General features: G+C 48.1%; 4 protein-coding genes and 1 pseudogene across 6 annotated transcripts; 3 read left to right on the top strand and 2 right to left on the bottom strand.

Annotated features, from left to right (window-relative positions):
* Positions 1-9766: 9766 nt before the first annotated feature.
* On the top strand, positions 9767-11086 carry HCAR1 (hydroxycarboxylic acid receptor 1). The gene is given in 2 exon segments (XM_056131416.1): positions 9767-10813; positions 10815-11086. Coding segments are annotated over 2 exon segments (1020 nt in total). The 5' UTR covers positions 9767-9851; the 3' UTR covers positions 10873-11086.
* Positions 11087-20836: 9750 nt separating this feature from the next.
* On the top strand, positions 20837-21928 carry LOC130039549 (hydroxycarboxylic acid receptor 2-like). The gene has a single exon (XM_056131424.1). The coding sequence runs from the start codon at positions 20837-20839 to the stop codon at positions 21926-21928; it is 1092 nt and encodes a 363-aa protein (XP_055987399.1).
* Positions 21929-48321: 26393 nt separating this feature from the next.
* LOC130039541 (zinc finger CCHC-type and RNA-binding motif-containing protein 1-like) lies at positions 48322-49111 on the bottom strand (annotated as a pseudogene).
* A 1788-nt stretch (positions 49112-50899) lies between these two features.
* On the bottom strand, positions 50900-115842 carry KNTC1 (kinetochore associated 1). The gene is made up of 63 exons (XM_056131410.1): positions 115712-115842; positions 114126-114246; positions 112231-112346; positions 111201-111279; positions 108095-108172; positions 107694-107728; positions 107131-107241; positions 104969-105062; positions 104292-104344; positions 103955-104070; positions 103560-103614; positions 102710-102808; positions 101000-101043; positions 100860-100925; positions 100504-100579; positions 99796-99921; positions 99624-99713; positions 99062-99115; positions 97907-97968; positions 96819-96930; positions 95161-95304; positions 94791-94847; positions 94587-94688; positions 93391-93510; positions 93173-93316; positions 92433-92531; positions 90840-90943; positions 90407-90506; positions 89642-89776; positions 88873-88992; positions 88097-88169; positions 86409-86476; positions 82436-82680; positions 79662-79834; positions 78679-78776; positions 76857-76995; positions 76559-76615; positions 75254-75417; positions 73936-74040; positions 72208-72336; positions 70785-70901; positions 69907-70016; positions 69375-69582; positions 66515-66604; positions 64401-64572; positions 64116-64174; positions 63769-63985; positions 62522-62595; positions 62085-62295; positions 61862-61971; positions 61358-61404; positions 59893-59971; positions 58934-59052; positions 57943-58078; positions 57289-57384; positions 56897-56953; positions 56306-56360; positions 56164-56227; positions 55400-55529; positions 54187-54276; positions 53703-53848; positions 53094-53184; positions 50900-51119 (listed from the first exon to the last, which is right to left on the bottom strand). Exons 1-63 carry the CDS (start codon positions 115838-115840, stop codon positions 51099-51101), a joined length of 6591 nt encoding a protein of 2196 aa, XP_055987385.1. The 5' UTR covers positions 115841-115842; the 3' UTR covers positions 50900-51098.
* Positions 115843-117367: 1525 nt separating this feature from the next.
* Positions 117368-136131, top strand: RSRC2 (arginine and serine rich coiled-coil 2). Of its 3 annotated transcripts, none has more exons than XM_056131414.1 (10): positions 117368-117508; positions 121926-122082; positions 123289-123332; positions 125594-125784; positions 127443-127646; positions 128913-129035; positions 131197-131276; positions 132407-132636; positions 133713-133802; positions 135046-136131. In XM_056131414.1, the coding sequence occupies exons 1-10, from the start codon at positions 117503-117505 to the stop codon at positions 135223-135225; spliced, it is 1305 nt and encodes a 434-aa protein (XP_055987389.1). In that variant the 5' UTR covers positions 117368-117502; the 3' UTR covers positions 135226-136131. The 3 variants fall into 3 exon arrangements, with proteins under 3 accessions (XP_055987389.1, XP_055987388.1, XP_055987390.1); XM_056131413.1 differs by having other exon boundaries at positions 117370-117508; positions 132404-132636; positions 135046-136104; XM_056131415.1 differs by lacking the exon at positions 117368-117508 and adding an exon at positions 124142-124219 and having other exon boundaries at positions 121986-122082; positions 125572-125784; positions 132404-132636; positions 135046-136128.
* Positions 136132-136431: the final 300 nt, after the last annotated feature.

The following is a 136431-nucleotide window of genomic DNA, read 5'->3' as shown; positions in this document are numbered from 1 at the left end:
TATTACTCTGGCCCCAAGTATTCTTGTCTCTAATTTCCAAATGGCAAACTTGGAGGTCAAAGTGTAAATGAATTAAACTCACACTGCTTAAGATCACACAGCTAGAGGACTGGAGAGATAGTCCAGCAGGTAGGGCACTTGTCTTGCACCAGACCAACCCAGGTTCAATCCCCAGTATCCCCATTGTTCGCCATTCATCCCCAGGTGTGGCCCCCAAACAAGCAGAAATATCACACAGCTAACAGCACATTTTATTACTCTTAAGGCACACTACTTTTTACATTTCAGCATTCGCATCAAGGTGCACTGCAGTGGATGAAGACAGTATTGTGTGATTATTTGTTGCAAGCTTCACACACACAAAGCACATGCTCTACAGCTGAGCCATATCCCTGGCTCCTGGGTCATAGTTTATTCGCAGCATTTTTCTTTTTCTAGTTGAATGCTGTTACTGTTTTTGGCATATCGGGTACGCCATGGGTAGCTTGCCAGGCTCTGCCATGTGGGCAGGATACTCTCGGTAGTTTGCCGGGCTCTCCAAGAGGGACGGAGGCTTTTGGGGCCGCCTCGAATCACCTTTACAGGTGTTCCCAGTCAGGCATGCATGCAGGCAGGATACGCTCGGTAGCCTGCCGGGTTTTCTAGGAGTGATAACTAGACAATAAGAGGTCCTTTATTGAATTAATAAGTTAATAAGAGGGAAACGCAACCCGCCCCCTCCAAGGGGCCCTGGTGAGGAGAGCCAGGCGCAAGGGAAGGAGAGTCTTTGTTGTTCTCTTCTGGAAGCTTGGTTTTATAGTCTCTGAATTTTTGCCGTTGATGGGGTTACACGGCAGTTGGTGGGTGTAACTGTCTACTACTGGAAGATGGGGGATCTGGGTGGTGGAGGCCCAGTCCCGAACTGAGCAGGCTTGTAGATCAAACTGGGTTCCTCTGCCAGTTCCTTCAATAACAATAAAACAGTAACAATGATGGTCCTCATTCCCCTTATCCTAAAAGAGCCCCCAATATGCCATTGGGCTACACTAGCACATGACAGGGATGAATGGAGACATTACTGGTGCCCGCTCGAGCAACTCGATGAACAATGGGGTGATAGTGATAGTGATAGTTGGATGCTAAATAATGGGACATCTGACCGAAGGCATCTGAGATGATGAAATACGGATAGTGGTCAAACCTGTGTGCGGGATTCCTCAGTCGTTTCCTGTTCTTCTTTGTAGAAAGCAGCCAGCAGGCCCCCTACTTGTACCTAAGCTTCTGGCTAGGTTCAGCCGATGGGAAGCAGGAATGGGAACAGAGTCACTGCAGCCTCCTCTGTGGCTGTAGCTGCCCCGGGGTTTTCCTAAAGAAAGCCAGTCTCCCCCATGTGTTTAAACCAGTGTAACTGGAGCTCCTGGAGTACCCCAGGGGTTAGCTTCAGTGATACAGTATCAGAAGTCCAAGTATTTCCTTTCTTTTAGGAGGCAATGCTGCAGTAAGGGAAGGTTTACCTGAGGGACAGGGTCCCAGGGGTCACAGGAGGGAGATGAGGAAGTAGCATTGCAACATTCAGAGGAATCACAGAGGAAGGAACAACTGACTTTCTGAGAAACCGTCTACTAAGGAGAATGAGTTTGCTTTTCACTTCCAAAATTAGAAGCCGCTTCTCACTACGTGAGACACCTAATCATAACATCTGGATTCTCAAGAAACCTAGGTTTCCACAGGGTTTCTTTTTCCACTCTTGGAGCTGGGTTGGTCCTTAACTAGACATTTTTTTCTCTGCTGGTTCTTAGTGTTTCCAGGTGGTTCCCTGGCATAGAATGAGCATTTGTTGACGAGAGATACACAAAGGGCTGAGAGACTACTTTGCACGGAGGAGCTCCGAATTTGACCTCCAACACCACATGGGCCCCAGAGATGAACCTCCCTCCAAACAAATCTTAGTATTCAGGTTTGCATTCCAGTTTTAAACATAGTTAGATCAACATGAAAACAACATCTCTCTCCTTCCCTCTTCTCTCTCTCTCTCTCTCTCTCTCTCTCTCTCTCTCTCTCTCACACACACACACACACACATTATAAAGCAAGTTCGAAAGTGCTTTGCTTGGCAGCTCTGGGTAAATACATGGAAGTTACTTCATGCCTTTTGTGAAGCTTTTCCCTAAATTTGAAATCATTTTATGTTGTAATGTTCTGTTTGTTTCTGGGCCAATCCGGTGCTGTTCAGGGGCTACTTCCAGCTCTGTGCTCTGGTGGCTCCTAGCAAAACTCTGGAGACCTTTGTAGTGCCAGGAACCTGGGTTTGTATGCATGAAACTCTTATTGTTAACACTATTGTAAACTACAGTATCGCAATACAAATATGGAAAAAACACTGTCCTCCCGTTGTTCATCGATTTGCTCGAGCGGGCCCAGTAACGTCTCCATTTTGAGTCTTGTTACTGTGTTTGGCATATGGAATACGTCACGGGGAGCTTGCCAGGCTTTGCTGTGCGGGCAAGAAACTCTCGATAGCTTGCCGGTCTCTCCGAGAGGGGCAGAGGAATCGAACCTGGCTTGGCCAGGCTGGCTGCGTGCAAGGCAAACACCTTACTACTGTGCTATCGCTCCAGCCTAATAATAATATAAAAAAATGAAATAAAAAACATAGACTAAAAAGGAAAACTTTTCATTTTCAGCTCCTTCCATAGGCTTTCTTTTTGTGATTTTTGTTTTGGGGCCACAATCAATGGCTTCCTCCTGGCAGGGCTCAGGTATGGGGTGCTGGAGACTGAACCCAGGCTGGCCTTGCTGAAGGCAAGCACACTCCCCGCTATCTCTACAGCCCCCAAGTGCTTTCTTTCTTTTTTGCGGGGGGGTCACACCTGGCGATGCACAGGGGTCACTCCTGGCAGTGCTCAGGGGACCATATGGGATGCTGGGAATCGAACCCGGGTAGGCTGCGTGCAAGGCAAACACCCTACCCGCTGTGCTATCTCTCCAGCCCAAGTGATTTCTTTATGCTCCTTAAATATTTCAATTTTTTCCTGCAATTTCACAATTTCCTAAGAGAGATGACCTTGTCCCATAGATACTTCTAGCACCCCCCCTCAGATTCATATATTGAAATCCTAATCCCTAAGATATTTCAGGAGGTGGGGTGCTGGGGAAGTGATCGGGTGATGAGGTGGAGCCTCTTGAGGGGGCTGTATTTGGAAGAATGAGACACCCACCCCTCCCGCTCAGCTTTTCCCATCTCAGGACGTGGGGAGCAGACAGGAGTCAGGTTCTTATTTTTTGCCCTTGGGCCCATTCCCCAGCCTGAGCCCGGAAGCCTGCCCTCCCTTACAGTGCAAGTACCGGATAACCCAACTTCTCTGAGGACAAACCTGTGGGACCGAGATTCCCAGTCTAGGGTCTTTTGCTCTAGCACCTCCAATGAATGGCACAGCAGCTAAACCATGTGCCCGCCCTGAGCCAATCACAGGGGCCAGAGAGAGGGCGGGCTCTGATTGGTCGAGCCCATGCCCACTGCAGAGTCCTTGCAGCCAGGGATGGAGCCAGACCTGAGAGATGGCTGAAGTTCAGGGAGGAGTGACTGGACAGAAATCACCGCGCCATGCCAAAATGAGGGCGCGCGGTCACTGGGAAGGCGGAAAGCCCTGTCGCCATGCCATCACCGCGGGGCTGTGAGAGGAGCGCGCGCACACACTGCCAGGAGGGAGGTGAATGAAGCCAGCCTGCTCTAGGTCTTTTTCTCTTCCTGCAAAGCAGGACTGACAGGGACACAGCCAGTTCTGCCACTGCATATATGCATGGGAGGCCCATGCATATTCCAGGAGAGACTGGAAAGGTGATACAACCTGATTCGGTTGGGAGGGGCACTTTGCTAACTTAGGTGGTGAAACCAAAGGCCCAACCCCTCTCCACTGAGGGTCTGATTACGATAGGCTTAAATGTGTCCTTCTTTCATCAGAAAAAAAGTTGCATGCTTCAGGGCCAGGTAGTACAGTGGGTAAGACTCTGGTCCTGCAAAGCAACTGGCCCAGGTTTGATCTCCGGCACCAACCACATAGCATCCTCTGTCAGGAGTGATCCCTGGGTGCAGATCCAGGAGTAAATCCTGAGCATCATCGGGTGTGACCACCAACAACAATCAATCAAGAAATAAATGCATTGCATCCATGCAAAACACTCCTGCAATACAGGAGTATGTATAATGGAAAGTGTCCCCTCTCCAGAGCACTATTGTAATAGTAACAATAGGAGTATTCACTAAAACTCAGCATCTACACAACGTTGTACGCTTTTCTAAGCACTTTATATAGACCAACATTTTGACCTTTGTTAAAAATTATGTGATCCCGGGGCTGGAGCGATAGCACAGCGGGTAGGGCGTTCGCCTTGCATGCAGCCAACATGGCCGACCCAGGTTCGATTCCCAGCATCCCACATGGTCCCCCGAGCACCGCCAGGAGTAATTCCTGAGTGCATGAGCCAGGAGTAACCCCTGAGCATCGCCGGGTGTGACCCAAAAAGCAAAAAAAAAAAAAAAAAATTATGTGATCCCATTATCCCATTTTACACTAGCAAACTAATATTCAAGTATCTTTAAAGAACCTGATGTCTCACAGACTAATTTAAGATGAGAGAATTAACCTCAAATCCCGTAAATTCGGTATAGATTCTTTACATGTGGGGGGAGGGGCTTGTGTTTGGGCCACACCTGTTGGTACTTGGGAGCTACTCTTGGCTCTATGCTCTGGAGAGACTCCTGGCAGTGCTCCAAGGGCCACATGTGGTGCTGGGGATTTGTTTTTTAAGGCCACACCTAGCAGTGATCAGGACTTACTCCTGGTTCTGCACTTAGGGATCACTCCTGGCAGGCTCAGCCGGACCATATGGGGTGCCAGGGATCGAACTAAGGCCAGCTGCTTCCTACCTGCTGAAATATATCTCTCTAGCCCCCGCACATGTGGCTTTATTTATTTTTGCTTTTTTTGGGTCACACCCAGCGATGCACAGGGGTTACTCCTGGCACAGCTCAGGGGACCATATGGGATGCTGGAAATTGAACCCAGGTCAACCGCATGCAAGGCAAACACCCTACCTGCTGTGCTATCTCTCCAGCCCCACATGTGGCTTTTAAATGGTGGTTATTGAAAATGAGGCTGTACTGAAAAAGCTCCTGTCTGTCCCATTCCAAGTGCTCAATGACAAGTAAATGACAGAACATTTCCATATTGGGGGCCAGAGTGATAGTACAGTGGGGAAGGAGCTTGCATTGCACATGGCTGACCCGGGTTCGATCCCCAGCATCCCAATGGTCCCTCAAGCAGATCTAGGATCCCTGAGTTCAGAGCCAGGCAGAACCCCCTAAGCACTGTTGGTTATGGTCCCAAAACCAGGAAAAAAAAAGGGAACATTTCCATGTTGTAAGAAAATCACTTTGGAAGGTGCTGCGCCACACTGACATTGATCAAAGAGGTATTTCCAGGATGTGACAGAAGGGAAAGCCCAGTGGCCCCGAAAAGACAGCCTTTGGTTTGGGTTGTTTTTTGGGGGAGGCAAACCCATTGGTGTTGGGGTGACTTCCTCTGGTACTTTTCATCATTGTTTTTTGTTTGGTTTTGAGGCCACACCCGGAAGTGCTCAGGGATCACTCCTGGCAGGACGCAGAGGACAGTACGTGGGACCGGGGACTGAACCCAGGCTGTGTCCAGCTGCCACCGCACAAGATCTCTGCTTCCCCCATCCAGTGAGGGTTATGAGGGGTTGGAGACTGAGCCTTGGGTTCCCACATGCGAACCACGCGCTTCCGTCCTTTAGGCCCTAAAAGGCAGTTTCTGGATACCAGACCTAGTTTCGGCTCTTGTGGGAGGGGATGTGTGGGAGGCCATTCTCTCCTTGTCATTCATCTGGAATCCCCGGACAGCCACAAGAGGAACCCACGGGAGCCTTCAACTGGCCACAGCACCCCAGGGGCACCTTGGAGAATGGACCCCAAGAGGAGCAAGATGGGAGCCAAGAGGACCCGGCCATGGGGCCCTACTTCCTCAGAACCTTGGACACAGTTGCAGCCATGAGGGCAGAGAAACCACGCAACTGCCTGAGAAACGGGATGCTGGAGCCCGCGGGTAAAGAGGGAACTGTGCTGACAGATGGAGCCAGCTGGGTGGTGCTGATGGGTCTTTGAGGGGGTCAGGGAGAACCCCAAAGGGCTAAAGCCCTGCTGGGGTCTGGGCCAGTAAACACGGTCAAGGCAGAGGCCCCCAAGAGGATGATGAAAATGAAACAGAATCAGAAAAAAGCCAGTTCCTGCAAATCAACTTTATTTTTTTTTTCTTTTTGGGTTACTCCTGGCTCTGTGCTCTGGAATTATTCCTGCTGGTGCTTGGGGGACCATATGGATGCCGGGGATTGAACCTGGGTAGGCTGCGTGCAAGGCAAACGCCCTACCCTCTGTACTATTGCTCGGACTCTGCTAATTAACTGTTAAAAAGAAAAAGGCATTGCTGAGGGGGAGGAATGTGGTTCAGAGGAAGAGCATTTGTTTTGCTTATTTGCCCTATTTTTTAGAGCAGGAGCTCTCCAATGGAGCTTTGGGGCCACCAGGGCTACACCTGGCAGGGTTTGGGGTCACCATGGTGCCATGGACCCAAGACCCCGAAAAAGTGGGACACATGACCAAATCCTTCCGGTCATTTTCCCAGTGCCTACTTTTTTTTTTCTGCTTTTCAGGTCACACCTGGGGTCACTCCTGGCTCTGCACTCAGGAATTACCCATGGCAATGCAGTTCAGGGGTTACTCCTAGCTCTGCACTCAAGAATTACTCATGGCAATGCTTGGGGGACCATATGGGGTGCTGGGAATCGAACCCAGGTCGGCCACGTGCAAGGCAAATGCCCTACCCGCTGTGCTATTCCTCTAGCCCTCCCCCCTCCCCATTAGCACGGTTTAGCACGGTCCTCCTGTTGCTCATTGATTTGCTCGAGCGGGCCCAGTAACGTCTCCATCATGAGACTTGTTACTGTGTTTGGCATATCGAATACGTCACGGGTAGCTTGCCAGGCAGGCCAACTTTAAAACAATAAAACTTCCATGTTGCTTCAGGAAATATAACTAGTAGCAAGGAATAAAAATAAGATCGGCAATAAAATTTTATTTAATTTTTTTTATTTTCTGGGCTTTTGGTTCACATCCAATAGTGTCAGGGGCTATACCTGACTCTGTGCTGGCGGACATTTCCAGGCGAGCTTGGGGGACCAGGCAGTGGGCAGTGATAAAACCTGGGCTTCTTGCTGGCAAAGCATCCACTCCAGCCCACTGAGCCATCCCCCAGCATTGTTTAAAACATTTCAGACAGGCTGGAGTGATAATACAGTGGGTAGGGTGTTTGCCTTGCATACCGCCGACCCAGGTTCGATTCCCAGCATCCCTTATGGTCCCCTGAGAACTACCGGGGGGTAATTCCTGAGTGCAAAGCCCGGACCCTCACCTCCTGTCAAGGGCATGGATTTAATCTCCCAGGACCTCTTGGATTAGTAGGCGAGCTCAATGCAGACACTTGACAAACACACCTAATAGTGGAAGTTACAAGAATAACAGGCAGCATGTTTGAAAGAAAGTGGCAGGAGAATGAGGTTGCCCAGGCAGCCTGGAAACCCCTGGACAAGGGGTTTATATGCCAATCCAAGGAAGGTGACCTTTAATCTAGAGCAGAGATGACCAACTCAAAATTCTACTGGTCCCAGGCGGCAAATGCACAAAGCTGACTAGGCAATAGGGACGGGTAGGGATTGCAGTTAAACGGAGAGTCCTTGACCCCATCTCCAGGACCAGAGACTATCCCTGTGTGGACTGCAGGCCCAGCACAGCCAGATGGCTCAGTCTGTTTTATGAAACTAATAATCCAGGTTTGGCTTTAAAAAAAAAGAACAGACAGTCCCAGGGTTGGAGCAATGGGCAGAGGTAAGACACCTGTCCTGCACGTGGCCAACCTGGGTTTGATCCCTGAGCCCAAGCAGGAGTGATTCCTTGAGCACAGAGCCAAGAGTATGCCTGAGCAGAGTGGGTGTGGCCAATAATAAAGAAATAGGACAGTCTCAAGTTGGTTTTTTTTTCTTTTTCTTTTGCTGGGTCACACCTGAGGGACTCAGGGGACCACATGTGGAGCTGGGGATTGAATCCAGGTAGCATACATGCAAGGCAAGCGCCTAACCCGCTACACTATCTCGTCAGCCCCATCCCGTATTTTTAAAACACGTGAGCCGAGTCCAATTGGTTCTCAGAGCCTGGCCACAAACAGCGGCTGTCATGCTGGGGAGCAGGGAGTCACGGGGCTCAGGGGGGGAATGTGTCTCTGTGCTCTAGGAGCATGACACACAAGTGTTCGAGAGGAATCATCTGTAGAAGACCAGGGGAAGGGAAACCAGTTGGGAAACTCTTCTGGGACCAGAGCGATAGTCCAGTGGGAAGGGCATTTGCCTTATACGCAGCTTACCCCGGTTCAATTCCCAGCATCCCATATGGTCCCTTGAGACTGCCAGGAGTGATTCCTTTTTTTTTTTTTTTTTTTTTTTTTGCTTTTTGGGTCACACCCGGCGATGCTCAGGGGTTACTCCTGGCTCTGCACTCAGGAGTTACTCCTGGCGGTATGGAATGGTGGGAATCAAACCCGGGTCGGCCACGTGCAAGGCAAATGCCCTACCCGCTGTGCTATCTCTCCAGCCCCAGAAGTGATTCCTGAGCATCACCAGGTGTGACCCAAAAAGCAAAAAAAAAAAAAAAAAAGCAAACTCTCCCAAAGGCTGCAATGGCTGCAATGGGATGGCAGGGTCAGTGTGGCATCTGGCAGGTGTGAGGGAGGGGGGGCACGTGGGGGTGCTAATGGAACCCGGGATTCTGGGGGAGAAGCTCCCTCTCATCAGCAGCTGGAAGAGTGCACAGGCTCGCCAGCAGAGCCCCTGGTCAGCCTAACCTCCCCAGGATGTTTTTCCCCAGAGACAGACACACCCCCTTGACCAACTGCCCCAACCCCCCTTCACCCCAACCATGGGCTCAGCGCGTGATTCAAGTTCAAAACATACAAATCCTGGAGTTTGGCTCTTTTGATCAGATAGGGGGAAGTCGGAGCCCAGCCCCGTCTGCACACACCCGGGCTCCACGTCGCGGACAGAGACATGGGAAGCAGCTTCCCATCCATTTCATGGTCTCGCTGGTTGTGCAACTGGCCACTTGGGGCCAAGGAGAGGCAAAGATTGGAGGGGAGGCAAGAGGCTCATGACAAAGAATTTTGCTAATACACAACATATGTTATTCTTAGAACGTTTTCCTCTGTGGACCCTTCCCATTTCTGAGCTCTGCATTGGAGTGAGGGGGGGGTACCGGAAATGGCTCTGAGAAGCTGTGAGCACAGCCTCCCCCCTCGGCAGTGCCTGGGAGCGCCCCATGGGATGAGAGGGAGGGAGGGAGGGGACAGGGCAGTCAGGCAAAGGTTAGGGGAGGAAAGCGAAGGCAGAGGCCCTGATCGGCTCCAGGAAATGTTTGTATTTCTCCACCGGGAGGGAGGACAAACACGCGTCCCCTCTGCTCTGGGCAGCGCGGCGATTGCGCACAGCGAGGCTGAAAGCAAAACCCAGTTGGGGCGGCCCCCAACACTGCCTCTGCAGCATAAAGCTCATGGACCCATCGGCCTCCTGCCCTGAGTGACTGCAGCCGGGGGCACACGCTCTCCCTCGGCGTGACCCTGCCCCGGAGAAGGGGCCACCCGGGGCCTCTCACGTGTGTCTGCCAGTACCTGTGCCCTATGAGGGCATCCAAGAAGCAGCAGCTGCCTGTGTGGTAGGGGACCCCCGTCTCTCAGTACGCGTGTCCCCTGGCCAGCATGGACAACGGCTCCTGCTGCCTCATCGAGGGCGACCCCATTGCCCAGGTGATGCCCCCGCTGCTGATCCTGGCCTTTGTGCTTGGGGCCCTGGGCAACGGGCTGGCACTGTGTGGGTTCTGTTTCCACACGAAGACCTGGAAACCCAGCATCATTTACCTTTTCAACCTGGCCGTGGCTGACTTCCTCCTCATGGTCAGCCTGCCCTTCCGGACGGACTACTATCGCCGGCGCCGCCAGTGGGCCTTCGAGGACATCCCGTGCCGGCTGGTGCTCTTCCTGCTGGCCATGAGCCGGGCCGGGAGCATCGTGTTCCTCACAGTGGTGGCCGTGGACCGGTACTTCAGGGTGGTACACCCGCATCACGTGGTGAATGCCATGTCCAACCGCACGGCAGTCGCCGTGGTCTGTGCCCTGTGGGCACTGGTCGTCCTGGGGACGCTGTACCTGCTGATGGAGAATCACTTGTGTGTGCAGGACAAGACAGTTGCCTGTGAGAGCTTCATCATGGAGTCAGCCAATGGTTGGCACGACATCATGTTCCAGCTGGAGTTCTTCTTGCCCCTCGGCATCATCTTATTTTGCACCCTCAGGATAATCTGGAGCCTGAAGCAACGGCGGCAGCTGGCCCGGCAGGCCCGGATGAAGAGGGCCACCCGCTTCATCATCGTGGTGGCTGTGGTGTTCGTCACCTGCTATCTGCCCAGTGCGTCGGCTAGGCTGTACTTTCTGTGGACGGTGCCTTCCAGCGCCTGCGACCCCTCGGTGCACGTGGCCCTGCATGTGACGCTCAGCTTCACCTACATGAACAGCATGCTGGACCCCCTGGTGTATTACTTCTCAAGCCCCTCGTTCCCCAAGTTCTACACCAAGCTCAAAATCCGGCGTTTGATATCCCAGCGCTCCGCACGAGTCCCGACGCGACCGGAGGAAATGCCCATTTCCAACCTGTGTCGCGAGGGGCGTGGCAAATGCCTTCCAGAGAACAGCAGATGTGCGGTTGGGTCTGGAGATGTGCTGAATGGCACCGAGGTAAACAGACACGTGGACTCAAGGAGGCAGCTTAGAAATGAGTCGTTCTAGGGGGGGCTTGGGGGGAGGACAGAGTTTCACATGCCAGCCTGGCTTAGCGACAGCCTTCTCTCTCTTACTGGAAACTGGGAAACGAAAAGCAGGTCCCGGTGCTTTTTGGGAAGTTTCCGGTTCAGAAGCAAGTTGGATGCAGGTACATGGTGACTGGGAAGGTGGGGGCTGCACGCGCATTGGTGGGGTGGGGGTGGGGATGGGGGAGTGCTCAGCTCCCCTGGAACTTTAAACGGCTGAGTAAACAGTTCCTGTTCATGTTCTCTCCGGGGCTTTGGTGAACTTAATGACTTACCAGCATTTACCATCCTCAGCCTTTAAATTATTGCTTCTCTTGGAAAACTGAAACGCAACGAAGATACAGTTGCTCAGTACAGGGATCACTGTACTGAGGCTGAGGGAAGCTCTTTAGATTGGGGTATCTTGAGGACCAAGATCTGGCCCCTCTTGTGGGCAGTGCAAGGAGAACCACAGCAAAACAGTCTGCTTGGACTCTCTGAGGCTCCACACTCCCCCGACTCCTGACCCTCAACCCAGTTTTCACATTTCAAAAAGGTAATGAGGTGATGAGGGGTGTTTATCATCAAAAAACAAAAACAAAAAAACAACAACAAAAACCCCTCAGCACTGTTTTTCTTTTTCTCCCCTCTGTGGAAGCCAAGCACTTGAAACACTACCAGTCCCCCTAACCCCCGACCCACTGGCCAGTGTAATACTGGCTTTTGATTGCTGGGGATGTGACTGTGGGTTGGATTATTCATTCATTCATTCATTCATTTTTCACATAACTTACTGAATCCATCACTTGTGCCAAACCCATGTCCCTTTGCCTCCAGGGACTGTTAATCGGTACGACTATTTTTGGAGGGTGGAGCAAGAAGGGAGTGAGTGACCTTTACCCTTTCAGTGGTTCTTGGCAAACAAAACCCAACGCTGCCCTCTTACCACAGGATTCAGTGCCAGAATGTCCCCACGCGTGTCGGTCCTTTGACAAGTCCACAAGCCCGGCAATCAAGAAGAATTTATGCCATGATGGGCTGCCCCCCCCCCCCCCCCCCCGCCCCGCACTGTAGGGGGCAGGGGGACTGGTGATGTCCCAACCAACCTCAGCTCATCCCAGAGGTGAAAGGCACTCGCTCCTTTATTTGCATTTTCTCCCATTCCCAGGGTCATCTCCCTTGACGGTGCCACCAATTTGGGGCTCTTTGATCCCCATACCCCAGGGGCTGTCGTTCTGATTTCCTTTCTCAGAGGCGCTACACAGAAGAAAAGTCTGGACTGAAGAAAGACAGATGGATCTAAGTTAAAATCCCAGATTTCTTTAAACACGCTGGGGGTGGGTGGCGAAGTGGGGGGAACCAGGCCTGCACTACAGGGTGAGTCCTTGCCTGACAGGTGTGAGACCCTGGGTTCAATCCCCATACCTAAAAAAAAAGTAATAATAATTCCAGTTTCATCACTAGATGTGTGATCTGCAGACAGAAATATTTTTCTTTTTAATATTTTGCTATTATGGTGTAAATGGATACAGCAGCATTAACGTTTATACTTTTGGCCTGCCCCACTGTTCTGCCCCATTTTCCCTCATTCTGGGACAGATTTTCTGAAACCACTTTTAGCTTCTGTTTCTTGCTCCAACGGAGGTATATCTGTAATATCGGCTTCACAAGGTTCTGGGGCAGATTTAGCAAAGCCTGATACACAGGGATATCTGTGCGCTGTCCTGTGCTCCTAGCACAGAGGGTGTCTGAGAAATATTTGAAGGCATGAATAAGTGCATGTGAAGCATTAAAGGTGGCCTGGCAGAAAGTGCAAGATACTGTGATTTATTATGCTAACGCACTTGACACATAATGGAACTCTTGGGGTTCTGAGGCCCCTAGCAAGTCGCTGCATTGTCACCCCTGGTGTCCACTCCCAGGAAGAACGGCCGCAAGAATTCCCAGCAGCATCCAAGAACCATGAGTCCTCCCTCCAGTGACAAGCCCTGGACAACTCACACTTGTGCCTTAATGCTGGTCACAATTACAAGCCTTTACTGGGCTAATACCTTGTTTCTGCGGCTTAATAAAAATGGGTATTGAAAGGAAATCTGGGCTGTGTTATGGGCCTCTGTTGAAGAATCTGTAAGATTCTACCCTCCCAGGAAAGGTGTCTGAGAAATTGAGGGACTGGAGACACGGTACAATGGGGAAGGTGACTTCCGTGGCCAGCCCCAATGCCCCCTTGCACTCAGACCACACGTGGTCATCCCCTGAGCACCGCCGAAGGGTCCTCCTGAGCACAGAGCCAGGAACAGCCACTAGACATCCCTGGAAGTGGCCCAAAGCCTCTCCCGCCAGTCTGAGCAATCCAGGAGCTCAGGCCTGGCCCAGGGCCAGTTTCTCCCTGAAATGCAGCAAGGACAAACCGAAGTGAAAGTGAAGTCCCTCATGCCCAACGCTGTCTAGACTCTAATCTTGCTTCCCTTTTTAGACTCAGAGAGACAAGAAATCCACTTTATCAGGAGGACTTCTTCCGCAGTTCTAAGAAAAAGGAATATGGCCATTTGACAAACCTTAGTGGAAACTGCGAGAGAAGAACATAAGTGATCTGAAAGGCTGACAACTGCTCTTACTCGGCCCTGTAGGGAAAGGCAGAGAAAAGCCAGGGAGCACAGCAGACTGAGTCCACGGGAATGGCTGGGGAAACACACGGCCCCACTATCCCGCCAGGATGGAAACAGGTTCGGGGGACGGAGAAAGCACCAGGCCAAGGCCTTGACCTGTATGCAGGAGGCCCTGGGTGGGTGCCCGCACCAGCACTGCCGATAGCAACCTCCAGCCCAGAGGACTCCGAGCAAAGCAGGGCATAGCCACAGCCCCGCCCCCCAACTAAGTGGAGCCGGAAATAAAAGTCAAGCTGTTGGGCTGGGGTCTGGAGCCGCAGGGGGCACGATGACCCAGGGCGCCAGCCAGCTGTGAAGGCCTTTAGGGAGCCCCTTGGAGAGGTGGGGTCCCCCCAGGGCTGCTGGGGGAATGCAGCATGGCCTGAGCAGCGGCTGTGTGGAAAGGCAAGGTCCTTTCTGGAGCGGGATTCCCGGGGCGCAACTGCAGGGTTTTGACTTTGCTGTCTACAAACACACATCCATGGCCAGAGGGAGAGGACAGCAGGGAAGGCGTTTGCTTTGCATGTCGCCCACCTAGGTTCCCAGCAGTGCCAGGAGTGGTCCCCTAGTTAACCCTGAACACCGCTGGGTGTGACCGACCAACCAAAACACAGAACCACCACGAGGGCCAAGAGAATACAAGGGTAGGAGCATACGATGCCGACCCTGGCTCTATCCCAGGCACCAGTCTAGTCCTCCAAGCCCCCCCCAGGAGTGACCCCCGACCATAGAGTAATAGAGTACGCCCCGAGCACCAACGGCTGGGTTCCTGAAGAATAGAAACCCAAAACATAAACCACATGCGGGCGTGTGTCTCTGTGTGTAGATATAGGTGTATGTAACTAAGGCCTTTAGATCGCTGTACATCTCTGTGGATTCTCAGAGATCCAGAGGCAGACTCCGGGTAACAGCAGGTGGAGATAAAGGCAGAGACAGACCACAACAAACAGAAGGACTTGCCTACTTGGTCTCGATCCAGAAGCCTGTGGTGTGGGGGTTGGCTTAAGGGTTGTTCCTTCCTGCACCCCCTCTTTGAAAGACCCCAGCACGTACTGGGTGCCTCAAAGGAAGTGATTCAGGAACCCCAGCATCGGTGAGTCAGTGGGGAAGGTGAGAGGGAAGAAAGGGGAGCTGTCTGGGAGAACCAGGAAGATGGATGGGACAGGAAGGCAGAGGCCCACTGCATCCTGGTGACGAGCCTGTCTGCTGGCATCCTGCCCAGTGTTCAGGGACTTGAACCCCAGACCTCCACACACTAAGCACCGGCTCCATGCACTCTCTGGCCCCCAACTTCCCATTTTTTCTTTCATCTGTTGCTTGCACAGTTGGTGTTTGCCTGAGAAACCTAAGGCCGGGATCTCCTATGAAGACATATCATTTGGTCTAAGAACTATTTATGGCTGCCCATGAATTGGTTTTGGGGTACAATCAAGAAAATGCTGGGTTCAATTCCCAGCATCCCATATGGTCCCCTGAGCACCTTCAGGAGTAATTCCTGAGTTCATGAGCCAGGAGTAAGCCCTGTGCAAAGCTGGGTGTGACCCCCCACAAAAAAGCAAAAAAAAAAAAGTCCTTTATCTTTTGTCCATGGTTATTCAATTGTCCCAGCACTGTGCATTAAAAACACTATTCAGGGAGTAGAGATAGAACTGTCCTCAAGGGTTTAATTCCCTGTACAACGCCACACCAAAAATACCTCAAAACAAACACAAAACCTTGGGGTCTTGGGGTCGGAGCGATAGTACAATGGGGAGGGAAGTTGCCTTTCATGCAGCCAACCCAGGTTCAATCCCCTGAGCACCATCAGGAGTAATTCCTGAGCACAGAGCCAGGAGTAATCCGAGTAGCCAGTGTGACCCAAAAATCAAAAAGACAAAACAAAACCAAAAGCCACTAGTGGTATGGCTTTGCCCCACTGCCTGCTCTTAGCACCTTAGTTAAGTATCAGCTGGCATGGACGTGAGGGCGACTTCCAGACTCTCAGTTCGGTGTTGCTGGGCTCTCTTGAGGCCATGGCCACCCTACCTCAAGCTGGTACTAAGTTTTCAAAATGGGACTGGGAGAGTTTCAACTTTATTTTTCTTTTAGAGATTATTAGATGACCATTTTAGCCCTTAGGATTTGGCACCAAATGCTGTTTCCAAACCCAGCAAGACTCTTCCCCTTATCCCATACCACTGGTCAGCATTGGGCTTCCTGCTCTCCCACTTCCTCCCCGCAGTCCCAAGGTCTCTGCCTCCCCCCCACCGCGTGTTCTGCCACTGCTACTGATCATCCGCAGGGCAAGTCTCCCCAAGCCCCTTGGTGAATTATGCTTCCTGAAACTCACCCTCTGTGGCTCCTCCCAGAGGAATTTTGACAGGCTATGGCTCGATTTAACCTGCATAATGCATAGATGATTTGTTCTGGAATTTTTTTGGGGGGGTCACAGCTGGCCACGAACAGCTATGAACATACTTGTTCGGCCACACCCAGTGGTGCTCAGGGTTACTCCTGGCTCTGCACTCAGGAATTACTCCTGGTGGTGCTCAAGGGAACATAGGGAATGCTGGGAATCGAATCCGGGTCAGCCGCGAGCAATGCAAACACCCTACCCCTTATGCTATTGCTCCAGCCTCTATTTTGGAGTATTTGAGCTAATGCATTAGGAAGGCTTACTGGGGGGTCACAGAGACATGACAGACAGCGGGTGAGGCGCTTGCCTTGCCTTGCCTTAGATGCCTTCTAAGGTGTGAATAACTTAGGTTTAATCCCCAGTAACTCATATGGTCTCCTATACTGCCGGGAGTGATCCCTGAGCACAGATCCATAAGCAAGCCAGGTGTAGCCCAAAAACAAACACAGAGACTGAAGAAGAAAAGAAACACAGAGACGAAAAAATGGAAAGTTGGCTTAGGGCTGGTGATGGTGTTCAGAGGTAGAGCATTTGCCTTGCATGTGTGAGGCCTTGGGTTCAATCCCCAGTCTAGCAAAAGGTAAAAATGTTCTGCTTCTGGGCCAGAGCTATAGTACAGTGGGTAGGGTGCTTGCCTTGCACATTGGTAACCTGGGTTTAACCCCTGGTGTCCTCTCTGGTCCTCCGAGCCTTCCAGGAGTAATTCCTGAGTGCAGAATCAGGAGTAACCCTGAGCACCATTGGGTGTGGCCGAACAAGTATGATCTGCTTCTGAGCTTCTTTTTCTCAGGGCGGGGGGCGCATTCTGGCAGTGCTTGGGGGCCACTCTTGAGCTTATGGGGCTATGCAGTGTCCTGGATCTAACCCAGGGCCCCCAAATACAGAGCATATTTCCCACCCAGCCCTCTGACCCTCTCTCTGGCCCTGCTTAGGCTGGAAGCCCTGAGCAGTCCTGTAGGAAGTCCAGCTCCTCAGGGCTGGAGAGATTGGATGTGGGGAGGGCACTTGCCTTGCATGTGCCAGAGCCGGGTTCAATCCCCAACATCCCATATGGTCCCCCAAGCACCACCAGGAATAATTCCTGAGTGCAGAGTCAGGACCAGGAGTGATTCCCGAGCACTTCTGGGGTGTGACTCCCTAAAAAAATTTAAAACAAGAAGAAGAAAGAAGTCTAGCGACTAAATGCTCATGGTTGGGAGGACAAGATGCAAGAGACAAGAATGGATTTGAGGAAAACAGGCCGATTCAGGTGCTAGCTCCCCGAAAAGGTAAAGAACCTGTCCGCCAAACCCACTGAGCTCTCAGGCTGGGGTTGGTGGCTTGTGTAGGGCTTGTGTAGTTAGAACATCATGTGTCTGGGGCCGGAAAGACAGTATAGTGGGCGAAACACGGGAACGCGAAGACGGGGTCAGTCTCTAACGCTCCTGTGCTCCGGGGGCCATCTGCAGATGCTCCATGGACAGCTTCCCACCCGCTGCTTGAGCCAGCTGCCTTCTGAGACACCCCGAGGTGTCCCCAGATGACCCCTGGGAACCCATGGGCCAGGAGAGCCATGACAACACCAACACAGTTTTTTTATTTATCTATGGGAGGGGGATGCAGGGCACGTCGGGGGTGCTCAGGGCTTACTCCTGGCCCCAGGGATCACTTTTGGTGCTGGGGATCAAACCTGGAAAGCGCCGCAAGTCCTGGGTTACCTCTCCAATCCCTGGAATGATTTTAAATTGAAAAACAAAGTTCTGAGTTATGTTCGCATTTCAATTATCACAGGACAACATGGAGAGGCAAAGGAATCGTGAAGGAGTCTTTAAGTGAACCTCACACCAAACTCAGCACCCCTACTTACTGCTTTTGCTGCTGAAATGATTCAGTATAACAAGTTTCTGTACAGCTCATGCACTATAAAGAGAGAAAGGAATACGGAAGCAAGACAGGACCTGTTCCGGGAGCAGTGGGAAGACTGGAAATTCCATAGCAGGGCCCTGGGAGGGGAGGCAGAACTGACATTCTGCCCAGGAGCTGTGAGCTCTGCTTTTAAAGCCGAGACTGAGAGATGGGGAAGCCAAAGCACTCGAGGACAGATCCGGGGGTCTCTCACTGTCCTCTCTGCAAATTTGATTTTTCCATAGTTCATTTCTAATCCGATGATCATTGTTCAAAAGGGAGGGTTCCTGCAAATTCTAGGGTCCAAAAATAATGAGTGTTGATCTCAGATCATAAATGCTCTCTGGTTGCTCTGAGTAGCCCTGACAGACAAGTGCACTTCCCACGGGTGGAAGATGCTCTTCACAGCAGCAGGCCTGGGAGACAAACAGCAATTGTTCCACTGCAGCCTTCACACACCCACAGAGTGGGACCTGGGCAGGGACCTGGTGAGAGGTGGGAGGGTTCCGTGGTGGTTAAAGGCACAGGTATTGAAGCCCGTGCCACGTTCAAGTCCAAGCTCTGCTCCTAGCTGAGGGCAGTCTTGCTTGTCTCCCTGACCTGAACTTCACTTTCTTGACTCTGAAATCAGATTCAGTAAGAGGGAGGTGCTCAGAGACGAGAGCCCCAGTTATATCCCCTCCCCCATCTCCTCCATGACTTATTGGGCTACCAAACAGAAGCCCTTGGGAGTTCGGCACTTGCTGGCATCCAGGTGCCAACATCACCTTCCCTGTCATCTTTTTTTTTTTTTTTGCCTTTTGGGTCACACTCAGCGATACTCAGGGATTACTCCTGGCGGTGCCTGGGGAACCATATGGGATCGAACCTGGGTCAGCCGCATGCAAATCAAATGCATTCCCTGCTTTTGCCTTCGCTGTGGCCCCACCTTCCCTGCCATCTTCATCCTCAAGCACCTCAGACTCCCAAAAGAGTCTAATCATTGGGCTAAAGCATGTAGATATGTCTAAAATCCCACTTACTCAACTCAATGAAACAAGTTTCCTGTATCTTGCTCAAAACAGAACCCTCACAACCCTTGTGGCAGAGAGGAATTCCTAAGACCCAACACATTGGTAGAGCAAGCCTGGAAAGCAGAAGTGATGAGCACTGGCTGCGGCCCGCAGGGGAGCCAGTTTCAAAGGCCTTGTAGACCCAATTGCTCCGAGTTTCGTCATCCAAAACAGGAACTTTTCAAAAATATGGGGCCAGAGGGATAGTGAGTGGGTAAGGCGCTTGCACATGGCTGACCCAGGTTCAATCCTGGTACCCTATATGGTCTCTCTCCTGAAATACTATGAGTGATCCCTGAGCACAGAGCCAGGAGTAAGCCCTAAACACTACCAGGTGTGCTCCCCAAGTTAAATAAAGATTAAATAGCATACACCTAGTGGCATGGCCAAGAGTAAGCTTGCCAGGCTTTGCTGTGCAGGCAGGATACTCTCAGTAGCTTGCCGGGCTCTCTGAGAGGGACAGAGGAATCAAATCTGGGTCGGCTGCATGCAAGGCAAATGACCTAGCGCTGTACTATCGCTCCTTCATAAATCATTTGCATATTTATCTTTATATATTCTTCTTTTTCTTTTGGTTTTTGGGCCATACCTGGCAGTGCTCACGGGTCACTTCTTGCTCTGTGCTCAGAGACGATTCCTGACTCTGTGCTCAGAGATGACTCCTGACAGTGCTGTGGCCTATGTAGGGCTGGGGACTGAATCTACATGTCCCTTATGCAAAGCTGGGCTCAGTTCACTGGGCACTCTTTCTGGCCCCCTCATTTTGTTTTTTAAAAGTAATTTTGAGTTGGGGGCCATCCCTGGAAGGGCTCAGGACTTACTCCTGGCTCTGAACTCAGGTTACACCTGGAAGGCTCGGGGGACCATATAAGATGCCAGGATTGAACCTAAGTCTGCAGCATGCAAGGCAAACACCCTACTCTTATATTAACCACTCTTCATGGTCCTCCCATTATTCATCGATTTGCTCAAGCAGGCCCAGTAATGTCTCCATCGTGAGACTTGTTGTTACTGTGTTTGGCATATTGAGTATGTCACGGGTAGCTTGCCAGACTTTGCCGTGCGGGCAAGATACTCTCGGTAGCTTGCCAGGCTCTCCGAGAGAGGCGGAGGAATCGAACCCAGCTTGGCCAGGCTGGCTCCGTGCAAGGCAAACGCCCTACCGCTGTGCTATCGCTCCAGCCTCATTCTAATTCATTTTTTTTTTTTTAATTTTTAGTAGTGAGACACCATGAGGTACAGTTGTAGACTTACAAATTTTTGTGCTTGGGTTTCAATTATACAATGATCAAATACCCATTCCTCCACCAGTGCCCATTTCCCACCACCATGGATCCCAGTATCCCTCCCACCCCCCATCCCCCCCATCCCACCCTGCCTCTGTGGCAGGGCATTCCCTTTCTCATTCTAATTCTTAATGTTCCTGGAAAACCGTGTCATTTAGCATTGTGACTTATTATTGCTATTATCATTTTGTTCATTATGTAAGCTAATTAGGTGGTGATGAATTGGTTCTCTCTGTACTTTGCACCCAGGCACCAAAGCCCTCCTCTGTGGCACCCTAGATATTTCAATATCTCAGTAAATTCACCGATGACAGCTAGCTTACCAAAACAAATCCTTTCTAATTACAAACATTTCTGGTTCCTGTCTGGCCGGGGGATTTTTTTACATTACTTTATTTATGCAAACAGCAAGTTGCTTAATAGCTTTGCTGGCGGGCCCCCTTTCTCCCCCCCCCCCCCCCCCACACACTTTTTTCTAAAGTGATTTCGTAGTTTCCTGGTAACCATTCAGTCATCTATTTCAACACCCCTACATGACATAAAGGCGGGAGTGGAACCACACACCCGCCAGACAGATGCGCACCTCTTCCCCAGCCTTCACGCGGGGAGGCGCTGCCCAGGGCTGGCTCGATCCACTCATGAACCTGCCCCACACGCAGAACCACTCTCTGGAAATAAACAACAAGAACTGCTGTGTGTTCCGAGACGACTTCATCCGCAGTGTCCTGACACCCGTGCTGGGGCTGGAGTTTGTGTTCGGGGTTCTGGGGAATGGCATCGCCCTCTGGATCTTCTGCTTTCATCTCAAGTCCTGGAAATCCAGCCGGATCTTCCTGTTCAACTTGGCCGTGGCTGACTTTCTCCTGATCATCTGCCTGCCCTTCCTGATGGACAACTACATGAGGAAGTGGGACTGGAAGTTTGGGGACATCCCCTGCCGGCTGATGCTCTTCATGCTGGCCATGAACCGTCAGGGCAGCATCATCTTCCTCACAGTGGTGGCTGTGGACAGGTACTTCCGTGTGGTCCATCCCCATCACACACTGAACAAGATGTCCAACCGGACGGCAGCTATCATCTCTTGCCTCTTGTGGGGGGTGACCATTGGCCTGACGAGTCACCTCCTGTACACCCAGATGCTGATCAAGAACAACGATGCCAACCTATGCAGCAGCTTCAGCATCTGCCAGACGTTCCGGTGGCATGACGCCATGTTCCTCCTGGAATTCTTCCTGCCCCTGGGCATCATCGTGTTTTGCTCGGCCAGGATCATCTGGAGCCTGCGGCAGCGCCAAATGGACAGGCACTCCAAGATCAAGAGGGCCATCAACTTCCTCCTGGTGGTGGCCATCGTCTTCATCCTCTGCTTCCTGCCCAGCGTGGCTGTGCGCATTCGCATTTTCTGGCTGCTGCACACGAAGGGCACCCGGGACTGTAACATCTACCGCTCAGTGGACCTGGCGTTCTTCATCACGCTCAGCTTCACCTACATGAACAGCATGCTGGACCCGCTGGTCTACTACTTCTCCAGTCCCACTTTCCCTGGCTTCTTCTCCACCCTCATCACCCGCTGCTTCCGCAGGGGCACGCCCAACGAGCTGCACGTGAACCGGAGCACGAGCGTGGAGCTCACGGGCGACCTGGACGTCACCCGCAGCCTGCCAGGCACCCAGATTGCTGATGCTGGGGAGACCCGGGGCCCCTCTTGTCTCCCCCCAGCCTCTCGTTAGACAATGGAGCCAATATCTCAGAAGAAGCGATTTGTCACAATGTGGCATCGTGAGAAGTGGTCTGTGGTTTCCTGGAGCTTCCAGACTCAGGGTCTGGGAGTGAGGGGGGCCGGGAGGCAGAGTGGCACTCTCGGCTGCCGAGGGTCATCGCACAACCCTGGAGGTCCTGAAATGTGCACGTCTGACCTCTGACCAGCGCAGAGCTGAAGGCAGCCGAGCTGTGCATGTTTCTGCAGAATCCACAAGAGACTCCTGGCCCCGGGGACTCTCCTTCCAGCCCAAGGCCAGCCAGCTCTGGAACCTCTGGGGGTCACCTGAGTTGGCTCTCTGGTGATCTGTCGCCTCCTGGAAGGCTCAGTCGGGACAAGGAGAGCCAAGTGAGTGGAGGGAGGGTTGTGCTGCCCCCGGGGCAGCCCTGGCATCTTTCCACACACTAGTAGAAACTCAGTCACCTGGGTTTCGCAGGCCCTGTCCAACTCTCAGCCAAGCTGTTGGAGTAGATCAAGCAGAGGCTTGCCAGCTTTGTCTACTGTCTGGTGGGAAGAACAGGCACAGCCCAACAGCTCTGTGCTAATTGGAGGTTCAGAGAAAGACAGGAGCTTCTCTGGCTCTGTGGCTTGTGAAAGGCATCCTGCGGGCCAGCGGGGGGTCTCTCAGCTCTCCTGCTTGTGATTCAGTTCTTAGAAGTAACCTCCCCTTCCAATAAACTGCATCTGAGACAGTCTGGCATGGCATGTGTGTGGGCCAGGGCACAGAAACCCAGTTCCTACCTACGCTACCTTTATGGCCTGCCAACGGGGTCCTACAGGAAAGCGCAAAGGAACAAAAGGAGCTTTGGGGAGACACTTCAGGCTTGGCATGCAAGACCCTGACCATGTGCATGGTTTCTCTGCAAGAAGCAACCACCAATATTGAGCTAGAATTGGCCCCTGAGCACCACCAGGTGGCCCCTAAACAAACAAAAAAGGAATAAAAGAATACAAATGCTGAATTCTTTGCAAGAGATTTGGCGAAACTTTCTTCTGTTGAGACAGGGCTGGGAAATGGCTGGGAACAACGGCAAATGACCAGGCACGGGGCGGGGGGACCACTGGCCAGCCACTGTCCATTCTCCCAAGACTTCAGTAGTGCTCTTTGGTCTGAGTCCTGAGATAGCTGTGATGCCGGGGTTGGGCTCTGGTGGGGAGGAACGGGGAGCGTCCTCCAGGATGTTCTCAGTTCCCAGTTCCAGTCTGGGAAGGAGATGCAATGGTTTGAGTTCTGACAGGCCCAAGTTTCTGTTACGCTTTCGTTCCGAGCCGCCCTCACTCCTTTTCTTTGGCAAGATGAGGCTTGCCTGGCGCCTCGAGTGGGCTCCAGATAAGGAATGCAGAGCCAAACTCCCAGCCCCCGGGAGTGGCGGGGCGGGAAGAAAGACAGACGCTCTTGAGTTTCGAAAGCAGGTTCAGTGCATTTGGCTTGACTGGTTCTCTGGGTAAGTCCTCGAGGCTGCCAGTGCGAAGGGGAAGTCACCTTAGAGAAAGCATAGCGGGGGAAACTGGCCATCATGGGGATTCCCGACTGAAGGGGACTGCCCCGCTCCTCCTGTGCACACTCCCAACTCGTCACACTCTCTCTCTGCTTTTCATTTTCTTCTTTTGGTGGGGGAGGGGGAGGCAGGAACATCTCCTAAGCAGTGCTCTGATGGCTCAGGGGGCTCCTGCCTTGATTCTCAGCCAGTCTGGCCCATGATCCTGTCCAAGCGCCAGAGGATGTGTTGCTCCGTAGGCCCGCAGTGCCGGGGCTCCCCAGTGTTGCTCAGAGGCCTGCAAGAGCTGCACCCCAAAGCTTGGTGCTGGCTGCATATGTGTACCTTAACACTTATACCAGCTCTCCGGCCCCCACCCTTTATGGGGAGGTCCCAGCGGTGCTCAGGGGATGGGATGGTGTAGGGGTTGGAGCTAGGCTCCTGCATGCGCACAGCCATTGGGTTACCCCACAAGCCCTTCCATCCACCTTCACAAGTAAGCACAGAGTCTTGTGTGGAAGCTTCGGTGGGCAGAGAGAAAACAGGAGCCAGGCACTATTCTCCGATTCTCATTTAACGAGGGGAGGCAATGGGAAAAGCAGCTGCGCCATGACTGGAACAGGATCATGGGCCAGACTGGCTGAGAATCAAGGGGCCAACAGTGGATCTGCTCTGTGCCTCACTCCTGCTCAACCCTGGTGCCTTGTAAAAGCAACACCTATCACTGCCAAGTCTTCACTGGCCTTCTTCCGAGTCTTGAGTTTCTCCTTTTCTGCCCCTTGTAGAGATACTTACTACTACCCTGCATCCAGGACGAACTCATCTCAAGGTCTGCGTTAGTCACACCTCCCAAGACTCTTGTTCCTCGTGACTTATGTTCTGAGATGCTGGGAGGTCCCTCTTGATGGTGAATTATAGTTGGGGGGAGCAGCAGGGGCAGAGGGGGTCAACTCACTGTGATGACTGACTCACAGTGACACGAGGGGTGTCTTGGTCATCACCATGCTCTAAGTCGCTGGATCCATAAGACACTGTGCTGTTTCTATGCAGGATGTTGACTTTCAGTAACTTTAAGGGGAGGTTCTGGTTCTACCTCACAGAAAGGGCTGGAAGCCCAGAGAGTTTAAGAAATACGAGAGAGGTCACAGAACCTGTAAGTAATCAGCCCTGAGAACAAACATAGGCAACCTGACTACTGAACCTTGCTCCTAAAATGTCATAGAAGGACAAAGGACATCACTACAATATTGTCAAACCAGGACCTTCTCACACATCCTGCTACCATGGGCTGCACTGCACCACTCTTTCTTACATCATTTGAATGAAGAATCTGCCCACGGCTGGAGAGATAGGTCAGTGGGCTGGAGCACATGCTCCACATGTTTGAGATCTCAGAACGTCCTGGAGCACCACCAGTGATTCTCAGCCAACCGGCATGGAAATTCAATGCAGAGACCCAAGGATATGATGCTGGTGGTGCTTGGGTCCTGCAGTGTTCAGGGACCACATGGTACCAGTAGTCTAATCTGGGCAGGCACATACTGGGAACATGCCCTCACTGCTGTACAACCCCAGAGCCTCGGATGGATCTGAAAGACACTGTGCTGATCAGGGAGGACGATCTAAAAATGTGACTGACTTCACGGTGTAGTTACACAGCATTCTAGAAGCAGGAGATGGTGAAGAGCGCATGCGTGGTTGCTGGGGCTTGGGGAGGGCTAGAAAGCATGGGGCAACTGTGCCGTGTATGTCTGTGGGTGTTTCTGTGGGTGATTCTTCAAGGCAACAGAACCATCTGTGACTTGAATGTGGTGGCGGTGATACCAATCTACCCAGGGGACAGAACATCACAGATACTGAAATGGAGCGGGAGGAGAGTAGAGAGAGGGAAGGTGGGAGGGAAGGAGGAAGTGGAGGATTAAGAGAGAAAAAGAATGTACAGGAAAAAGGATGTAGATGGGAGCCCAGAGCTGTAGGATAAGGGATCTCCTTTTGGAATGAGGAAAACACATCCCCTCTGAAGAACTCAGAGCGTGTTTGTATAGCAGTGAGACTATATTAAATGCCTCTCACTGTTCCTGTAAAATGGCTTACTTGGGGGACTGAAGCCATAGTACAGCAGGTAGGGCGCTGGCCTCACACGCGACTCACCCAGGATCCAGCTCCAGCACCACAGATGGTCCCTCAAGTCCTGCAAGGAGTGATCTCTGATACAGAGCACCACAAGGTGTGGGCCTCAAATAAAAAAATAAATAAAAAATTAAATAAGTTGTTAGGATGACGTTGCTTTGTCCTTTTTCCCTGGACACAAGAAGCTTAGGTTTATTGGGTCACACCCATCCCAGTGCTCCAGAGTCACTCCAATTCTTTTGTTTATTTGTAACTACTTCTCTATGCTCTCTTCCCCAAACAGTTAATCAGCTTATTCCCCTAATCAGTTTCTGTTAATTTGTAAGGTCAGAACTTTCTAGGACACTGAACTTGTATTGTTAGTTAATATTGCCTTTCTCCTCTCCTTATATCTTTTGAATAGTTTACTTTAAAGCAATGTCCTTTTGTATGGACACAAGAAGATAATATTATGCTTTTGTAACTTGGGATTTAATTGGTTTTGAATATTATTCATTCCTGGGCATCAACTTAAGCCTCAATTGCCCTCATTTCCTAGTGCCCCCAAAAGCAGGGTCCCAGCGAGGGACTGGATAGACCCAGGGCAAGTGGTAAGCTATGTGCTAACCTGGCATCGAGATAGGCTTGGTCAAAGTGCCACAATTCTTAACTATAAGTTAAGAGTTTGATCATGGACAAATGCTGTCACGATCCAAAGGTAATGACGAGACTAGGGCCCTGCTAGGGATAGAAAAGACTACTCTGGCCTGAGCACTGTAGTCTGAGATTGGGATGACCTCAGGAGAGCAATTCTATAAGCTTAATGCATTTGTGTTCATACAAAATGATTAATATTATGAATGCTTATATGTTTATTGGATAAGGAGAGGAGAAACACGCCCATAGGATTCCGACCTTGGGTGAGTAGTCCAACTGAAAGAGAATCTGTCCTAGAAGCAGCATCCTCTGAGGGAAAGAACTTTACCCCTATTGATGGTGACCACACCTATGGGTAAGCCTTGCCCCTCATGGTATGGGGATTTAAGGAGACTGTAAGAGTGGTTGGGGGAATCGAGGTCAGATCCAGAGTCAGAGCCAGAAGGAGAAAGGGGTTCCAGATCGGGGGGGCTGGGAGAGAAGGAGAGACAGGAGTGAACGGGGATGAGAATGGAATAAACAGCATCTGATCAATCAACCGTCTTGGCCCTTGTCTCCTCCGCCATCTGCCCTTGGCCCAGTGGGCCGCCCTGACTGGGGGGCCGGTCCAGGCTCCCCAGAACCTGGGAGGCCAGGGGAAGAGCCGTCGGGGCCATCCCCTGGCTGCCCTCAGAGTTTTATACAACAAGTGGTTCATCTTAGGAGCCAGGGACGAGACTTGGCAACAAACACACACCTGTGCATGCACGTACAAAACCTGGGTTTCTTCTCCAGCATCACAAAAATAAAATAAGCAAGTCTAGAGACATTTGGAAAACTCCTAAGACCATAAATTTTCTTTAAAATGGTGATAAATTTAAAAAGTCACTGTCAGTGTCACTGTCCCTGTCCTCCTGCTGTTCATCGATTTGCTCGAGCGGGCCCAGTAATGTCTCCATTGTGACACTTGTTACTGTGTTTGGCATATCAAATACGTCATGGGTAGCTTGCCAGACTTTGCTGTGCGGGCGAGATACTCTCGGTAGCTTGCCAGGCTCTCCAAAATTTAAAAAGTAAATAAACAAAATGGTGATAAAATATACACAAAATGGTTAATTCCATGCTATGTGAATTTCATCATTCATGAAGTGTACAGGTAAAACCAGTAAAAAGAGTCCTGCTACAGTGATAGCACAGCGGGTGAGGTGTTTGCCTTAGACACAGCCAACCCGGCTTCGATCCCTGGCATCCCATACAGTCCCCCAAGCACCACCAGAAGTAATTCTTGAGTGCAGAGCCAGGAGTAACCCCTGAGCACTGGTTGGTGTGACTCAAAAATAAAAAAAAAATACAAAACCCAGTAAAGAAACCTTGACAAAGCTCCAGAAGTGACCCCTTCAGCCTCTGAGACTGTGCTGAGACTCAAGTGCTCAAGTGTGGGGGGTGGAAGGGAGGAACCAGCAGGTACCGTGCCTGCTCCCAGCCAGGCTGGGTTGGTCTCATAGAAACACATTTCTCCTGATAACCTTGTGGAGCAAGGCACAGGTGCCCGCGCAGGGCTGAGTGTGTGTCCCTGGACCCGAAGTCCCAGTCCCTGAGAATGTGACTGCGTAGAGATGGGGCTCTGAAAGTGGCCAGAACAAATAACGTGTGGAGACGGGACAGCACGTGGCAGGGAGACCTGCCTGGCAAGAGGACAACGACGGGTCCCATACATCACGGCTCTGCCCGTGGGATTCCCCGCCTCCAGTGCGAAGAATCGGGGCACCGTGACCAGTGTGTCCTCTGGCTGGAGGAAGGAGGGGGCTGAGTGGAAGAGTGAAGTAAGGTGAAATGAGCACCCGGGGGCTCATGTACTCTGGAGAAAAGAGATGGGTGCTAGAAAGGCCCAGGGAGTGGACCGCGACACCGTGACCCTGGGCGTTCAGTCCAAGGGAGGGATAGCGGTGCTGTGCCCTTAGCAAGTGCAGGGAACCCATGACTATCCAGACACCTCGTGAGCCCACTGTGCCAGCTTGGCCCGAACATCCTGGGTGTTGATCTAAAGCCGCCCAGGATACCGCCTGCCATGCTGCGCAGCCGAGAAATTCAGCTTCAGCAAAGCAGAACAGCAGAACGGGCTCTTTGGCTTCTCATAGGCAAACATTGCCAATTGCTTTGCTTGCCATCTCTCTTCTCTCTCTCTCTCTCTCTCTCTCTCTCTCTCCCCCTCCCCCTCCCTCCCTCTCTCTCTCTCCCTCCCTCCCTCCCTCCCTCTACCAATCGCAAGTGTCATAAAATGGCGTATGTTTTCCAAGTGATGAAAATGTAAGTTCAAATGCTGTGTGGATTTCCCCAGGAGACAGGACACTGATGTTTAATCATAACTTAGTAAAAACCATTGATTTGGAGCCATAAGCAGCCAAAAGCCACTGAATTCTCTTAGGGTTAGGAAAAGCTCAAGTGGCAGAGCATATACCTGCTGTGTTTAAGGCCCTGAGTTTGATCCCGGGTGCCCCACACCCTGCCCCCAGCACCAATGGGTGTGAAGCCTGGATATCGGCAGCAGAGAGTACCGCCAGTCTCCTGGACTTTGCCGGAGTGAGGGGCCACAGAGACACAGACTTGGGCTAGAGAGACAGAACAGGGAGACGGCATCTGCCTTGCTCACAGTCAGCCCAGGTTCGATCCCATCTGGTCCCCCAAGCTCTGCTAGGAGTGATCCCTGAGCCAGTGACAGGAATAAACCCTGGGCAAGGCAGGAGGGCGAGCAGGAAGGCTGACACTTTGGCAGTTCCCTCTAAACCTACTGGAGGATCTCGAACTCATTTCCAGACTGGAAAGCACGACGTGGCCAGGCTAACCGACTCACTCCAGGCATTCTGACCCCGAGAATTCCCAATGACCAAAAACAACTGACGTGGATGAACAGTGCTGGCGGGCACCCGGCTAGGTGGGCTTGGGGCACTGTTCCTAACGTGCTGGAAACCTCTGTGGTGCTGAGTATTTTACATGAGACAAACAAATGTGTCATGTAGCAAATCACCCAACAGGGGAGGGAGGAGCCCGGGAGCCCCCAGGTGAGAGCCAGTTACGACTCATGCCTGGCTTCTGCTGCGCATGCGTGGGGAGAGAGGAATGTAGTTCACCTGCCTGGCATGAGTGAGACCCTGAGTTCCATCCATGGCACCATAAAAAATAAAGAACCAGTCGAGAGCAGAATGAGAGAAAAAGGGAAATGTGTGAGGAAGCGAAGCACTCGAGGGTAACTGGAAAGACAAGACAAGGAGACCGTGAGTGAGAAGGTGCAGCAGTTGGATGGCGACAGGAAAGTTCCTGCGAGGCCATGGCAAAGGAGGTCACATTCACGGTGGGACACAGTTCCTGGTCCTACAAGAGGAAGGGAAGTGTTTCGCAAGTGGGGAAAGAGAAGACGCTCGCAGAGGAAAACACTTTCCCTCTCACAACAAAACAGGCTGGAAAAGGAAGGAAAGGAGAAATTTTCCAGTTGAGGAAAGACTAAGCTGTGGGTGAGCTGACAGGACAGCCCGATGAACTGGGAGAAGGGAGATGTGTATGGCAGAAGCTCAGAGCCAAAGCGAGAGGCAACACATCTGGAAGGGAACTGGTGACAAATGCCAGGGTAGCCCAGCAAAATAGGGGTGCAAAGTGGAAAGGGTTGTGCAGGGGTTTCTCCACAGGCCACATTTTACTGGAGCAAGGGAGGAGAGGGGGAGGAAGAGGAGCCGGAGAAAGTGCTTCGGGTACAGGATGCAGTTAGTTCGAGCTTCTGGTTATCAAAGAAAGGAAGTAGGAACCTCCCCATCCCAATCTGGGAACTCAAAAGCTCAGAAAGAAAAGGCGGATATATTTGACTATGTAAACATGAAAATGTTTTGTGCAACAAAAGATACCATAAATAAAGCCAGTTCCAGTGATGGAGCTGGAAAAATATTTGCAGTATAAACAATAGTCACCAACCTCTGTCGACCACTTGTGTGTGCCGGGTGCTGCGAACTCCAGGTCTGTGAGCTCATTTGCACCCAGATGATGATGGTGGTGGTATGGATGATAACTAAGACTGTCATAAAGATGAGTCAGCTGAGGCATGCCGAGGGCAAATGACTCGCTAAGGTCCCATGGTCAGCCAGGGGCTGAGCTCTGAGTGAGCCATTGGCTGTCTGACCCAGAGCCAATGGTCTTAATCATTTGTCAGTGATTGAGTCAAAGGTCAACTGGACACTAAATAAAGAAAATTTACAAACTGACTTAAACCAGACAACCAACCAATAGGGAAATGAATGTGGACTATAAAAAGACTGTTTAGGGAGGGGCAGAACCAAATGACCCCGATGGGTAGAAAGGAGGCAAGGATATGACAACAGCTTGGGTGCAGCTGGCACGAGCCACCAGCAGCAAGGACCACATGCACAGGAAGGATGGTCTCCCCCCGCCTTCCACCCCTAGCTAGGGAGGGCACACTGGCCTCGGCTGGGGACATGGAAACCAAACCAGCCCTTCCCCGCACCAATCCCACTCCTGGGAATCTCTTGAAGAAATACAGACAGCAACACCAAAGGCCAGGGAAGCTACGGCAGCATTCGTTTTGTGTTGGAGAACTGACCTCAGTATATGCCTGTGCAGAGGAAGGGCACGTGGACGCCATGGCCGCAGCCCTGGTGGCCAGCCCACAGATAAACACTGAGTTCCCTCTGACCCACCATTCCGCGTCTGTGAAGCCACCCGAAATAAACAGGTGGTCCAACAGAAACTGGACAGATATTCTAACAACACTTGCATTGCAAGAGCCAGAATAACTCAAATGTTCATCAACAGATGCCCAAAAAAGCAAATGGCTCTGTCCACAGAGGGAGCAGGATTCAGACACAGAGCCGGATGAAGTCCCTGAGCCAGGGATGGATGTAGGGCAAGCGGTCAGGCACGTGCTGAGCATGGTCAGAGCCCTGAGCTCGCTCGGCACCACACCAGCTCAGGATGGCCTGCGGTCACTGCGCAGCGCCAGCGAGGTCCCATGAATGAGAAGAGCACACACGAGTTGTGGAGGTGCAGGAACTTCGCGGACCTTCCTTCCCAGCCAGGCCAGGTCCAGAGCAGACAGCTGCAGCTCCACTGATGGTGAAGGAGAAGACAGGCCCGTGGTGCGGCCAGAGGGCAGGGCCACAGAGGTTGGGGCTGAGGGAGGTGCGGCCGGGAATTGGTGCCCACTTTGGGGACCTGGGCTTTCCTTCTGCGGTGAAAAGCTGTTTTGGAACGTGACAGTCTTACAACACTGTAAACTCAGTTCCCGTGGCTTTGAGGGGCCAGTGAGTACAGAGCTTCTACGGCACCTGCCTTGCCTGTGGCCAACTTGGGTTTGATCCCCGATGTGAGGCCAAGAAAGAAACTCACATGTGCATGATAGGCTGCTCTTGGCCTAAGTTTCTATTCCTCCTTGCCCTTCCCCAAAGACCTCCCTGAGACTGTCCTTGGCCGCAGCTAGAAATCCCCTAGACGCCTCCAGCAGTCCTATGATAAACAGGCTATCTCTGGACACAGCAAGGTGGGCATGGCCAATTAGCTCACAGACTCGCGTCTGCTTTGCGGAAATTCTTGGGAACACTGCCAGACATTGCTTATGTAAACATATGCCATATAATGTTCCCTGCAACTTGAGCCGGGGTCTTTGGTCAAGACTCCACTGTGTTGGGGGGGGGGGGGGTTGGAGCAATAGCGCAGTGGTGGGTAGGGCGTTTGCCTTGCATGCAACTGACCAGGGTTCGATTCCCAGCATCCCATAGGGTCTCCCGGGCACCGCCAGGAGTAACCCCTGAGCATCGCCAGGTGTGACCCAAAAAGCTAAATAAATAAATAAATAAAGACTCCACTGCGTTGGACCCTTTGCTAGAGCTAGCAATAAAGGGGCCTTGCACTTGGTTCCTCGCATCCGGCCTGGTCAATGGGCCAGCGAGACTCCCTTCCCGGGCACCCCATGAGGTTCCGAGTCCTGCTGGGAATCTGCCCTGGCGCCATGAGTGGACACCCCAACACCCCCACAGTCTGACCAGTCTCACCCCGTTCCACACGCAGCTCTGCGCCTCACCTCGAGGGGCCCGGCTGCTTCCCAAACCTGCAGTGCTCCCCTGCCGTGCTCGGCGTGCCTACCTGCGGCAGCCGAAGTCGCTTCTGCTCCGGCACCACCTACTGAGGCACGTTCCAGAATGTTCCTGCACGAGGGAAGAGGCCGCACCGGCGGGGTTCCGGCCCGCAGCCTGTCCCCCGCATGCGGAGAGCGAGGCCGCCTTAGAGGCAGCGTCACCCCTCTTCTCTGGGAAGCGATGCTCTGCTACCCACAGGCTCCATCTGCAGCCCATCTGCACTCGGCTGTGCCTCTGGAAACATCTGGAAGCTCTCTGAGGCGAGTCGCCGGGGCTGCGCGCCTTCCGGGGCGTGTGCGCATGCTCAGATGCGCGAGGGCTTCCGGGTCGCAGCCCTCCTCGCGGGGCTCCTCTGCCGCGACCCTGCGTGGGAAGGTGTGAGGGGTGGCCTAGGCACGCCTTTCAGAAAGGTTCCCAGAAATTCTGCTCCCACGTGCCCGACCCCCAAGAATCGAAAAGGGGTTGTTGGGATGAGGGTCTTGGGGCTCGAGCGAAGGGCCGAGCGCACACTCCCGTGTGGGAAGCCCGGGCTTGATCCCGGCACTGGGCGACTCCCATCCTAGCGCAGATTCTGCGCGCCGTTTGGCCCGAAGCCCACCAAACCGAAGATTAAATGAACAAATGTGCCTTAAAAGGAACTAATAGGGTGGCCAGAGTGATAGTAGACCGGGTAGAGCACTTGCCTGCATGCAGCCTACCCGGGTTCCGATCTTGGTACCACAAATGGTTCCCTGAGCCCTGCCAGGAGTGATTCCTGAATGTAGAACCAGGAGTGCCCCTGAGTGCAGCCACGCATGACACAAACAAACAAACAAACAAACAAACAAAAAAGAGCAAAGGAATCAACAGTCAACACTGCTCTGTGCCACGGTGTGCAGGAACCTTGAACACTACAGAGGAAGCCTTGCAGAAAATGACCCTGACCTGGGAGGAGTCTGGTGATCCTGAAACTCAAGCGGCAAATCCAAAGACAGGAAAATATTTGTGGGCGTCCAGGGAGCAAAGAGGGGAGCACCCTCAGGTGGGGTTCTCTTAAGGGTGTGATGCAAGCGTTTGGGGATCAGCGATGCAACTGTAACCAGGGGATTGGTTCCAGGGCAGCCGAGCCAATCGGAAGCAAGACAGGATGACCGGTAGAGAGAAAGAGCTTCCTGACCACATGCAGGCAGGTTGGAAGACGGGGACTCACGTCCTCAAAGCCACCACCTTGTCTGCATGGTCACAAGGAGGGATCTGTAGAGACAGAGAAAAGGTACTGCATTTTCAGGAAGAGCACACACTGGGCTGGTGGGTGCCCTGGAGATCAGTAAATTCACTCCCAGCTCACCCATGGCACAATCCACTGTGACTGCAAATAGAGTCCAGTGACAGTTCCATCCTCTTATCCTTTAGGAAAAGAGCTGGGGGTGGGACAGTCTCAACATTTGCAAGTTTTTGGTTTCTAATACTGAATCCAAACCCTGATTTCTTTGGGTGATTGTGGAACATTATAAATGGATTGAATACCACACTGGATTGTACTTTTTTGTTTTTGGCCACACCTGGCAATGCTCGGGGCTTACTCCTGGCTCTGTGCATGGGGATCTGTGCTTGGGGAGCCATTTGGGGTGCTGGGAATAGAACCCGGCTCAGCCGTGTTTCCAAGCAAGCACCCTATTTTTGAATAATGAAAATGACTCATTTTCATGGTTTATATTTCTCATAATGACAATGAGAAAATGTCATTTCATTATGTGAATTTTAGCTCAATTAAAAAAATATAAAGGTGTTTTGGAAATTCCACTGAGAATTCCTAAGGAGCTGTTTGCTTGGAGTGTGAGGGAAGAAGTGAAGAACAAACCAGAAGTACAAAGTTGGAGAGGAGAGAGAGAGAGAGAGAGAGACAGACAGAGACAGAGACAGAGACAGAGAGAGAGGTGGGGGGGGGATGGTGTTTCGGAAAAAGAATGGACAGACAGGATGGACGAGTTTTCGGTGTAATAGTCAAATGGCTGCAGCATCATCAGCTCTGACAGTCGTGTGGGCCCCAGACACTGGCGCCTGTGGGACTCTGAGCCTGGGGATGTGAACTTATGTCTAAGAGATACAGAACCAGCAATGAGGAAGTGCATGACACGCCGGCTGTATCTCACAGTCAGGGGGCTTAACTGGTCGTGGGCGGGGCACTCTGCTCTCCTGTGGTTCTGGAAAGTGGGACAGGGACCCCCTCAGGTGCCAGCTCTGCCCCACATGTGGGAAGGCAGGAAAAGGGGGTGGAGAGGGCTTTCCTTGGGGTGTTTCAGGGCTAATGCCAGGGATTAATGCTCAACTGGTGGGTTTGATCTTGATCTGCTGTATTTCTTGGCACTTGATCTTCAATCTTATGTAATTGTGTAATGTGCAAACCATGAAAACAAATGATTCCCATCGCCTGCAGTGAAAACACGTTTCTTGGCAGAGGATTGAAGGTGACAGGCTTTGCCTTTCTTGGTGGGGGTGGGGGGAAGGCACACTAGTGTCTGGGGGTGCGGGCAAGACCCCCGTTAACTCTGATCAGTTCCTCTGGATTGGCTCTGGGATCTGGGAGCAGAACATCTTCTGGGTGGGCTGAACCCTGAGTCGGTGGGTCTGAGCTGGAGGTGAGGTGTTGATTCAGGAAGACTCCAAGCTCCAATGTGAGATATTTCCAAAACAATGAGCAAGTGTTCAGAAATAAAAGGAAAGAAAACACGAACCCCAGCTGACATGGGGCTGCTGGTGAGGACACGGAGTTCAACCCAAAGGGCATCCTGGGGCCTGCAGGCTGCAGCGAGGAATGGAGGGAAAAGCTGGGAACACTCCCCCTCCCAACACACACACACACACATTCACACACACACGCACACACACACACACACACACACACACACACACACACGCTTACCCCCAGAATCCAGTTCCGTGGAGTAATTAAAGCACATGAGACAGAGTAACACTCCAAACAACAGGGTCCTGGAGAGAGACTAGATTCTGGGTGAAAACCTGAGTAATGGACTGAGGAGAGGTCAGAAGCACAGGCAAGGCCCCGACCTTGGTCCCTGCATCCCATACCTCTCACTGGTGCCGCCACCATATTCCTGCTGACCCCCAGCACCTCTAGGGACACCCCTGCCAGGCCCAAGCATAACCAGGTGTGGTCCCCTTAAAAATGAAAGTTAGTGCAGTGCTATAGTATAGCAGGTGGGGCATTTACCTTGCATGCGGTGAACCCGGGTTTGACCCCTGGCACCACATGGGATCCCCAAGGCCTGCCAGGAGTGATCCCTGAGCTCAGAGCCAGAAGTCAGTGCTGTATGATGTGGTCCAGAAAAATCAACACCCAGCAAACAAATAAACAACTCGGAAAATCTGACATCAAGCATCGGGACAAAAACATTCAAAGAGCACTGTAGCACTGTACTCCTGTTGTTCGTCGAATTGCTCGAGCGGGCCCAGTAACGTCTCCATTGTGAGACTTGTTGTTACTGTGTTTGGCATATCGAATACGTCACGGGTAGCTTGCCAGGCTTTGCCGTGCGGGCGAGATACTCTCAGTAGTTTGCCAGGCTCTCCAAGAGGGGTGGAGGAATTGATGGACCCTCTAATTTCTGATATTTTACTTATTAAGTCTGGAGGGATTTCTGTCAATAGCCAGATAATTACAAGATTGGTTTCTGTGGCTCTGGAGCCATGGCTGTGCCGGAGAGCCGCTCGTGGGGGGCAACTCGTGACCTCGGTAGGCCGTGAAGGATGAGCCAGGAACGCCCCCATTCCCATGAGGTTGCAGTTGCCCCGTCACTGCCGGCTCAGACCTGGCTTTCCAATAAGCTCTGAGGCGGCTGCCATCTGAGGCTGGCTCGGGCAGGCCGGCTGCGCACAAGGCAAATGCCCTACCGCTGTGCTATCGCTCCAGCCCAAAGAGCATGTTTGCTTATTAGATACAATCAGGGGGAAAAGAAGTAAAGATTTTCCCATCCAATTAAAAAAGGGTCATGATTACTTTTCAGAAGAACGAGGTTCCTGATTTGGCCAGAGACAGGAAAGGACCCAGAGGAAGAGTGAGGGGCGCAGAGCACTGGGCTCATGAGTGTGTGCTCATGGGTCAGCACCATCCCACCGATTCTCAACTCTGTTCTTGGCCCTGGCCACTTCGCTGTCTGCCATCCCACACTGCTGACCCTAACTGCAAGCACTACTAAACAGGAGTGTGGGGCTGGAGTGATAGCATAGCGGGGAGGGTGTTTGCCTTGCACACGGCTGACCCAGGTTCAATCCCCAGCATCCCATATAGTTCTCCGAGCACCACCAGGAGTAATCCCTGAGTGCAGAGCCAGTAGTCACCCTTGAGCATTGGGGAGCATGACCTCTAGTGAGAACTGCAATTAAAAAAGGGTATGACAAGTGATACTACATGGAAAGTATCATGTTAAGCGAAATGAGCCAGAAAGAGAGGGATAGACATAGAAAGATTGCATTCATCTAGGGAACATAAAGTAATAAAATAGGAGACTAACACCCAAGAATGGCCGAGATTAGTACCAGGAATTCTGCTCCATGGCTTGGAGGCCAGCCACACATGCTAGGGGAAAAGGCAGCTCAGATAGAGAAGGGAGCACCAAATAAAGGGTGTTGGGAGGATCCTCCCAGGAGGGCAGAAGCATGCTGAAAGTAGACTATAGACCAAACATGACTGCCACTCAATGCCTCTTTTGCAAACTACAGCACCCAAAAGGAGAGAGAGAACAAAAGGGAATGCCCTGCCACAGAGGCAGGGTGGGATGGGGGAATGGGGGGTGGGAGGGATACTGGGATCCGTGGTGGTGGGAAATGGGCACTGGTGGAGGGATAGGTATTTGATCATTGTATAATTGAAACCCAAGCACAAAATATGTAAGTCTACAACTGTACCTCATGGTGTCTCACTAATAAAAATTGAAAAAAAAAAGGGGGGATATGAACGCCCGGGCCAGAAAGTGTGTATGAGAACACGGAGATGAAGTGGGTACCAACCCAGTGAGCACCACGGCTGAGCATACAGGAACTGCCACCTACTGCATGACCCCCAGCAAACACCACAGCTAGGTATGTGTGACTCCCACCTAGCACAGCATCACCTCCCACAACGCTGGAGGGGGGCCGAGGGAAAAAAGTAAATAAACAGGTGGGCATCCAGACACCCTCACTCCCAGCGCCCTGCCTGGGGGCGTCTAACCCCGAGACAGGAGGCCAGGGAACGGGGGACATGTGGAAATGGGGAGTCAGTGTTGAGAGGGGCGAGAGTCCTGAGTTTTGCACGATTAAAGCGAGTGGGGATGGAGCGGCGTTGGTGGTGCAATGTGGGTTACTTAAGGCCACTGAACAGCTCGAATATGGGTAAGATGGTATGTTTTGATGCCATTTTGCAACCATCCTTAAAAGGCTTAATGAAGAGAAGAGAGAGAATCTGGTTCTTAATCAATACTGGAATCTTGATCTGAGTGCCTGCGGAGCGGGTGTGCTCGCTCTGGAAGCTTCTGCTCACTGTCTGAATCTGCTCATCAGCACAACTGAGATGCTGATTGTGATCAGAGGCTAGGTAGGGAGAGTACTGTCACTCAGGGAGGAGAGTTCTGGGGGGCCGCGGTAGGTAGTACAGTAGGGAAGGTGCTTGCCTTGCATGTGGCCAACCTGGGCTCAACCCCTGGCAGCCCAATATGGTCTCCTGAACCCCGCCAGGAGTGACACCTGAGTGCAGGTGTGGACGCTCCAAAAAAAAAAAAAAAACAGAAAGGGAGGAGAGTGCCTCTGAGGCGGGAGCAGGACACAGGGAAAGGTGGCATTGTGGGAGCTGGAGAGATAGCACAGTGGGTAGGGCATTTGCCTTGCATGCAGCCGACCCAGGTTCGACTCTCAGCTTCCCATATGGTCCCCTGAGCACCGCCAGGAGTAACTCCTGAGTGCAGAGCCAGGAGTAACCCCTGTGTATCGCCGGGTGTGACCCAAAAAGAAAAAAAAAAGATGGCACTGTGGGGTGAGGAGGCGCCCCAACCACCCTCACTTCACGGCTGTCTGGAATCTCAGGGTGTGACCTCACAGGTGGAGGCCCCCCAATGAGACCAGGTGGGAGGGCTGGGCTCAGGCCCTGGCCCAGCTGCCTTGTACATGGCCTGAATGATCAGCACCCCAGATGGTGCCCTGAGCAACTGCCAAGAGGCGTCGAGTGCACAGGACTGAGCCCTGAGCAACACAGGTTGTGGCCCCCAAACCAAAACAACAACAAAACAACGGAATCATCCGAAGCGAGGCTGGGAGGCTTGTCCAAGAGATAGAAGAGCCCCCCAGAGCCACCGGAAAGGCAAATGGTGAGCTCAGGGCAGCGGCAGAGAAGGGATGGATTTCCCTGGAACCTAATTTTTTCTTTGTTGCTACTTTTGGTCCACAGCCGGAGGTGCCCAGGGCTGACTTCTGACTCTGCGCTCAGGAGTCACTCCTGGGGAACCATCTGGGATGCCGAGGATCGAACGCTTGGCCTCATGCAAGGCAGACGCCCTCCCCACTGCGCTGTCGCTCAGGCCCCAGCCCTGGCGCCTTCTGACACCTCGACCCAGAGAACGATTCCCTAATGTCTCAGAACTCAGTAGCACCTCATGTGGCAGCCCCGAGGAGAGGAAGTTTGGCTTCGCTGAGGCTCCTCACTTCCCTCTTCCCACTCCTCCTTCCTTCCTCCCACTCCCGCCTCCACTTTCTCTCCTCGAAGCCCTCACCTCTGCCATTCTTTTCTCTTCCCTTTGCTCCCTTTCAGCTTCTCTTTCTGCCTTATAAGCCCATAAATAAGAAGTTGAGGAGATAGAACCCCCACCCTGAAGTAATCTAGGCTGAAACAAAAGCCCATGACTTCCTGACCAAGACCCCCGGCAAGTGCTATCATGCAGAACCCTCACTCTTACGAGGCAAGCAGCCCCCTCCCCATGGAGCGCCCCCATCTTGCGGGGGTGATGTGCGGTCAGATCCCGCCATCACCCCACATGCCCGGCTAGATTTCTCAGGAATCTCACAGCCTGGACAGATGTGAGCGGGGCTTGGATTTTCAGCAATGTGACAAACGACCATCCATGACACACCCGTTCCCTGTGGAGACTGAATTCTTGTTGGCCTTCCACAAACTCGGTCCCAGGGCCAGGGATATGGCTCAGTGGCTGAGTACTTGCATGTGTGAGACCCTGGGTTTGACCCCCAACAATGATCCTCCCCTGGGCACTGCAAAACAATTGATTCCATTAAGTGTGCTCGTTGGGCTGGAGTGATAGCAGAGCGGGTAGGGCATTCGTCTTGCACGTGGCTGATCCAGACCGACCCGGGTTCGATTCCTCCATTCCTCTTGGAGATCCCAGCAAGCTACTGAGAGTATCACACACACGGCATAGCCTGGCAAGCTACCCGTGACTATTCGATATGCCAAAAACAGTAACAATAAGTCTCACAATTTGTTGTGAGATGTTACTGGTGCCCGCTCAAGCAAATCGATCAAGTGTGCTCGTTGCATAGCAAACAGGGGCTTCGTGTTCGAAGCTCCCCAGTGCTGATGGCTCTGGCTAACTGACCTCACCTGGGGACACGGGTCACTAGAGCAGTACTGGGGACGGCAGGGAGACATGTAGCTTCTGGACCCACCAGCCTTACCTGTAGGGGTTTTCAGTTTTATTACTGACCCAAGCTTGGAAAAGGGGTGACTCGCTTCTGTTAGGTTTAAAGGGGCCCGTAGAGCGTGGGGGGGCCTCTCCTCACACATGCGGGGTGCTCGTGTTTGATCCCCAGCACCAAAAGAAAATTAATAATAATAATAATAATAATAATAAAATTAAAGAGAGAAGAGCCTTTTTGGGTCACACCCGGCCATACACAGTGGTTACTCCTGGCTCATGCACTCAGGAATTACCCCTGGCGGTGCCCAGGGGACCATATGGGATGCTGGGAATCGAACCCAGGTTGGCCACGTGCAAGGCAAACACCCTACCTGCTGTGTTATCACTCCAGCCCCCACAGGGTGTTTTAAAGATAACTACATCTGTCTTCACACTGTGGGGAAAGGTTAATACAAATTCTAAAAATACCCGGTGAATTAAGAAGCTGCAGAGAGGCCCAGGGAAGAGACCCAGTGCTGGGTGTTCTGCAAGCAGGAGGACCAAGTTTGAGCCCTGGCACCACATTATCCCCTAGGAGTTGCCAGTTCTGAGCTGGGAGGAGCCCTCAGAATCACTGGGCATAAGGGGCTGGAGCGATAGTCCAGCAGGGAGGGCGTTTGCCTTGCACATGGCCAAACCAGATTAAATCTCCGGCATCCCATATGGTCCCCCAAGCACTGCCAGGAGTAATTCCTGAGTGTGGAGCCAGGAGTAACCCCTGAGCATCGCCAGGTGTGACCCAAAAAGAAGAATTAAAAAAGGACCACTCAGTATGGCCCCAAAACCAAAAAACAAGGTGCAGCCTATAGCAATATATTTCATGGTAACTGAAAGGTGGAAATGGGTCAAATCTGGCATAGAAGGCTGCTACTCCGCCAGGACTCCCATTGTCCATGCATGAGGCCTTAAGTTGGCACCTCAGCACCTGCCTCACCCAGGCACCGTCCTGGTGGCACAGCTAAGTGTACAGGCACCACCCAGAGAGCAAGCTACACCAGAAACAGAGGCAAGGTCATAAAGAAATCATATTTAAAAATCTACACGTCCATCAATGGACAGATGGAAGAACCAAATATGGTCTGTCCATCCTGAAAATAACTCCTCGAAAACAACAAATCCTCTGCAGTTCCAGGAAAAACGGCTGAGCAACCTCATCTGAGGCAAGAGGTGGTGTGAATGAGTCAGGAAAACCGGAAATAGCGCCTTTGCCCGTTGTTGCCAACATCCCCCTTTTGCTCTGCGGCCAAGGGGTCACGGGATCGTGAAAAAACCTCCAAGGAAGGGAATTTGCCCTGAAAATGTGCCTTCAACTGCGTATTGTACATTGATCTTTAGGAGTCCCACGGGGCGTGGCGCGGTTCTAGGGGCCTAAATGAGAACTGTGAGGCGAACGAGGAACGGGATGCTCTGCCCGGGGAGAGCGTGTTGACTCACACCAGGTGCGGGGCAGGAGCGGGCACACAGCGCCTTCTGTCATTGAGCCGTTGAAGATGAGCAGGAAGTGGAGGGCTTTATTTCTGGGGGTGGAGGGGGTCTCCCCAGCAGTGCTCAGGGGGGCTAATGCAAGTAAATCTCAGCCAAGTGAGGATGGCAGCTCTGTACAAGAACTGGTGACACAGTGGTCGCCAGGGTCTCAAGGCCTGCCCTGCCAGGGGCCAAGGGATCAAACTGGGACCCCCAGTCCTGCATTTTTATAAACCCAGTGCTTTAATTTTTTTCTTTTGCTTTCTTGAGTCACACCCGGCAATGCACAGGGGTACTCCTAGCTCACACTCAGGAATTACTCCTGCAGTGCCTGGGGGACCATATGGGATGCTGGGATCGAACCTGGGTTGGCCACGTGCAAGGCAAATACCCTCCCCACTGTGCTATTGCTCCAGCCCCGCAGTGCCTTAATTTTTTTTTTGTTTTTGCTTTTTGGGTCAACCCGGCAATACACAGGGGTTACTCCTGGCTCATGCACTCAGGAATTACTCCTGGCAGTGCCCGAGGGACCATATGCGATGCTGGGAATCAAACCCGGGTCAGCCGCATGCAAGGCAAACGCCCTCCCCGCTGTGCTATCGCTCCAGCCCTGCAGTGTCTTAATTTTTGAAGTGACCTTTCTCATAGCTCCATGGCAGAACCCTTGCAGTGCATGCGAAGATGGGGGTGGGGTGTCTGCTGTGGAGCTATCCAAAGGGAGCCTCTCTCTTCTCTGCCATGCTTGGCAGTGCTCAGGGGAACTCCTGGTGGTGCTTGGGGTGCTATGTGGTGCCAGGGATCAAAGCTGGGTTGGTAGCATGCAAAGCAGGCGTTCTCCTCCATGTGTTTCTGCCCACACCTTCTCCAGTTCCTCTTTCTAGGGACAACCCATTCCACAGGGGAACAAAGGTGAGACGAAGGTGCTGAGCGAAGAGAGTGCTTGGGAGGGCGGAAGGGCAGTGCCAGGGCGGGCCAGGAGCTGGGCACAATCCTGGCTAGGGCAAAGGTCACAGCCACAGGTAGGATCCCGGCCAGTGGCACCTCGAGGCCAGAACGGAAAGGGAAATCTTGCCTTTTGCTCCCCCAAGGACATGGAGCAGGGTGCCCTTAGCCATGGCGTTAGCACAGGGATCGGGCCAATGGACATCCAGAAGGTGGTCTCCAGCCAGAGCAGGGGTGGGGTGGATGAAATGGGGTGCAGTCAAAAGGAAACCCTAAATGCTAACTTTGGGGGGCCGGGGAGATGGTACAGCAGGTAGGACGCTAGCCTTGTATGTGGCCAAGCCGGGTTTGATCCCCAATACCCTATATTGTCCCCTGAGTCCTCCAGGAGTGATCCCTGAGCGCTGAGCCAGGAGTTACCTTGAGCACTGCCAGATGAGACCCCCAAACCCAAAAAAAAAAACCAACCGAACAATAACAACAACAAAAAGCCCCCCCCCAAAAAAAAAAAAAACAAAAAATCAAAGCTAACTTGGTGTGAGGGAGAGTCAAGCCTGCTCAGCACGGCCACCGGCTCAATGTATGAGCCAAAGATTATTCCTCTGCTCCCCGGAACCAAAACGCTACAAAAAAAGATTAAAAAGTCCCGAACTTCTCTTAAGCTCAAGCATATTGATGTTCCCCAAAAGGGCTTCTCTGGCACACCAAGGGCGAACCGTTTCCTGCGTCTGGCTGGAACAAGGCAGCCGGTGTGGCCGGGCAGGGAACTTCCTCAGACCCATTTGACTCTTGCCACTCCTGGACTTGCAGTCTCAGCCTTAAGATTAGTTTTCTTAAGGTTCAGTCACATGACTTTCAAGGAAATACAAATATCTAGAGCTGCCTTCGCATACCTCAGGCATTGCAAAAACAAAGGAAAAGAAGTTCCTGGGGGCCAGGGTGATAGTACAGTGGGTAGGCTGCTTGCCTTCACGTGGCCAGCCTGGGTTTGGTCCCGGCACTCAGTATAGTCCCCTGAGACCATCAGGAGTGAGCCCTGACTGAAAAATCAGAAGGAATAACTGAGCACCTCTGCGTGGGACCCTCCTCCCCCCAAAAAAATATGTCCTAAAGTTTATAAAAGCAGGAAAGTCAGGTTAGCTTCAAGACAGAATGTATGGTAGGACCGCGATGTTATGAAACCATGAAAAGTACAACGCATAGAAATAATCAAGGGCCTGAGATTCCTCAAGGGCTGGAGCACATGCTTTGCATGTAGAAGGAGTCCCAGGTTTGATTCCAGGTACTAAAAGGTACCCCAGCAATGTTGGGAGATACTTGAGAGCACTGAGCTGAGAGTAGCACAGTAGCACTGAGCAACCGAGCACCTTCTCGTCTCCCCACTCCCAAAAGAGAACTAATCAAAACTAATCAAAACGCTGGATGGAGGAAACTCAGCCTACGGACTATGTGCTTTCCATATAGGTGTTACATTTTCATTTTTATTAAGCTGTAATTGACATATAACCCTAAATACAACTCAGTATTTGAATATGCTGTGAAATAAGTCTATTTATTTATTTATTTATTTATTGCTTTTTGGGTCACACCTGGCGATGCACAAGGGTTACTCCTGGCGGTACTCAGGGGACCATATGGGATGCTGGGAATCAAACCTGGGCTGGCCGCGTGCAAGGCAAACGCGTTCCCCGCTGTGCTATCTCTCCAGCCCCCAAATAAGTCTATTTAATATCTATTAAATATTTAATAAAACAATAAGTCTATTTAATATCCAGCATCTCAACCATTCATTTTTTTCCTCTTGTGATGAGGATTTTTGTTTTCTTTTGGTCACACACAGCAGTGCTCAGGACTTACTCCTGGTTTTGCACCCAGGAATCACTCCTGGTGGTGCTCAAAGACCATATGAGATGCTGGGGATCAAACCAGGGTCAGCACATGCAATGCAAACACCTTACCTGCTGAACTATCACTCTGTCCCCGAGAAATTTTTTTCTATTTTTTTTTTTAATAGGAGCTATGTCTGGCTGTGCTCTGCCACTCGAGCCTTCCCTCCTTCGATTCTTTTTCAGTCCTTTAAAATGCAAACATTGGGGGTTGGAGCAATAGCACAGCGGGTAGGGCGTTTACCTTGCACGCGGCCCACCCGGGTTTGGTTCCCAGCTTCCCATATGGTCCCCTAAGCACCGCCAGGGGTAATTCCTGAGTGCAAAGCCAGGAGTAACTGTGCATCGCCAGGTGTGACCCAAAAAAGCAAAAAAAAAAAAAAAAAAAAAAGCAAACATTGGAGCTGGAGAGATACTCCAGGGGTCGGCGCTTACTTTTGCATGCAGCCAATCTGTGTTCAGTTCCCAGCACTGTATGGTCCTCCGAGAACTGCTGGGAATGACCCCTGAGCACAGAACTTGGAGTATCCCCAAGCATTGCCAGATGTGGCCCAAACCCAATAAAAAAAATTTTCTTAGAGGGTAAAGCTCAGGGTTGGGATACAGCTTGGCGGCAGGGCTCATGCCTGGAGCCCTGGGTTCAACCCCCAGCACTGCAAAATAAAACAGAAAAAACTGAAAATGTGAAACTCATTAAACTCACCAGGCACCATTGCTGGCTGACCTTAGTCTGAACTCCTGTTAATTTAAAACCGTGGTCAGCGAGCCAGTGGCCCTTGGCCTCAGCTGCAGCTTGTTAGAAACGCAGACTCTTCATCCTAGGCCCACATCTGTGAATCCAAACCCGAGAATTCCGGAGTGATTGGATAAACCGGGCTGTTCGCGGCGGAACCACGAGCTCAGCTTCAAGCCCAGGTGTCTGCGTGGCGGGAAAAACAACACTGTGGCCCACTCCCAGGGGTGATGCTGAGGCCAGTCTGCCAGATGCACCCGCATCTGTGTGCTCCACTGGGGGCGTGTATCCTACTAGCTCTCTCTGGCAACCAGACGGTGCAACACCCTCCCTAGGTCAGAGATCTGGGGTTGGAGATACCCTGGAAGCACTCAGGGATTACACAGTGCCAGGGATCAACCCAGCACCCCGTGTGAAAAGCTCGTGCACACCAGCCCTGACCCATTGGCCGTCCTCGTCCCGGTGCCCGTGCTGGGAGCCTGCCGAGGGCCTCATCCAGTGATGCACACATGGAACAGTCCCTTTCTTACAGACTAGAAAAATTAAATCTTTCCCAGTAAAATCAAACACCAGGACGTGTCTTTCTGTAAACAAATACTCTTTACGGGGTGAGGGAGGAAGTGTTCTCAAACGGTGCACAGGATGCCCAAATGCCCTTCCTAGTGATTCTCGGCCAACTGGCAGGCAGTATGATGCCAGGGCCCAAAGGCGTGGTGGCACTCAGTCCTGTGGTGCCAGGGTCCCCCCCTGTACCCCCCCCGGCCCTAGATACGGTGGGCGGGGGTAGGCTGGTGGTCCGGGGACCAAGGCTGGATCGGGAGCAGTTCTCCTGCAATCCTGCGCGCTCTCTGCCCCATTCATGTGGGTTTGTTGGTTTAGCTTCTGAGCCACACCCGGGGGTGCTCAGGACTGACTTCTGGCTCTGCGCCTGGGGACCACTCCTGGTGGTGCTCGGGGGACCATATGTGGAGCTGGGGATTGAAGCAAGAGCTCTGCCTGCTGTAATGTCGCTCCTGCCTCTTAATGTGTTTCTGTTTATTGGGCTACACCCAGCCATGCTTGGGATCATGAGGTACCAAGGATTGAACTTGCGTCTTCCACAGGCAAAGTGGAGATCCAAACCTCTGAGTGACCCACTGGCCCATAACGTGGGTCCCAAATGGGCACATGTTCTTGGCATCCTGCCCTGGACCAAGTGGATGCTGGAGAAACCACACATTTCATTTTCCCCCAAAGTGCTATTTGTACCCATCAGGACTCCAGGCAATGTTATTTCATTGCTCATTTATGAGGCAATATCCATTTCCTGGCAGGAAGGAAAATTTAATTTGTATTTGTCTAATTTTGTTGTTTATACAAACTTGTTACTGTGTCTGGCATATCAAATACTCTCGGTAGCTTGCCGGGCTCTCCGAGAGGGGCGGAGGAATCGAACTCAGGTCGGCCATGTTGGCCGCTTGTAAGGCGAACGCCCTACCCGCTGTGCTATCGCTCCAGCCCACAGCAGGTAGGGCGTTCGCCTTACACGCGGCCAACATGGCCGACCCGAGTTCGATTCCTCCGCCCCTCTCGGAGAGCCCGGCAAGCTACCGAGAGTATTCGATATGCCAGACACAGTAACAACAAAGTCTCCAATGGAGACGTTACTGGGCCCGCTCGAGCAAATCGACGATCAACGGGAGGGCCTTTACCTTTTACCTTTATACAAACTTACCCAGTACTGAATTTACAGGCATGGGATGGGGACCAAAAAACCCCCCAAACATAGGTTATTAGACAGCACAGCGGGTAGGACGTTTGCCTTGCACGCGGCCAACCCAGCCGACTGGGCCTTCCCGAGTTCCATTCTTCTGTCCCTCTCGGAGAGCCCGGCAAGCTACCGAGAGTATCTTGCCTGCACAGCAAAGCCTGGTAAGCTACCCGCATCGTTTTCGATATGCCAAACACAGTAACAAGTCTCACAATGGAGACCTTACTGGGTCTGCTTGAGCAAACCGATGAACAATGGGAGGACAGTGTTACAGTGCTACAGCAATTATTGGTGGAATGTTATTCTGTATTTTTTTTTCCTTGAAAATGTTATTATCATTGAATAAAAATAAATTCTTTAACTTTTTCACAGCTTTTAAGAAGTGTTTGCTTTTAATTTTTGTTTTGGGGCCATAACTGATGGTACTGAGGATTTACTCCTGTCACTGTGTTCAAGGGTCACTCTTGGTGGTGTTAGGGATTGAATTGATGTTTAAGTACAGTTAATCCTTCATTTCTGTACTAATTCTCTGTCCTGAAAAAGTGCTTGTTTTAAAGAGCACTTCTTTACCAGGAGGTTCACTCCATGGCTTGGAGACCAGCCGCACATGCTAGGGGAGGAGGCAGCTCAGATAGAGAAGGGAGCACCAAATAAAGGGTGTTGGGAGGATCCTCCCAGGATGGGAGATGCATGCTGAAAAGACTACAGACCGAACATGATTGCCACTCAATGCCTCTTTTGCAAACCACAGCACCCAAAAGGAGAGAACAAAAGGGAATGCCCTGCCACAGAGGCAGGGTGGATGAGGGGATGGGGCATAGGAGGGATACTGTGATCAGTGGTGGTGGAAAATGGGCACTGGTGGAGAGATGGAATGGTGTAGGTGGAGGATCACTGTATGGTTGAAACCCAATCACAAAAATTTGTAAATTTACAACGGTACCTCATGGTGTTTCACTAATAAAAATTTTTAAAAAAGGGCTGGAGAGATAGCACAGTGGGTAGGGCGTTTGCCTTGCATTAAGCCGACCCGGGTTCGATTCCCAGCATCCCATATGGTCCCCTGAGCACCGCCAGGAGTGATTTCTGAGTGCAGAGCCAGGAGTAACCCCTGAGCATCACCGGGTGTGACCCAAAAAGCAAAATAAATAAATAAATAAATAAAATTAAAAAAAAAAAGCACTTCTTGTTAAAATATTTATTTCAAAAGTCCTCATGTAAACCATTTGGACATGAATAAAGTTTTATAACGTTTCAAAAAAAGTATTCCTAGTATCTATCCTTTTGTTTGGGATGACAATAACATTACTATGCCAGTATTTTCTTTTTCATTCAAACGAACTGTTTCAAGGTTAATGGTTATTATAGTATCTTGATTTTAAAATTTTATTCTGATAAGGCAAGACCGAAAAATGACTTTATAATTATTTTTCAATTTCAATGAACTTTATGGAATAAAAAATATTTGATATTAAATATTCTTATGCTTGAATACTGAAAATAATCATTGTTAGCCCAAATAAACTGGTGCTGTCAATATTTTTAAAAAATTAATGATATTTACATAATAAATTTTAATCACTAAGTTCTTCCCCATTACTGAAATACGTGCTTTTCTTTATTCTCAGGTGTCTTGAATCATCTGATGTTGAGGGACTTCCTAAATTTTTTTTTCTTTTTGGGTCACACCCAGCCATGCACAGGGGCTACTCCTGGCGAGGAGGGACCATATGAGATGCTGGGAATCGAACCCAGGTCGGCTGCGTGCAAGGTAAACACCCTACCCGCTGTGCTATCACTTTGGCCCCCTGAATTGGGTTTCCATTTATTTTGTTCTTCAATTTTGGCTTGCTGGAAAGCTATGGCCTGACTAAGACTGTCAAGAGAAGGATCTTCACCTTCATCTTCACTCTCTTCTACTTCAATTTCTTCTTCTGTTTCAGGAATTTTCTTTTTCTTCTTTTTCTTTTTCCTTTGGAGGTTCGTGTTCTCCAAGCTTATTTTTGGGACAGGCATAACTTAAGTGTCCATTTTCTCCACATTCATAACACTTAGATTTATCAAAGTAATTTCGTCTTCTGATAAACTCAGCTGCTCTTGCATTGTCGGTAGGAATACTTGCTTTTATTACTCTACCAAATAACTGCTATTTATTGACCTGGTGCAGTTCTGTGCAGAGTCTTTATCCAAAAACAAAATAAATGCTATCCCTTTACTCTCCCTGGTATCTTTATCTTTCACTAGAGTTACCTTTACAACTTTGCTACACTTGGAGAATATCCAGTATAAGTCATTGTTGGTCAGGGAAAAAGGCAAGTTGGATACATACACAGTGCTCTTACTTGGGGTCAATCCACCACTCATTTCTTCGGGCGGGCCGACCCGGGAGCCCCAACAGGCGCGAGCTCTCAGTTCCTTCAGGGCCCACCCTGTCTCATGTCCACTGGCAACCGTGGGCTGCGGTAGTGGCGTCATATCCTTTATTTCTTTTGTGATACTTTGAAAATGAATGGGGTTTCTGGATGGATGTGCTGTGAATATTTTTTCCCTTTAAGATGAATGGAGGTAGGGTTGATCCTGAGACATGGTTGGAATGTGTGACTGCGGAACAGCCACTTCTACATGTTATCGGCAAGGATGCCTCAAAAGGGTATGTTTTCCATGACTATAACGTTAGAAAATTCCCATTTTTTGTCTTTCTGATGCAAAGTTGGATCTAAGTAATGGCTTTAACTTTCATTTTTCTCCACATTTCAGGGTCTCATTCTTCTCTTGTCTAAGACCCCCCTGCCCTTTGGGGGAGGCACAATGCACAGTGCTCAGGGAGCAAACCTGGTCTTTAGCATGAAGAGCAGGTCGACTCGCCCTTTGAGCCATTTCTCTGGCCTTCCCTTGTTTAAAAGCCATATGTATTTAAAAACAGAAACATTATCTGCATTCTTTTCTTTTTTTTTTGGGGGGGGGAGGTATCGTACCCAGGGTCACTCAGGGGTCACTTCTGGCAGTATGCAGGACCTCGACTCCTGAAACACAGGTTACGTCCCGCTGAAATAGATCCCACTGCAAGGGTGGGCAGCAGCTCAGTGGCCACATGCATGCCTCCCTGTGTGGCCCTGAGTTGGATCCTCAGATCTGAAAAGCAGCAGCAGCACCAGAAAAAAACCACCACTGCAGATTAAGCTATTTACCTTTTTACTTTTGTTTTCGGGTCACTCCGGGCTGTGCTCAGGGATCACACCTAGCAGGGTAACAGAAGTGGTGCTGAGGACCAAACCTGGGTTGGTCCCAGTAAAGCAAGGGCCCTACCTGCTGTCCTATCTCGCCTATCCAGAGGTCACTTATTTTTAAAATCGTTACTGAGGCGTTGGAGATGGTACAGTAGGTGTGTGCTGGCCTTGTGTGTGCTGACCGTGTCCAATTCCAGTACTGCAGAATTCTGAGCACAGAGCCGGGTGCAGCCTCTGCACACACTGGGGTATGGCCCCAAGCCAATTTGAACTCTGAGCACCGACAGACATGCTATCACACATGCACTCCAAAAGGGGTGACCTGGAATAGGGTCACCCAAAATATAGGATGTGACCAATGGCAGAAATCAGCAAAGAACAAAACAGTACAAACAGTCGACCGCAACCACAGAACGCTGGTAGTTAACAGTTAGCATTCTCGGAGTAACAGGGTCCATGTTAAACGTTTTATGTGATAGCTCTTGAGAGCGCTACCTGGACTCGGCTTTCAGCGCAGCAGCGCGAGTGATGTAGCCACTCAGGGGCCAAGGAGGCCTCAGTCCCACCACAGGGCAGGGGGTGAACAACTCCTTCTGCAACTGCAGTTCTGGAGTTCCGGTGGCCTGAGTTTGTGCTCTGCAAGCAGGAGGCTTGAGTTCAATGCCCAGCACCTCTGGACTGACCCCCTAAGCGCAGAGCTGGGTATGATCCCAAAACAACCAAACCAAATCAAAAACAACCAGAATAAAAATGCCTCTTCACATATCTAGAATAAAGTCTTTTTCTGGAGCTTTTGATATATATATTTATTGGATACCGTTTGGAGAAGACCAGTGCCCTTTATACAGGGCTTTTCTGGGCGGGGGGGTGGGGGAGGGCGCGATGCTCGCTGTCTCCTTCCCACGAGCTGTAGAACAAGGGCAGTGTCCATGGGACACGAGCTGCGGCAAGTGGGAACAAGCGCTCCCACAGGACAACCCGGCCACTAGCAGCATCTCGATTTTACTTGGATGACGTCTGGCAACGGCCACGCCATGCGGATCGCAAAATACTGTGACTAATAAATATGGTCCATTAATAGCAGACTTCCTCCTGCTTTTCTTGGGGGAAGGTTTGATGGTTTACTACGATCCATTAAGAAACATCTACATGGAAAAAACAAGGAAGCATTGTTAGGAGTGTCATCTAGGTGCTGGAAAGACAGTTCTGTGGGTGAGGTGCTTACCTTGCACACAGCTGACCGGGTTCAATTCTAGCACTCTACACTATCCCCTGGACCCCTCCGGGAATAAGCCCTGGGCACCACAGAATGTGGGCCCCCAAACAAGGGTTATGTAGCTTGGTAAACAGTGAATGGTCAGGTGAAGTACAGAACTTAACTATATTATAAAAAACCTACTTACAAAATAGTCACAGAGGTAGGGCGTTTGCCTTGCACACGGCCAGCCTGGCCCAGCCGGGGTTCGATTCCTCCACCCCTCTCGGAGAGCCCAGCAAGCTACTGAGAGTATCTTGCCTGCACGGCAAAGCCTGGCAAGCTATCCGTGCTGTATTCAATATGCCAAACACAATAGCAACAAGTCTCACAATGGAGATGTTACTGGACCCGCTCGAGCAAATCAATAAACAATGGGGAGGACAGTGCTACAGAGCAGTGCTACTTACAAAATGCTTTTATATTTATATTCTCTGGAATCAATATTCTGAGCACATTGTTTGGGGAGTTAACAAAATACAGGTGGTTTTATATGCCTGATTTGGAGCAAAACAAACACAATTCTTAGTTTTACTAAAACTACAAATCCATGGTCAAAGTTTATATAAGTTTATATTTAAGTTCAAAAGACATAAAAGCACACACTCTCTCTCTGATTTTGAGCCAAACCTGGTGTTGCTCAGCGATTACTCCTGATGGTGCTCAGGGAACCACATGGGATTTCAGGGACTGAACCTGTGTCAGCCATGTGCAAGGCAAGTGCCCTCCCCACTGTACTATTGCTCTCACCCATCAGGCTTCTAAATAAATTTCAACAAAAATTTGGTTGCTTCCAAAAAAGAGATGAAATTTTAGGGTCTAGTACAGCAGATAGGGTGTTTGCCTTGCATGAGACTGACCTAGGTTCGATTCCTATGTCCTTCCATATGGTCCTCAAGCACTTCAGGAGTGATTCCTGAATGAAGAACCAGGAGTAACTCCTGAGTACTGCTGGGTGCAGCCTCCCTCAAATGGGAAAAAAAAAAAGTAATTTTGGGGGTGTTTGTTTTGCACATGGCTAACTCATTGCCATGCCACCTAGATGGTCTCTGGTTTCTCCAGCTCCGCCAGGAGTGACGCCTGGGCACAGCTGGTATGGATGCTCAGGGGGACACTCATAGCAATTCTAGGCCAACTAGGCTGGTGGTTCCCTGCGTGGACTCAAAGATACCCCCCAGTGGTGCCCCGGGGTCTCCAGGGTTACATTCAGGGGACCACACGGTACCAAAGATCAGTCATGATCAGGTAAATGCAATGAACATGCTCATAGCCTGTGCTATGTCTCTGGCCCCAGGAAGAAAAGTAATTTATGTGTATATTTAATACGTGAAAACACTTGGAAAGGTGAACAGCAGAATATTAACAGTGATTCATCCTCAATGCTGAAACTTCAGGCTGATTCTTATCTTGCAACTCCCATCAACACCTTAGAGAGTTTCTGCTCTGCACTTGCTGCAGTTTCCAAATGAGGCTTTTTCTTTAGCTTTTGGCCCACACCGGGCACTCCTCAGGGGCTCTCCCATAGGTGGCGCCTGGCATCTGAGCCAGAGCCGTGGCTGCTGCAGCCAAGGCACGTTCTGTTGAAAAGCCCAGGAGATCGCAGCGCGACTTGGGGACTGAAGTCACTGAGGCTGGTCCTGGCCGCGGCTGCACCACTGATCCCCAGAGACCACAGTGACACCAGGGGACTGAGGTCACGGAGGCTGGCGCTCACACTACAACTGAGCTTGGGGAGAACAGTCCCTTGGTTTCTGGTCTAGAATTTTCTTATACAAAAGGCAAAAGAGGGAAGCAAATGTGGTCATGCAGCAAAATCTGAATCTATTAGCCTCCAGTCGAGAGGTGGGCGGGGTGGCAGCCTCACCTGCAGCAGCTGGCAGGGAGGGGTGTCCGGCGGCACGGCTTTCCCTCTGTGCTTCAAATACTCAGCCAGGAAGAGCGAGGCTTCATCTAAGCTGTGCAAGAGAGAACGGACGCGGGGGTGGATGCGCCCTCGGGCTCGGGGTGCCACATCGTAGATGGACCATTAGAACAGAGGGCTCGGTGCTGGGGCTGGGCCCAGCGAAACCTTGGAGCAGGCCTGCCTCCCTCTCTCCCTGCCCCCCCGCCCTCCTCCCGGACCCCCAGTCCTTCCCTGCCCCATCTCCACAAGCTTCCTACTTCTCAACCTGTGGGTAGAAAATCAGAAAACACTCTTGGCAAAAACGAGGTTACAGAGAGGGAGTGCTCTGAGCGGCGCTTTAGGCAGAGCTCTGACTTAGTGTCAGAGCAGGGCTGTGAGGCACTGACTTTGGGGTTCAGGTGGCCTAACTGCCTGACTCTCAGGGCGGAACAACGAAGCCAATCATGCTTCACAGCCTAACAACTGGGGCCTTTGAGGATGAGCAAGAGCCTCTCCCAGTGCTGGTGTGTTCCTGCAAACTACAGTTGCGCTGGAGGGAAGGAGTTAAGTTTTTGTTTTTAATAAACTTACCTGAACTCGGCTGCCAGATAGTTTACTAGGTCAGTGATATTGCTGGCGTTCATCATGTGTGATTTCAACATGGGAAAGTACTTTGTCTTGGCCAAAAGCCCAAACTCCTTTCGACTCACGATATTATTCAGAATCAGATTTCTGACCTACAGTGACAGGAATAAGCAGATGAGAAACATGTGGAGACGCAGCCTGGGACTAAGAACTATGCTCTGTGACTTAAGCCTCCCATCTGGGGGGACCTGTAGACTCGGGAGGCGGCCTAGCCCACAGCAGTACACAATCCATAAGTTTGAAGCAAGGTTGTGAAGTGCTTAGGGCTCTTACAAGGATGTGCTATTTCACAGCAACAAGCTATTTCACAGATTTCTCACCGAGAATCAGGGCCAACACTACAGAGCGTTAATAAAAGTAGAATAACCTGGGTTTGGAGAAACCATCTTCTACCGTCAAGTCTCACGACACAGGCGGTCAGTAGCCTCACCTGCTGTGCCAGTCCTGCCAGCTGGCCTGCATTCATGTGCTCCTCCAGCTGCTGCAAGATGACGTGATGGTCACAGGAGCCCAGGAAGTTCTGCAAGACACGAAAGCATGCTTACTGGCGGGCTCTTGCCTTGCACTGACCCCGGCCCTATCCCAGCATCTCATATGATCCAGAGCCCGCCAGGCATGACCCGAATACTGCTGGTGTGCCCCCCCCCGCCACAACAAACAAAAAGGAACCAATGAAAAGTGTAGTTTACTAGCAATTTCTGTCAAAGTCACCCCCACAACCCCAACCAGCTTCTATTTTTGTTTGGGGGCCACATCAACTGTGTTCAGGGATCACTCCTGGTGGTGCTCAGGAAGTGGCGGGGGGGGGGGGACCCACATGGGATGCCAGGGATAAAACCTGGGTTGTCACTGCAAGGTGAGCAAGCATACGCTGTGTTATCTTTCTGACCCCATCAAAGTTTCCCCCCTTTTTATTGGGAGGCAGGAAGCATCCCAAGTAATGCTCAGGGTCCCCGGGGGGCACTCCCAACAGTTGTGGGGATCTAGCCTGGGTCCTCGCTGATTCTACGCATGTCTACCTGTCTGCTCTTCCCGGCCTGGAGCTGTCATTCTTACAGGAGAGACACCTTGAGAATTTCTACTCTAGGAGAAACCGCCCCTATAAAAACATGACTGAACTAAGCAGAAGAGGCGATTCTGTAAAGATCTGCTCAGCAAGTGCTGCTGCCCTGAACCCACATGAAATCTATTCAAAGCTGAACTTCCAAGAGCACCAAGTGACAGGAGCGCGAGCAGTCAGGAGAGGAGACAGATGCACAGAGGGCCTCGGGCATAGGACGCAGAGACCCCTGGTGCAGCTATTGGCCGCCTGGGAGTGTGCCTCTGTGCTGTCATCCAGCAAGCAAGAGTGACCTAGAAAGTTCTGTCTGCAAAGATTGAAGCTCACACTCCAAACTCGACTTTCCCCTCTTGGCCCCCCGCATTCATCGTATGTGCCACTCTTCAGGTGCCCCCGAGCATGACTGTCCCCCCCCCCCCCCCCCCCCCCCCCGCATTCCCTCCTTCTGCCTCCTCGTCAGGCCCGCACAGGTCATTCCTCTGACCTGTGCACTCAGTGGGGGAAGGTCCACCCACAGCCTCCCTCAGACAAGCCCTCATCTAGCCCTCAGCCTTAACTGTCAGGGGCTGGGGAGGGAGGGTACCTTGATCTGCTGGTGCCTCCTTTCCGAGTGGGGCATGAGCGTGAGACAGGCCAAGGCGAAGGCTGGCAGCTCCAACTGGATGTACTGCCGGGCCACGCCAAGCATGTCGAGGTCGCCTGAAACGGGGCATCTACAAGAGAGCGGGCATGGTTACTCAGCTGCCACGGCCCTCCCGCAGCCTCTGCACCGCCTGGGATGTCCCCACTATGCTGCCCCTCCTGGTGGTGGCAGAGTGTGTGAGCCTGGAGGACCGCAGGGCCTCGTGCCCTGCTGCTTGAGCCACATCCCTATGGTGCTCAAGGGAGCACAGGGGATGTCAGGGATAGAACCTGGGTCAGCTGCATGCAAGGCAAGAGCCCTCCGCACTGTGCTTTCAAGCCAGCCCAGCTCTGACGGCCAGTGAACCTAAGTGCTGATGTGGAATGGAGGCCTCGTGGCCACCTCCAGCCTGCCGTGGCTTCTTGGTCTCGCTGGTTTCAGAAGTGACTGATGCTGTTACATCACGGCAACGTTTCTGAGCCCACACACAAAAGGTGCAGCGTGAAATGGAAACGGCCCAGAGGTGAGAGCAGTGCGCGAAGAAAGGCCAGCTGACCCGGCTCCGCTCACGGGAAGGCCAGAGTGAAAACAAGAGGAGTTTGATCAGAGGAGAAAGTGTGCAGCTAAGTTCCCAGGAAAAAGGGATTATTCATGAGGGAGGTCAATAGAAAGGTATTTATTTGAATTTGGGGTGGGAGGGGTAGGAAAACAAATGTTTTGCTTACTCTAGAACAGCGACGAGACTCTCGCAACAATCTGATAACTGGCTGGGGCTTAAAGGACAAGAGGCTGGAAATAAAATAAAACAGTATTACACACACATGCACGCACATGCACCCCCTCACCCAGATGTCAGGGAGGAAGTACCTGAGAGCAGTGGGATCTGGACCACGTGCTGCCATGCTTTGCCGAAGTAGGGCATCTGCAGAAACAGGGTGGAAAAGAACCGTGTCTGTGGCTCATGGGGCCCTTCGTTTCGCAGTCACACAACTAAACATGCAACATTTCTGTCTATGCTGCAAGGATCAATCATCGACTGACACACCCCCTTGAGCGGCCTGGGACAGGGGTCATCGCCCCAACGGCATTTCCGGCCTTATTTCCTACCCTGGCCAGTCTGCCACTGTGCATCTGGCGGAAGTGTCGGATGTAAAGAAAAATGGTGCTGGTGTGTGGGCAGTATGCTGGGGCCATGGGAAGGGGCCAGGACACAAGGAATTCTGGAAACAACGGAAAGTGGCCAAAAGAAAGTGGCCCACCGCCTGTGAGAGAGAAGCTGCTTGGGCAGCGAGCAAGGGAGGGCTCAGTGAACTCAGCCTGCTGCATGCAGGGCCAACGCCTTCCCCTCATGTGATCACTCTGGCCCCTAAGGGTTGATTCTTAACCCAGTGGACTCAATAGCCACAAGACTGTTGAGGAGCAAGGTGAAACCCTCTAAAATGTACTTAAAAGACATACCTGCCATAAAGAATGGGTACTGGAAATGGCTGTCAGAACTTTCCTTAGGTACGGAATCTGAAAAACACAAACAATAAAACCCCCAACAAATAAGTTTGGAACCCACCAAATGGAAACTTTCCACCAAGGGGACTACTGTATCAGTGAAATTTATCTTCCATGAGAACCATTAGGGAAGTTTACTTACAAAATGGCCCAGGAACTTTCCATTCGTTCCCAGGGAAATTTATGGCCTATTTGCGTTTGTGTTTTCTCTGGCCCAGCACCAAGTCCCTGAAGTTCGGCATGCCCCCAAGGAGGGGTTGTGCTGGCAGCAAACATCTGCTCAGGCCCCACAACCAGCATAGATGGGAGGCGAGGCCGTGCTCGGCACAGATGTGAGCCCGACTTACCATGTTGAAGCCCAGTAGCTTTTGCAGGAGCCCATTCCAGAGCTGCATGTCGTAGACTTTGTATTCTAAACAGAGTTCCGTCACCAACCTCACCGCCTGAAGAGGGGGAAAATCACAGGCTTCAGGATGTCACGAGGAGGGGGGGAGTGGGTGGTACCACACACACGCACACACACAAACACACACACACCACACAGTTGCCTGTCTCATTCAAGGAGGCCCCTATTGCTCTGTGAAAACCACAGATGAGCATCACTCCTGATGCTGTGTGCTCGGCCTCTGCGGCCTCCTCCCCAGAAGGCCTCCCTTTGGCCCACACCCGTCCTTTCTTCCCCGGAAGGAGAGGTCACTGCAAAAGGGATCAAGCAGAGTAGAGAGCGGTAGGTCTCAGGGCTGGTTTTCTGTGAAGGAGCCAGGAGGGGGCGCAAGGCCGCACGTGTACAGGGCAAACGCCCAACCACTGTGCCACGTTGCCATTCTCGAGGCTCAGGTTCAAAGGAGCAGAGCTAAGGAAAGTTCCTGGACACCCCTTAACATGTCAGGATGGCAAAGTAGAAAAGGTTTTGGGAGTAAGAGTTTCTTAATTTTTTCCCAAGACACCAGTGGTGACAGTGGCCTGTGGGCACCAGTGGCTGGGCTGGCTCGGGGACATACCATGGGCTCGTGGCTGTGGTTCTTCCAGAGGCCCTTAATCATGCCTTCCTTAGGACTGTTGGAAAATAATTCATAGGTGATGGGGATATTCAAGGCCTCAAATGATGCCAGGAAAGTCATGCATTTCATGTAAGACCTGGAAAAAAGTGGCCGGAGGTGGTAGGGTGTTAAGGCACTTGCCTTGCAGGCTGAAGATAGCACAGCGGGTAGGGCACTTGTCATGCATGCGGCCGACCCGGGTTCAATCCATGGTACCCCATATGGTCCCCCAAACCCACTAGGAGTGATTCCTGAGTGTAGAGTCAGGAGCACCCCCGGGGATGGCCCCCAAACCAAAACCAACTGAAAAAAGGCACACGTGCCTTGTGCACAGGTGACTATGGTTCGATTCCTGGCCCATTTCCTCCTAGTCTTTCCCCAGGAGGACCCTGATGACTGACAGCACAGGGGTCGAGCAGCATCACTGCTCACAGAGGCCTCCGGGGCCAGGCGGGGCAGGAGGCAAAGCACGCAGTGGCGGGGGAGGGAAGTTTCTAGGTGCTCAGGCTCCGAGAGCTGACCAATAGGAGAGTAGAACAAAATCAAAAGGAGCAGGTGAAGGAAAGAGTCTAAACAGGTCAAGGAAATGAGAAATAAGCTGTTCTCAGGCCTGTTTATACTTGGCCAACAAAATCAAGAGCGTTCAAGGCCAGAGGCCACGCGTTCACAGGACCAGTGAAAGGACCTCAGACACCACTTCTAAAAACATCTGTTTCCCATTTTCTTTTCTTTTTTTTTCTTTTTTTTGGGGGGGGTGGTGATGTGTGTGGGCCACACCCAGTGATGCTCAGCGCTTGCTCCTGACTCTGCACTCAGGGGTCACTCCTTGCTTGGGGGAGCATAAGGGATGCCAAGGATCAATCTCAGGGTGGGCTGCATGCAAGGCAAGAACTCTACCCAATGTACTGTCTCTCCAGCCCTTATTTCTCACAAGAGAAAAACCTGTGCTTACTTCACTTCTTCCATGGGCTTTTTGAAGAGCGATTCTATGGTCTCCTTGTCGGCCAAACAGAAAAGGCACTGCAGAGCCCGGGTCCTATGGGCGAAGGTCAACTGGCGTACCCCAAATGCCTGCAAAACCAAGAATGGTTTCTGAGTTGCAAGTGTGCCTGATGCTGTAGGGGGAAACGAGGCTCAACGGGCCTCACAGGAGAAGCAGGGTTTAGAGAACTCAGTCAATGAACTCCGGTCACTGCAGTCTCCAAGCGCAGGCACCAAACCGGAGTGAGCACTGACACCACCCACCACATCAGGGAAGCCCATCAGCCGTAGAAGATGACCCGGCCACTCAGGAGGGGCCAGGCTACGGCACAAACACTGCTGATCTCACTCACGGGGGGTTCAGAGAACCGAAGCAAGAGCACAGAATGTGCAACAAAAGCAGCCCTGGGGCTGTGATGAGCACAGTGGCCAAGGGTGGCAGTGCACTGAAGGGGGCGCCGTGGTTATAGGTGTGGAGTGGTGAGCAGTGTATCCCTCAAACAGACACTCATTTACAGTCTTGGGTGCCGGGGTGAGGGGGAGGGGCACAAAGGGTTAAAGCTCAGGCTTTGCATGCAAGAGCCCTGGGTTTGGTCCCAGACACTGCTGGGTGTGACCTAAAAATCAAAACCCCTTAAAATAAAATGTTTCTGGGCGCGAAAGGCCTGAAGAGTGTTTCCTTCGCAGATGAGGGTTTAGTGGAACAAGAGTGTGGTGGGGGGATGGGCGGTGGTGCACCATGCGGAGAGGACCTGAGGCTGGGGCTGGCGACTAGCCTGGTGGCCTGGGGGGACAGTCACTAGGAGCACAGCCCCGATGCAGAGGGCTCATCCTGAGTCAGGCAGTGATCACAGCATATTCTTTGCAGAACACAGAAGCAAGGGAAATGGGGTAGGCTGGGAGCAAAGAGGAACTTGTGAAGTTTCTTACAGTTGTGACAGACGTGGCAAAGATGAACAGCATTCTTGAACTGTAATCAATCGAACGAGACGTGAGGAGATAGAGGACTCTGCGGAGAAAAGTGTAATTACATTTATACAGAAACTTAGTGGCAAGGGCTGGAGCAATGGCATAGCGGGTAGGGCGTTGGCCTTGCACGCAGCCGACCTAGGTTCGATTCCCAGCATCCCATATGGTCCCCTGAGCACTGCCAGGAGTAATTCCTGAGTGCAGAGCCAGGATGTGACCCCTGTGCATTGACGGGTGTGACCCAAAAAGCAAAAAAAACAAAAACAAAAACAAAAAAACAGAGACTTAGTGGCAGATTACCCAACAAATGACCAGTTCCACTGTCCACAGAAGAAGGTACTAGGCATTCAAAATTCAGGCCTAAAAGGTTATACCCAGGGCACTGTTTCTTTATCCTTTTAAAAAAATGATTAATCCCAGGCTGGAGCTATAGTGCAGTGCGTAGGGCGCTTGCCTTGCATGTAGCAGACTCAGGTTGATCCCAGCATCCCATATGATTCCCCAAGTACTGCCAGGAGTAGCTCCTGAGTGCAGAGCCAGGAGTAACCCCCCTCCCCCCCAAAAAAAAGCTTAATCTCTTCTTGAGTTAAGCGTATAGGAGATATGCAAATAGTAGTAATGAGTACCAGACCTGTCTTCTCATCTATAATCTCCAGGAATTTAAACTATTCAGAAACTAATACCATAACCCAAGGCACCCGAAGACTACGTGTGGAAACTCTTTGACACAGAACTTCAAAGTAGCACATGGTTGGGGTACCCTGGGCCCCTTGATAGAAGGGCAAGAGGGATTAGCAAAGGAGAGCAGTGGGGGGTGGGGGCAGGCCTGAAAGCTCACAAAGCTGCCCTCTGAGCGTTTCCTTCTTGGCACGGGGTCGTCACCCTTTCTCTGAATTGTGTCCCTCCAGCCTTCCAGGGGGTCATGCAGGATGTGGGGCCCAGGCGGCAGGCCAGCTCTGAGCCAGAGCGGTGAGGCCCTCCTGGTGGGCATGAGGGGCCCTGCAGATACCTGATCTCTCAGCGATGGCACAGCTGGCCCGTGTGCTGCTAGCCCAGCCCAGGCCCACAACCACAAGCGCTCTGGACCCAGAGAATCCTCTCAAGGGCCAAGCCATGACCACCAGGACTAAGAGTCAGCGAGCCCTTTCAGTACTGACTTGGTGGAGGGGGTAATGGGGTCTTTCCTGGTGGCCGGAGTCCCAGGTGAGGTGAGCTTTCAGCTCTGTGTCTTGCAGAGTGACCGGAGGACCAAAGCAGGCTGGGTACTGGCTGGTCCTGGCAATGCCCTGAACATGCACAGGCGTGCGGAAGGGAGCAACTGCCCCCAGGGTCTCAGGTGCAACCAGCGCAGGCCCCTCAGAAACCAACCGGGGAGGATTCAGCGAGCAGATTTCTTCTGAGCAGCAAGTAAGAAAAGGAAGCGTACCTTTGTAAGGTCTCATCATCCTGAAGTTCAAGTGATTCTGGTGGATTCTTTGAAAAAAGGGGAAAAAAAGTAAAAACCAAAGGGTTTGTTAGTTTTATAAAGCTACAAAAACCTATTAGATGAAAAATCCAGTAGACAAAATTAATTTTAGATTAAAGAAAAGAGAGTGTAATAACTCTATGAAAATATTTTTTTTTTGGTTATGGGCCACATCTGGCAGTGCTCAGGGGTCGCTCCTGGTTTGAGCTGGGTTGACCGTGTGCAAGGTCACTGCACACTGTACTTTGCACAAAGTACTACCCACTGTATTTTTTCTCCAGCCCCTGAAAATATTTTTACTTAAAAAAAAAATTTTACTGGGAAAAGAGAAAAAGAAATGGTTTTAACTCATGCTCACTTAGTGAATAACTATGCATTCACCATGTACCAGGGACCACTCAAAAGGCAAACAATTCCAGACCTGGACAGCATGGTCACACCCTGGAGTGACCCCGGGCCACTCACCTCCCCAGGCTTGTCCGGCGGGCACAGCCATTTCTCCAGCAGCATGCCCCAGATTTTCTCCAGATTAATGTCGTTCACTTCCGCTATTTCTTTGGTAGCTGCGTGAATATCTGTGGCATTCAAGGCAAAGAGTTAAAGAAAGGTAAAGCAAGTTTCCACTGCACGCTATCCATAAAGCAGAGTGCTAGCCTTCCCTGAATGGAAGAGAAGCTTCACTCCTCACCGGGATAGTCCGTGCCCATGGAGTTGCGGACTCGCTGGCTGATGCTGGGGTGCTCATAGAGGCTGACAATGAGGTACGCCGGCTTCCCAATCACTTGCAGGTACTCAGGGGAGTTCAGCTTGTGGGCCATGAGCGCAGCCTCGGTGCGACAGCGCCGGTACTGGACGCGCAGCTTCTTCAGCAGGGCCTCAGCCTTGTCGTGCATCTCATCCTGAAGGATTTCCAGCCAAAGTGCGTTCACTCTCCTGCGCCGGCAAGCTCCCTCCCAGGGAAGGCAGGGGTAGGGGCTCCGGGGACAGGGGCATTTCCTAAATGGGTGCAACTGACCGATATGGGCTTGAACAACGCTGGGTGGGGACCATTTGGGGTGCTTCCTGGGGGGAGGTCTTTTATTGGAGAGGAAGGTGGGGGCCAAGTATGTCAGAGTGGAGACGCACCTGAGCCGGCGTATTCTGTAGCCACCTCTCAGCCAGGTACAGGCAGACTTTCAAACTGGACACCTTGAAGGGCCCTAACAAGGCAAACACTCAGGAGTAACCCTGCATTTCCTGAGACCAGCCATTTTCATCAAACAAAAACTGCCACTGTCCTCCCGTTGTTTATCGATTTGCTCGAGCAGGCCCAGTAACATCTCCATTTTTGAGACTTGTTATTACTGTGTTTGGCATATCGAATATGTCACGGGTAGCTTGCCAGGCTCTCCGAGAGGGGCAGAGGAATCGAACCCGGCTCGGCCGGGCTGGCTGCGCGCAAGGCAAATGCCCTACCGCTGTGCTGATCAGTGAGTGTTTTTCTTAGTTTTAGAACATGGCGCAAGGGACAGAGTCCAGTCTGGCCCACGCTGCAGCACCCCTAAACAAGCACTCTGAGCACCAACAGCCAGACCAGGGTCCCAGGCACCATAGGGAATGGCCCCATGAAAAATTCACAGACAGGCTGGAGAGAGCATAGGAGCGAGGCTTGCCTTGCAGGCTGACCCCTGAGTGACCCTGAGCACACACCTTCTGCCAATGGCATCCATTAAACAGGTGAAACTGGGCACAAGGACATAAGTCCTCGTCAACTTCCAATAAGATCGCCTAGATTCCTTCCAGAAGTTTTCTGAGTATGTGCAAATTTCAACGGTTCTATACACATCCACATATAATTTTGCTGTGCTCACATATTAACGAGAAAAGTTATTTTCAGCTTTTTTTGTTTTGGGGCCATACCTGGTGATGCCCAAGGGTTATTCCTGGCTCTGCGCTCAGGGGACTATGTGGGATGCTGGGGACTGAACCTGGATCAGTCGCATCCAAGATAAAGGCCCTCCTTATTCCGACATTGCTCTGGCCCTTTGGATCCCTAATGATGCTGGGGGGAGCAGTGCACTGCTTAAAGCCTGCTGGGGTGTTTGCGTGCAAGGTGGCTTCCTCTCCCTGCCGGCCAGGGAGAGGGGCCGCATAGCACAGAGCAGCATTTCCTCCACAGCTGCCAGCTCTAGTGCAAAGGACACACACGACAGAGCATGCTTGGGGAGGGGGGGGCGAAGGGGAAGCCCTGGGCACCACTGCCGGCAACACACACACACACACACACACACACACACAGCCCACAGGGTTATTTTCTTCAAGATTCAAAAGAAGTACATGTTTTTAAACTCTCAGGTAATGAAACAAGAGGGCTGTTACAGAAGCAGCCATACCTTCCGGGATATCCTGGGCAAGGTTGATGGCAATAGCGACTGCCCACTCGGGGTTCACTATGGACAGCAAGTAGGACTCGATAGTGCGCGTGATCTTTGTGACCTCCTTGTTCATCAGCAGTGAGGATTTGGCTTGGGTCAACTTCAGGAGCTTTGGTTTCAGTTTGTTTTCAAAAGTATGTTTGGCTGTCGACACATAGAGGGTGTCCAGGGAGAACTTGGAAGAAAGGAACAGAGCAGTGAGGTTGGGTTTATGAGCGTCTTCCCTGCCTTTCTTTAGTGCTGAAAGTGAAACCTCCTCGGCCCGTGTCCGACTTCAGCAGAAAGGCCTGACTCAGAGTCCTCACCTTCATCAGCTTACAGATCAAGAGCAACGTTGGGAAGGATTCTTCACAGAGTTCTGCGGCTGCAAAGGAAAACAACGACAGTGTAGCTTTGCGGAGGGTTGGAGGGGAGTCTGCGCCTTCTTCAGTGGTGCTCAGGGAGACCGGATGCAAGGCCAGGAATTAAACTGCATGGGTGGTGATGTGTGTGTGTGTGTGTGTGTGTGTGTGTGTGTGTGTGTGAGAGAGAGAGAGAGAGAGAGAGAGAGAGGGGGGTGGGGGGGTGGGGGGAGAGAGAACTGAACATACAGACAATCTTCCAGAAGTTCTGTGCCGGTCCGAAGAATATGAGGTGGAAAGGCAGGCGCGTGTGGGCAGCCTGTGGAAGTGCCACTACGTGCTCCAACATAAACTGATGCTCCAGGTCGACTGGAGGAGAAATTCTTCGGTATGACTTCAAGTGTTTTAGAAGACTCAAGGCCTATGTCAAAAGGAGAGAAAAGTAGTCTCTGTGAGATCACAACAGTAGTGGTAAAATGGCCCGACTGCGCCAGCATCTCCATCACGGAGACTGCTGTCTCCCTTTGCAATTTCACCCCTGATGTTCTCTCCCATGCCTGTGTGTCGGAAGACACCACCATAAGAGAAGCCAGTGGCCGCTGCGCCCCAGACAGGCAGGAGGGGCATATGCCCTGCAGTTCCATACACACACTTTCATTAGCGTCAGCAAGAATGCACTTTTTAGGGGTCCACACCCACCAGGGCTCAAGGCGTACTCCAGCAGGCTTAGGGGACCATTTGGGGTGTCTGGGATGGAACTAGGTCAGCCACATGCAAGGCAAATGCCCCACCCGCTGGACTATTTCTGGCACTGATGGCAAGAAATCTTGATCGCATTTTAAACACACAGGAAGCCTGAAATTAATCCTCTATATCCTTCAATACTCTCAAATTTATATTTTGTATTTGGGGATTACCTCTTGTATAAACTTTGGAATGAATCAATTTTTTCTTCTTTTTTTTTTTTCTTTTTGGATCATACCCAGGATGCACAAGGGATATTCCTGGCTCAGCACTCAGGAACTAATCCTGGTGGTGCTCGGGGGACCATATATAGGGGTCAGGCTGGTCGGCCTCGTACAAGACTACCTGCTGTACTATTGCTCCAGCCCTGAATCAATCTATTCTTTTTAAAGTTTTATGGTCCAATTTTCAAAAGAGAGAACACCTACTATGAGTAAAACTCAGAAGTCACTATAAGTATTGAAACACAATCTATTTATTGCTGGACTTAGTGGATAATGTAGAAAGTCAAATATAACTCTCGGTCCTGAAACTTAGGGAATACCAATAGAATGTAGAGTTTATTTCCTTTTTAAAAAACTGTTTACTGGCCAGCGGAATAGTACAGTAGATAGGGCACTTGCCTTGCATGAAACTAATCTAGGTTTGATCCCCAGCACCCCATATAGTCTCCCGAGCCTGCCAGGTGTGATCTCTGAGTAGAGACCCAGAGCTGAGTACCACCAAAAACCAAGGTGTGGTTTGGTTTGAGGTGTGGCTCAAAAAACAAAACAAAAATATACGTGTATTTATTTTGGCCTCCTGAGCAGTACACAGGGGCCAGGCAGGGGTAGGTTCCCAGGGATCACCCACCATAGGTTCAGGGCTGGGTCCAAGGAGGCGGTGGTGCTTGAGCCTTGTGATCCCGGGAGCCAATCAGGGGTACCCTACCAAGTGACTGGGGACCTCGGGGGACATAACCAGGAATGCTGGGGATGCCTGTGATGCTGGAGATTGAAACCAGGTTGGCTCATGCAAGGCATGCTCTCTGATTCATGGATTACCTCCCGGCCATGAAAGTGGGGTTTAAAGGGAGTTCAGAGAACTAAGAGGGGCCAGAGCAATAAATAGTACAGAATGTAAAGCAATGGCCTTGCATGTGGCTCACCTGAGTTTGATCCGTGGTATCCCATATGGTTCCCAGAGCCTGCCAGGAATGATTCCTGAGTGCAGAGCCAAGGGTAAAACCAGGTGTGGATCCAAAAACAAAGAAAAAAAGGAGAGAGAGAGGAGAGTGAGGAGAGAGAGAGAGAGAGAGAGAGGAGAGAGGAGAGAGGAGAAAGGGAGGGAGAGAGGAGAGAGGAGAAAGGGAGAGGAGAGAGAGAGAACAGAGGAGAGAGAGAAGAGAGGAGAGAGAGAATCACCTAGAAAAAAACCACCCAGCTACAGCTTCTTTCGGAGGGTGAAGGGGGAGAGGAGCCAAGGGGTACCAAACTTGGAGTCAGGGATTAAATAGGGTCTCCCACAAGGGCATACGATCCAGCCCTCTGAATGATAACATTGGCTCACTAATTTTTTTTAAATAAAACGATACAAATAAAAACAAAGTTAACTTAAAAGTCCACCACATATCGTTATACCTGATTAATGTTAATACTGGTTATCTTTTCATCAGCTCGTTCTATAACCTTCAGGACAACTTCGATCATTTCATAGTCATAGGGATCCAACTGGAAAGTAGCAAAGATACATCAGCGCTTGAGAAGAAATTAGGCTGGAAGTTGGTTTACTCAGTTCATTTGCGTACACCACAAATATAAAAGTTCAGAGTGCCACAATGTCAAGTACTTTCAGAAATTCAAATTGTTCATCCCTAAGATGAGCTCTCTGAAGATAAACATACCATACTTTAAAATGTCTCACACCTAAAAAAATGACAAAGGAAATCCCTCACAGCTGTTTTTCTCTTTCCTTGGATGCTGTTGGGGCTCAAATGTAGAACTTCACACATACAAGTTGTGTCCTACCAGCCCCTCCCTGAACTACACCGGGGTTCCTTCAAAAGATTAATTTTTCGTATTGTATAAGACAAAATTGTGTTCCCCTCTCCTTTGTTTTTATTTTTGTTATGGGGCCACAACCAGTGATGCTCAGGGCTTACTCCTGGCTCGGCACTCAGGAATCACTCCTGATGGTGCTCGGGGGGACATATGGGATGCCAGGTCGAATGGCTGCATGTAAGCAGGGCCCTCCCCACTGTCCTGTCTCTCCAGCCTCCCTTTTCCTCACCTTTTGCAGTGCTAGGCATTGAACCCAGGACCTCAGACATGCAAGATAAGGGCTCTGCCCTGTCCCTTGCCCAATGGCAAAATTGTGTGAACCAAGAAAGGTCCTAGGGAGAAGCTGAAAGAGGGCTGGGGGGTGATCCAGAGGACTGAAGTTTCAGCATCACATATAGGAGCCCTGGGTTTAGCTCCCAGCACTGCAAAGTCCCAAGCACTACTGAGAGCAATTCCAGAGCACTGCATGGGGAGTACCCACCAACACTCCAGTGGTTGACACTAAAACCAGAAACAAAAGAATACCTGAGCAAGAACAGACATAAACATTTCCTAGCATTTCTCAATTAAAATTCTCTCATGGGAAATTTAGGAGAAAACTGATGTTAACCCCACAGCGCTCTGGGATGACATGTGCCCAAGACTGAGCCACACACAGGGGCTCTGAGCCAGGTCCCTGCTCCTGGGATACTCAACCCCCTCCACAGGCATCTTGCTAAAGAAAATTTAAGGGAAAGAAATCAGGTGGAATCTGTATTTGCTTAAAAAAGAAAGGTTCTTTCTTGGTCATTGTTTCTGCTCAGACACTGTGCATAAAAATGCTGAATAAAGGGAAAGGGTGATCCCGCAGCTCCTAGAAATGAAGTATTTCTATGGTTATGATTATATTATAGATAAAATATGAAAAATAAGGTAGTTCTTATAGACAGAGCCTCGATCCTCCTTCCATTAACCTTCAGTCCCCAAACCATCTCTCTCTCTCTTTTTTTTTTTTGGCTTTTTGGGTCACACCTGGCGATGCACAGGAGTTACTCCTGGCGGTGCTCAGGGGACCATATGGGATGCTGGGAATCGAACCCAGGTTGGCCGCATGCAAGGCAAACGCCCTACCTGCTGTGCTATCTCTCCAGCCCCCCAAACTATCTCTTGATTTCAGAGGCTCAATTCTCAGAAGATGAGAGAAAAAAGTTGTTTGGACAAGAGAAGAAATAGCACTGTAGCACTCTCCTCCCGTTGTTTATCAATTTGCTCAAGCGGGCCCAGTAACGTCTCCATTTTGAGACTTGTCACTGTGTTTGGCATATTTAATACATCACGGGTAGCTTGCCAAGAAATAGATATGAAAATGGTTATTGTAGCAGCTTATGCTAATAAAATTAATAAACCATTAAGTGTCCATTCGTAAAGGTCTGGCTGATATAGTATAACATAATTTGGTGGAATAATAAATAAGTAAAAAAGACAATACATCTTGTACTGACAAATGACAATATGTTAAGTGAAAAAAGACTTAAGAGAATTTATTTAGTCATTGATTAGGATTGTAATCAATCTATTAACATTTTGATTTAATCAATCTTTTACATTTTGATTTATCCCTGATAAAATCTGATCTTTTTCAAAGAAGTTGTGCTCATCTAAAATATCTGTAAAAAGGGGTTATTTTCATTTTTAAAAGTGTCCTATTAAACTATATAAAAAAAAACTAAAGTTACTTCAAAATTTTACAAATTCTTGGAGCCGGAGCGATTGGAGGGCATTTAAAAGGGGAGGGCATTTGCCTTGCACAGGGTCAACCTGAGTTTGATCCCCGGCATCGAATATGATCTTCTGAGCATGGCCAGGAGTATTTCCCAACTGCACAGCCAGGAATAACTCCTGAGCATAGCCGGGTGTAACCCCTCCTCACAAAAAATTTTTTCAAAAAATAAAATATTTTACAGATTCATGGGCCGAAGTGATAGCACAGCGGTAGGGCATTTGCCTTGCACGCAGCTGGCCTGGCCTAACCGGGTTCGATTCCTCTGCCCCTCTCAGAGAGCCTGGCAAGCTACTGAGAGTATCTCGCCCGCATGGTAAAGCCTGGCAAACTCCCTGGGACGTATTCGATATGCCAAACACAGTAACAACAAGTCTCACAAAAGAGACGTTACTGAGCCCGCTCGAGCAACTCGATGAACAATGGGAGGACTATGCCACAGTGCTACAGATTTATAAAAACATAAGACTTACATTCCTTTGCCATGCATCGTGGTGCCCGGGAGACATGCAGGGCCAGGGCTCAAACCCAAGGACTTAGGCACGCACAGCCTGCCCTCGGCCTGAAGAGTGATCTTTTAGTCTCTGGCTGTGACTCTTCATCATCAGGAGTGTTTTATGAACTCTAATGGCTGGAGGGACATTTGAAATGACCCAGAACGACCCCTTCCTGTCCCTTTACCTTATGGAGGATCCCGCTGAGGCTGAGGACCAAGTCTTTGGTGCTCTGAAGCAAAGGTACCATATCTAGGGCTTTGGCCAGGACTCTGGCATGGTGCTGCTTTGGGGGCGCAGAGCCTGCATCTCCCCGGCTGTGGCTGGCATTAGTATCGTGGAGCAAGGTCTCGATGAACAGCTGCAGGACTTGGTCACAATCCAACTGAAAGGTGCTAAGAAAGGTGGGTCTGCTTACAGTCCGATTCCCTCTCTGCAAATGCGACTAGGGTCTGGATCTACTGAGGGGCCCCAGCCAGGAAAGGGCCCTGGGGATGCTCCCAGGAATTCAGGTGGGGAAAAAAACAGGGATTTCAAAAGGCTGACTCGAAAAGAGAGATTGATCTGGTTTGGGATTCACTTTGTTTCGGGGCAGAGGCACCTCTGGGCAGGGAGTCCTCATCCTCCTGCCCCACCTTGCCCTGTCCTGTCAGTGGCCTCCCCGGGCAGGGAGCCCTCATCCTCCTGCCCTGCCCCCACCTGTCAGTAGCCTCCCTTACGTGCAGTATTCCAGAATGAGTCCTGTGTCCGTATCGATGCTGCCCACCAAAGCTTTAACAAGGGATTTCTTGGTTAGAAAGTGTTGCCTGAAAACCGATTGAAAAGAAATCTAGAAATAAAAAGAGCAAAATGAAGATTAAAAAAAAAAATCAACCCAAACCCAAGCCCAGTGCTAAAGGGAACCGTCTGGGAAAGGCACCTGCCTTTGGCCACCCCTCAGGGCCACGGGTGCTTCCAACGCCCCAAAATGCGTTTCTATCACACAGCCTGCGCCTCTGGCATCATACTCGGGTTTCTAGTCAGACCTAGGACACAGCCTTCGCATTTGACCAATTTGACGATTATTCTGAGATTCTGTCTTTGGGCTCTAAGACCTTAGTCCCTCTAGCCATAAGCCTCTTGGCCGCTACGACTTGCAGTCAGGTTCCCAACACAGAATGTGTTAACAGTGGTCACATTCCCCATTAGCTGGAATGTTTTGCATTCCTACTACAAAAACCAAATTTAGTTTTTTTTTTTTGTTTTTTTCCCCCCCTTAGGAGCCATGAAACTGTGCCACACCTAGGAGTGCATTACAGCATCTTAATGTTTAACCCCAAACAGCAGCACTAAGCTCTTGATCAGGACAGGACAAGCAACTGAGATACCCATGGCTGATGCTGGGTATGTCCGAGGAATGGGAAGCCAGAGAGACCATCAAGCCTCTTTCCATTTGGCCCCAGACGCTTATTTCTTTTGAAAGCACAGGTTCACTTCAGATAACTCAAAAGTAGGAGTCCACGGACACATAGCCTCTTCCCCAGACCTGTTCGTTTATGCGCCCCTGCTGGTAACTGCCAGGAAGGATCAAACTCCATGGCATCTCTGGAATACTTACGCCAAGTTTCCCCAGACGAATCCCCCACCGGGCATCAGTACTGAGTTCGTGGAATTTAAGCTCCATCTCCCTTTCCCGATAGAGACTGGCCAGCTGAGAGCCCACCAGCGAGATGGCCTAGAAAACCAAGTACAGGGTCATAGAGAGAGCGGAGGGGTGGAGACACCTGTGTGCATGCAGCTGAGCCCAGGGCAAACCCTGGCACTGGCGATGACCCCCAGCCCCGATAGGAGTAACCCTGAGCATGGGGCTGTGGCCCAAACCCTCCCTACTCTCCCGCACCCAAAGAGATAAAGTGAAAATACAAATGGAAGTCACAAGAGAATATGTTCCAACACCTCTAAGAGAAAACCAAACAAAAGTCATAACCTTTTCGCGTGTGATAACAGTGTGGGAGCTTGTGGGAGCTACATGCTGCTTCAGATTGCATCATCACTGACTGATCTTTCCACAGCTGAGGGCTGGCCATGGCCACACAACTGGTTACACAACAATAGGCCTTGCGTCTTCAGTGTGGTGCTATAAATCCAAGCCTTTTCTTCACAAGGCCGCGTTTTAGTTCTCCTACGGCAAACCTCTCTCACACCCAAAAAGAGGAAGCTAATTTTAAAACAGCCTCACAGAGCAATTGTGTATCTGTTAAATTCGCATCACCAAAGGCTCATGCGGGTCTGAGGTTCTAGATATACTGCAGGTAGTGTAAGAAGTGGGGTTCTGGGGCCTGGGAGCTCAGGGGCCGGAATGCAGCTTCCGCTTGTGAGAGGCCTGGGTTCAGCCCCCAGCACTACACAGTCCCCTGAGCACTGCCCCATCACTCCCCCAAAGTAAAACAAACAGAAAGTTGAGGTTTAGATATTCAATGAACAACTGCTCGAAAAGATGAAATATGCCTGCGGGGACAAAACAGGTAGAACTTGAGGTGAATCCGCTACATGAATGGGCATGAAAGACAAGTATGGATGATAGTTTGGACAATTTCATGCACAAGGAACACAAAGAGCTAAAGCAAGTGAGCTGGGGAAAACAAGACTAATTGGTAGACTCAAGAGAACTCTGCTGATGACAGGTGGGAAGGGTGGTGGGAGGGCCGGGGGGAGGGTCTTCTGATGTGAGTAGAGCACGGGCAGGGCGTGATGGCGGTGCTAAGTCTCATACACATAGATGTAAAGCTAATCCATAATATTGTAAACCAAGTATTTCAGTAAACTTAAAGTGAGGGCCTGTGGCTGGATGCAGATTCTAAAAAACAAAAATATCCAAATTCTTTCAACAGAGCAATGCCCTGACACCTGGCCCTGCACTGGCCGGCACTCACTCGGCAAGGTGAGCTGGTGGGGACCAGCATGTCATCTCACGCATCTCGCTAAGTGGCAAGGCCACGTCATGTTCCCCCCGTTTTAACGAGCGCTTCCTTAGGTCATACCAAAACTTTGTCATAGTTCTGCCAAGCTTTATCTATGAGCTTCCAGAGATTCTCAAACACCTCCTTTTGGGGTAAGAGCGTGCAGTAACCCAATGCCAAGTTAAGATCCACCAGGCGACAATTAAATACCTACAGGAAGAGAGAAATTCTTACAATCAGCAGAACCAAACCCCCAGGATTGTTCATCACTGGATTCACTTCAAGACCCTCTAAGGAAGTGGCCCATGAGAGACCCGCTATCCGGATCGCAGGAAGCAGTTTCCCACTGGTGTGCGTCATCAGCCTGGGCTTGGATCCCCCCAGTGACTGGCCCCAGACCTGCCTCCCCCTCTCCATCAGCTACTCCCTTCATGTGCTCCAGCAGCACTGAGAGTCCTCAGCCCCAGGTTTCTGCTCACTGTTTCCTGCCTAGAAGCTTCCTCCCCTATCTTCACTTTACCATTCCTGAAAGTCCTTTCAGGCTTAACTCAAATGTCACTTTCTAGGGGCCACACCGAGCGGTGCTCAGGGCTGTCTCCTGACTATGCTCCAGGGATCACCCCTGGTAGGCTTCAGGGATTGAACTTGGGTAGACTGCGTGCAAGGCACGTGCCCGACCCGCTGTATTATAGCTCTGCCTCAAAGGCCACCTTTTTACTCATTCACTTTAGATTTGGGGGCCACATCATAACCGCCTTACCTGCTGTGCTCTCTCCAGCCCCTACATTCTTATTCTTAGGAAAAAAACACGTTAGGAAACAGGGATAAATAGCCGTAATATACAGAGCTTACTCCTCTGTGGTCAGAAAATTGCGTAAAATGCTTTTATGCCAAAGTAGAGAAATGTGTGAGAACAAGGAACAATATGCAGCAACGGGCCGAGATGAGTGAGGCGTCACAGGAGTTCTTAGGACTGCTCTCAGAGAATTTCTCACTTTCCCATTATTCCCAAATAAAAAGTTACAAACACAAAAGACCAAAAAAAAAAAAAAAGTGGGGCTGAAGCAATAAAACGGTGGGTAGGGTGTTTGCTTGCGCACAGCTGACCCAGGTTTGATCCCTGGCAACCCATATGGTCCCCCAAACACCACCAGGAGTAAATCCTGAGTGCAGAGCCAGGAGTAAATCCTGAGTATTGCTGGGTATGACCCAAAGAACCAAAAGAAGGAAGACAAAAAAGTGATTCGACAAATAGAAACAAAATATCAGTCTTTTTTTTTTTTTTTGGTCAAAGACTAAGGGGCTAGAGCGATAGCACAGCAGTAGGGCGTTCGCCTTGCATGAAGCCAGCCCGGCTGAGCCAGGTTCAATTCCTCCGCCCCTCTAAGAGCCCAGCAAGCTACTGAGAGTATTTCGCTCACACGGCAAATCCTGGCAAGCTACCTGTGACATATTCGATATGCCAAACACAGTAACAACAAGTCTCACAATGGAGGCATTACTGGGCCTGCTCGAGCAAACAGATGTACAACGGGAGGACAGTGACAAAGACTAACAACATCTTTAAAAAAGAAAAAGCAAAAAAAAAAAAAAAGAAATAGACAAAATAAAACTAATTAAAATATAAACCCATGCTTAATCCCCCGAAAAATGACTGAAACCAGGGGACAGACGTGGAAGCAGAGTTACATTTCCTGTGTCATCAGAGAAGCTGTGATACAGGCTTCTGGGGTTTCTAATAAAGAATTATTAACTATGGAATCACAGAAAAGGGAAAAACTGGAGCTGAACGTAGTGAACAATACTCACTTTGTGCAACACCTTTGTAGCACAATCCTTGATAAATGTGACAGCTTTTTCTTTCAATCCCATTACAAGATGCTTGGATTTCATGGATGTGGCTTCACCAAACAACTTTTAGAAAAGATCAAAAGACTTAGACTCAATTCCAGAAAACAGTCTGAACATCTTGAATATAAAGGAATGGTGAAATTTCATCCTTAAGCCAAAAAATTATTGACATTTAACCTATCATGAAAGATGGTTCAGGCTCACGGAGAATTCAGTGGAAGGGTCACTCCTACCTACATCGCCCTTCTGCAATGCCCCAAGCCCTCCTTCCGGTGTTAAGAAGACTTGTAGGTTGGCAGACACACATATCATGCCCATTTTCATTTTGAAAGCTATACATCAATAAAGTTGATTTTCGGGGCTGAAGCGATGGCACAGCAGGTAGGGCGTTTGCCTTGCACGCAGCCAACATGGCCAACCTGGGTTCGATTCCCAGCATCCCATATGGTCCCCCGAGCACCGCCAGGAATAATTCCTGAGTGCATGAGCCAGGAGTAACCCCTGAGCATCGCCAAGTATGACCCAAAAAGAAAAAAATAAAGTTGATTTTCAAAGTTGATATTTAATAAATATTCACAAATTAGTAAAAATTACCAAGTAGTTTTTTTGGCTTGTTTGTTTGTTTGTTTGTTTGTTTTGGGTCACACCAGGGGTTACTCCTGGCTCTACACTCAGGAATCACCCCTGGCAGTGCTCAGGGGACCATATGGGATGCTGGGAATCGAACCCTGGTTGGCTGCGTGCAAGGCAAACGCCCTACCCGCTGTGCTATTGCTCCAGCCCCACCCCCAAGTATTTTGTTTCCTAGAACACTTTTTGAAACAGTGCCAAGGACCAAACCTGGGCCCTTAGAGGGTCAGTGACAGCTCCTGCACGAGCCCCTTCTTTCCCTGGCCCTAGCATCTTTCAGCAATGCTGTCGGGTATTGATTGTAAGAGTTTGGGTCTCAACACCACCCCCCTCACCCCCCCGTTAGCACATCAAGTCTTGAGAACCTGAGTTTCCTAGCATGCTTCCTTCCAAACATTTTTGGGCCACACCCAGCTGTGTTTAGGGCTTCCATACACCTGGCTTTGTGTTCAGGGATCAATCCTGGCGTTGTTTGGGGGGAACTCTAAGAAAAAAACTGACCATTTCTCTGGCCTTCTGCAAGTACTTCTGAAACCTGACAAATGATCAATTTCACTGACCAACAGTCAGATAGGAAAATGACAAGTATTTATCAGTGCTTCCAGGCTATATTCACCGAAGTTCAAGTACTTCTCTTGAAACATACCTTTACGCTCAAACTGGCATCCATGAAGTTTGACACAGAGTGCTGATGGCAGACAGCAAACGAGCCGATGATGAACCTCAGGGCCAGCTGCCACTGGCTGGATTCCTGGAGGTTCTGAAGCAGGGCAGAGACGGAATTTATAACAGGTGAAATAAAGCTCTTTCCTGGGGAATGAGAAACAATCTTTGAGCAAATGCACTTTAATGTTTAGAATTTTTTAAAGTTAGCATATTTTAATTATTTTTTTAATAGTGGGTGGCCTCACACATAGTGCTCTGGAAACCTGGGGCCCTCCTAGTGATTCTCGGCCCACAAGGCTGGCGGCTCATAGCAATGACTCAGGAGGGGACACTGATCCAGTCTGTGCTGCCAGGGAATACTCTAACACCCAGGGGGCCTTGGGAGCCTCCAGAGCTGCACCTGGAGATGCTTGGGGGGTGGGGGTGGCATGTGGTACTGGGGGTTCTACTTGGTCAGTCTCATTTAAGACATGCACCAGGCTGGAGCAACAGCACAGCGGGTAGGGCGTTTGCCTTGCATGCGGCCAACCCGGGTTCGATTCCCAGCATCCCATATGGTCCCCTGAGCACCGCCAGGGGTAATTCCTGAGTGCAGAGCCAGGAGTAAACCCTGTGCATCGCCGGGCATGATCCAAAAAGCAAAAACAAATAAACAAACAAACAAAAAAATTCCATTTAAGACATGCACCTTTACCCCAAGATGCTGCTGTCAGGAACTGTTCTAGGGACAGTCTAGTTCTCAGCATAGCTGCTTTCCAAGTCAGTAAAGGAGAGTAGCCAGGACTTGATTTAAACCAGGAACTAAGTCTATTAAAGAGCTACATGAATAGTAACTTGAATATAATATGTTTAAACCATTTCTGGAGAAAACCGTTTCTCTATTTGGGATACTACAATGTATAAACAAATTCTTTTTTTTTTCCGGTTTGTTTTTGCTTTTGGGCTATACCTGACCCCTGTATGAACAAATTCTTAAAAATTAACAGTTAGGGACTGGAGCAATAGTACAGTGGGTAGGGCACTTGCCTTGCATGCAGTAGACCCAGCTCAAACCCTGACATCTCACATAGTCCCCTGAGCACCGCTAGGAATGGTCCCTGAGTACAGAGCCAAGAGTAACCCCTGAGCATCACCAGGTGTGGCCCAAAAACAAAACAAAAGTTAACATAGTAAGTGAAATGACAATTTCCTGACCTTCTGGAATATCAGTAAGCCATAGAAATAACCTAATATTCCATACTTGCAAGATCTAAAACTACCATTCTGTATTAATCACGTCAAATACCTTCAATAATGGAGCAGTATGGCAAACACAATGAATCCAGGAGATGTCTTTTGCTTTCTGCAAGAGAATAAATTTTCATAAAGCGTTCAGCAGTCCCCTCTGGTCACCTTCCCATCATCAGCCACCCCCAGCAGGGGACAGCATGGCGCCACTTTGGAATGGACGCAGATGCAGCTATGCATCTGAATACTTCTTCCGCCTCCTGGTCCAGACCACGAGTCACAGCAGGCTGGGCCGTTCAGCTTGTAACCCTTCAGAAGGCAGAGCACATGAAAGCAAGCACGCGAACGGGATTTACCCGCAAGCGGCAGGAGTGCAGCGATCAGCTCGTAGGTAACAGGCAGCACGACCTGGGGCTCGAGGACGATCCCGTCCTCGCTGAAGAAGCTGCTGTAAGACCACTCTTCATACGGGTCTTTATGGGTCCCGAGAGAAGCCTGTGTGACAAACGCACGGAGAAGATATAGGAAGCACCTCCAAATCCAGGCACCGTCTGCACAAAGCAAGCTGAGGGTTTATTTCTTATTGTTATTTTGGTTTGGGGCCACACTGGTGGTGCTCACGGCTTCCCCCTGGCTCTGCACTCAGGGATCACTCCTGGTGGGGCTCAGGGGAGCATCTGGGTGTTAGGGATCAAACCTGGGCCAGCTGTGTACAAGGCAAGCACCTTACCCACCACTATGGCTCCAGCCCAAGAGAATTAGGTTTTTAAACGCCAAACATCTTTGGTTTGGAAGTCGAATACAACGATATAGTCTGTTTCTTCTGGTCTCTGGTAATGGGTAATATTAGCGTATTAATATAAGAGTGCCACTTTCAGCAAAACTGTTGCTCTAAGAAAGGGCAGTGTTCAGGGGGCCTATTTTAAGTATGAATTAAAGGTAAAGGCCCTCCTGTTGTTCATCGATTTGCTCGAGCGGGCCCAGTAATGTCTCCATTGGAGACTTTGTTGTTACTGTGTCTGGCATATCGAATACGTCACGGGGAGCTTGCCAGGCTCTCCGTGTGGGCGAGATACTCTCGGTAGCTTGCCGGGCTCTCCTAGAGGGGCGGAGGAATCGAACTCGGGTCGGCCATGTTGGCTGCGTGCAAGGCAAACGCCCTACCGCTGTGCTATTGCTCCAGCCCAACTATGAATTAAGGCCAACAAATCTGAGTGGGAGAGAACTGGTTTCTTAGTCCTAAGCCATTTTCTATACTAGACCAGGAAAATAGAGGCACTTTTTTCTTGGGGGTGGGGTGGGGTGGGGAAGGGGGTGTGAGACACACTTGGCAGTGCTCAGGGGTTACTCCTGCATCTGTGCTCAGAAATTGTTCCTACGGACCATCTGGGATGCTGGGGGGGTCAAACTGCAAGGCAAGCATCCTATCCGCTGCCTATCACTCTGGCCTGAGATAATTTTTTTCAGCTATACAAGGGGTTCTTAAAAAGTAGTAGAGTGCATGCTTAGCATGCCATTGCCCTGAGTTCAATCCCCTGACACTGTAGGCTCACCTCAAGAAACTGGGTATATGGTCCCAAAACCTTAACAGCAGGGCTGGAGCCAGGTACTGCCAACCCAGGTTTGATCCCTGCATCACTTCTGGTCCCTGAGCACCAACAAAAGTGATTCCTGAGTGTAGACACAGGAGTAACCCTGAGCATGATTGGATTTGGCCCAGAAAACAAGAATTAATAACAAATAAAATTAATTTGGCTGAGGGCCACAACTTAAAGGGTTGGAACACATGCTTTCCAAGGGGGGGTGGTACTGGGGCGAGGGGAAGCCCAGGTTTCTCCCCAAAGCATCAAGTTGGAAGAAATCCCTAAGTAGCACAGGACATGGGTGAAAAACAAAACAGAAGGAAAACCAAAATAAACAAAAACAAATTATTTATGCATAGTGCATCAGCAGAAGCGTAATGGAAGGAAAAGAAGTTCACAAATGGGGCCGGAGTGATAGTACAGCAAGTAGGGTGTTTGCCTTGCACACAGCCAACCTAGGTGTGATCCTCGGCAACCCATATGGTTCCCCTGAGCACCTCCAGGAGTGATTCCTAAGCACAGAACCAGGAGTAACCCCTGAGCATCATCAGGTGTGACCCAAAAAATCAAAAAAAGAAGTTCATGAACAACTTACTTTCATTAGGATACCACTGTCGTCCATCTGACACTGCCTGGAAAGCTCGACCACTGTCAAAGTATATTTGCACAGTTCCAAAGCATCAAGCAAAATTTCTGAAAAGAAAGCGGACAGAGAGATGTCATCAAGCTAGTCTTGCATGTGCTCAGGATAATGAAAGCTTTTAAGTTTTGGTTTTTAGGCCCACTGTTCTCAGGGCTTATTCCTGGCTCTGTGCTCAGGGATCACTCCTGGAAGACCCTATGAGTCAGGGATTAAACCTGAGTGCAAGGCTGGAGCAATAGCACAGCAGGTAGGGCGTTTGCCTTGCACGCAGCCGACCTAGGTTCGATTCCCAACATCCTATATGGTCCCCCGAGCACCACCAGGAGTAATTCCTGAGTGCATGAACCAGGAGTAACTCCTGTGTATCGCCGGGTATGACCCAAAAAGCAAGCACATTGCCTACTGTACTATCACTCTGGCCCAAAAGATTTAAGGAAAGCTGTGGAAGAATGAGAAAGGTTCCCACGGAGCCCTGACTGCTCTGATACATGTCTGTGAACAGGTGGGGAAGCAAGGTCGGTCATGGGTAGAGAATTACAAACTCATGAGAGTATCACTGGGCTGGAGTAACAGTCCCGTGGAGAGGGTGCCTACCTTGCACGCGGCCAACCTGGGTTTGACCCCCAGCATCCCACAGGGTCCCCTGAACCCCACCGGAGTAATCCCTGAGCACAGAACCAGGAGTAAGTCCTGAATACTGCCAGTGTGGCCCAAAACCAATCAAACAAACAAGAGAGAATCTCCTCAGTGTCAGAAAGGGGAAATGTTGGGAATGCTCTGGATTAGTGACCTCCAGTCTCCACTGTTTAACTGTCCCTTCATAAAATGCTGGCCACTCTTCACCAGGATTGCAATGTCTGACGGTCGGATAGCATTTGGGAGACGAAAAGGAGTGGAACTAGAGGACAGGAACCCTTGTGGGTTATCACTGTCACCTGGGCCACAGATGGTAGCAGCTTGGCTGGCGAGCTCATGAATCTCGGAAGACAGGTCCAGCCCCACAGGCGCGGTCACGGGCACACCGTCGGCCAGCATCTGACAGAATCTCCGACAGGCGTCAAACAGCACCTTCCCAGTGTGCGGGCCACGGTGATACTTAAACAGGTCTCTGCGGGGGAAGCAGGGAGTCAGATTAATCGCTCAGGCGCAAAGCATGTGAATATGTCACCCATCAATGTTGGTACATACTCATTTAAAAAAAAATTCTTAAAAACATGAATCACTTATAAAGTAACAAAATAAGAGATTAATACCCAAGAATAGCTGAGATCAACACCAGGAGGATTACTCCATAGGTTAGAGGCCAGCCGGGTATTCTAGGGGAAAGGGCAGTTCAGATAGAGAAGGGAGCACCAAATAAAGGGTGTTTGGAGGATCCTCCCAGGAGGGGAGATGCATGTTGAAAGTAGACTATGGACTGAACATGTTTGCCACTCAATGCCTCTTTCACAGACCACCACACCCAAAAGGAGAGAGAACAGAAAGGAATGCCCTGCCACAGAGGCAGGGTGGAATGGGGGGATGGGATATTATCCATGGTGGTGGAAAATGGGCACTGGTTGAGGGATGGGTATTTGATCATTGTATAACCGAAACCCAAGCACAAAAATTTGTAAATCCACAACTGTACCTCATGGTGTTTCACTAATAAAAATTAAAAAAAAAAGTGCAACAATCCTGAAAGAAAAATATTCCAAGAATTTTATGAGTCCTGGGAATTCTAGAAATAAAAGGTTTGTGATCATAAAATTTCACAATAAAGTCTTTTCAAGAGCTAAAAAAAAATATAAATCACTGTGAGATACACAGTCACAAGGTTGTTTATGACTGGAGTTCAGTCATATAGTGCTTCAACACCGGTCCTTTCATCAGTGTACATTTCCCACCACTAGTGTCCCCCCCTGCCCCCACCCCACACCTGCTTCTATGGCAGGCACTTCTCTTCTTCTCTCCCTCTCTCTCTCTATATATATTTTAGTTTTGTTTGTGTGTGTGTGTGTGTGTGTGTGTGTCTGTGCTCGCGCCGCATCAGTGGTACTCTGGGCTTACTCCTCGCTCTTACTCCTTACTCAGGAATCACTCTTGGAGGGCTTGGAGGACAGTACAGGATGCTGGGGATCAAACCCATATTGGCCATGTCAAGACAAGCACACCACCGGCTCTATAATCACTTCATCCTCTTTTTATGCTTTCTACAGTTACATGGGCTGGAGCGATAGCACAGCGGGTAGGGCGTTTGCCTTGCACGTGGCCAACCCGGGTTGGACTCCTCCATCCCTCTCGGAGAGCCCGGCAAGCTATTAAGAGTATCCCGTTGTTGGGGGTGGAGCAATAGCACAGCAGGTAGAGCGTTTGCCTTGCATGCGGCCGACCCGGGTTCAATTCCCAGCATCCCATATGGTCCCCTGAGCACCGCCAGGGGTAATTCCTGAGCGCAGAGCCAGGAGTAACCCCTGTGCATCGCCGGGTGTGACCCCCCCCCCCCCAAAAAAAAAGAGTATCCCATTGCATGGCAGAGCCTGGCAAGCTCCCTGTGGTGTATTCGATATGCCAAAAACAGTAACAAGTCTCACAATGGAGACGTTACTGGTGCCCGCTTGAGCAAACTGACGAATGGGAGGACAGTGACAATGAAAGTGACAGTTACATGTTTGAAATATCACACACAAAAAAAGCACTCTTAACACTCCTGATGAAACGCTAGCCGTCTGTGACAAGTTAGCAATTTCCTCATTTTGTACTGTTCCCTGAGCAAAGCGGGACAGCATTCAGATGTGAACCCTCGTTACATGGCCCAGTTAGTTGTGCCGAGTTTTCCTGTACTAAAAGTTTTGCTTCTTAGGCATTCTGTGATAGTTATAAACAAACGCTAATCTGCACTGACTAGTTCATGGTCAGGCTACATACAGAGCAATGCAGATCTTATTTTTAACCTTAAGTTTAGTGACAAACACAAGACATGTAAACTACTATGTATCTTTTTTCAACTGGGTTTTCTTTGACATTTTATTGATTGATTGACTGATAGGCTTTTTGGGTCACGCCCAGCAATGCTCAGGAGCTATTCCTGGCTCCGCACTAAGGAATTACTCCTGGTGGTGCTTAGGAGACCACATTGGGATGCTGGGGATTGAGCCTGGGTCGGCCGGGTACAATGCAAATACTCCCCGCTGGACTATCATTCCCACCCTGACATTTTATTTATTTTTTGGTTTTGGGTCACACAAGAGGTGCTCAGGGCTAACTCCTGGCTGGCTCAGGGGACATCTGGTCTGTCGGGATGGAACCCATATTGGTTCATACAAGACAAGTGCCCTTCCCACTGTATTATTGCTCCAGCCCAAATATCATTTACTCAAAAAAATTTCATAATTCATGTTTTTCAAAATAATTTCACATTTAAATCCGCACGAAAATGAAAAAATAATTAGTGTCCATGGTACTGATATATCTGGGCTCGTGGCTTTCCAACTCAGAGAACCGCGATAGTCCAGTACTATCGGGATTGACTGCAGCCCACCAGCATGGTGACCTGGCAGTGTGGTGCTGGGTATTGGCCATGACACGACCAGCTTCCGACCCATATGTCCAAGCGGCTCTCACGGCAAGAAACCAACAGTGAAAACCGAAGTGGCTCCAGCCTCCCCCACTCCGAGGAAAGACGAGCAGTGGCCTCGTGGGGTACTGTGTGAGCGAGTGTGGAGCCCACCTGAATTTCTCCAGCGCCGCCTTGACATTCTTGCTGGCCAGGGCCTGCAGGGCCAGCTCAGCCTCCAGCTCCTGCGGGGTCAGCCGCAGGGCCAGAGCTTGTCTGTGCAGCTGCATCTCTGCGTGGCCCCTGGTGCTGCGCTTCTCCTGCAGGGCGCTGTGAGCTTCGATGCACTGCCTGCGGAGCTCCGCCACCAGGGAGTCAGCGCTGTACTCGTCAAATGGCAGGAACACTGCAAAGTCCTCCTGGAGAGGAACCAGAGGTCTGCTCAGTACTTCGGCTGTTAGAAATTGTAGGTGTGACTCAAGCTGTGAACTTGCCCGCCGCCCCAGAAATTGTGAAGCAAAGCCTTTACATTTCAGGTTATAAAAGTGACTCTAGGATTCAGGGCAGGAAACAGTTGGCTGGTGCAGTTCAGCTGGGCTGGAGCAGAGGCTCTGCACGCAGAAGGCCTCGGAGCGATCTCCAGAACCACGTGGTCCTGAGTGTACACTGCTAGGGGTAGACCCCCAAACAAATAAACAGAAACAACAATAGGACTTAAAAGGTGAAGAAAAAGGCAGGAGAGAGCACAGAGCACAGTGGGGTTGGGCCCTGCCCTGCAATTGCCGGCACCACACAGTGCCCTGAGCACTGCCAGGTGAGCCCTAGGCACAGCCAGGAATAAGCCCTAAGGACTGCGGGTGTGGCCCCCAAAGCAAAAACTTAAAATTAAAAAAGAAAAGCTAGGGGACTGGAGTGACAGCACAGCGGGTAGGGCATTTGCCTTGCACGCGGCCAACCTGGGTTCAATTCCCAGCATCCCATGTGGTCCCCTGAGCACCACCAGGACTAACTCCTGAGTGCAGAGCCAGGAATAACCCCTGTGCATCGCTGGATGTGACCCAAAAAGCAAAAAAAAAAAAAAAAAAAAGAAAAAAAAAAGAAAAAAAAAAAAAAAGAAAAGCTTCTCAGCTTCTGCACTGACAGGCAGGCAGGTCACTCTTCATCCTTGGGGTGGCAGACTGTGGAGCAGGTTTGGGCAACACTGGCTGGCGGCTTCCAGCAGCAGGGTCGCTGTCTCTACTAACTCATGAAAACCTTCACTGCCGTGAGGACACAAAGCAGGAATGAGCCCACCAGGAGGGGCTTCCCAGCCCTGCCGGGTCCTTGTCTGCCCTGTGCATTGAGGGTGTTGAGTGGCACCCCTAGCCTCTGCCCACTTGATGCCAGCAGCATTGGGCTGGCACCAGCTGTGACAACCGGAAAGATCTCCAGATTGCCAGAGGTCACGGGAGGGCACCCTTCTCTGGCTGACCATTGGGACCCGGGCCTGCACACGTCCTTTCCCTTCCTTCTATCAGCATCTGGGCCAGCACTGCTGTTGCCACCGCCACCGCTTACCCAGTTCACACAATGTCAACTCCCCTGCGTCTACAGACACTTTTTAATGCCCTTGTCACAGGTGGGACACATCTACAGCTGGTGAACGTTCCAAGAGTTAACGGGGCGGAAGTGCAATGTCGGCTAAGCAGAGTGAGTTAGAGACAAATAGGCACAGCCTCACTTCTGGAGTACCCGGTAAAGGAAGTGGGGAAGAGGCACTGACTCAGACCGCACGGCCTGGAACTCTGCTGGCAGAGCCAAGGCTGCCGGGTGCAGGCAGGATGGGGCAGTGGGCTGGATGGAGTGATGCTGGCGTTCTGGGGGCGACGGCAGAAACGTTACTACAAGGAGTCCAGGGAATCACAACAATTCAATTATTTGTTCTTGTCTGGTTTTTGAGCCACCCCCATCGGTGTGACTCAGGGTCATACTCCTGGCTCTGAGCTCGGAATCACTCTGGTGGGACTTGGGTGAATATACGTGATGCCAGGGATCAAACTTGTGTCAGCCATATGCAAGGCAAGCACCCTACCAAGTACTATCACTCCAGCCCCCAAAGTGTCTAACTTTTACAGAACATGGCGGTGGGGTGATGTCTCAAAGGGTTGGAGTACAAGCTCTCTGGTCAGGAGACTGTTCAATCCCCAGCACTACATGTTCTGGAGCACCCTGGGAGGAATCCAAACAAACAAAGAACATAGACAAACCCCGAGGAACAGCTCTGTGGGGTAGAACTTAAAAGCGTGAGGTCACAAGTTCAACATCCAGTGACCCCACATGCTACGCCCTGCTGTCTGTGATTCCCAGCACTGTCTCCAGCACACTGCAGGGAGGGGTGACCCTCAGCTAGCATCACCACTAAAGAGAAGTATGAGCCTTGGTGAAAAAAACAGTTCAAACATGCATGACTCTGCAGGGAGAGAGAGTGACCCTCTGTGAACCTGGGGACAACACACCTAAATGAGCACCCAACAGTAAGCACCACGGCCAGGCCTGTGGAACCCCCATCACCGCCCACAACAATGAAAGCAGATGAAATAAAGGAAAAGAAGAGAAAGAATGTGAAGAAGCTGCCCCGGGCCTCTCCAAACACACCTGCTGCTCCCTCAGGGTGGGGTTCAAAGACTCCAGCTGCAGTGCTCCTGCACACACTTAAAAATGACAAGAACCCCCCCAATATTTTTTTAATGTGATCTCTAATGGTATTTACTAGCAAGTAAACACAACAAAATAAACACAGCATACATAAAAAGCCACCCTCCCTCGGTCTTGGGAGCAATGGTGGCACTTCATGAAGCCTCTGGAAAACCATCATCCACTGAGAAATCAGACACAAACCCAACTAATTTCTGATCATTGTTCTCAGTTCAGTCTGGAAAGCTCTCAGGGACTCACAGGATTCTGGGGGCCAGACTCCAAGAAAGGGCAGTGGAGCAGAAAATATTTCATTACTTCTAGACCTGCCTGGAGATGAAGCGGCCGGGAGTGCCACGAGCAACATTCACCTTCATTTACCACCCCAGAGCTTTGCACTGACCGGCCTGTTGCTAGACTAGACCCAGCAGGGGATTCCAGAAGCCCTTCACCCACAGATCCTCATCACATCAGAAGTAAGACTCACATCAAACCTCAAATCTCAGGGCACTTCCACTCAGTTAACAAAAAAATCTGAAGAAAAGCCAGAAGGCCTAGGATGATGCTACATGAAAAATGGGAACCACTGCGTAGACACAACTGCTGGGCCAGGGTCAGGGCCAGCTGGCCCGACCTCCCCAATAGCTCCAGGGACCATGGCACCTCAGCTCCATCGTCTTCACAGGAGCGTGAGAACAGCGCCCTCCGCAGGCAGCTGGCGGGAACAATACCACAGATGCAAGCCAAGGCAGGCCGGGCCCAACTACGCCTGCTTAGCAGCTGAGGGTCCACTGCTCTCAGGGCCGGGAGGGCAGGAAGCCTTTCTAAAGACACAACAGCGGAGCACTTCCTCCAAAGGGAGGATTCCCACGAACAGGCAGCCCCCTCCTGGGTGTGCCCAGAGACGTAGGCATAGAGGGCCACACCCCCTGCAGCGCTCTTTACTCTACTTGGGAAGCGAGAGCAGCTCGGGGGCCATCCTCAGACGGGGCACACATGCCCGCTCTGGACCAACATCACTCTGTCAGAAGGATCCAAGTCCCGCCACACAGGGGAACCCTGAGAACTTCTACTGAGCTAAAACGCTCAAGCACCAACGGTAGAATGCTGGAGGGGCTCACTTGGAGGAAACATCCAGAACATAGGGCCCATAAACAAAGCAGAGGCGAGGTGAGGAGAGAGCAAGGAGAGGAAGAGGAGGACGAGGAGTTGCTCAGCCGTTGTGATGACTCTGCTGGGCTGTGGCTTCAAGACCCCCTTCTAGGAGAAGTTCTAGCTGTGGATATTTTCCACAGTTCACAGTAATATGCCAGCAAAAGGCATAGCACGTGAATTTCATCTCGCTAAAACTGCTTCCAGAGAGAAAGGTAAGGAAAGAGAGGACTGGGAGCTCAGGCGCTGCAGGAGAGCTGAGGCAGTCTGGAACCATCCATACAAACACTCATTAGTCAGCTGCACAGAGCTCAGTCTTTACCTGGAGGCTAGAAACAGTCGTAAACAGTCTCAAGAGCTCTCCACTTTCATCCTTCTTCTGCAGATTGTCTGTAATTAGAATTTAATGTTAGAGCAGACATCCAAATTTCCATATTCTCTGAAATTTACCAAAGCTGGGGGACCAGAAGGATAGTACAACAGGGAAGGCGCTTGCCTTGCATGTAGCTGATCCAGATTTACTCCCCAGCATCCAATCTGGTCCCCCAAACCCGCCAGGGATGATTCCTGAGTGCAGAGCCAGGGGTTACCTCTGAGCACTGCTGGGTGTGGCCCCCCCAAACCAAACAATAATAACCAATAAAACAAAACAATTTGCAAGAGCTAAAATTAAGGGGAAAAAAATTAAAATTATAGTATCTTGAGTCGTCAGCAGTTTTTCTTAGATGCTGATATGACAATTTAAGTATTATTTTCTCTGAAGGTAGAAAAGAGTTAATCCTGGGTTATAAGAAAAAGAGCAATTTTTCTGCTGAAACAAACGGTAGCTTGTTTGTCCTCACCCCCCACCAGACAGTTACTTGGTTCACTGTTGAAGTTCCAATTTAAATGGGTGTTTTCAAGAGATAAAACCAAATGGGAGGTCTTAGCAATAGTACAGTGGGTAGGGTGTTTGCCTTGCAAGCGGTGGCGACCAACCCAGGTGCAATCCCGGGTATCTCCTACGTTTCCCCTGAGCACCGCCAGGAGTAATTTCTTAGTGCAGAGCCAGGAGTAATCCCCAACATCACCAGGTGTGACCCAAAAAGACTAAAAATAAATAAATAAATAAATAAGGCAAGTGAAAAGTATTAAGAACTGGCACCAAGAAAACCCTCTAGCATTAAAAAATGCACTGAAGCATATAAATAAACCAGTAATAAACTGGCTTTAGGTACTTATTCATATACTACTAATCAAAAAATGTAGGCCAGGGAGCTAACACAGGGGTAAGGCACTTTTCTTATACATGACTGACCCAAGTTCAAATACTCAGAGCCCATCAGGAGTGATCCATAAGCACAGAGTTGGGAGAAAGCGTTGAGCACTTCTGGTTGTGACCCCAAAACCAACAGAAAGAATAATGTGGGGGCAAGGACTGATAGTGCAGAGAGTGTGCAGAGCTGAGTAGCACCTTGGGTGTGGGAAAGAAGGTGGGAAGCGGGCAGGAAAAGTGGAATCACTAGAGACAATAAAAGTCAGGGATCAGAGAAACAGTGCAGGGCTCAGAGCACCTACCTTGTAAGCGTGTGGTCATGAGTTCACACACTGGGGCCCCACATGTGCTGAGCACAGTCCTGGCAGCACTATGCCTATGACCCCTGGTAATGCATCCAACTCTGGGCCATACTAGAGCCAGGGGTGTTGAACATCACAAAAAGCGATAAGTCCCTCCACCCTATCCCATGAGCTCAACTAAGAGTGTGACCCCTTGGCAAGCACATGTCCAAGTACCCCAGTGAAAGAGGTCCATAGCCCAGGGGACACTGCCGCCTGCAAAGAAGCCTGGGAAAGCACGGCGTGTAGGGGTGGCGCAAGCCCCAGTCCCCTCAACAGCGCTGACAAGAGCCAACGAGGCGAAAGCGGAGAAAGGGAAATCAGGAAAAAGATGATGGAGTCAGGGAAGCCAGAGAAGGGTCGTTCCGGACACGCATTAGGATAAGACCCAGATGGGACAGAGGTAGAACCTACCTTTCTGGATGTCACACAGAATCTTAAGAATATCTACTGAGGTCTTTGCCACAGACATTCTCCAGGCCCTGTCCTAGAAAGGCAAGAGGCAAAATGAAATCTGCCTCACGTGTCGCATTAGCAGCACATACCCAAGCACGCACTGAGCCCTGGAAGCCCAAGCAGTGGTCAGGGCCAGGGATGGAGCTTGGGACCCTGGGTTGACTCCTGGGGGGCAGATTTTAGGGGTTCAGCTCTCCTGAATGAATTCAGCATCTGGCTCTTGCTCTCCAGAAAAAGGTTCTCCGAGGCCCATGTCAAGTTCCAACATTCTACACTTTAGACTCACTTCTGGCTGGCCTAGTTTCTGCTCCTGACTGTGCACTCAGAGACAGAGCAGTGTCCAAATTGAAGGACAGTGTGGAGCAAACTTCATGAACAACTTCAATGAATCCTCCTGGTGGCCAGATCCTAAATTACTCAGCCCGGGGCAGGCCCCTGCTCAGAGCAGCTGTCTTTTTCTGTGTGCAGTTAAGTTTATAAGAATCTTTCTGTCAGCACATAACAGTGAGTAAGGCAGACCTTGATGAGTAGAAGTCTGTCTTCTCCAGCCTACTGATTAGAATCCATGTAGATCGGAATCCTCAAGCAGACAGCTTGAAAGGATGACACCCCTGCCTCCCCGCAGAAGGCACGGGTGCACGCCTGCCACCACCTGGTCACCTTAGCACCAATGGGTGTGGGGGAAAAAGATAAGTAGGAATCGAAATCATCCTTTGATCCATCGAAAACCTTACCTCTTGAGAATGGTCTGGCTCTTCCTGTAAAGCCAGCCGCGCCCACAGGATAACTCTTTCTGCAGTCTGCGCAGCTGGACCAGGAGGCAGAGACCTCAGCAGGAGGACACAGTCTTCACCCTAGAGGGTTCACAGGGAAGAAACACCATCACCTGGTTCTTGCCTTGCTGCCGGGCTACATTCTGGATGGCTCTGTGCTGAGGCCCTGCCTTGTATGTATAAGACTGAGCCTGGCACCAGAAGGAAAACCACACCCTGATCTGGAATCAAAAGGTCCTGCAGAATATTTAACAGAGGAGCCTGAGTTCTGTTAAGAACTGGGGTCTGACAGCCTGTTGGCTATTCAAAAAACACTTGTAAAGAACCCCCAGGTCTCGAGCATGCTCAGTGGTAAACATCCCTCCCAGGAGGCCCTATCAGTCCCGGGACGGAAAGATAGAAAAACGCTGCTGGTCAACCATCCGGTGCTTTCATCTTGCATGATTTCACCCGATAGTGCTGATTTACTTAGATAGTTGGTTTGTTCTGAAGGGTTTTTTTGGGGGGGAAGGGTCACACACAGCAATGCTCAGGGGTTACTCCTGGCTCTGTGCTCAGGAATTACCCCTAGCAGTACTCAAGGGACCTTATGGGATGCCAGGGATCAAAACCAGCTTTGCTGCAAGGAAGGCAAACTCCCTGCTGTACTAACACTCCGGCCCCTGTTCTGTGTTTTTAAGGATTTAGCTAACAAAGAAACCATAAGAAAAGACACTGTTAACTGTCAGACCTGTCCCCTGTCAATCAGGTCAATGACCCTAAGACTGTAGACCTCCTCATCTGACAACAAGTACGCCTGGGCCACCTTCAGGGCATCCTCCAAAGACGACGGGACATCTTGTTTGAGAATATATCTTATCACCCTCTGAAACAGAGAATGAAGACATTTGTCATGAAAATACAGAGATGCCAAAAATCATTTGTTCCGTAGGGCATCATTAAAATAACGGGGCAAAATATTGAGCAGCATGAAAAATTAAAACACAATTTATGATCTGAATTTTATAACAGCCTGGCATACTTCTCCCCCCACCATCTTTACTGAGGTGTAACTAACAAAAATCGTCCATATTTAGGGTTAACAGCATAATAACTGAACATACTCTTCAAAACACTTTTTAATTTACTAGTGGTTGTCCTTACTATTTTCTTATCTTTTTGGTTCTTCAGCCACACCCACGAGAGCTCAGGGGTTACACCTGGCTCTGCACTCATGAATCATCACTCCTGACAGGACTCCAAGGACTATATGGGGTGCTGGGAACTGAATCAGGGTCCACTGAATGCAAGGCAAACGCCCAACCCTGTCCTATCTCTTCCGTCCCAACTTTCATGAACCGGGTACAGTAGTTGTTGGGTACATTCTAACAAAGGGGAAGTTATGGAGAACCTAACTCTTTTCCTTTAACCGATTAAAATATTAACCTTTAATTCATTAAAATTTCCATGCTGCCTTAAAACTAAAGAGGTTACAAACATTAACTCAAGTACTCACCATTATGTCCTTGCTTAAGAGATTCACCTCTCTTATTCCGTATCCTCGCAAGAGTTTTTTCATCTCCATTAATTTGTAACTTTCCTGTAATAATTTGAGTCTGGAAGTAAATTGATCGACATTAACATGAATTTTCTTCTCTATGAAACATTAATGTACAGAGTGAAGGATCTAAAACCACATAAGAATGGTAACTCAAACTGGGACAACCTGCCCCCACCAAAAACAGGGTTGGGGCTGGAGCGATAGCACAGCAGGTAGGGCATTTGCCTTGCATACAACTGATTCAGGCTCAATTCCCAGCATCCCATATGGTCCCCTGAGCACCACTGCTAGGAGTAATTCTTGAGTGTATGAGCCAGGAGTAACCCCTGTGCATTGCTGGGTGTGACCCAAAAAGAAAACGAAAACAAAAACAGAACAGCAATCTTACTTGGGATGGTCCATTTCCAAGTGCTGTTTCACCATCTTCTCCACAGCTGCACTCCAGGGAACCACAGCTGCATACATGATCTTCAACACGGCATCAAATATGAGCTAGACACATATGGACAAGGAAATGTCCTGGGGTTTATGCTTTATACAAACTAGCAACAGTGTCTAACCTTAACAGAGGATTTGCTCCTAATGTGCTTCAACTTCCAACTATCAGAGCTTGCCTCTCCCAACTGAATGCATGAAGTTTAGTGACAAAGGAAAATTCAAAGTATTTTCTCTGATGAAAACTGACCCAGAGACTTCAATTAATTTTCTTTATAGTCTCTGTGTTCGAAATTTTTGGTGGGGTAGAAGTGGAGGCAGTGCAAGGGGAAAGACACACCAGTGGTGCTCAGGGATCACTCCTAGCAGGGCTTGGAAGACCACCTAGGGTGCAGAGAACCTGGGTCAGCTGTGTGCCAGGCAAGGGCCCTACCTGTTTTACTACTACTCTGGCCACTATGTTTGAAACTTTTTCATGATTGTTATCCACATTTTATTTATTTAATTTATTTTTAAAGAACTTATTTATTTATCCTAGGGCAAACACCCTACCTGCTGTGCTATTGCTCCAGCCCCTATCCACATTTTATAACAGTGAGTCATATCAGGGTGAACCCAAAAAATTAAGACATGCTGTAAGATAGGAAGAAAATCTCCATATAAACCCATGGCCAGACTGGAAAATTTTTACAAGAAAAAAACACCCAATCCCATCAAAAAATAAGGAGAAGAAATGAACAAAAACTTCCTTAAAGAAATACAAATGGTCAAAAGGCACATAAAAAAGTGCCCTGTGTTTGTTGCAGCACTGTTCACAATAGCCAGAATCTGGAAACAACCCGAGTGCCCAAGAACAGAGGAGTGGATAAAGAAACTATGGTACATCCACACGATGGAATGCTATGCAGTTGTTAGGTAAAATAAAGTCATGATATTTGCTTATACGTGGATGGACATGGAGAGTATCACGCTGAGTGAAATGAGTCAGAGACAGAGGGATTGCAGACACAGAATGGTTGCATTCATTTGTGGCATATAAAAAACATAGTACAAAAAAAAAAAAACCCACAGTATGAGAATATCTAAAGACATTACAAAGGAGGGCCAGAAGGACTGGCCCATGGTAGGAAGGTTGCCACAAGGGGTGTGGAGTAACAGTCAGGACAGAGAAGCAACCACTATGACAATGACAGTTGGAAATGATCACTCTGGACATGATGGGGACATTGATGGTGGGAAACGTGCCCTGGTAAAGGAACGGGTGTTGGAATACTTTATGACTGAAATTCAATCATGAACAACTTTGTAACTGTGTGTCACATGGGGATTCAGTGACCTGGCCAGGTCTGAAACTCAGCGCAGCCACAGCCCCACTCCAGAGAGGGGCAACCTTCATCCCCAGAGTTCCAGGCAGGGCTGTGCTTTCTGTCCTTTTCTCATGCCCCTTCTCCCACGTTTCTCCTGAACACACCAATGGTTTTTGACACGAGACACAAGTTTTAAGAAGAGACGTCCCTGCCCGATGAAATCTGCGTGGGGGACTCACGTCGGTGTCAGTCAAACACCCAATGACCGCGATGGCTTTGGCTTCCCAGGCCGTTTCAAAGAGTGATGTGGACTTGGAGCTACATCTCTTCAATAGATCCTGAAAAGGCAGAGACATGGCTTTCTGTGCTTGTTTTTTTTTTTCCATAATTTAAAACTCCAGCTAGAAGTCAGACACCTATCCAGACAGAGATGGAAACTTCTACTCATCACGACCAGCTGGGCCCGAGAGTGGCGTAAAGGGCTTTTTAGAGTCTACAGGAAATAATGTTCATATTTATTGAGTTTGTGTTCCTATTTATCGTGATAATTGTGTGGGAAAAGCCCTAATATTATCCACTTGGCTTAAGGTGACCTGTCAAATTAGCAGCAGTTAACCTGTGTTCTTTCTTTTTCTGGCAGTTTGGGGGCTATCCCCAGTTCAGTGCTCAGGGGGTGTTCCTGGTGGTGCTTGAGGGGACTGTGGGGTGTTCGGGATCATACTAGGGCTCCTGCATGCAAAGCATACCCTCCAGCCTACTATCCCCTAAGCCCGTGCACACATTCTTAGCCAAGAAGTTATGTTCCTTGTATAATTGAAACCCAAGCACAAAAATTTGTAAGTCTACAACTGTACCTCATATGTCTCACTAATAAAAAAAAATAAAAATTAAAAAAAAAAGAAGTTATGTTCGATAATTCCTAATAGTAAGTGTCGCATTCCTTTGAGGAAGTCAAACATTGAATCCAGCGATGTGCTACCTCTATGTACAGCAGGAGAAGCTCTTCCTCCTGTAAACCATGTTCCCGCATGTAAACTCTGATGAACTTCTCTAAGACGGAAGGAAGGAGCGCGGGGGCCAGCACCCGGTCAAACATGCGAAACACGATGGTGGTTGTGTTTTCCTAGATGCAGAACGAAAGAGGGTATAAATGCAGTCTCTTGCCAGGAAAGTGGCTCCAGGAAACCAAGGTTTTACCTTCTCAAAGTCAGACAGGGCCAACTTGCAGTTGTACTTTCGATGCAACGTGATCAGCTCCCGCAAATCAGTCACCAGGTTCCTTAACTGACAGACTTCTTCTGTGTTTTCATAATGCTTCTAAAAAGATCAGTCACGGTATCACAGAGGGACTGAAATTAGCACAGGATGAAGGCACGTGCTTTCCATGCAGCTGACAAGATACTATTCATATTTGGATACCATTCCCAGTACTGCATGGTCCTCTGAGCACCACCAGGAGTGACTCCTGAGTACAGGGCACCATATGGGATGCCGGGGATAGAACCCAGGTCAGTCATGTGCAAGGCAAAAGCCCTACCTGCTGTGCTATCGCTCCGGTCCCTAGATTTTTTTTTTTTAACAATCATGGAGTTGAACTAAGAAAGGCCAGCAGAACTTGGACTGGTTTCTAGCTTAAATCACAGAACACCAGCTTGATATGACTAAGAGAACTGATCCTAACACTGTAATATTTGTTCTTTGAAAGTTCAGTGAAATTCTACCCAGACAATTCTACTGATTCTACCTGCGAGAGTGTTGCAAGAGTGTTTGTCTTTGGGTGGGTGGTTTAACAGACATGATGGTGTATTGAAACAGGTGGATGTGACTGACAGAGAGCTAACAGCAGACAGGTGCTGGCCTTGCACTTGACCATCCCGGGTTAGATCCCTCGCACCCCATATGTTCCGCTGAGCCTTGCCAGGAGTGATCCCTGACAGCACAGCCAAGAATAAGCCCTGAGCACCACTAACCGAAAACCACCAAATAGGCTGAAGTGACAACAGAAATATTGGGAAGAAAAAAAGTATATTAAAAAAAAAATCTATGGATTTTGAAAATACACATTAAATACAAAACAGGAAAACCTGGGAGCTAGAAAAAATAGTTCAGTGGGTACCAGGCTCCTGCCTTATATGCAGCTAACCAGGTTTATCCCCAGCAGTACAAGCCCTGCCCAGCATAGCAGCTGAGCACGCAACATCTTGAACACGCCCACCATATGTACTTTCTGAAACTTTTCTCCAAAGATACACAGAGACAAGTAAACAGCTATAAACAGAAGTTCCGTTTCTAAATTCGTTCTGGGTGAGGACAGAGCATGTGTCTCGCATGTGTGAGGCCCTGTTTCTATCCCTGGTGGCACCCCCACAATGATTTCGCTTCCCAGATCATACCAAGGAAATCCAACGGCAAGAGGAGGTCAATCCCAACTCATCTGGTTTTGTTGTTGTAAAAAACACTTCTGCCAACTGAAGTCCATTTTCTGGCCAGTTTGCCTAAAAAAAAAAAAAAGCATTGAAAGCCATTTAAAAAAAAAATGATTTCTGCAGTCAGGAGATTTCACAATGGTGAAACAGTGCTAATTATATGGTTACTACCTTATCAGTTAATTCGAGGTTCCGGGCTGTTTGCTCCAACCATTTGGCAAGAATTTTCTGAAAGACACATCATTCCAAAATGAAATAGTTAATAATTACGGACGAAGAGGCATGATGACGACTAGGTATTAACATGACTTAGTCACAACTTCCTTTAGACACCATCAAAAACGCAATCAAGGGGCCGGAAAGACAGCAGAGCTGGCCTATCTGGGTTCGATATCCAGCACCCCATATGGTTCCCTAAATATCATTAGAATTGATTCCTGGGTGCAGAGCCTGGAGTAAGCCCTGAGCATCACTGGGTGTGGCCCCAACACAAACCAAACCAAACCAAACCAAACCAAACCATGACAGGAACATTGCACACCTGGCCTTCAGGTACCATCCTTCTCACGAATGGGATCACGTCATTCTGAAGCCAAACACAAAGGTTTTCCAGACAGACTGGTGTAGATATTGAATTGAGCAAGTTCTCAAGCATTTTCACATTAAACTTGTTTTCAAAGTTTGCCTAAATAAGTGAAAAATTAAGATTTGACAAATTTCAGCACTCTCCCCCAAAGGAAAGATGTATTAGGAAGTAATTCTGACACATACTTTACTCTAATAATCTAATAAGGAGTCGTCAGGGCAATCTGCTCTACGTGACTGAGGAAAGCATGGACTCAATCTCACAGCCAGGAGACATGGGACTGACAGACAGCACACAGCCACGAGTAAGCTCTGAGCACTGCTGGGTGCAGCCCCCGAACTAAAAAGTAATAATAACTAAAATGTTAAAATGTTTCTTGGGCAAGAGTGGCCAAGATTAGTACCAGGAGTTTTGCTCCATGGCTTGGAGGCCAGCCACACATTCTAGGGGAAAAGGGAGCCCAAGAAAGAGAAAGGAGCACCAAATAAAGAGTGTTGGGAGGATCCTCCCAGGATGGGAGAAGCATGCTGAAAGTAGACTATAGACCAAACAAGATTGCCACTCAATGCCTCTTTTGCAAACCACAACACCCAAAAGGAGAGAGAGAACAAAAGGGAATACCCTGCCACAAGAGGCAGGGTGGGATGGGGGATGGGGGTGGGAGGGATACTGGGACCTGTGGTGGTGGAAAATGGGCACTGGTGGAGGGATGGGTGTTTGATCACTAAATAATTGAAACCCACAGTCCACAGTCCACGGTCCTCCCGTTGTTCATCGATTTGTTTGAATGGGCCCAGTAACGTCTCCATTGTGAGACTTCTTGTTACTGTGTTTGGTATATCGAATACGCCACAGGGAGCTTGCCAGGCTTTGCCGTGCGGGTGAGATACTCTCCGTAGCTTGCCGGGCTCTCCGAGAGGGGCGGAGGAATTGAACTCGGGTCGGCCATGTTGGCTGCATGCAAGGCAAACGCCCTACTGCTGTGCTATTGCTCCAGCCCCAATTGAAATCCAAGCACAAAAATTTGTAAATCCACAACTGTATCTCATGTTGTTTCACTAATAAAAATTAAAAAAAAAAATGTTCCTTGGGCAGAGCGGCAGTACAGTGCATAGACAGTTTGCCTTGCACACAGCTGACCAGAGCTTGATCCCTGGCACCCTACCGGGTCACCCAAAACTGCCAGGAGTAATTCCCTGAACTTAGAAAAGCCAGAAGCACCACCCAGTGTGTCCCCAAATCAAAAAAAACAAAACAAAACAACATGTCTTAAAATAAGCTTTGGAGAAAATTAAGATTCTAAATGACAGTGGAGGTGGTGGCCTGAATACCAGCAGCACTGGGCCTCATACTGACCCGCCCGGCCACTGGGCTGAGTGCCACCGGGAATGGCCCAGAGGCACCTGAGCACAGTTTAGGAGTCCTCCCTCCGCAGAACCTTGAAACCTTACACTGTACCTGCAGAGTATGTCCCCAACTCAATTATCACTAGAGGAAACTGCCTTTGGGACATGTTTTTATTTATGTAGTCACAATGCCACCCTGTCCCTTTCCACCACCAATTCAATCACCTGCCACCAGGGCTGGACCCATGAAGAAAGACACAGTCTTACCCTATGTCTAAGCCAAAGGTACTGCACACAAACAAGGTTTCCTTCTCTTAGCTGTAAAAAAATATCTTTCAGATCGTCTTCATTATTCAGAAATTCAATCCAAGAACTGCCACTGTGAAGTCAAAAAGGAAGTCAGTAGTTTGAAAGAATTAAGGTTTTACATTACAAGTGGCTATTATTATGTGGTTTTTCAATGGTCCTTAAAAAGTTAAATGGGGGGTGGGCGCTGGAGCAATAGCACAGCAGGTAGGGCATTTGCCTTGCACATGGCCAATGGTTAGATTCCCAGCATCCCATATAGTCCCCTAAGTACTGCCAGGAGTGATTCCTGAGTGCATGAGTTAGGAGTAACCCCTGTGCATAGCCGGGTGTGATCCAAAAAGCAAAAAAAACAAAAAATTAAATAGGGGCTGAAGTGATATTACAACAGGTAGAGTCTTTGCCTTGCATGTGGCTGACCCAGGTTCGATCCTCAGCATCCTATATGGTCCCCTTATCACTCAGTATCACTCAGGAGTAATTCCTGAGTGCAACCCCTGAGTATTGTCGGGTATGACCCAAAAAGTAAAGGTAAAGGTAAAGGCCCTCCCGTTGATCGTCGATTTGCTCGAGCGGGCCCAGTAACATCTCCATTGGAGACTTTGTTGTTACTGTGTCTGGCATATCGAATACTCTCAGTAGCTTGCCGGGCTCTCCGAGAGGGGCGGACCCAAAAAGTTAAAAAAAAAAAAAAAAGATAAAGTTTCAAAGAAGATGCAGTGAAGTAAGCGCAACTTTCACCCAGATCCAGAGGATGCCTGTCATTTTCTCCCAAAGCTTATTTCTGCTTGCTGTTCCTCCCTGAGATTATCACTGCCTAAGTAAATTGCTCTATGCAAACCATCTGCGTTTACGTTCACTTTACATTATCTTGGAATCTGTGACAAATTAGCAGGCGGCACCAAACCTGAGTTCACTTTGGATTTAATGTCAGCACCACATATGGCCCCCTAATTCCTGTCAGGAGGACCTGATGTTTCTGAGCACTGCTGAGCAGAGCCCAAAGACAATCAGATAAATGAAAATTTAAAGACTAGGAATCTTCATACCTGAATTTTTCTGGTCCAAAAGCTCCATAGAAAGTAGTCAATCTTGCATGAGCCCTTAGAACCTGGAAAGAAGTAACTTGTAATCTGAAGGGCGTGCATTGATTATCAAAGCAAAAAACAAAATTTCAATATTTTACACCAAAGTTTAGACATCTTGCTTCTGAAGTCTTACACCTGTTCTCATTTTATCCCATGGTACAGATTTATCTTATACACACACACAGACACACATACACACATCCTATAACATACATAGGACAGGCAACATTTTGTTGTATCTAATATGTACACGCAAGCAAATATATATATATATACATACATTATTGGTACCATCATAACCACCATCTTTATATATATACATACATTACTGGTACCATCATAACCACCATCTTTACAATTCGCATTAGTGGCACTATTTAATCTCAAACAACCTTGCATTATTACTGCTCCTATTTTGTAGATAGAGAAATGGATTTGTGGGGTTTTATTTCTTTGTATTGTTTTGGGGTCACATCTAACTGTACTCAGGAGATATATGTGGTGCTAAGGATCAAACCCAGTTCGATCACATGCAAGACATGTGCCTTAACCTGTCCTCTCTGACCCCAAAGGGAATAGGCATTAAAGCAATCTGCTGAATGGAGACTTGGCTTTGCAGGTATTAGGCCCTGGGTTCAACCTCTAGCATTGGGCAAAAAAAAGGTAGCAGAGGGATTAAGGAGTTTGTCTTCTGCGTAGTCAACCCTGTCACGGTCCCCAGTCACACACAAGGTTCCCTGAACATCTCTTGAGCACAGAGCTAGGAGGAAATCCTTAAATCACAGGTTCCTTCCCCCCGCCCCCCAATAATAAAATCCATCAAATAGCCTGGGGTGGGAGGAGATATATCTTTAATTGAAAAACATTTTTTTTTGGAGGCAGACAGAAGCACAGCAGGAAGAGTGCTTGGTTTGCATGTGGTCAGTCCAGGTTTAATCCCCAGCACCCCTATAAAAATCCCCCAAGGCCCACCAGTAGTGATTACTGAGCACAGAGCCAGAAGTAAGCCCTGAGCACTGCTGGGTTCGATGCAAAAAAAAAAAAATATTATTTACAAAACTTTGTAAATATACACCTTCAATCCCCACCCCAAATTATCTATATGATTATAATTACCTCTCTTAAGCCTTCAGAATAGAAAGGAACAGTTTTGTCTTCTTTCTTCAGAAGCTAAGATAAACAAGAAGAAACATGGTTAGACTACTATATTAGATTTTTCATAAAAATTATACTTTTCTGTAAATTAAAGGAGAAAAAGCATCTTTAGTAATAATATTGCCTTGAGCACTGATATAAAGAGTAAACAACAAATCAAATCACATAGCGTAAAACAATAACACCTTCTATGAAGTTTCAAATCATTTTGCCCACAGGTACAATTACATCTGGATTTCATTTTGTATCTATCCGTGTTTATATCTCTATATAGAAAGACATACGATATATGTACAATATACAGACAGAAAGATATACACGTATATATAAATATATACATACAATGACTATGTCTATGTAGATGGGTGTGGGGGGGAGTTAAAAAGACTTCGCACATACAAGGCCTGGAGTAACAACAACAAAAATGCTATGGGAAAAAAAGTATTTTTTTACTTAAAGAAAATGCACTTTTCCTCAGTCTAAGTAAGACAGACTAACACATACAGAGTTTCTAAAGCCTCACCCTGTTCTTGGCATAGTTCAGCATTTCCTGGGTTGTTTCATAGGTTAGCCACTGAGCTTCCAAGCAGTAATTCATCACAAATTCATCGTCCTGTTTGGCAAAGGCACCAGAATAAGGTAAGGGGTGGTGGGGACCCACACCCGCGGTGCTCCATTCTGCTGGGAAAGCCCACCTGGATCTTATGGAGGTTTCCCTTTGCTTCGTCTATGAGTTTCTGCCACTGGAGCTGCTCGCCGGCGTCCACGGAACTTAAGGCCAGTTTCTCCAATATATCATTTGCCTTCACCTTGTAAACCAACTATAAGAGAAACACATCAAGTGACTGATGCCTGAGGCCCGTCCGGTCCCTGACATCTCTCTGTGTATCAGGAGGGGTGCGGGTGCCTCTGCCCACAGGCCCGCCACTTCCAAGGGCTCTTTCTTTCTTGACGGAAGGACAACTTAGCCAAGACGTTTTCCTGCCCTCCCCATGGAGCTCCCAGACATCTACAGGATTACGTCTGGGCCTCTCAGAAGCACTGCAGACTCTCCCTCATCAGCCCGACTGCCTCACTGGGAGCCCACACACCCATCCCCCCGAATTCTGGGAGATTCCCAGAGCACCATTCAACTCCCCTATTTGATGCACACTGGCCTGAGACTAGAATTCACTTCGTCCCGCTGGACCTGAGCCTTCCAGGTGGCACTTGAAGAACACTTTCTCCTCTAAGAGGCCACCTGGCTGCTCTGGGAGCACCCGTGTGGCCTGGAAATGCCCACATGCTTTGGTCACATCCTAGCGACCGCCGGGCATGCTCAAGTCCAGCTGTGTCACATGCCTGAGTCCCCTTTCTCCAGCACCCGAGCCGGGCCTAGGAGCCAAAGCCTCTATGACCGTTACCTCCACATCCAGGCCAAATTGAACGGCAAAGCTCTCAGCCTCAGCAAATCTGTGTTTGTGAAGTAATCGACTCAATCTGGTTCGTGGAAAAAAAGAGTTTGATCAAAGCTGTACTTTTTGTTTTGTTTTGGGGCCATTACAGGTGATGCCCAGGGCTTACTCCTGGCTCTGCATTCAGGGATCACTTTTGGTGGTGTTCTGGGGACCATATAGGATGCTGGGATCAAACCTGGGTCAGCTGCATGCAAGGCAAACACCCTCCCTGCTGAGCTATGACTCTGCCCCTGGTTCAAGTTATACTTATCAGGGAATTTTAAGTCTTTGTCACTGGGTGATGCTCAAGAAATAGAAGTTACCTGTTTTCTGGCAAAGCCTCTGTGAGGCATCGGAGCGCTAAGACTGAAGTGGCATCGTCTGAGCGCCTGGAAAACAATTTTTTTGGTAAGTACATTTGTCATTAAACACCTACTGGCTAGTTAAACAAAACATCACCTACTTCGGATCATGGTTGCAAATTCCTTCCAGAAGGTATATGGTATCCTATAGTAACAGTAAAAACAGATTTAAAATTGAAAAAAGGACAAAACTCATTTCAGCACTACAGTCACTGCTGGGTTAGCCGGGACTGCCTCTCAGGGGGGTGCTAAGGCAGGGAGCACTGTTGGGAAGGGGCCTCCTGTAGTCTGCAACACCAGCACAGCTGTCATGAAGCAGATACTGATGAGGGAGCATTGGGGGAGCCTCAAACCAGCTGCCCAACTCTCACCCCACAACGAGAGGCACAGGGCCATGGGGACGAGATAGGGGACTGGTCGTCTGCACGTTCTTGTGCCCACACGTGAGCCTGAGAAGAGTCTAGAGGAATTGGGCAAATCTAAAAAGAGACACATTCTACCACACACTCAAGGACTCCTAAAAAATGTCAGAATTTTTAAAAAAATTATTGTAGATCAGAAACATGAGCTACAACGACCAAATTCAAGGGGGTGGAAGATGGGGGATGCCTGACTGCTCCTGAGTGAGGAGGGCAAAGCTTTAAACATTTGTACAGTTGACTGAAGACATCTGAATTCAATGGGCCCAGAACAAAAACAAGGACATGTTGAAGTTTCTGAGTTTCTGATGCGACGTTGTGGAAGAATGCCCTTTCTCTTAGGACTTGCAGACAGGTTTTGGGGTGACGGGTAATGCTATTCAAAAGTAATTTCTACATCATTTGGAAAAAGAAACAAATAGTGTAAAATTTTTTTAAAGATCAGAATTAAAAGGGCTGGAGCAATAGCACAGTGGGTAGGGCGTTTGCTTTGCACACGGCCTATCCGGGTTGGATTCCTCCGTCCCTCTCGGAGAGTCCAGCAAGTTACCAAGAGTATACCACCCACACGGTAAAGCCTGGCAAGCTCCCTGTGGCGTATTCAATATGCCAAAAACAGTAACAAGTCTCACAATGGAGACGTTACTGGTGCCCGCTCAAGCAAATCGATGAACAATGGGAGGACAGTGCTACAGAATTAAAAATGAATCAATAGGGGACCTGACAGATAGTGCAGGAGTCAAGGCATCTGCCTTACACATGGGCAGATGCGGGGTCTGCAGTGTGGTGGGGGGTGTGCACTGGAACAGGGTGTGTGCTGTGGTATGACACTTGACTTGCATTTGTAAGGTCCTGGATTTAATCCTCAGAAGTGAGGAAAAAAAAAAAGGACAAAGACAATAATGGAAATATTAGTTATAAATTTGAGATCTAACTAGGTATTTCGCCAGTGCCCACATGTGCTTAGCTCAATTATTATTACTTTTTTTAACTTTAAAGTAGCTTAGGGGGCTGGAGAGATAGCACAGCGGGTAGGACGCGTTTGCCTTGCATGCGGCTGACCCGGGTTCGATTCCCAGTATCCCATATGGTTCCCTGAGCACTGCCAGGAGTAACTCCTGAGTGCAGAGCCAGGAGTAACCCCTGTGCATCGCCGGTGTGACCCAAAAAGCAACAACAACAAAAAAAAAACCTTTAAAGTAGCTTAAAGTTGTCCATTTTAGGGCTGTGAGATATCACAGAGCTTAAGGTGCTTCCCTTGCTATGACTGACTCTTGTATGATGACTGGCACCACATATGGTCCCTGAGCACCAGCAGGAGTAAGCCTAACACCACGGGGTTGGCCCAAATATCCAGAACCAAACCAAATACCATCAAGCATATTGACTTACTGAACTAATTCCTGTCTGTACCAGAGAAGACACATTAGACACTTCCAAAGAATATAGTATTTCCATGGTAGGTAATGAATAAACCACGAAGTTTTTCATCTAAAAGAAAAGGTTGGAGCAATTAATACAGCAGATTAATTAAGCCTATGACACAAGCTTGCACAGATTAAAAGGTAGGATACAGACAAATGAAAAAATAATTTCAAGGGCTGGGCCAGACAGTTACACGGGTAAGGCACTTGCTTTGCGTGCAGCCGACCAGGGATCAGTCTCCGGTACTACACATGATCTCCAAAGTTGCACCAGGAATGATCCCTGGCACAGAGTCAGAAGCCCCTACCCCATTCAAAAAGAAAACTGGACAGAGGTTAGGGAGTTGGCTCAAAGAGCAGGAGCACGCGCTTTATGTAGGATCCCAGATTTGGGTTTCACCCTTGACTGATCCCCGAGCACTGGCAGGTATGGCAACTACCAAAAACATATTTAAGTGCAAAACTTGTAAGTCAGTTACTGTGATATTCAAATATCATAAAACTATGTTCTTGGGCCAGGGATCTGGAGCTAGTACAGGAGACGGGTGTGTACTTTTTATGTCAAGCTACAGTTTGACCCCCAACACAGTGGAGGTCCACAGGCCAGTGCAAGCATGCTGGGGTGGCCCTGTGGATCCCTACCACCCCACATGGCCCCCTGGATACCAGCACAAGTGATCCTGAGCACAGAGCCAGGACTCAGCCCTGAGTACAGTCAGGAATGGACCCAAAATAAACAAACAAACATTAGTTTTAATGTAAAAAATGCTATTTACTACACATAATATGAACAAGGATGGAAGAAAACTTTCGAGTACCTGTGTATCAGCAGTCATTATCAGAGCTACTAATTTCAGATTTGTGAATCCTCTCCTAAAAGAGAAGAGGTGTAAATGAATCAAGTAAGCTTTGCCAACTGACAGATGAAAACGAAAACTAAGCGATAGTCTTACACAAACGTTACAGAAGATGGTCAGGGGTGTCCCTGGAGTCCACCCTCCCGCACACAGGCTGGCATCATAAGCAGGCTGGCACTGCCTAGCTGCTCTCAAACAATCCAGCCAAGAACAAAATGGTCCCTGCCTGACCTTTCTGTTCTCAGTGGGCCTGTTCTCAGTGGGCCTGAGAATGTACTCCAGAATGAGTGGGCTCAATGGAACCAGGCAGGCAGCTGGTTGGAATAGAGGACAATCGCAACTCGCTCGTGACGTACCACGTGACCGAGGAAGACGTGTCTGCCTCAGTGGTGAGAAGAAACTCTTCCATGTGAAGAGCGGGCCAGTTCCATATCAGGGTGAGAGTGAAGCTGTCCCACAAACTCAGCACATTCTGTAAAAGAGACACCTCACAGCAGATTAAAGATACCTCACAGCAGATTAACCTTCCAGATTAAAAGTTGGTCAGGATCTGAACTTGGTAACGAAGACCAGTACACGAGCTAGTGACCCAGCCCAGTTTCCTGCCTGGCTTTCGTTAAGTTCAACAGCACTTTGGTTGTTAAACAAAATACCAAGTAAAAACAATGAAAGAAAAATATTAGGAAAACCTACATCAGTGTCAAGTACGAAAAGCAGACTGCCTATCAGCTGGAACTTCTTCGCACCTAAAGAAAGAAAGAAGGCAAAGTGTATAACACTTCAGTTACTTATAACCAAGGGCATATTTTTGGTGGCAGTGAGGACCAGCCCAGAGTCTCAGCTATGCAAGGCATGTGCTCTACAACTGAGCTGCTCTCCCAGCACCCCAGATTTCAAAAGGAAAAAAAGCAAAAGGTAGAAATATATATAGTTTTATATATATATATATAGTTATCAGTCTCATTCATGCCTGCTTCTTTATTTCTGAATTTGTCTAGGTGATCACCAAAAGGTAAACCTCCCAAATGATGGCTAACAACAGCATCATATTAAGAGAACAGTTGTTGGGGCTGGAGAGAGAGTATAGCAGGTAGGGTGCATCCCGTGTGGTCGTCTGAGCACCACCAGAAGTAATTCCTGAGTGCAGAGCCAAGAGTAATCTCTGAGTATTGCCCAATGTGTCCTCCCTCTGGCCTCCCAAAGAGAGAGAAAGAAAAAAAAAAGTCACGTCAGTGGACATTTATCAAACCAACCTGGCTTGTTTCAGAAAGTGGGGTGGAAAAATGGCCCAAATGTCAGAGTTCTATATTGACAGCAATCAGAATTCAGAATTCACTCATAGCTGCCCAAAGCCGTTTGAACTTCTTTACCTTTAATCATCTCTGTCTCAATGACATTCTGAACTGTCATTCCGTTCTTTGAAGAATCTGGCTCCCATTTGGAGATGGCACAATGACCAGTCCCCTACAGAAGCAAAAAGGGTATCAAGTATAGGACCAGGCATAAGGGATGGTGACCCCAGTTCCATCTCCAGATCTACATCTGGACCCCTGAGCATCCCCAGGGTTGATCCCTGAGCCCCTGAGAATGAGTGTGGCCCAGCCCCCTCCCACCTCCATGGCATTCAATGCAAATTTGGTCCTTTAATCTGGGTCCTCCACAAAGCAAAAACATCCAAGCTGTACTCAATTTTTATTTCAAAATATATTTAGATCATTGAGGCACTCTCGCTTCCGTCTCGAGGCTCCACTCATGAGTCAACAAAACATAGAGGAAGAATATCGAACAGCTGCTCACTATCAGCGCACGAAGTCTTGGAACAAGGAGGCCCAGCGGCCCAAACTCACCCGAGCCTGGGCGAGTGCGATCAGGCTGTCAGCATGAGGATGTGGCACCTCTCTCTAAGTATTTTTGTCAAAACAAATGGCAACCACAAATATTTGGGAAGATTCACAGGTGCCAATTTAAAGTTATTTGCACTGTATCACTGTCCTACATTGTTCATTGATTTGCTCCAGCGGGCACCAGTAATGTCTCCATTGTGAGACTTGTTGTTACTGTTTTTGGCATATCGAATATGCCATGGAGAGCTTGGCAGGCTCTGCCATGCAGGTGGGATACTCCCCGTAGCTTGCCAGGCTCTCCGAGAGGGACAGAGGAATCGAATCCGGGTAGGTCATGTGCAAGGCAAATGCCCTATCCACTGTGCTATCGCTCCAGTCCAAAGTTATCTGAAACACCAAAAATATTAAACTGGGTAGGAAAAAAACAGGGAAATGTGATTGCTTCTTTCGTGAGGGTGGTGGAGGCGGGGCCAGGGAAGGCCACACCCAGCAGTACTCAGGGATTACTACTGGCTCTTGCTCAGGGGTCACTCTCAGTGGTGCTCAGGGGACCACATGTAGTGCTAGGAAATGAACCTCGGTTGACTGTGTGCAAGGCAATCACCATACCCACTGTACTCTCTCTCCAGCCTGTGACTGATGCTTAACGCATTAATTTGGTAAATAAAAATGTCATTAAATGTTACAGCTATATTGAATTCTTGCCTCCTCCTTGAATATATCAGATACCCCCACCCTAATTTCAAAGACAATCTGATGAGAATAACCAAAAATGATATCAAATGACAAACTGTCATTATTCACATGGAACATCAGACATGATTCGGGAAGTTATTCTTTGTGTTCTCTGTAGCTGAGAACTGGATTCATCAGGCCAGTTTCCCAAAATACTACCCAACATGGACAAAAAATAATATCAATTAAATGAAAATACTTTTCATTAAACGGAAGATTAAAGGAAATATTTTTATTCCCTAGTACCGAAGGAGAGGTTTTTATTTTTGAGAAGGGGGATTTCTCTGCAGTATTCAGGACCACACCAAGCAGGGCCAGGAACCCGGGGCTCCCACATGCACCCTTTGATATCTTCCCAGACAGTGATGATCCTAACCTGGTTTATTTCAAGATTCAAGGGATCTTTCAACTCAACAGAAACAAAACAATTATCAAATGAATTTCTATCTGCAGTTTGGGATTTCTTTCAATTATGAATATAGATAACAAACCGAATTATTATGCCTCCAACTAGCTTATAATATATAGAGGGGGTTTGATTGGGGCTTTTGGTCCGCCAGAAAATAAAGATGCAGGAAGCAGAGAGAGAGTAGAGAGCCCTAGTTAATTCCCCTGAGCACTGCTAGGCATGGCCCAGTCCTCTCCATCCCCCCCCAAAAAAGGAAACAAAAAACTGTGATTCTTTTGTTTTCACTTTTGTCTTTGGGCCCCACCCAGGGTACCCCATGAGGACTCATGCGCGAACAGCATGCACTGCAGTGCTCTGAGCCACACCCCAGCAGCACCCCCAGTTACACCATCTCCCCACAGAGGCTCTACTTACTCAATTTTATGGCCTTAAAAATTTTAAATTTCCCAGTTTCTATTACTCATTACAAATTCATTCATAATTTAACCCAAACCACATACTGTTGTTTTTTACACAATAATAAAAATATTACAAAAATAATTACCCCGATTATCACAGAGATTTTGCTACTGAGATCTCCAGCCACGAGACTGAGACACCCGAGAGAATGATAATTTTCAGTAGAAATGAAACTGGACTGGATTTCTCCTTGTAACTGCAAAATAGGAAAAAATTAAGATATAAGACACTGACAAAACCAGTTTAAACCAACGAATTACAAATGTATTTCTCCTTTTGTGTTCATGCATGCATGTATGTGGTGCTGGGTATCGAAGCTGGGAGTCACACATGCAAGGCATGTTCTCAACTTATATACCTCCCCTATAAATGTATTTTGGGGTGGGGAGGGCACACACCCAGCAATGCTCCATTATTACCCCTGGTTCTGCTCTCAGGAATTACTCCTGGTGGTGATCAGGGGACCATATCGGTTGGCAGGGATCCAACCTGGGTTGGCTGTGTGCAAGACAAGAGGCCTACCTGCTTTACTAACTATATAGTTTTAAACAGAAATAAAGATGTGGTATGATGTTAATCCCCAGCAGACCACTTCTCCTAACCTTACCTTACATGGAGGTTTAAGATGGCCTGGTTTTGTTGTCTTACCTTCTTTGCTGTGCTGAAGTCAGCATTCTCCATGGCTGCAGTGGAGAGAAAGCAGACTGAATTTAGAGCAGGAAAACTATTAAATGCACATAAGCCAGCCCTTTCATGCATACAGTGTTACAGACCATACTATTCTTTTCTTTTTGTCTTTTTGGGTCACACCTGGCAATGCTCAGGGGTTACTCCTGGCTCTGCACTCAGGAATTACTCCTGGTGGTCCTTGGGGGACCATAAGGGATGCTAAGGATCGAACCTGGGTTGGCTGCATGCAAGGCAGACACCCAAGCTGCTGTATTAGCACTCTGGCCCAGATTGTACTATTCTTAAAGAGAACACTTAAAAACCAGAAAAAATAAGAAGTATCGTTGTCAGCTAATGAATACAAATAATACATCACTTACCTTGCTGAATTTTCACAAGCTGAAGGTTTGTTACATAAAAAAATCCATTGGTTGTAAGAAGCAGCATATAATAGGTACCTGTTAAAAAAAAGCAAAACTAGTTTTTCTAAAAGGCACAGGCTTTTAAAGTTTAATCGAGTTAAAATATGCTAAGTTGCTGGTTTATATTATCCCCCTCACACAACAGAGTAACGACACAGGTGAAACTTATTTACAAAAAAAAAAACTTATTTTCAGAGCCTCCCAAGCAGTGCTTAGGGCCCCTGGGTCCACTCCCAGTGACAACTGTGCTCAGTTCACTGCTCGGTCAGTGATAAGGTGCTGCCTGAACACAGGGTACAGGGAGGAGGAGACGAGAGCCAGCAGGGATACTCCAGGGGCTGATGGTTAGAGAGGTATGTGGTACCAAGAATAAAGTGTGGGCTGCCAGTTGGAGCTTGAGCTCCCTGACTCTACTTTTTGTGTGTATGTGTGCTTTGGGGCCGCACCAAACAATCACTATCACTCCGACCCCTGACTCCATTTTATTAAAATATTTTAAAAATTATATAAAAACAAACTTAACTTGGAGTGATATATAGCAGGTAGGGTGCTGGCCTTGTGCACACGGCCAACCCAGGTTCAATCCCAGGCATCCCATATGGTTCAATCCCAGGCATCTCATCCCATATGAGCACTGTCCGAAGTGATTCCTGAGTGCAGAGCCAGAACTCAGTCCCTGAGCACCCCTCTGTATAGCCACAAAACAACAAAATTAAGTTGCTAGAAAAAATACTAAGCATGACAAACATTGTAAAAATTTGACCAGAGAGCTGAAAGGGATTAAGGTGCTTGCCTTGCTGTAGCCATGCCCGAGTTCACCCACTTGGCACCTGGGCCCAGGCCCATCTCTGTGTACAGCGCTAGAGGCCTCCCGACTCCCCGCACACACTGCAGAAGGGCCCAGACAATCCCAGCACCACAGGGCTGAAGCAGCACCTACTCCTCAGCCTGTGCACTGATGCATTGCCTGCATGGCTGAGACTCTCCAGAGGGCGCCAGGGTTCCTGAGGACGGCGTGGGAGATTCCTTCCTCCCAAAGTGTAAAACTGGTTTAGAATATTATGATTTAGGAAAAGCACCTGATGTCGGTGGGCCCCACGGGTGACTTATGTGAAGTGGGGAGGAGAAGGACGGTCACTTTCTCCCCACCCGCCTCTGCCACCCGGAACCCTGGGTAGGCTAGGACCGGTAAAGTCTGCAGTGAGCACCTGCTCGGCACGGGCCTAAGCCCCGCCAGCCCCACAAGGTGGCCGTCAAGCCACACCTGAAGTCCGCTTGATCTTCTCGGCACGGGAGTTAATCCCTGCCACCCGATTGCTCAGGGAGCCACGGACTCATGTTGGGGCGAGAATTTGCTCTTTGCAGGAAAGGAGAGACCGGTCCCAAGCCTTACCCGGGGTTTCTGGGGTTCTTGTCTCGCTCGCAGAAAAGAATTTCAGGAGTAGACAAGCAGTGAAGTAAATAGATTTTATTTGGAGGCTTTTGGAGAGGGAGAGAAAGGGATAAGCAGATCAGATAAGAGAGAGAGAGTAACGCGTCCAGAGGGAACAAGGGCTTCTCCGAGGGTGGAGAGAGCGCCAAGTGGGCTCTCGAGCTGGTTCTTATAGATCCTTCTGACTCGGAATGTCCTGGAATTATCCTACCCGAGATTTTTCTTTTCCCTCCCTTTCATAGGTTATTGCTGACACTTAGGAGATATGGGAAATTCTACATCAGTACTTATACATTCTCCTTTGGGTTGCTTGTTAAAACACCAGAGGAGCCTGAAGCTAGATAGCTTAAATTAGAAACGTCTTGTTGACCTCTGTAACACCACGTGGCCTGAGTATAAGCTAGAACTTGGGGAAAGATGGCCAGTGAATGGCAGTTTGCATTACCAGATCATTTTGCAGTCAGATCTTTGCAGGTAACAAAAGAAATAGGACTATCAAAGCAGAGGAGGCAGGAAAAATGCAAGATCATATGATTAATTGTTTAATATCAGAAACATGCTGAGACCACTCTGCGCACACATGAAGGTACTGGCAGAGGGACAAAGCCACGCGGGTTCCGGGGCCGAGATCTCCAAGCCTACTCGGATTGGAGTCAAGCATCCTCCACCCAGATCCTCCAAATTCCAGTAGGCTGGGGTCACACCCACCACCTGGCCCCCTGTAATCCCATCAACGGCCAAGACTCAGAGACTATAAAATCCAGCTCCCGGAACCGTGCAACATCTTATCAGAACATCTTTTTATGACATCTTATTATCTCATTCCTACTTTGGACAAACTTGCAGGCTATCGAATGTAGCCTGCCCACAGGGCAGAGTCTGGCAAACTCCCCGTGGCATATCAAATATGCCAAATACCAGTAACAATGATGGGTCTCATTCTCCTAAAGAGCCTTGAATATAATCTCAGGGCTAGGATGAAAGAGACGTTACTGGGGCCTGCTCTAGGCAATCGACGAATAACAGGAAAAGCACATTTGGAGCTTGAGCGGTAGCACAGCAGATAGGGCCTTTGTTTGGCAAGAGGCCCATCAGGGTTCAATTCCCAGCATCCCATATGGTCCTCCAAGCACTGCCAGGAGTAATTACTGAGTGCAGAGCCAGGAGTAACCACCATGCATCACCAGGTGTGACCCCAAAAAAGAAAAAAAAAAAGAAAAAAAAAAAGGAAAACCACATTTAAACCTCCGAAAAGAAACAAAATGAAACACCAGGAAGCCGGAAATGTGGGTCAGTCCTCAAGTGCCTGCCTTGCTTGCAGGAGTCCTGAGTTCCATTCCCAGCTTTGAAGAAAATAAACTTGCTTCTTAGACAAGAGTGTGCCTCAGTCATAGAGCATATGTCCTGCATATCTAAAGTTCCGGGTTCAATCTCCACACCCCCGACACCACAAAGAGAAACACAAAAACCCACAAACCTGATTTTTACATGAATCATATCACTAGAAAAATTAGTAATGTAGGCAGGACAATTAATTTATATATAATTCAGTAAGTATAAATCTATTCCCACTGGGTATTAATCAGAAACCATGTCACCCCAATTAAAAAAATATAAATAAAAGAAACTTACCTTCAGTTGAGTCATCTTTCTCAATAACAAGACTCTGGTAAGCACATTGGTTTTCATCATTATTTTTCGGAACAAAAGTCTAATGTAAAATAATGTTAAATAAGATTAAAACAAGAAAAATATGATTGAGTCTTATATTTAAATCAAGTTATTAATTAGCCTCAGTAGTAAGCCTGCTATGATGCAAACATTTTCATTTGTGGAGGCAGTCACATTCCATGAAGCTCCCGGGGTCACCCCTGCAGGGTTTGGGGAGTCGTGCAGTGACAGATCCTGCACTTCCCACACGTGAATCATGCGCTCAAGCCCTTAAAACTATCTGCCAGGCCCAAAACATATGCTCTTTAAAATGGAAAATTATGGATTTGGAGAGATTGTAGAGTTGCAGATAACGCAGGTTTGATCCCCTCAGCACTGCCAGGAGTAATTCCTGAGTGCAGAGCCAGGAGTAACCCTTAAGCATCACTGGGTGCAGCCCAAAACTAAAACAGTTTAAAAAAAAATAAGGAAAGAAAATTACGTGAGATACTCATTCATACTAATACTTCTGAATCTTTTTTTTTTGGGGGGGGTCACACCCGGTGATGCACAGGAATTACCCCTGGCAGTGCTCTGGGGACCATATGCGATGCTGGGAATTGAACCCAGGTTGGCTGCGTGCAAGGCAAACGCCCTATACGCTGTGTTATCGCTCCAGCCCCTACTTTTGAATCTTAACTTTTCAATTTTGCATTTTATTTATGTTTCTGATATAGGATTCTCAAAAAAGAATTATTTTAAACTTAAAACGCAAGCCAAGGAATAGCCAGGGGAACAGTTACAGAGATTAAGCATGCTTTTGGCATGCACAGGATCTCCTGATATGCCAAAAGTGACTCCTAAGCACTATCAGTGTGGCCCCAAAAACAAATCAAACAATCAAAAAGAGCTCAAAAAACCCACAAAACCACAAGCCAAATAAAAGTTTACTCGAGTGTTATTGCTCAGACATCATTTCAGAATGAAGAGATAAAACATGACAGGGTCTTACATTAGTGAGCAAGGTTTGCTGTGATGTCACATGAATGAGATGTAACTTGCCACTTCTCTCCCCAACCAAAAGGAACTTCCCTTCATGACAGAGTCCAACTATATCCACTTCAGTATCTGAAAATTGCAAACCAAAGTTACACACTTCCTTTAAAAACGTGCTTCAGTATGAAAAACCGCATATTTTGCCATTGAGAGTCAATGAGTCACGTTTTAAGTATTTCACAAAAGTAATTAAAGCAAAAAAGAGTTTCACCGATTCTTATTTAGCCAACAAGTATTTCCTGAACACTTCGATACACATATATAATAAATATTATTGTAGGTCTTACGTGTATCTGAGAATAACAAAAGGTTTTTGCCTTTATGAAAGTCATATTCTAAAGTAGGAGGTCTACAATTGGCACAATAAACAAATTATATGACTTGTGAAAAGTGATGAATTCTCTGGAAAAAGGAGAAGCAGAGCAAGGTAGGAGATCAGAAAAGGCAAGAATGGGCAAGGCAGCACCGATCGGTCTTCGGAAGGCCTGAGAAGGTATTGTTCACAAGGGAGAAAAATTTAGGACCACCAAGGAGTCAACAATGAACAACAGGGCCAGACTGATAGTACAGTGGTAGGGCATTTGCCTTGCTTAAAGCCCCCCAGTTTCAATTCCCAATGTCCATATATTCCCTGAATGCCTCCAGAAGTGCTATGATCCCCAAAGTTAAAAACATTAAAAAATAAGAAATCAGCGAGTCTTTAAAGGGTAGATAAACTTGAATTATCTAGCAGTCACACTTTTTTTGGGGGTTGTTTTTCTGTTTGTTTTTGAGCCACACCTGACTCTCTACTCAGAGATCTTTCCTATGAGGCTCAGGGGACCATATGGGTGCCACCTCAGCAGTAAACAAGGCGAGTGGCTTCCCCACTGTCCCGCTGTACTATCTCTTTGGCCCCTTCGTGCCACATCCCTAGTGTCTGGCACTGAACACATAGGATTAATGGTTTTCCAAAGCCAGGGATAACAAGATCCAGGAGGACTGGTTAATGGTTGGAACATGCCAAAAGTGTGTGTTGGGGGGGCGAAGAGCAGTTTGGACAGAGAAGAGGTCAGTGTGATAATAATAGCTGGAAATGATCACTTTGGACAGGAACTGAGTGTTGAAAGTAGGTAAAGGAATATAACTGATAACCTTTCAGTATCTATATTGCAAACCATAATGCCCAAAAGGAGAGAGACAGAGACAGAGAGAGAGAGAGAGCGAAAGAGAGAGAGAGAGAGAGAGAGAGAGAAAGAGAGAGGAAGAAGAAAACTACTTTCCGTGGGGGGGAAAGGTAGGCAGTGGGCAGGGAGGGGGGAAGAGAAACTGGAGACACTGGTGGTGAGAAATGCACACTGGTGAAGGGATAGGTGTTGGGGAAAAAAAAAGAGAAAAAAAGTAATGGCGTTCAATATTAACTTCGTGGGGCTGGAGTGATGGCACAGCGGGTGGGGCGTTTGCCTTGCACGTGGCCAACCCAGGTTCGATTCCCAGCATCCCATATGGTCCCTCAAATACTGCCAGAAGTAATTCCTGAGTGCAGAGCCAGGAGTAACCCCTGTGCATCGCCAGGTGTGACCCAAAAAAAAAAAAAAGAAACAAAACAAAACTAACTTCGTGAATCAGTCCAATTTCAAGTTTTAGAAATAACGGGTGGTGGTTAGGAAAATTCGAAATAATGGTGGTGTAGGTAATAAAGGTGGTGGGATTGGTGTTAGAATGTTAAATGTAATAAATTATTGTGAACAACATTATAAAAATAAAATAAAATTTTAAAAAACTAAAAATAATAAATTAAAAAAGGCAAGGAGATAGAAAACTGAAGCCAGAGAACTAACTTCCAATTTCACTGAATTACATTGCACTTACCAAATGCAAGATGCAACTGAAGTGACCTACAAATGCTGTCAAGCAGTATAACTGATTGGTCTGCGACAATAATGAAACCGTCACTCAAGCCGCATGCTTGTATCTTTGGATTGAGAGAGGCCTGTAGGGGTAGAGAAGCAAATCGTCCCAATACATACTTAGTATTGGTCTGTATCCCAAACTTTCTGGTTCTGTATATGATGGGCTCAACCACCTGGGATTCTGCACTACGTAGTTAGGACCCTTACGGCTACACCTGAACTACCAGGCCCCGCAATCAGGCTGAGTACTGGCAGGAGTGGTCCCCCACATCTCTAGGCCTGCTTTGGGAGTCTCCCACTCCCCAAAGTAACCCAGGAAGTCATATTTTCTAGGAGGCTAAGACGAAGATCCCAAGCCTAGAATAAGAATAGAAATTTTATTATAAGAAGTAGCAATGTAGCACTGTCCTCCCGGTCATTGATTTGCTTGAGCGGGCACCAGTAACATCTCCATAGTGAGACTTGTAGTTACCGTTTTTGGCATATCGAATATGCCACGGGTAGCTTGCCAGGCTTTGCCAAGCAGGCGGAATACTCTCAGCAGCTTGCCTGGCTCTCCGAGAGGGTGCGGAGGAAGCGAACCCGGTTCGGCCTCGTGAAAGGCAAATGCCCTACCCGCTATGTTATCGCTCTGGTCCATTATAAGAAGTAAAGGTAAGGTAAAGGTAAAGGCCCTCCCGTTGATCATCGATTTGCTTGAGCGGGCCCAGTAACGTCTCCATCATGAGACTTGTTGTTACTGTGTTTGGCATATTGAATACGTCACGGGGAGCTTGCCAGACTCTGCCGTGCGGGTGAGATACTCTCGGTAGCTTGCCGGGCTCTCCAAGAGGGGCGGAGGAATCGAACTCGGGTCGGCCATGTTGGCCGCTAGTAAGGCAAACGCCCTACCCACTGTGCTATCGCTCCAGTGATAAGAAGTATGGAAAGAAATTCGTGAAAAGGCTAAACCCATACTCGCTGTTCAGGGTATTTGGTTCAGGAGTAAGAACAGAGACTGAGATCAGGAAGTGACCCTTTCTATTTTTCCCCTCCACAGTATAATTTAATTTTTTAATTTCTTGAATCACCATAATAGTTGTTTATGATTGAGTTTCAATCTTACCATGTTCAAACACCCATCCCTTCACCAATGTCCACTTCCCTCCACCAATGTTTCCAGTTTCTCTCCTGCCCCCACAGCCTGCCTCTGTGACAGACACTTTACTTTTTTCTTTTTTCCTTTTAGGCACTGTGTTTTGCAGTAGTTATTGAAAGGGTATAATGCATATCACTATCTCCTTAGAGCCCCCAGTTCTTGTTCAGAAGGACCCCCTCTATTTCTCAAGCTGCTGCTGTTAATTCTTTGACATTCTGTAAGCTCAAAATGTCAAGAGGGCCTATCAAAAGTTCTTCTGGGGCGAATTATTGATCTTAAGCTCAGAGAGGGAGAAGCAGGTAAAAACTTCCAATTAGCTAAGATTGAGCCTTGAGTCTGACAAAGTGCTATTTCTTTCGTATTTGCTTCAGTAAAAATTGCAAGTGCAAGCAGTATGACAATCATACCTTGTCAGAAGAGATCTTCGCTAGTAAATCTACTTGATACAAAGCTGTCCCATGTTCTTTTGGGGAACCCACGCATAGGTACCCACTTCCTGTATCGTCACTTGTCAGCAGCTCAATATCGTTCCACATGTTTCTAAGCTTGTCTTCTGGGCCCAGGAACCACTGCCTTCCCTGGAACACTAAATCAGAGACCAAATCGTATTTGTGCACGGAATTCATGAAAAAGCGTAGCAATAATAAATCAATTAAGATGTCTTTGTTCTGTTTTGGTTTTTGGGCCACATCTGGCAGTACTCAGGGCTTTCTCCTGGATCTGTGCTCAGGGATCACACCTGGGGGGATCAACAGGGGTGCCTGAGATGGAACCCACCCAGGCCAGCTGTGTGCAAGGCAAGAAAGTGCCTTACCCTGGAGTTATCTCCTGGGTCTGTCTTTGTTATTTTTTTCAACATTAAATGTGTTGCACTGGTAAGATCAATGTAACTAGAACTATGAGCAAAAGCATGGAACGTATTGGTTGGATAATATTACTGATATGATCTCAACAAAATATCCAAGATCTCCTGGGACCAGAGTGATATAGTGCAGTGCTAAGGTGTTTGCCTTGCATACGATCAAGCTGGGTTCCACCGGGTCAAGCTGGGCTCCACCTGGCAGCCCAGAGGGTCCCGGGAGCCGTGCCAGGTGTGATCCCTGAGTGCAGAGCCAGGTGGAACCCTGAGCACTGACGGTGTGGACCAAAATTTAAAAAAAAAAAAAATTGAACGATATTGGGAACATTGGTGGAGGGGAGGGAATGGGCACTGGTGGAGGGATGGGTAAACGATTATTGTAAGACTGACATACGAGATTCCGGAAGTTTGTAACTGTACCTCACGGTGATTTACTAATAAAAAATTATAACAAGAAAAAAATAAGGAGGAGGAAAAGGGGGGGGGAGGAGGAGGAGCCTCATGGCAGCAAGATGCCAACAGACTGACGAAACTCATCACTAACTGGCCAAAGCCCAGCCGAGAAGCTGGGGCGCCGGGCCCGGTCTCGCGACCCGGGGCTGCTGGCGCTTAGGGGACGCGGGACCGGCCTGACGCGGGCGCTCGGGCAGCCGGCGGAGGCCCGAGAAGAGGTGAAGGGAGCCGGGGTCGCGCTGGCCTCCGACGGGGCGCCCGCTCCCGCCAGACGCCGACCCTCGCTCCCGCCAGCGTCCGCGGCGAAACACGCCTAACCGAGGGCGGCTGCGACTCCGACCTGAGCCCGCTCCCCTGCCGCTCACAGCAGCGCGGCTCCGCTCCTCACCTGCAGCTGAAGGAACGAAACGCGAGCGCCGGTGCCCCGCCTGGCTTGCAGACCCCCAAACCGCCCCTCTCGGCTGCAGGTACCCAGTCCGGATTTAAATTGGCGGGAGAGCCCCAAGCCCCACCCCCGCTACGGCGGCCGAGGAAGCCCAAAGCGTGCGGGCGAGGCAAACGAGGAAGTCTCCCCACCCCGAATTCCGCCCGTTCCGAGCGCCAGACTCCGCGTTCGGGGGCGGGTTCTCGGCCACGCCCTCTTCCCGGTCTGTCCCCGCCCCGGCCGGTGGCGCGGCCAATCACCGCCTCGAGTCTCGTTGCTATCGAAACCCTTCTCCCCGCCCCTTTTCCTCCCGGCAAGCCGTGCGGCGCGCCAGGCCTCAGCCCCTTTGTGCCATCCGGGTCTCTTGTGCGGGCCATTTAGTCTGTGGCGAAGCTTCCGAGCGGCCGGTATTGTCGGCAGCGGCGAGTGGAGGCGCCGCCCCAGCGGCCAGGACTCCGCACCATGGCGGTAGGTGTCGGGTCCTGGGCCCAAAGTTGGGGTTATGGCCTTCCTGCTCCTGTCGGAGGAGGGGAGGCGCGGCCGCCGGAGCTGTCGCCGGCGCGGGTGTGAGTGGACAAAATGGCGCCGGGGCCCCTTCAGCACCCGCCATCATGGCGGCCTGCGGGAGGGCTGGGGGGGGGGTTGGGAAAGGCCGCGGCGGTGGGGTTGGGCGCCGCCGCGGGCAGGGCCTTCCCCGTCTGGAACTTTCCCCGGCCCTTGCGCAGCTTCTGGTTGTCGAGGGCTCCGGGGCTGCGCGGGTGGCGCCTGAGGCGTCTGTCCCTCCCCGGGGAGTTTCTGCGGGCGGTGGGGAGGGCCTGGGGCGGGGGCGAGGGGGATCCGGGCTCGTCCGTGGCGAGGAGCGACTCGGCCCCCCGGACGACGCGCGGGGAGGCGGCCGCGCGCGAGACCTTTGTTCCCGCCGGGAGGAACCGCCGGGCGGCGGCGTGGGCCCCCGGGGCTGCCGTGATGTCATCGCCTCGCGGCCCGCGACCCCCGCCGGCGGGACAGGAACTGAGGCGGCGGCGTCCGGAGGATGGTCAGGCTCCGCCCCACGCCCTCGTTCACAATAAAGATGGTAATAAGAAGATCATCCCGGAGAGCGGGCGTGGGACCTGGATGTCGCTTTGTATTTATTTTTTTCAAAGGCGGGGACTGTCCCCTCCTCCCCCCCCACCCCACCCCCCGGCGCGCTGGAGGCCCCGGGGGCTGATGCTGGAGGCGCGCGGGCCTCCCGGCTCGCGTTTTTGTTTTTCTGTTCCGCGTTTGGGGCCACACCCTGCCCTGCCCGGCGCTTCCCCTGGGCTCCGACTCGGCGCTCGAACCCGCGTGCGAGGGAGGGTTTTTGTGCAAAAAAAGGTTAGGTGTTTTTTATGTGCAGTACCGTGATCTAACAAAAGAAGAGTGGGTGTTTCTGCTCAGATTTTTTTTTTTTTGGTAATGCACACGGTGGGGGCTGAAGAGAGGCGAGTACGGGGAGGTACCCGGGTTCAATCCCGATGCATTTCTGTTTCCTTACTTGGTGAGACTCAATCACCTTTGTCACGCCCCCCCCCCCCCCCCAACAACAACAACAAAAACCCATTTTCTACGGTGTCTTCAGAAAAGACAGGCCCATATTTCGGAAGGTAGACGAATGTTCCTAGTTAGGGCGAGTACTGCCACCTGAGGGCCCCAAACACAGCCTGGGAAGTGTTCCCCGGGCTTCCCCAACACCCGCTAGAGCCCCCTACCCCAAAGACAGGAGCTGTGCTTCGAGCTGGATTGACACTCGTAGACTGTATTGTAGATGTTAAGGATGTTGAATAGGATTTAAGTTTCGGGGAGCAGTGTGTTCTAGTAGAACAAAAGCTAGAGAAGATGGCAGTTTTGCATTAAGACTGATTTCTATTTGGATTGCATTTAAAGTAATTTTAATTTGGAGGACTACACTTGTGTTACCGTGCTATAAAATGTCTTAGTGAAAATCTAGAGGTTTTGCCTGCTGAAGTGCCACCTATCATCCGTACACTTTCGTGGATCATTTTAGACCTGGAGTCTTAACCTCAGATTTGGTGGTTTTTGACTATCAGTAAATAAATACTGAAAGAAAAACGTTCTCTTGTCTTTTCTCGTTGATACTGGATGTATACCAACAGTGGCTCAAACTTGGATGTGATTAACTAGTTGGAGTGCCTGCCTCCTTCACGTGTTACTCTCCATTTTTGCTTCGAGTAATCTTGATAAAGAAAGAAGATACTCTTTCTTTTGTGGGGATTTTTTTCCTCCTGAAAATGTATAGTGATGTCCTTCGTCCAACTAGTGGGCTCTTGCGGGGAGAGGACAGTATCAATTATTAGACTTCCTGGGCTGTATCCAGTATGATAGCAGATTTGCTTTCTTGCTTTTATGTTGAATTTTGTTTGAAAAGGAAACATGCCCTGTAGTATAAAGGAGAGGGATAAGCCAGAATTGGGGACAGATCTTTTTGGTCAGTTTGTGGTTTGACCACACCTGGCTCTACACTGTGGAATTTCTCCTGGGGTTGTTCACGGGCCGTGTGTGGAATACTCAAAAGCTAAACCAGGTCAGCCTAGTGCTGTATCTGCTGTACTGTTGCTCTTGTTTGCTTTTCAAAAGTAATAGGGACCTGAGCACTCCTAGGGCACTTGCCTTGCGTGAAACTGCTCTAGCTGTAATCCCTGATTGCAGGGCTAGGAATAAAGTGCTGTGACCCAAAATCTAAATAAGTCCAGCCTGTAGGGTACAGCTCTGGGGACTGAAGTGCATGGCTGGCATTGAGAAGCTTTGGTTGGATTTCCAACCCAGCCCCTCCAGGGTAAAGCCTTTTCTTAGCTTGAGAGCTATAGTTTGTTGTCCATGTTCTAGGCAACCAGCTTCTCAGGCTTCATTTCCTCCCATTTCAGAATTGGTTTACCTTTGCCCAATCTTCATGACTGCTAAGATTGCTCTGTCCAGTACCAAAGTTTGCCTTGGGGACTTTTGTCAATTCTAGTCTATTGATAAAGTGTGGGCTTTTTTTTTATTGCTTCTGTGTTGTGATTAAGGCAGATAAAATTATCTGAAAAAAAAAGGCTGATAATACCTAGATGACCTTTTTAGGAAAATTAGGTCTCTGGGAAGAGCGAAACCTTTGAGTATTGTTTTAGTACTGTAATAACTTACAAAATGCTTTAAAGCAAAAACAACTTAATGTTTTCATAGCCCAGAGCATATGTGAGGAGAGCAAGACCATATTTTGCAGCTGCACTGTGCCCAGGGGCTGTTTTCATTAAAGAGGGTTAATGAAATTAAGATTGGGTTCTCAGATAGGTAAGTTGACTTTCTGTTTATTCTTTTCATAATATACTTGAACATTTTTTCCACTATTTAATAAAATTTGTACTCTTGGGTCTCTTAGGCCTGTTTTTAGCTTGTTTTGAAATGCCTTCATGTGTGCCAGTATACATGAAGTATTATATAAAGTGGAGTGATAGTACAGCGGGTAGGGCGTTTGCCTTGCACGCAGTCGACCTGGGTTCGATCCCCAGCATCCCATAGGGTCCCCCAAGCACCGCCAGGAGTAACTCCTGAACATTGCTGGGTGTGACCCAAAAAGAAAAAAAAAGTTAAAGGGCCAGGTAACCACTAGCCTTGCATGCAGCCGTTACTGGCAGTCCAAGGGGTCCCCTTCTCAAGTCCGGGCATCAGTCCCAGTATAGAACCTGGAGGAACACCCAGCACTGTGCGGTGTGCTCTCCCCCCCCCCCAAAAGTCCTCTTTTTTTTTTTTTTTAAAGACATCTGTCTAATTACATACCTAAATTTGGTATTAGGTTAGTCATTTCAACTTAGGCCTTTTTGTCAGTTATGAAGCCTATTTAATGGCTTTTGAATTTTGCCATTTTGATCATTGGTCTTGCTACTATTATATAGGATAATGGGATTGAGCACTGCCAGGAGTAGTTCCTGAGTGTGAGCCAGGAGTAACCTCTGAGCATCACTGGGTGTCGCCCCTGGCACAAATAAACTAAGCTCTTTGTAATTAATCATGACTTGAGTGCTCTTAATTGTCAGTTTAAAAGTACCACCTGGAACTAGATGTTTAATTAAGGTTTGGGGGCTACGGCTGGCAGTGGTCAAGGCTTACTTTTGCTTCTATGCTCAGGGAACTCTATGACCTGCCAGGGATCAAACCTGGGTCATACACCTGCAACACAAGCACGCTAGCCCACAGTACTATCACTCCAGGCCCAAAGACCTAGACATTTTAACACTAGCCAGTTCATCATAGGAAAATTTTATAACAGAAATGACAATTTGAAAATAGTGTAATTGTAGTATTCTGAGCAGAATTATAATTGCATTTTACCAGAATAATTATCTTTTACTAAGTGTTTATTAGAAAGAATAGAACTTTTCCTAATTATATATTTAATTAATGTAAATAGCACTCTTAGAGAAGAGGGTAAAGACAAAACTAAAAATGACGCATTATTTTTTTATCAGTAGTTAGATATATTTCCTTGCAATAGGTTTTCTGTATATTTATATACTGTACTAGTAGCAATAGCATAGTGGGTAGGGCTTTTGCCTTGCCTGCGGCCGACCCGGGTTCAATTACACAGCCCCTCTCAGTGCCTGGCAAGCTACCGCGAGTATTCCCCCCCGCACAGCAAAGCCTGACAAACTACCTGTGATGTATTCAATATGCCAAACACAGTACCTTGTTAGTCTCACAATGGAGACGTTACTGGACCTGCTTGAGCAAATCGATGAACAACGGGAGGACAGTGCTACTATTTCATAAAAGCAGAGGGATAAATGTCTTGATTTTCTTTGCTGCTAAGCAGTTGGAGACGTTTTAAATGTGGTTAAGAAGCTATAATTAGTTTTCTTTAAACTTCTAGGCTAGTGATGCTGAACGAGATGAACTAGCGCCAGAAAAGACATCTCCAGAGAGAGAGAAGAAAAAAGAGCAGTCAGATGTATCCGTTTCTCCTAGAGCCTCAAAACATCACTATTCAAGGTCACGATCAAGGTCAAGAGAAAGAAAGCGGAAGTCAGGTATGAATTGTTGGAGGTGGTCATTTGTTATATTCATGGAAATATGTTTATATCCATAAGTATTAACCATACAAAGTTTAACTTTTCAACATTTGCGAAGTACTCTGAAAGATGTAGTAGGATGGTATATTCTAAAAGAACATTCCTTGACTTCAGTTGTAAGAATAGGGGTCTGAGCGATAGTACGGTGGGTAGCGTGTGTGCCTTGCATGTGGCTTACCTGGATTGCATCCCATAGGTCCCCCAAGCACCACCAGGAGTAATTCCTGAGTACAGAACTAGGAGTAACTCCTGAGCCTCACTGGGTGTGAACCAAAAAGCAAAAAAAAAAAAATCTTGCAGCTTTTTTGGGTCACGCCTACCGATGCACAGAGGTTTTACTCCTGGCTCTGCACTCAGAAATTACCCCTGGCGGTGCTCGGGGGACCATATGGGATGCTGGGAATTGAACCTGGGTTGGCTGCGGGCAAGACAAGCGCCCTACCCGCTGTGCTATTGCTCCAGCCCTGCAAGAATATTTTAACCTTTTTTAGTGAATATTTTTTAGTATAAGTTTGGGGTCAAAAGTTTCTAATTTCTTCATTGCTGTCCCCTGCGTTAGACTGGCTTATGTGGCAGTATATTGTGCTAGGGAGATCATATGGCACTTAGGGCATGGGACCAGCCCCGGTTTGAAAATGGCATTTCATGGATTCCCCTGAGTCCTGCGGGAGTAAACCTTTAGCATAGCTGGGAGTGACCCAAAAGAGAGGAAAGAGAAATTATTTCTAGGATACAGGGGTTGATATACTTAAGTGGTTTTGTTTTTCGGTTTTGGGACCACACCCAGAGTCCTCAGAAAGCACATGTTGTACAGGATTGAACTGAAGACTAGCATGCAAAGCGTGTACTGCAGACCTTTGAGCCATAACTCTCACTTTATGCTAGTTTTCTTTTGCTTTTGATGGTTTGGGGGGGATGGGGGAGTCTTAATTTACTGTAGACTGGGGAACGAGATGGGCTAGAGAGCATCTTTTGTAAATGACTTGTCATGCACTTTTTTCTTTTATCCGTTATTTACATTGTTTCATATATACAGTCTTAATCTAAGGCAATATCTGCCATTGGAAAATGGAAATTGAAAGATGATTGCAAATTGCTATTTATGCAAATACTGCAGTTTGGTATGTTTGGCAATCTGTTTATGATGATTTTATATGTTCACAGATAATGAAGGAAGGAAACACAGGAGCCGGAGCAGAAGCAAAGAGGTAATTAAAACTTTGTAGTGAATAGGTACTTTAAAAATACTTGTAAAACTATCTGGTAGAAATGTTTGTGTGACTATGATTGCCAAGGTAAGTACCAAAACTTGAAATTTGAATGGTTAATTGGGTTATAATAAGCATGATTTGGAATCATCATTTTTCAAGAAGATACTTGTTTATATGCAAAGTTCATTCAAAACTATTAATTTTATTATGTGAAAATATTCACAATAAAAATTTCATATGAAGAATATAGCTGGTTTTTTTAGGCCTGTCACACAGAGCTTCCATTAACCTGAGGTCCCAGATCTCCTTATGCCTGATGACCACTCGGGATTTTTAAAGCAATCATCTGCCCATCACAGTCCCTTAGATATCTCTGGGCTACTTTTTCTTTGTGGAAGATAGAACCCTTTTTTCTTCTTTTCTTTTCTTTTTTTTTTTTTCCTTTTTTTCTGGTTAACTAGTTCCATTTCCCTTGTAGCAATATTGACTTTAAAAGTGTCAGTGAGGGATTGTTGGAAAAGTGGTGATGACAGCAAATCTTGAGGAAAAAAAGCAGCTGTATTGCAGACATTTAACTTTCTTGCCCGCATGAGAAGACAAGGAATGAGCCAACGAGGAAGAGCAGAAATAGTCCAAAAGAAGTCTTGTGGGGGCTGGGCAAGGGACTTCGAAAACAAAAGTGGGCAGGGACTTCACCTCCTCCCCTAATGGAAGCTCTGTTACATTTTTAATTTAGGAGAGTTTTTGTGAAAATGACTATTTTGTTTAGCTCACATGATAACATTTCTATAATAAATCATACTCAGCGTGCTAATGCGCGAAGAGACTGAACTGAAGACGCTGCAGACTCAGATAGCAAAATAATAAGCCTACTTCATGATAAGGTAACTATTAGTCATTCAAACTCCTATTTCCCTTAAGTATATCTTAAATCAGTTAAGGGTTTTAATGGTTTTTTTGTTGTTGTTTTGGTTTTTTTGTTTTGTTTTTAATAGTAATACTATGTTTGAAAAAATGGTTTGAGATCAACTCTAAGCCCTTTGGCAGTCTTAACCACATCACATTTTTCCACTGTAATTATGGTGAAGCCAAGGAAATTTCCTTTCATATTATAGAGAACTGGCGACCTAAAATTGAGCTCTATTTCCAGGTCTCTCGTTTTTCTGCAAAATAATAAAATACATATTGTGGTTCTTTCCATATAGCTCTTCATGCATGTTCCAAAATATTTGGCCAAGTTTGTTGTTGATTTTTTTTTTTTTGCTTTTTGCTTTTTATAAATGTTTACCTTGAGTAGAAATAAGCTGTGGCCTGTTTGGGGAGAACATAGAATAAGTTTCCCAATGTGCTAGGAAAGCAGTGACAGCATGAAGTCTTCCGGGTTCAGCTTTGATACTGTGTATAATTGTGGCTTCAGATCTTGATTGAGTCATAATCAAAATAAGGGAATTGAATTCTAGGATGTTTCTGTCCAGCTTTAAAATTGTAATTTAAGTGATTTTACTCTTTCAGAGTATAGGGGTGTAATGTAGACTGTAGTGATATACAGACTGTTACATACTAATTTGATTTCAGAAAAGTAAACCATGATTGCCATTTTCTATCCTAGGTATTCCAAATGTAATAGAGCTCTGGGCCTGTTGGGAGATTTCAACATAGATGGAAAGACACTGGGATAAAAATATAAAGTCATCATTTAGAAAGTCTGTGGCAGTTTAGCTATTCAAAGGACACTTCAACTCTGTATTATATTTTCTGCAGTGAAGTAACGCTTCCTCAGATTTTTCTTAGTTCCCTAACTTTTATGCTGTTTCTTTGTGTCCTTATTATCTTTATCATTAAACATTTAAGCTTAATAGTATGTATTCTGTATGTAGAAGTTGCCAAATGTACATTATCTATTTCTCTAAGAGATTTGTTGAAGTACTTGAAAGTTTGGGTACATTGTGTGTTTTCTCTTAATGCTTCTAGATGGGAAAAACATCAGGGATTTCTCCGACAATGGTTTTTCAGTATTTTAACTTCGAAAGTTTTTTTTTTTTATGAAAATATTTTGGGAAGGAAACTATTGGGGGGTTGCTATAAAAATATAGGTATCTGCAACATTTGGGTGATGTGAAACTAGGTAATGAATTTTGTTTGCCACACACTCCTAAGGTTACTAATGTTGCATCACAACATTTTTTGTCTGCTGTTACCCATACTAACTCTCTTTGTTGCACTATTTTCCTGAAAGAACCAACTTCTTCTTAAAACAGGCAAGAAGACATGAATCCAAAGATAAATCCTCTAAGAAACACAAATCTGAAGAACATAATGACAAAGATCATTCTTCTGATAAAGGAAGAGAACGACTAAATTCTTCTGAAAATGGTGAGGACAGACATAAACGCAAAGAAAGAAAATCGTCAAGAGGCAAAAGTCACTCAAGATCTAGGTCACGGGAAAGGTAAATAGTTTGGTATAAATTAACTGTAAAAAAGTATCAACATAAAATTTCTCATCTTTTTGGGCAGTCAGTAATGCTTTGCATCAGGCTTCAATCCTCTGCACTGCGTGGTCCCTAGAGCACTGCCGGGGGTGCAGTGTCGAATATTGAGAGAAGAGCTAACACAGAGGGCTGGAGCACATTTTCTTTATACAAGAGCCCCAGGTTCAGTCCCCAGTACCACTAGTGTGTGATCCAAAGACCAAAGGAAGGGGGAATTTTTTTTTTAATTAAGTTAGCCTGTTATTTTGTGCTCTGCTGTGGTATTTCTTGCCTTTTTTCTGACCATGGCTCTCTTCCAGCTTTGTGTCCTTCTATCTTGCTGTACTGTTGAACCAGTTGGCCCCTTAATCTCATGCCAATTCTATAGATTTTTTGTGGCCCTCCTAAGATACATGAAGTCACATGACCCCCAGTGGAGAAATGTTGCTCTGTTGTTCCCTAATGGTTCTTGAGTTTTACTTTTAACCATGCTTATATAAATTCAGTACAACAGTCGCCATGTTTAATTACAGATTGCTGCAAAATATTAATAAAGACTTTCGTGGCATGAATGAAAAGATTCTTTTTTTTTGCTTTTTGGGTCACATCCGGCAATGCACAGGGGTTACTCCTGGCTCTCCACTCAGGAGTTACTTCTGGCGGTGCTCAGGGGACCATATAGGATGCTGGGAATCGAACCTGGGTCGACCACGTGTAAGGCAAACGCCCTACCCGCTGTGCTATCTCTCCAGCCCCATAAATGTAAAGATTTTGAACACAGTCATGACACAGATAGTATACAGGGATTGAGCTGCTTCCCTTGCATGTGTTTGCTTAAAAATGGAGTCCAAACTTAGATTTGTAGGGTTTTGTATTAATCCACATATTTTGGAGAAAGCTGAAGAGTAATATGTTTACGATGATAACAGGTCAAAATTGGTGAGGAGGGTCACTGAAGCAGTGTTTGGAAGTCTGGCTCCCACTGGCTAATCCTGCTTGGCCAGCTGAGCTGTCAGCTCAGTGCTAGGGATCCCCAGGCCATCCAACTGTGTTCAGGCTAACCATATGATACCAGGAATTGAACCTGGATTGGGTGTGCTAGGCATGCACCACGCCTACTATACTGTTACTCCAGCCTGCAAGTCAAAAATTTTTAATCATAAGTTAACAAGTATGTTCCTTAAAATATACTGACACTTGAAACAGTAGATTTCAACTGTTAAATAGACTCTGAGGTTGGGAGTAGGGTGCATTGCATTTTTACAGTTTACAGCTTGCATTTTCAAAAGCCCCAAAGGAATAAAATTTCATTTGTTACAACTTAGTTAAAAATCTCAGGGCTGGAGAGAGAGGAGAGCTTTTAAGGCACTTCCTTGCTCTTGTTTATGGCTGTCTGGTTTCACCCTGGCACCACCTGGTCCTAAGAGTATCTCAAGCATGAGTAATCCTCAAGCACTGATCCCAGAGTAGCCCCCTGAGCATAGTGTTAAATATTAAAGCGAGGTCAGTTGTCTTTTCTGTGCCCAATACAGAAATGTGCTGCTTATCTTGACTATATGCTCTACAGATAACTGAATTATCTGTCATTGGAAAGACTCAGATCTGTGCAACTACAAGTTTGTGCACTATCATTTCAGGCGTCATCGTAGTAGAAGCAGGGAGAGGAAGAAGTCAAGGTCCAGAAGCAGAGAGAGGAAGAAGTCAAGATCCAGGAGCAGGGAGAGGAAGAAGTCAAGATCCAGGAGCAGGGAAAGAAAACGGAGGATCAGATCTCGTTCCCGCTCAAGATCAAGACACCGGCATAGGAGTAGAAGCAGAAGTAGGACAAGGAGTAGAAGTCGGTGAGTACAAATGTTAAATGCTGTTAGCAGATGTGGTAAAATACTATGTGACAAATACATGTAATGTTGTAAAAAATAAATGCATTTTTAAAAGTATATATAAAAATAGCACCTGAATGCATGCTTTGCACGCCTAAGAGAGGCCCCGATTCAATCCCCAGCACTGTATCGTCTTCAAGCACTGCTGAGAGGGTCCCCAAAACATTTCTGAGGCTCACAATACAATGTTATAGTTTAAAACCCTGCAGTTCTGGGTAAGCAGAGAGGGAGAATTCATTTCAATTTTGAACATGTTGAATTCATTGTACGTCTTCAACAACAATCCTAGTAGTATATATGTACTGCCTGCCATGCTGGATTTTTATTTTTGAGCCATATCTGGCAGGTGCTCGAGCACTGCTGCATCTTAATGTTGGGGATCATGCAGTGACATTTAGGAAACCATAATGTACCTGGGATTGAATCCATGCCTTTGGCCTGTGAAGCATAGGCTCTCTTAATCTTCGGATCAAGTTTTTCTGCAAGCTCAGTCCATTGAACAACTTGTTTAAGAGACAGAAATAAGTTTTAAAATGATGGAGCCATAATGTTACCTACCTAGATAATATGGTCTATATTGTGATATTAAAGTAGTCAAAAAGATATGGTTAAATAAAATCATTAAATTTCTTCACTACTTCAGTTAAACTGAGAGTTTAAGTGCTTTTGTTTGGTTTGGTTTGGTTTTAGTTTTGGTGTTTGCATCACCCAAGGCTGAAAAAGCAAAGGGCGACCTCTGACGATTACACAGAATCTGGTCAATGGGTATTTTGGTTGGTTTTTGTTGGGCCACACCAGCTGTGCTCAGAGCTTACTTCTGGTAGTGTTTGGGGAAGATACAGGATGCCGGGGATTGGCCATGTGCAAGGCATATGCTTAATGCTATATTATCTCTCTGGCCCCTGCTTTTTTTCTTTTTTCTTTTTTTTTAAACTTACACAAATTCATTGTATATTAAAGTGCTAAGAATGTTTAACTTATCCCAATAGGAATTTATATATTGACCTACAGAAGTATAAAACAACTAATGTACAAGTCTTGTGTTTGGAATACTGAATTTAATATCGAAAGATGAGAATAACCTAAATATACTTACAGGGTTGGTTAGATATGGAAAGCGCAATACACGCTCTAGGAAAATAAAGGACAGAAGTGGAAATGAGTTTGTATTGTGTATGTTTCTTGTGCAATTTTTTAGTGTTGATCTGTAAGTATGATTTATTTCAGAGATAGAAAGAAGAGGATTGAAAAACCAAGAAGATTCAGTAGAAGTTTAAGTAGAACTCCTAGTCCACCTCCTTTCCGAGGCAGAAACACAGCAATGGATGCACAGGAGGCTTTAGCAAGAAGGTATGTTTGTTTTTATTTGACCCAGTCTTCCCTTTTCAACTTTAGGTAGCAAACTCAATTGTGTGGATAAAATGAATACCTTTTAGAAGTTGTTACCTTGGCTTGCTCCTCTCCCCCGGCCCCCCTTCTTTGGGAGAAGGGACAGTACCCCAGCAGAGCTTACTCCTGGTTCTACATTCCAGTACCACTCCTGACAGGCTCAGGGGACCATTATGGGGTGCTGGGGGTGGAACCCAGATTAGCTGCTCAAAAGGCAAACAAACACCTTATCCACTATACTGTTGCTCAGAACCCTCAGCTTGCTTTTTTTTTTTTGTCTTTGATGTTATTATTAAGAAAACAGTATCTGAAAGAAGTGAAATTCTACCAATCGATGGCATATAATAAACATAAGCCAATTTATTCAGTGTTGAATTTACTGCATGTAGCATATAGATTTTTTTTCCAATTTCTAGAGTTTCAAAGGTAAATTATTATAAAGACCCCACACATCAAGACAGAATACAGTGCCAGTGACAGGAGCTGCCTCCTGTAGAGGCAAGAGAAGAAGTAGAGTAAAATCTAAGTGCTTGTTTTCAGATTTTTTCCATATTCTGAAAATTATACTCTTTACATTTTTTTCTTTATGAAATTGAGTTTGTATTTTTTTTCCATTACAAAAATACAGTTCACAATGTAACCTGATGGGCTGCTGCCCTGTGACTCCAGCCTGGCAGAAACTCCAGCTGAGCAGCAGCAGCAGCAAAGGTGTGAGCTCATCCTTCTTCGGTCCATTCACCTCAGTGAATGGGTTGATTCCAGGCCTGCAGTGAACCGTTTTCATGCAACCAATAGCAGTCATAGTTTCTTCTTGGAATTAAAATCAATAGTATTAGGAAATTATCACTTTATCTGCACTAATTTTAATTGGTCTGTTAACTGACAATTGATTTTTTAAGCCCCTAAGTTTACCCTTTATTCGTACATAAGCTAATTGTATTTAAGATTTTATTAAAGAAGTCTATCACCTAAAATCCTTTTGCTTAGATGGTTTAAGGAGTTATTTTGAGATGACAGGTTCATATACCAGATTATTCCTTGACTATCTTGACATTTTGTATTTAAATGAGGACTATAGTAAAAATGTTTGAAACTCTTTATAGATGGGTACCTAAACGTCAATGTTACCCTTAATCAAAAACATTTTTTTATTTCCAAGGACAAAAAGTTGTTTAGTGTGTCTTCCTTGTAATAAATTCTTAAATTTCTTTTATATAAATTTTGGCTATGAAAGCAGATGCCAGTTTCATCTTACATATAGTTCACTAGCTTCCAAAGATAGAATCTTTTTTCTGGATCTTGTTACCACCACATTAAGGGAGGGATAGTGTTTATGTGATTTGCAAATTAAGATACCTTTGCAAAGAAATGTTGTTTCCTTTGAAGTTGATGGAAATAGTAATATCTCCAAAGGAAATAGACTCACCTGACAGAACATTTAGTATATGTGTTCCTTGGTGAACTTGGTATGAAACAGAATTTTTGTTTTGACATTAATGTTTTTCATGTTTCCAGTTTTATGCTAATGTTAAATTTCTTGAGCTACTAAAAGTAATTTCATAGTATAAAGGGTTTTGCCCCTCTTAGGTTATTTAAAATTATGTTTCTTGCCCTTTCTTGGCATTTTAACTTTTACTAATTTGAAGATTAATTAAAACTGCTAAAATGCAGAAACCATTATCTGCTTGCATTGATTGACCTTAGCTTGTATCAGCTTCAGCCAAGAAGCATTTAGATAAACCTATAAAAGACAAGTACTATTTAACATATCCTGTTTTGCTTTGTTGTCACTTGTATCCAAAACTTAACCTTATTCTTCTTTAACCTGCACTGAAATGTTACTTTTTAACTTGTTTTTAAACTATAAATGTATGAACTCTTAAAATAATTGAATACTACGATTTCAGAATTATTTTACATCGATGTTGAGATTTTCTATGACTGATGCCATCTAAAGAAATACTTTTTCTCCCCATTTTGCAATTTGTAAAGGCAATGTAAATGTTAATTTTAAGTTCCATATAGTATTTAATGTCTGAGTGTTTGCATGTAAAGAAATGTAAGTACACATGATAATTTTGTATTGATCTTTACTTCATCTAATTTAAATTGTCTTTAACAGATTAGAAAGGGCAAAGAAGTTACAAGAACAGCGAGAAAAGGAAATGGTTGAAAAACAAAAACAACAAGAAATAGCTGCAGGTATTTGTAAATAATGGCATATTTGTAGACATTGTGAAAAGTAATAGAAAGAACGCTCCCCCGTCATTGTTACCTATTACCTGTTCATACTCTAAATCATTTTGGTCATGCTGGGGGGATGGAACCCTAGGATTCACTCCATCAAGGAATGTACTGTGACACTAAGTGACTTCCCCCTAGTGCAGATGAATATTGGCTCTTTGTTGTTCTATAATGCCTGATACATCACGTATATATATTCCCAGTATGGATTTTGCAAATATAACTTAGAGGGAATGGAAGTTGAATATGAATTTTTATTACTCAGATAATCGAGTATCACAAACATTGCCTGTGGATGAGTGAAAATCAGAACTTCCTTGGTTTTAGAGCCACACCCAGCTATACTCAAAGCTTGTTCCTGGCTTTGTACTCACTCCACAGTGCTGGGGAACCATATGCAGGGACTGAGCTCAGATCCTCTGTGTGCACAGCAGGCACCATAAGCACTATTCTATTCTTTCAGGTCCAGTGATAAGTTGTACGCAGTCTAATTAAGGTTGTTTCTGGGTGGTGCTTGTTTTGTCTTGTTTTCTTGGTGGTGGTAAGGTATGGGTTTGTGTGGGTGCTCATGTGCCCTTATGATACACAAAATTGTGACCTGGTGATGCTAGATTAACAAAGCACTTGCTATTTTGGTTTTTATTTGAAGTCAGTCACCCAGCTATGCAGGGGGAAACCATAGGTGAGAGGGTTTGAACCTGGGTCACCTATATTTAAAGGATGTACCACCCTCATTCAGTACAACATTTTTCTTTCTTAAAGTGAAATCAGTTTCACAAACTCCCACTTTGCTTTAATACATAATTATACTAAAATTTATTATGGCTCATAGTGCACAGATTTAGTAGCTATTGTACATAATACTAATTTAGTTTTGTCAGATGTTCCTGGGATTCAAGTAGAGAAACCTGTAAACTAAAGAAACACATAAAAGCACATTTTTATGTATTTGCTAAAGGCTGGAGTATTTTAAATAAGCTAATGGTTAATGAACTTCTGTTGAGTGGCAATTGGCCTTCCATACCACAGATGAGTAGCTTATATGTAATGTATATAAATCACAAAATTGGTCTTTAACTCTTCAGCAGCTGCAGCTACTGGAGGCTCTGTTCTCAACGTTGCAGCCCTCTTGGCATCGGGAACGCAAGTAACTCCTCAGATAGCTATGGCAGCTCAGATGGCAGCCCTGCAGGCTAAAGCTTTGGCAGAGACGGGGATAGCAGTTCCAAGCTATTATAACCCGGCAGCTGTGAATCCAATGAAGTTTGCTGAGCAAGAAAAAAAAAGGAAAATGCTTTGGCAAGGAAAGAAAGAAGGAGTAAGTCATGTTTTTTTGTGGGGTTTATTTTGGGCCTACATTTCTGGGGTACCCAAGGCGTACTACTCCTGGGTCAGCCACTTGTAAGGCAAGCGCCCCTTAGGTTCAATCCCCAGGACCCAGTATTTGCATTGAAAGTGCTAGTTTGAGATTCAAGGGCAGGAGCAGTTCGTTGGGTCTTTTTCATGGGATCCATTATGGAGTGCTCTTCTGCTTATTTCTTTGTAATGAACTTTAATTGTGAACTATTTTATATCCCCCTTCATAGTTGTCCTCATGCGTGACTTCACTTTGCACACTCACCTGTTGCGGTACTTGCAAGGTGTGCCTTCTGGAGCTTGTGTTCGTAGTTAAAGCTTACAAGTTATGGTTGTGCTCACTAAGGATAGCCATAGCTCATGCACGTCTTGTTGTGCTTCTGGGGGTCACGCCTAGTGGTGCTCAGAGCTTTTCTTGGCTCTCAGAGCACATCCTGGTCAGCCACGTGCAAGGCTAGTTGCCCTTGCATCTGTACTATCTTTTGTTTGTTTTGTTGCTTTTTGGGTCTTACCCAGCAATACTCAGGGATTACTCCTAGCTCTTCACTCAGGAATTACTCCTGGTGGTGCTGGGGGGACCATATGGGATGCCGGGGATTGAACCTGGGCACATCTGTACTATCATTCTGGCCACCAGGTGCCCTTTTTTTTTGTATTGCTCATACAAATCTGGCTATAGCTAGAAATTGCTTCAGCAAAAGGATTCGCACGCAGTACGTGCTTGTTTGAGGGGTGGGGAGGGTCATCACTGGAGATTTACCTGCACATTCATAAAGCAGGTATTCTAAGGCCCTGCAATATTCCTATAGGTGCTATGAGTTGCTGTCTTACAAGTCATATTATGGCAACATTTAATATCTTGTATTAGAGTCATACCGAGTGACGTTTCGAGAACTAAAGTATGTGTTGCTAGGCGTCAAACCAGGTTGGCCATGTGCAGAGGGCATGAACCTTACCCACTGTACAAACTCTTAACTTGATATCTTAATAAAAGATAAATATTATGCATTCTAAAGTTCCACTATTAAATCTTAACAGGACAAATCCCAGTCTGCTGAAATATGGGAAAAACTAAATTTTGGAAACAAGGACCAAAATGTCAAATTTAGGAAATTAATGGGTATTAAGGTGAGTTACATAGACTTTGTATTTAAATTTGTGTTGTATTTTGCTTTTGCCATAACCAGCAGGGCTCAGAATATTTTATCTTTGTCTGAGTTATCAAATCTTGGCCTCCTGCATATGGGGTCTTGGGCATCTTTTTGGCCCTTTGTTCCTTCTACTCGGGCCGCACCTATATTCTGACTATACACAGCTTGGACTTTAGCATGCAAGCTGTGCATTTAGACCAGGGCTTCTCCATAACACACACACAGATGTCTTTCTTTAAGACATGAAGAGAGTAGTAAGAATAGTTCTGTGGGAAAGCACCTACTTTTTATTTTTTTATATAAGTGATGACCTGGTTTCTAACCTAACACCTAAAACGGGTGTTGATGGAGAGAGAAACAATTTTGATAGAAAGACCTGCACATGCTCATTAAACTGTCCACTCTAAAACGTGAGAAAAGAATTGCATTTGCTGCAGGATGTGTACCTGTTCCAGTATTTCTTGCATAAACTTTTCCTTGTCTCTGCTTAAATGTGTTCCATGTCTTGTTTTTTTGTTTTGGGAAGGGTGGTTGGGCTATGTGAAGGGTAAGATTCTATCTCTACAGAATCTTTTTTTTTCTTTTTCTTTCACTACACCCGGTGATGCTCAGAGGCTACTCCTGTCTGTGCAGTCAGAAGTCATCCTTGGTGGAGCACATATGAGATGCCAGGGTTCGAATCTGGGTCGGCCACTTTGTGTGCAGGGCAAGAGCCTTCTACGGGTCTGGCTCCAGCTCCTTGAAATGACCTTTTGGGGGGGGGTCACACCTGGCGCTGCTTGGAGGACCATAAAGAACCTTTTCTCACCTCCAAAGACTGAGCCAATATGATTTTTTTTTAATTGAATCACTGTGAGATAAGAGAAATTTGCTTGTGATGGGGTTTTAGTCATGAAATCTTCAACACTGGCTTCACAGATGTACATTTGCCCCACCATCAGAATTCTGATTTTTAATACATACTGTAACCTGTGCTTTGTAGATAGTAAGTTAAAGCAAAGGTGACTAATACCAAATTTGTATCCTGGAAATATTTACTGGCAGGGCTGATGGCTGAAAGGGTTAGTGCACATGCTTTATGGGGGACCTATGTTCAGACCGAGGCATCTTACCCAGGCACTAAGCTAGATATGGCCCAAAGAAAAAATGATTCACTAATACTGAGAAGTGGGAGAACACTTGTTCCCTGGGTTTTAATATATCTTCTATCCGGCATTTAGAGTGAAGATGAAGCTGGATGTAGCTCAGTTGATGAAGAAAGTTACAAGACTTTAAAGCAACAGGAAGAAGTGTTTCGAAATCTAGACGCCCAGTATGAAATGGCAAGATCACAGACCCACACACAGCGAGGAATGGGGCTGGGTTTCACATCATCAATGCGAGGAATGGATGCAGTGTGAAAGAGACTGTACTCTTAAATTTGGAACTTTAGAGACTTCTGATTCTGGTGTCAGGCCCTCGTTCACCAAACAGCTAGCATTCTAGCTTGCATGGGTGTTGCATTGACTTTAATTTATTGAAATATACAATTTTTTTTGTAAATATCAGATCAGTGATACTGGTGTTAGTGTTGTAATCAGGTTAAACCCACTTCCATTAAACTTGACAGGACTATAGAAGGACAATTTTTTTAGTTCATGAATTCTACTTTTTCAAATATATAAAAATTGCAGGTGGGATAAAATCTCATACATGGAATTTTTTGTGTCCGCTGTCTTGTGTACTTTTGTACTTAACCTTGTACAGTTATTTTCATCTCTTGAGACATGAAAGAAATGTTATGTAGATGTTCTTTAGACGATCTGGCCATTTGGTACATACCCAGCACAATGGGTGGTGATAATAAAAATGGTTTTCTGAAAAATGGTGTTAATTTAAGTTACCTGGAATTCTTGTTTGAATTTGTTTTCATGTTTCTGTAGCATTTTGCAATTGCTATTAGACAAATAGCTAGAAAAATTTTTTTTAAGAACAGCTAACTATGCTATAGGCAATACCATGGTGAGCAAAAATGTAAAAGGAAGTTGGGAGTGAGCAGGACTTAGTGAATATACTGTTTATTTACAAGGACAGAATTGGTGTACAGTATTTGTTAAATATTCCTATGTTATTCAGGAAATAGAGTAATACATTAAAGGGATGTAAGCACTTTTATTTTAATAAAGTGCCTTATAACAAGTTCTTTGTATGCCCTTTGCTCATTGTCCCTTTGAAGTCTTTAGCATAAAGTTCAAAACTTTAGAGAGCTACGCTGTCAATAAACTGCTACATAAATTTGATGTAGAAAAGACTTGAATTTGGGAGTTAATTTGCCTTCCATTATGGGAGTCAGGGGAAAATTCTTAGGAAAATGTATGATGTAGCAGCATAATAAAAGGTGGAAGTGTGTTCATAAGGACAAAACAATTTTTTTTTTAGTTTCTGTCCTGGAGCAGTGGTTCCCGGAAGTTGTTCAGTGTTCCCTGTACTGGGCGAGCTCATAGGACTGGTGTACATTCCTTTGCTTGTGGCACCTAAGCACCCACAGGAGTGGCCTAAAAATAGTGTAGTCACTTAAGTCTTACTGGGCAAGCCTTCTGATAAAATCAGTGGCAACTTTTTTAAAA

Source organism: Sorex fumeus, unplaced genomic scaffold (genome assembly GCF_029834395.1).
Source record: "Sorex fumeus unplaced genomic scaffold, SorFum_2.1 ptg000087l, whole genome shotgun sequence".
Classification (NCBI taxonomy): Eukaryota; Metazoa; Chordata; class Mammalia; order Eulipotyphla; family Soricidae; genus Sorex; species Sorex fumeus.
This window is presented reverse-complemented; position numbering and strand designations above follow the sequence as displayed.

What these genes read in the sequence shown, in the direction of transcription:
- KNTC1 (XM_056131410.1), bottom strand. Translation starts at nt 115,840, where the DNA reads ATGTGGAACGATATTGAGCTGCTGACAAGTGACGATACAGGAAGTGGG. An exon ending in AATTTGGCCTGGATGTGGAG is followed by an intron (nt 99,922 to 100,503) that starts GTAACGGTCATA and finishes TTTCTCTTATAG; the next exon opens with TTGGTTTACAAGGTGAAGGC. An exon ending in CTACAAAGGTGTTGCACAAA is followed by an intron (nt 72,337 to 73,935) that starts GTGAGTATTGTT and finishes CTCTTCCTGTAG; the next exon opens with GTATTTAATTGTCGCCTGGT.
- RSRC2 (XM_056131413.1), top strand. An exon ending in AGATCTAGGTCACGGGAAAG is followed by an intron (nt 125,785 to 127,442) that starts GTAAATAGTTTG and finishes CTATCATTTCAG; the next exon opens with GCGTCATCGTAGTAGAAGCA. An exon ending in CAGGAGGCTTTAGCAAGAAG is followed by an intron (nt 129,036 to 131,196) that starts GTATGTTTGTTT and finishes TGTCTTTAACAG; the next exon opens with ATTAGAAAGGGCAAAGAAGT.
- LOC130039549 (XM_056131424.1), top strand. Translation starts at nt 20,837, where the DNA reads ATGAACCTGCCCCACACGCAGAACCACTCTCTGGAAATAAACAACAAG.